This window comes from Falco rusticolus, chromosome 2 (assembly GCF_015220075.1).
Source record: "Falco rusticolus isolate bFalRus1 chromosome 2, bFalRus1.pri, whole genome shotgun sequence".
NCBI lineage: Eukaryota > Metazoa > Chordata > Aves > Falconiformes > Falconidae > Falco > Falco rusticolus.
The window spans coordinates 66,663,690-66,807,868 of NC_051188.1; the positions used below are offsets into that span (position 1 = coordinate 66,663,690).

A 144,179-nucleotide genomic window follows, 5' to 3' on the forward strand; every position below is an offset into this window, starting at 1 on the left:
GCTTTTGGAAAATTGGCCTTTAATTTCCACTGGGGAATTGGCTTTATTTCTTGGGATGCTTCAAAGATACCCTTGGGGTTTACCTTTCTTTTTCATAGCTGCTGCTAGTACTTCTGTTAAGCAAATAAGTAAGTTCCCCTTTTCTGCCCACTTCCCTGGTTTGTACCTTACCTCATGTTTTCCATGGCTTTCATGCAAACAACCAGACTGGATAAGAAAAAAGCCCCTCTCCATATGGCAGTCGGAGCTTAAATCAGTTAATGATTGAAAGAGCCCATCAGAAAGGAGATGTGTAGGAAAATGACATCTTCAGCCTCTGGGTTAAACAGGTTTATTACTTTTGCTGAAGAGGAAGCTGGGCTGCGTTGTCTTGGGTGTTGTCCCCAGGTGCAGACTTACTTCTCGGGTCCTGCTTGGCAGGAGCTTTGACTCCAGTGGTCTCATTCTTTGTAAGTGAAGAGGATTATTACAGCAGGGATGGTGAAGGTGGAGGCAATGAGCAATGTGAATGATAATTTTATAATGTGTGTAGAATTTCTTTAACAGCTTGAAAGCTGTATGATCAGCATAGATGAGAGGGGTGGAGGTTTCTTCCTGAAGCATCCAGTGGACTTCAATAATTACACCTATGAAACTGCCTGCTTTTATTTATTTAGCCAGTGTAATTCATTATGATCATCGTTTCTGGTTTCCTACACAGATGTGTTTCTCCTTGCAATTGAGATGCACTGCCAGCAACACAGGGCATGAGCCGGAGCACATCCCCAGGTGGTACAAGGGGCGGGAGATTCTCCAGTGAGCAGCAGAGGGGTCTTCTGCCAATGGGGAGTGGAGAGGATGCAGAGGGGCTGCCCTCTCCTCCTAGACTTCCCCAAAGCTGAGACTGAGGTGTGAGAAGCCGCAGCAGCTGAGGGGGAGAGGACTGGATGCTTAGTGCAGAGGGAGATAAGATAAACTGATATTTTTCTGGACTTACTACAGCTTTCCATGTGCAGCCTTCAAGATTCTGTGAGGTTGTAGGGGTCCTCTTGCAACTAATACAGTAATGACCTTGAATTCGCTTCCAGCTCAGCTGTACTGCTGGAGGACAAGGCTTTTCTTGTGAGCAAAAAACATTAAAGCAGCACAGAGATTTGCCTGCATAACTCCGGTCTTCAAGAGATTTCAGTATCCTTTCTGAGGCCCCACTTTCAACAAGGGATCGTAGATAAGCTTCTGCAGTAGTTAATGTGTAAAGTTTTCAGATTTATTCTCACTAGTGTCTCTCCTTCTACTTGCGGTGTTGACATATACAGTGCTGTATGCTGATTTTTTGTTTTACACATTGCTGCATGAAGAAGGTAATCATGTGCGTGCATGTATGTGCACACCGATAAAAACGAGTGTGTTTTTATGACCTTGTAAGTCTTAGGGGGGGAAAAATCCATTTGCTTTAATTTAAAAATAATATATAATGCAACTCATTCCCTTTTCGGATTGTAACCTGAATATCAAATTTATGGGTCCAGACTAAATCTTCATGCTATGGCAGTCCGCTGCAACAAGCACATGCACCAGAAACTTTCATAGTCTCACAACTGAATTAAGACTAAACCCTTTCTATTTCTTACCAATTTCCAGTTACAAAGATACAACAAAGCTTAGAAAAAATTTAGAAAAATGTGAAATTTTGTAACGGATTGTCTTTAAATTGTGGTTGGACTTGTTAAGTGACTCAGTGGAAAATACTAGTGACCTCTTCCTTTGTAGCTTCAACTTCCTGCAAGCTTGTTAAAAAGATTCTGCAAGATGCTTCCTTTCTGGATCCTGTAAGAAATGTATATTCAGCAGGAGAAACATCTGACTGAGCAAAGACTAACTTACACAGTGGTTTGGAAGCCACGTGTTGAAAAGTGCTGGGGAAACACAGCAGGGAAAATGATAAAAAGGGATGAAAGCAGTTCAGATGGGCAAAGAATGCTGATTTAAAAATGCAAACCATGTGAACACTGATGAGTGGGCAGGTTGCAATAACTTCAGGGCAGATCTAAGTTGCACAACAGTCATATACTGTAAGTTGACTCCCACAGGACATCCCCTGCAGTGATTTAAAATTGCAAGGGGTTGGGGGGGGGGGGGGGCATCGAGGTGCTGCAGAGAGCAATCTTGTAGCAGTGGAGTGCAAGTAGGAAATGGGTCAGTTGGAGTAATAGTTTTTTTCCATGTGGTTTGTGTGAGCCAAGCCAAATGACTGTGGAGTACAGGGTTATCACACTCATGATTTTTTTTTTTTTTTAGGTGTATTAGCAACTAACGTGTTTGCAATGAAATTTGGTCATCCAAATGTGACATTATGAATCCTCTCTCTGTTTGGACACTGCCTTGAGTCCCAAAGTCAGCTTGCTTTCTTTAATGGTCTATGCTTTGTCTAGATCATTAAAATAGCCTGTGTTTGGAAATGTAATGTTGTGGCCTCACATTCCCAGGAGGTCAGCAGAAATGCTAGCCTGAAGTATCCTTGCTAATACCACCTGCGGTTTGCTCTCTCCTCTGCATTGTGGTAGGAAATCTCCTTGTTTGTGCTGAAACAACTGGATGTGTGACCACACTAAGTGCATAAAGGGGCTGACCCAGTTTAAAAAAACCCAACAAACCAAAACAAAAAACCCTGTAAGATATCTTTCACCACTGTAACCCCTGCTGTATCAAGTTTACTGGTCCAGTTTGTAATATGCCAGCCCCACATGCAGGGTTGTTGGCAGTGGCAGAGGCACAGTGCAGGAATGAGGGACAGGGCAGAGAACTCCTTACTTCGGTGTTATTGCTGATTTCTTTTTGATGTGAAAACACAGCCTTAGTTACAGCTTCAGTCTAAACTTTGCACTCAGCTTTGATGTACTTCAGCAGCTTGCAGAAAGGTAATAGCATATGGTGACTGTGGTTTTGGTCCCTCCTGATGGTCAGGTGTAAGCAGGCAGTGTGTTATCAGATCTGTGTAAGCTGTGTGTACTGTTAGGATGCGATGTGATGAGATGGTGGCTCCTGAGGCATGGGCTGTTAATGAAAGCTAAGCCTGCTCCCACTCCCATTCCCCTTTTCTGATCACAGCTGGCTGGTACAAGTGGCTCTTAAGTCCCACCAGTAAGAGGTCATTGAAATAAATGGGGTTAGAAAGAAAACTCCAGAAGAAGGGGCTTAATTTTAATCCAGATCAGGTAAGTGATCTATCACTAAGTAGTACACTGAGTTGCACTGCAGTGCAGCAACCAAGACTGATGATGACTATAGTGCAGGGAGGCTTATGATGGGGGAGGACCAGACTTTCTTCAGCCAGCTTTGCCATCGATGCCCGTACCACTTGATTAAGCAAGTGAGTTCATGTAATGGCATAGTGTGCATAACGGTCTAGCAAAGTGTTAGTGTATTTTCCTTGGAACACGACCTCCCTCAGTGAGACTTTCTTTCATTTTGGACCATGCATCCCTCCACTGATGCACAAGCTGTCCAAAATCCCCAGGTATTAGTAGAGCACAGATTGCCAAGCCTAGGTCTGACATTCCCTGCCCACCTCCTTTGTGTACATGTCTATGGTTATCCTAAAAGCATATATTTAATTATCTGTGCCATCCATCCCCCTTCTTGGAAAATGCAAACCTCTCACGCCTTGACATGCAGAACACCTTCAAGCCACCTCAGTGTACATGCAGCATCCATAGCAGAGGTACAAAAGTAATTCTTATTTATGTCTGACCCCGGGCAACAAGTGATGTAGCCCACTGACTCTGTGCCCATTCATACCAGCTGAGGAAAAGGTTCCCCTCCGACCCACTGGTGTGATGCTGTCCCCTACTCCCCCATGATGATATCCACAGAGCACCATCCCTTCCGGGCTGTGGATAGAGGGCTGTTCAGCTGAGAGTTTTGTCCTCCCTGCCCAGTCCCTCTGGGGACAGGCTTGCTCACAGTCTCACTGCATAAGGACTTTCAATGGCAAAAGAGAAGACAGCTAATACTGTCCCCACTGTGCGTACAGCCAGACATGTGTTTTGCATTTGCTGTCTTAATGCTATGCTCAGTATAGCAGAAGCAGGCAGGCACATGATCTCCCTGAAGGCAGGATCCAGTGTTACTGTAGAAACTGGCCACCAGCTTCTTTTGTAGCTAGCAGCTGTCATGGTGTGGTTACAGCCAAAGCATGTCACTCCTGCAGTGTCTGCAGGCTCTGGAGTTTGTTTCTGCTTCTGAATCCTCTGTGCTACAGCTTGGAGATTAATTCTGCAGCTTCTATCAAAATGTGTTAAGGTATTTCTGAATTGTATCTAATTTTAGAACCATTCTTGATTAATATTCGATGTTCTTTCCAGGTTTCATTTTCCTTCACCAATACTTCAAGACACAGAAGAGCTGGTAAAGGCATTGCCATGAAACCTAACTTGAAGCAATGGAAACAACTCATGCTGTTTGGGATCTTTGCATGGGGTCTCCTTTTTCTGGTGATATTCATCTATTTTACAGATAGCAACACTGCTGAACCAGTTCCGAGTTCCTTTTCTTACATTGAAACTAAGAGGCTTCTGCCCCTTCAGGGCAAGCAGAGAGTCATCATGGGAGCCATTCATGATCCATCATTCTCTGAAAACATTGATGGGAATGAGGTACTTCTTAATGAAGATCTCTTAGGTCCTTTTAAATCGGGGACTGGAAGTATTAAGAAATGGACCGACTTGGAAGATGCCTTTAGAAATGAAGATGAGTTTTTTCCATCCCAGATAGGAAGAAAATCAAAAAGTGCTTTCTACCAAGTGAATGACAATTATTTATTTGCTGCTGGTCAGCCTCGGTCACACAACCACCTTCAAGAGATAGCAAAATTAATCTCAGCTGATGAGGATAATCCAAAAGTAAATATTTTACAGAACAACTGGAGCCATCAGAGAAGAATGAGGAGAAGGAGCACAAAGCACAGGAGAAGCCAGATGCTTGATGAATCTGATGACTGGGATGGGCTATATTCCACAATGTCAAAATCCTTTCTTTACAAGCTTTGGAAAGGGGATGTCTCTTCCAAGATGCTAAACCCTCGACTGCAGAAAGCAATGAAAGATTATTTGAGCACCAATAAGCATGGGGTGCGGTTCAAGGGGAAACGAAACTCTAAGTTGACAGGAGACCAGCTATTCTGTGAGCTAAAAGAAAGGGTGAATGTGAAAACAATAGATGGCAAGGAGGCTCCCTTCTCCACACTTGGATGGGAAAAGCACGTTCCCCAAATTCCACTGGGCAAATTATATACACATGGCTTTGGGAGCTGTGCCGTAGTTATGTCTGCTGGTGCAATACTGAACTCCTCTCTAGGGGATGAAATAGGTGGGTGAAATGCATCTATTCATGTGCATATGTATGTACATGTGTGTGTGTATGTTTGTCTTTCAAAGGGTTCATTCTTCTCAGGCATAGGTCTGTAAAGTCTGGTTCTTCTCTCTCACCAGCATTATATGAATATGAGCTTGTGGACTTCAGTGAAGCTATTCCCTTTCGTGACAATATAACTGAAAGGAGAATCAGGCCTGAAGTCATAATTTGATTTAAAGGAAACAAGGATGCCAACTTATCATATTACAGTTTGTAGCATAAAGGAAACACTGGTTTCATCAGATCTGCCATATTTGACATTTTGCTGCAGTATGTATTTCTTCAGCAGGTTAAGAGCCATGTTCAGGTTTTATTCTGCAAAGCTGTGTTACACCTGTCTGTGTTTTGTGGTGGCTCCTAGAGAAACTGTTTGTTATATTGCTGTCCCAGAATGAACTTTGTCTCCCTGCCAAGAAGCAGCAGAGCATCCTCTTCACCTCTTGCATGTTTATTGTTCACAGACGTAGAATTCAGACCCTTGAGTAGTTTCATACGCTGATGTCAAGTCCCCTGACCTCTTTTCCAAGAGTGAATTTAAATGATTTCAAGTATCTCTGCCCATTGTTTTTCCATGGCTGCACTGAGTCAGTGAGGTTACAGGTGTGCTTAGATGTCAGTGTCACACAGAATTCCCTACTTCAAGGTGGGATTTTTTTGGTAGCTATTCAGAAAAGGATTGTGGAGCCATAAAACTAATCCAGGTCAGTCTTATTTTCAGTTTTCAAGAACGAGTGCTGCTACTCATGTTAACATCTCAGTAGTTTTTCGTTTTAGTAGTACACGTGCAGTATGCTAAAAGCACTAAAAGAAGGATGAAATGTATGTCTCAGACTTGCTTCTGGAGCAAGAAGAGATATCTCCTTCCGTTCTCTACAAAAACCTTTTGATGTTCACTCATTAATCCTCCTACCTTCCAGGACTTCACATCCCAGTACTTGCTTCATGGCACTGTATCATCTCTTTGACACAGATGGGGTTCCTTTAAATCTCTGGAATGTATTAGAGCTGCTATCATTATCAAACTAATAAGCTTCCAGCAGAGCATGGGTGCCTGGCCAGCCTGCAGCTAAAATCACACCAGGGCAGGCCCCAATTTCACAGGGAGCCTCACCGGTTCAGAAACCTTTGGGGTTAAAAAGCTTAACAGTTCCTTCCTTCTCCAGTGTGTTATCTTGATTGAAACAAAATCTTCTGTCAGTGTTCCCCAGTACACCCGGTTTACACCAGTATGGATTAGTGCTGTACTGGGGAATCCATAGCACATTGTGACATATTTGCATAATTACATGTTACAGCATGTGCCATGGCATATTTGCATATGCGGGTGCAGCCGGGGTGTGGGTGTTGGTGCTTGGCGTGGTACCTGGAGCCTGTGTGCTCCTGTGTATACACAGTTTCTCAGGAGCACTCTGGGCACAGAAAGCTTATGCTGTTCTCTGAGGAAGAGCTTTTGATTTAATTGGGAAATTGTCATCTGATGCTGCCTGAAGGGAAGAGATGGTGTTTAGTAAGGCCTACAAAGAAGTTTCAGGTTTCTTCCTACCTGTTGTACAGGATGGTGCGTGAGGCAGCAGGAGTCACAGGCTGGGCCTGTTTAGCCTGGAGAAGGGAAGACCGAGGGGGGATCTGACCAGTGCGGACAAATACCATAAGGGCGAGTGCCAAGAGGACAGAGCCAGGCTTTTTTCAGTGGCGTACAGTGACAGGACAAGGGGCAACACAAACTGCAACACAGAAAGTTCCACCTGAACGTGAGGAAGAACTCCTTTACCTTGAGGGTGACGGAGCCCTGGGACAGGCTGCCCAGAGGGGCTGTGCAGTCTCTTTCTCTGGGGACATTCAAAACCCGCCTGGACACGACTCTGTGCAACCTGCTGTGGGTGACCCTGCTGTAGCAGGGGCTTGGACTGGGTGATCTGCAGAGATGCCTTCCAACCCTGACCTTCCTGTGATTCTGTCACAGAAGGTTTTTTCTAAGTGTTTTCCAGGACACTGACAGGTACTTGTGACTGAGCAGAGAATTTGGCCCACAACTGGGGGCTAGGAGGGGCGCCATCTGGTTGCTTACAGCCATCCCAGCATGGCCTGGTGCAAACATACGGATCTTAGTGGTCAGTGCGGCTCCTGGGAAGTGCTGATATACTGGAGACGTTGTGCCAGTGTTTCCCCACTTAAAATGGAAAATGGAAGTTCCAGCATCTGTTTGTATTATTATTCTCATGGGGAGGAAGTTACGCTTCCCCTGCAGAGTTCAGACAGTACGTGTTTACAGCTGAGCTCTTGGCTGTGCCTTTCCACTCCTCCCTTCTAGTCCTTGAAAAAGGGAGAAGAGTCTGACCAGGAAAAGAAAGATCAGACTGTACAAAGTGCTCTTTTCCCCCTGTGCATGCACAGCTGTAGAAGAAGACTCTCCTCTCCCCGAGCTGGCACCAGGGCTACCAGCTCTTGGTTGAAAATGCAAGTCAACCTGCCAGTTCGGAGGTAACCACAGGCAGCTGTGGTGTGTCCGCAGAGGCACAGCAAAGTCAGCATCATGAGGCGGTGGGGAAAAAACACCCCATGTGTGAGTTCTGAGTTTTGAGCCATGGGCTGTACAGCCTTGGTTGGTGAAGTTGCTGCAGGCAAAAGGCTTTTAGTATTTATCCTCCCAAAAGAAAAAAACAGGCCTAAGAAGGCAGGAGCAGAGGACCTTTCTCTTCATAGGCCTTTAGCTCCCTCTTCTGTGTTCCTATCAGAAACACAGGCAGAAATATTAATTTTTGTTCTGCCTTTTGCCCTCCCCCCATTGTTCTTGAATTAAATTAGCTATGGAAATACCACATGGGTACAGCAAACACTCCCGTTGTGGTCATACTGTTTAATGGGAGACCCAATTATTTTGGCATCATCAGAAAGTAACAGGGATCTGTGATGAAACCCCAGACTTCTTATGGTTTTAAAGTGGATATCTCCAAATACTTAATAAGATTTAAATTAGTTGACTTAAAACCAGCTATTATCAGTGTTCAGCTGCATCCTGGTCATGTGTTTTATGGTGACAGAGAGGTTTTATATCTTGATATGAAGAACCAGCACGGGTAACGTTGGAAATACAGCACACTGTCTTTCAATTAGGTTGTGAACCATACAGTTCCCATTGCCTGACCCAATTCCCAGTTCTCAGACAACAGATTGACAAAAACTTGTCAAATACAGGTCCAAATTTATGTCCTTAAATTCATAAGCAGGTTTCAAGTATAAAGGACCTTTGTTTTTCTTTTCCTTCTCCAAAAATGTGGAGTACCAGCAGCTTCTATTGACTTCATGTTCTCTAGTTCCTACACAATTAAGAAGCTTATGTTTAGGCAGGTGAAGGCTAGGTGTTGAGGCTAGGGTTGTCCCTGCACAGGGACATAGAAAAAGTCTCCACTTCTTAGCTTCTGAAGAGTTGGGCTTGGTGGAGATATGGCAGAAATCTCTCTTTTCAGACACAGCATGTTCAAGCAAGCAAGTATCGTTGAGGCTGGACCGCTGGCTTTATGTCACACTATGTTTTCTTGTCTGGAGTACAAGAAATGTGGACTAAAGGTACGAAAGGATGGAAAATCCCAGTCTGATAGGAGCAGATCTGAACTCCATTGAAGCATGGTGGTTATCTATGGAAACTTCTGCCTCCTCCATCTTTCAGCTACATACAAACACTTTTGAAGTGATCAGGGAAAACCATCTGTATAAACTACCTATAGGTTAAGGCATTACATGCCTGTTTTGGCCTGAATCATATTCTCTGCTTCCATTGATAGAAGGGATAAAAGTAGACCAGGGCCTATTGACAGGGACAGTGCCTTTTGGGCTTTGAGATCCCCTTAAGAGAAGAACTGAAGGGTGATTATCTTTTATCCAGTGGAGGCTTGCCCATAGTGCCACCCTTGACTCGTACTTGACCTATAGCTGCTTTCTATTCTGCATGACTTGGAGGTCAACAGCTCGGGGGGGAGACTTTGACAGTTCAGCTCTGCTAGATCTTTGCTACCAAGGGAGATCCTCTGGTTTCTGTGTGTGCACAAGTTTGTGGACTGACTTCCCTACAGAGACTCTTTAAGACTTGTACTGACACTGAGAGTAAGTACACTGTATGATTAATAGGTTTAGGGTAGTCTGAGATTTTCAAGTATTATAAAAGCCTGTGAACCACAAGCTTAGAGTTAAGTTGTTATTTGTTCAAATGTGCAATTAGATATCCTTGCAATTAACATGCTTTTTCATGGAGTAATTCTGTGTAGATTTTGCAATACAAATAGCGAGCAATTATGTGTACTAATAACTTTCCCATACTAACTTTATTCAATTAAGAGAAATATTTAAGTATTGCAAGCTAAATTAATGAATGGATGATTCTGAACTTTTTTCCAGTGGATTTTGATAATGTTAATAACGTATGTAAGATGCAAGAGGATTTTTGTTTGCACATAGTAGAACATTTATCATTCTTAGAATATCAAGATTAGGAATGTGTAAGTTTTACATTCGTTTAGATAATTTGTTTTATTTTACTGTTTTATGTTACTAAGAAAAACAAATTACTCCTTCATTTATGCACCTAGATTCTCATGATGCCGTTCTAAGATTTAATTCTGCTCCAACACGTGGCTATGAAAAAGATGTTGGAAATAAAACAACCATGCGGATCATTAACTCTCAGGTAGGATCTTCCTTTTGTGAATTCAAATCAATGTCATTTCTGTACAGTAAATTAATAACTTCTGAGAAAGTGTTGAGTAATCTAGGAAACAGCTAGTGATTTAAGAGTCATGACGTAGAGCAGGTAAAAGCTCTCCCTTACAGGAATGTTCACACTGCTGTCAGTGTGGAGTGATTGCAGCAGTTACTTGATATCCTTGCTTCAGAAGAATTGGTCTGTAAAGTTTCTCCTCTGTCCTACATCGGTAAAGACTCTGCAGGATGCCAGAGCCATCAGTACAGAAAACTTTCACCACACTGACTCAGGGTTCTTCATAAAACCTGAGCTGTGGGGATCCCAAAGCTCTTTTCTCATATTCTCTAGATCCCCAATTATTTCCTCACTGGAAGGCCAAAGAAATGGGAACTAAGTTTTCTTAATACAAAACTCTAGGCAAGTCAATTGTTCTTTAAAAATGTGGAAAGAACTAGTAAAAAACTTTAATGTACACTGGGTATTACACGTAAGATGGGTTTGTTCATCTGAATGGAAATGGAAAATGGGAATTTTTGCATATGGGTGTCAACAAATAATTGTGCATTGAGCTACAGTGACACCTTATGGTTGAGAGTAGTTTTTCAATTTTGAAAAAACTTGCCTGCACTCTGGTCTTGGGCAAACCAAGCTGCTTTCCTCTTTATGAAAGTGCAGCCAAAAACCAACAACAGAATTGCTGTAAAATTTTATGACTGATTGAAATGGTGAGTTTACTTAACACCAGTAGTATGGTTGGCAACGTAGCATGCTCTATACATACTGATTCTGGCTGAATGAGAGCAAAACCTTAATTTACTGTATTTCTTATGAATCAATTTCTTATTCTTTGAGGATGCCCATGCAAATTCCATCCTTGGTGGGTGTGTTCTCTGTGTGTTTAAGTTCATGTTCTTTGCTACCAGAGAGAGGATTGTTCACTGTTATTCCCTTCACACTCATTTTTTAGCTCTTTTGAGGCTGCAAGGACAGACTAGATCTTTGAAGTCATCTGGGTTAAATATGCCCCCTTTCGTTCGCTCAAGGGGAGAGAGCAGAAATACCTTACTCAGGCTTTAGTGCTGAAATTCATGTATCAAAGAACATTGATCTTAATGTCATTTATTTTACTTTTTGGGTTTTGTTGGGTCTTTTTCCTTATATTTGCCTGCTCTCTGTTTTACTGTTAGCCAAACATCCTGGTGCTGACCATGCCTGAACTTCTGTGCCAGGCAGGGAGGAGGGTTTAGAAACTTTTAGTTGACTAGTCTCAGTAGGCTCCCTGTAGGAGAAGAGAGAAATGCCTCTAGGGAGTGTTCTGAGCTTTGTTAGCTCCATAGTGAATTCAGAGGGACTAAACGGCTCAATTAGGCTGCTGTCCTGCTCTCCGCTGCTTGTGGCAAGCTGAGGTCCTCCTGGTTCCCGGAGCTGCTGCAGTACTCTCCCACTGGGGTGGTAACAGAGGGTCCCATGGTATTCTCTGCTGTGCTGTACATTGCTTGCTTTCCACAAGGCCTCTCAAGAAAACACAGGGCATGGCTAAAGTTCAGGGCAGGACAGCTCACACAGCTACCTCACAAATGTTCGTATTCCCACCACCTTTCTGCTCCTTCAAAGAAAGAGGTCAGAAGCCACCCATGATGCTCTGGCCACCTGCTGAGAAACTGGTCCTCCCATCTCCCAGAGTGAAATCTGCACAGGCCACTTAATAAAATTTGCTTTCCCTACCAGTACTGAAGATGGGTTACCCATACATGTTTACTGACTCTCCTTCCCTCCTTGCTGTTGGAAATTCCTGCATTCAGTTGATTAAAAGGCTGCTGTGGCCCTCTTCTTCCCTCATGTTCTCCACTGTGAAAGCCCAAAGGAGGTGAAGGAAACTGGTGCAGCCACAACAGATATTGTTATTCCAGAAGAAACTCATCTCATACATATGAATGCAGATTCACTAAGACTGAAATTTGTGTGGACAACACCTCCAAAGGGCTCTTGCTTACTGAAAGGCAAGTAAGAGCGCCTTTGTGTGATAACTGTGGAATTGAGCTTTTAAAAGCTTGACCTTTTGGTCTGTTTGCTCTATACTCTCAAAAAAGGAGTTTACATTCTCAGCGACAACTGCTCTGAGAAATGGAGTTGGGGATGTTGATGGCAGCACGACTAATTCTGTTCTTGTTGTAGAAGGCTGATGGAAAGTCATTAAGCTCAAAGTTTATGGTAGGAAGAATATTGCCATGGAAACAATATTATTTTTCTGAAGAAAAATACGCATAATCAAATGTGGCTCATTGGATCCTAAAGGGAAATGAAAATTAGTATGAATTTATTTGTCTGGAATGTTGATTAGTTTAACAGCTGGAGCCAGATTCATGCTGTTTCAACCAATGCTGAAATCATTCAGCTCAATCCTTCCTGAGATTGGATACACCAGGGATCAGAGAGATCTGGTTCGGCATGGAGGGTCTGGGAAGGGATGAGCCAGGAGGAATGAAGAGGAAACTTCCAGTGGGGCAGGAGGATCAGGCAGAGTAGCAGAGGTGGGAGGGACTTCTATGAGAGCAGTAGATCAGAGCAACGTGACTTCCAAAATAGCCCTATCATGTGCCTGTTCCTGGAATTGTTTTGCTAGGTATACCAGCTTTTACAGTCATGGTCTGTTTGCCTTTTTGGAGTTACTTAAAAAGAGACTGACTTGCTATTGAAATGAGAAATCAACCGAAGGCTACGGGGGTGGGGGCAGGCAGGGAAAGACGTTATCTTTGGGGGCTGTAGCCCTTCAAAGAAAGCTGCTCTGAGTCTAAAGAGGATCCTGCAGGCTGTCTGAAATACTGTAGCTTTCATTTTGAAGTTCCAGGATACACACTAATGTTGATAAACAGTTATGCAGCATCTCAAGTGGTCCCATCACATCCCTCACAGATGGAGAGTAATTCAGCATACTGCTACTTCAAACTGTCATGAATGTTTATGGCTAAGCTTTTTTTTTTTTTGTATTTTTTTAACAAAACAAGATGCTTAAAATGAACCAGAATTAAAGCAGGACAAACAGCAGCGTGAGGAGGAGTGTTCATTTTAAAGAAGGATGCCATTTGTCTTTATCCCACTTGCTTTTAATGCTGTGCCATTCTTTGCATCTGTGTTTGCAGATTCTCACCAATCCAAACCATCACTTTGTTGACAGCTCCTTGTACAAAGATGTTATCTTAGTAGCCTGGGATCCTGCTCCCTACTCTGCAAATCTGAATGTGGTAAGATGTCTGCTTGGACCTTCCTTCCCAATCACTCTGAAAACACTGAAGAAAATGAATGTATTTTGTACTGCAGTCTCCTGGTTCTCATTGATCACAATGAACCCCAAGTTCTGTCTTTATCTAAGGAGTGGGGAATACTATTTCTGCATGAATTGGTCAAAACTGGTTTATTGGTCCAAAGCTTTTTAGTAGCCAGCACTTGTACTGGAATGAACTGCTCTGAGATGCTAGGGTAAATGGATGATGGTGGGGTTTTTTGATAAAAGACTGCTGTTTTCACTTAACAATGAGTTTTCTGTCTTTCCCAAGGAGGGAATTTGCTAGATTTCAGGAAGTTTTATCAGGAATGGTGAAGAATTGCATCCATTTTTTCCCACCTTACCCTCTGCCTTCCCAGACAAAATAGAACACTTTAATGAAAACCTCTCTTGGCACCTTCCCCATTTCTCAGGCCTCCTCCCCACTATTCTTCCCTTTGTGTCCACTCCCCCACAGCCATCTGTGCCCTGCTGTCTGCCCCCTCACTGAGAGCAGCAGACATCCATCTGGTTGTCACTGGGGGAGTCTCTGCTTTGGCTGGTGCTGCAGCTCCAGTGGACCAGTTGATCTGACGGTTCTTGGCAGGGGGAGCTCGGGTCTGAGCAGGCTGCAAAGTAGAAAGTAAACTTCATCTGCTGAACTCCCTTAGCAACAGATGCCAGAGACTGCGTGCCTCCTACACAGGCTGATGTCAGCCTGTTCACGTGCTGCTGCTGCTTCCATCAGGGAGAGGGACGCTTTCAGAGGAAGGTTCACCCCCATGCCCGGGTCTTGTGTCAGGGCTCTTTGAACCCCTTGTTTAACATGGGCCTGTGAGGAGGAGATGGGGTTGGCTCGTCCTGCAGTGAGTTGCTTGTGGGGAGTCTGTGTATGGAGAAAGGCAACGGAACAGCCCAGAGTGAGGATTGGCTTTCTAGAAGAACCATCCACCAATGCAGGCTGCTTTGCTACCTTTGGTTGTGTTCTGAAGCACCCAAATGAAGCTAGTTCACATTATTGTACAGGTAGTGTTCAAAACACATTTGATACTATAAGATTAAAAGAATTCTTACCTTTTTTTCCTCCCAGTGGTATAAGAAGCCAGACTACAATCTGTTCACTCCGTACGTACAGCATCGCAGGAAGCATCCAAACCAGCCGTTTTACATTCTCCATCCAAAGTTTATATGGCAGCTGTGGGACATCATACAGGAGAACACTAAAGAGAAAATACAACCCAATCCTCCTTCTTCAGGTTTTATTGGTAGGTGTATCAAAGATGGGCTCAGTAGACATGATAGATTAAAATAAAATTTAGAAGTTGTAAATGTGTATATTGCATGAGGATCAAGTCCGTAAACATATACTGTTTGTTCTTGGTGCTCTATACGGAAACAATGGCTAGCTAAAACACACAGTATGAGAGCTAGAAAATAATTGGGTAAATTTAATGTTCTGCTTTCTTGCCCTTTACATCGATTTATAAAACATATGTAGATCTGTGAGAAATTTGTATTATTCCGTGTTAATTTATCTGTTGAGAACCTGCTCAACTCTGAAGTGCTTTGTTGGGATCACAGAGCAGAGATGCATCAGACAAGTGAAAGCATATGACAGATCATAGAGAGAGGATGAAATCACTGGCAGGCCAAGCTGTATTTCCCACACAGATCAAGGAATGGGATTTCCCATGCCAAGTCATGGCTTCCAGTGCTCAATCTGTAAGCACCCAAAGCATCCCTTTTCTTTCTTACACTTGAAGGAGCAGAGTTTCACTGTATTTTTTTGTCCTTCCGTAGTATTTCTTGGGGGATATTTGGCACTGTGCCCACAGTTCATACAGCATAACGACTTATCTGATGTATAGCAGGTCCTGATTGTGAATGTCTGGTGGATGCAAATAATCAAGAGTAGCAAGGCTGAGTCAGGGTCTTCCTTACTCATGCTTCTAAAGGCACAGAGAGCCATAGAACTCCAAATGCTGTCTTCTGTTTGGAAACTCCATCCTTTCCTCTTTGACATGGTAATATTAGTCTATGTATTTGCTGCTGTCAGAAAATGCTTTTTTTTTTATTCTTTCTATCTGAAACTGCAAGCAAAGATACCTGGTATTGCGTCTGACATCGGAAAAATAGTTCTGAGCACTTATCTTGGGCTCTGTGTGCAGTAGTGGCATCCCAGGATATGGTGGAGCCAACCAAAGGCCTTAGGGAGGGTGCTGAAGCTCTCAGAGGGCTGACATGAAGGTGTCTAGGGGATGCTCATCTATGACCTGAGTGGGTTGAACTTACCTGGAGCATGAGTGGAAAGAAGAGGAAGGTTTGTATGTTAGAGGAAGCTGGTTTGACAGTTGTTTAATTCTTGAAGTGAAATTTTTGGAACCTGCTTGTAAAAATTCATAAGGAGAAGACTACTCTTGTGGAATGATCTCACCAGCTGCATTCACATTTTGCAAAAGCATTTCGTGGAGTCTGAAGTTGATAAAAATAGGTTAACAGCTGCTGATAGTAAGAATAGTAAAGAGCATCACTGTGCTGTCAATCTGTACTTCTACCATATGTAAGAAATACTTCTAAAGCTTTCTTTGAAGAAGTGGAGTTAATTTCACTATAAGAATAGAACGGTAATCTTCAACGTCAAATCTAAATGTCCCTGACAAAAAATACCCTTCAAGCAGAGAAAGCTTTGAAAATATCAATCATTAAACAAGCAAAAACATTAACAATAAAAGCTGTACAGATAAATGTACTCTGTGTGTACAAATGCAAATTTGACTCTTTCTCCTCTAATGGGAATTTTATGCTTAGACATTTTGGTAATACTATTATTAGCTTGAAGAAAACCATACAGTAAGACAAGCTTATTGGGAGTCATATCCACCTCATTTGATAACTAGCTGCTGTTCTGAGAGATGCATTTTAAATATTTTATTGGGGAGAGGCTTCCTATTTTGGTAAACTTACGCCTATGCATTACACATGTAATATAAACTGGGAGACAGCACAGAAAAGGCTGGACATAAAGTGCAAGATAAAGTGTAAAAAATATAATGCAGCTTGGCAGAAAACTGAAAAGTCATGTTGGTGTTCCAATCAGGTCTCTCTCAACAACTCAAGCAGCAAATAATCCAGTTGGAACTGAAGCTGGCAGGCACAACCGAGTGCACCTATATGAAAGGCTTATCCTGAATACTGAGCTTCTACCTGATTCTTATAAAATCTATGAAGTTTTTTTCTGTATAATTAATAGAAAGAATGGGTAAGTGATGGCCATCATAAAATATGGGCGTCTTGATTTCAAGAACATATGAGAAGATGGTTTGTTAAATGGCCATGCTGCTCATACCATTGTGCTCAAAACAGCTGTGTGAAGGAAAATAGGCTGTTGTTAAACAGAGGGTCTGAAGTTTCACCGAGGGACTTGTATCCCTGAATCTGAGCTCTTTATAGCATGGACCATAGTGATTCTAATCACTTTATTAGAATAATTTGTTGTTAGTCTGTGTGCATATAGCATGGACCATAGTGGTTCTAATCAGTTCATTAGAGTAACTTATTGCAAGTCTGTGTGCAATGCTGTGCAATTAGAACAAATGCAGGCTCTGTGCAAGGACCTAGTTTGTCCATATTTACACCAGCAGAAGGTCAGGGAGCTCTCTGTGAGCTGCAGCTACTTGTGGAAGAAGAGCAGTAGTTCCTCAAATCATTGTTGCTGCCAGTAGCATGGAAAAGGTAAAAAAAAAAACAATAAAATTTTCTAGATCAAGTGAAGCATTTTGTTTCAAGCTATTTAACTCTCTATAGCCCCAGTTTACAAAATTGGATAAGTGTATAAATTAAAACATGAAAACATCAGACTTGCCTTTCAGGAATGTCAGGAATGTTTTAGGGTAGCGGTAGCCTGTTTCTTCAGTAATTACATTTTTCACCTGACAATTGTATCTATTTCTGCTGCTTAGCAGTATTTATAAGAAACAAGAGTCTTCCAAAAGGGAGGATGCTTCGTGGAACTGCAGCAGTGAGTCAGCATCCTTCAGCAGTGATTGATGTCAGGGAAATCTTTTAACATTGTTATAATAGCTGTATTAAAGTACTTAATTCACAATATTATTAATTTTTTTTCTCTTGCAAAAGGGGCAAGTGGGTCGTTTGTGGGGAAGAGGTAGTCTCACGTGCTGTGACTTCAGGGGAATGAGAGAGTGAGAAGAGGTAGGACCTTTTCCTGGTTGCTCCACCGCGTGGGAGCTAGGGAGGAAAACACTTTCTGCACTTCCTTTGGGGTATGGGATACCCTGTCTTGGCATAACTCTCTCCTGGAGCCCCTGGCTCCCCAAAACCCTGTGTACATTAGCTCTGCACCAGCATGTTGCTGATGAGAGGCAACAGCACTGTGATATCTGATGGCTGGGGTAAGGGAATGTCCCAGCTGTAGAGGAGTGGAGAGGAGAGGATGGGGAGAGAAGTGTGGCACAGAGCAGGATTGCTTATGCTCTACAGGTTGTGTACAAACTGAGGCACAAGTCTTGAACGCTTCAGTAATACCGCATTTTGTGTACATTCACATACAGTTTGAAACATTTTAAACATGTCAGTGCTTCCAGCCACTTCTGAAATGGTTACACACAGCACGCATACACTATGGAGGTCTAAAACCAGGTCAGATGAATACTACCCAACATAGACGAGCTTCCTTTAAGAACAGAGTTTCTCTGTTCTGCTCCATCTGGTTCTAAACTGTAGATGTTGCTGTCTTTGGTTTTCGTTTAAGTAGCATGTCAGCTCACGGCATCCCATCCGTCACTGGTGCCAGGCTGCACCTTAACAACCTACACACACAGACCCACATCTGACCACAGTCTTTTCGGCTAAATTTGTTATCACTTTGACATTGTTTTCTATCCAACCTGTTGATGGGTGTAAATTCAGGACATTGCTGAAAGTAGGCTGAACTCATTGCCTTCCAGGTTGCATCCCGTTTGTTAGGTGTTACTTCTGGAGGTGTAATGTCTAGGAAGGATTAACTTGGTACAGACAAGTGTTACCTCTTCACTTCCTATAATACAGTTTTCACTGTGAAATATGAACGGTCTTCCTCCCCATTTTCTGAACATATGAAAGCTCAGGTTTTAGTTGAGTCTGATAATGAATAAATTGCCTGTCTCTATTTTTACCATTCTGCTATAAGAAAACTGTTTCTATAACTTCCTTGGAAGAATGTGTAAACAATCTAGTTCTGACCTTACATTTTTGTCACCTGAAGACCAAGACGGTAACTGCTTTCTTGAGTTTCTCAAGAGCAGCATTCTGTGTGCATTGGAAGGGATGGTACATTAGCATTAGGAAAGTTTGAAGGCTTGTTAATAATGTCTAGGTTATAGACAAGCTTTTCTATAAAGATTTTGCTTCTGTCTGTTGTTTACTAACTGGATTTTCTATTAATTCCTACTTACTATAGTCCGTCAGTACATTTTGTTAGCTTACCTCTTAAGAGGTGATTTTACTTGAAATCCACATTTATATGCCCCTTATATACTCAGCAGCTTATATCTTTTTAAAAAGCTATATAAAAGCTCTTACTGTCTTTTTATTTTTTTACTCCCAAATCAAAACATGACCTGTGTAGATTTTTACATTTTACGTTGTCTGTGTAGGTGGTAATCTGCCGCGTGTTGTAGCTTTTAAGTGTCACATATGAACCACTAAACGCAAAGTTATAATTAAGCCCAGATTACTTTATTGTTGCTAGAAAGAAAGACTCGTTTGAGGCTTTACAGTTGACATTACAGATTTAAGTTATGCATCGTTAATAGTTGATAACGTTATTTTAATCTTCATTTGCATGCATCGAGACAATAGCACAAGCAAGACTATCATTACACTGCGACATCGTCAGATCATTGTATGACTAAGAACTGAAATTTAAAATGGCTTCAGAGAGCACGTTGAGTAGAAGGATGCAGCTGATCTCCAGCTCTGCTTACAAAAAATACGCTTGGATGAACTGAAAGAAACAATTTGACATACCAAGAGTTGCCTTTATTACTGTTACTTACTCTGCTATTCGCCAGCAGTTGGTAAAGGAACAGAACAGTGCTTACTCTTTCCAGCCCAACTTTGTTCAGGTATTATCACACAAATAAATAATACCTCCAAAGACGTAAGGTTGAAATTCTTCTTGCTCTAATAAAAAGCACTCTAAAATTTAAGCATCTCCAACTTCCTGAAATACAGAGATAAAAGAGCAAACTCTTCTCTTACAGCACCCCAGATCACTCAAAAATCTTTACTATCATAGTGTATCACCCAGATTTGAATAATGCATTTAAAATTATATGATATTACTGGCCAGCATTTTCCAGTCTACGCTCATATTACAGAATATATTATTGGGATTAACATATAGCTTTTTGCGTTCAACATTAAGTGATAAATATGTCATTTTATAGGTCCACTATATAATGTGAGTTCTGTACATCAAAGATGACAAGTATTGCACAATTTATTAAGCTTAGGCACAGGGCCATTTGGTGACAGTTACATTTCTTTATTATCTGGTTTTCTTGTGCTTGGTATTTGTCATAGTTCATGAACTAAACAGGTAAAAGAAAAAATTTTTAGAAATACAGTATTTTAAAAGGCAGAACTACTTTTACTATCTCTTCCAATGAACAACTGAGGCAGATTTGGCCCAGTTTCAAGGGGTGACAGATTTTCTTGTGGGACCTGAAATGCAATCAGGAGAGACTATAGTAGACTGACACATAGAAGACTGTACATTCTAAATGCTTTATGATTATTCATAATGCTTTCAAGTGCACTGATTATCAAACATAAACTTACTAGTGTGTCTGGCTAAATTGTTTTCTGTAACTAAATTTGTGGTGTGTGTGAAATGAGACACATTATGAGTATAATAATCACATTATATGTATTTAAACGTTTTCAGTATCTCTTACATTTTGTTGAAATGAAGCTGAGTTCTTGCTGAATGTTTGAATTACACTTATTATTCTAGATGCTTTCATACAGAATCTGTTGTATTCAGGTATATTAAACTATATTTTATTTACTTGCAAACTAGAGAACATTATTTTTAAATTAGTGTGCTCACCGCAAAGCCTAATTGTACTGTACAAGGGATGCATGCTGGAAATTCAAAACCTCTTGAGTCATTACAATTGCGAAGAACAAGTTGAAAAACATTTTCTCCTTTTGATTAGAATCCAGATTATATGTTCATTTGTATAAATCATCAATGCAAGGAATTTAATTTTAATTTAATTCTGAGTTAAATATTTTCAGAGCAGATTGTAAAAGCTCAGGAGTTTATTTGTGCCAATTGGACTGAGTTTAAGCCATACCCAACATTCCCTGACACCATAGATATCTGCCAAATAAGGGGAAAAAGTAACACATCTTTCTAAGGATTCTGAAATACTAATATTTTGAATATTTATATTCAAATATATATTCACATATATAATAAATATTATAAATAATTTTTAGAGTATTTGAATATAATATTTTTAAATATATAATATTTTATTAGCATCTAATATTCTACTGTTATAACAAACTTGCAGGTTGACTGTTTCTCTAACAGCCACATCATTTCTTTGGGAAAATATTTTTAAAAGAATATTCTATGCTCACAATCCTTTTGGTTTTGGTTGTTTTTTTTTTTGTCCAGTGTGGTATCCAGGAACATTGCCATTCACCTATAAAACATTCATAAAGCACAGATTTGAATGATCTACTATAAAACAACTTTTCTGCACACAGGCAGAATTATTTTCCATTTTTCCATTTTCATAGTTGTAATCCAAATGGGACTTTCAAAAATCCAGCAAGGGTATTAGAATTAGAGTGGCCTATGCAGAAACACCTTCAGCTGTGATTTTGAGTGTATGGTTGCACCAGTCATAGTTGCCAAAGCTAAAATCATGCCAGATATCCTGACTTTTTCATTGCTGTGAAATTTAGATTGGATATTTAAGCTCTAAAAGTTTTAAAGGTTAAACATCAGATCTGGAAGAGACCAAGTCTGATGGTCGTTTTCACATGGGCTTGCTGGTTTCAGAGTCATGCCTACAGTATGAGTTGCGCATGCTTCAGTAAACTTCTGGAAAGATTCAACAGCTCCATTCCCATCCTTGGAGTTATGCAGTACTGGGCTGGACAGGCCCGCAAGCGACCTGGTCTGACTTCAGAGTTGTCCCTGCTCTGAGGGGACTCTGAACTGCCCGTACAATTCCCTCCAGACCCCCTCCACAGATCTCACGGCAATGTCATGACTCAGACAAATGGCAACATTTCTGCTGGTTTGTAGTGGAGTTTAACGGGTTCTTGACCAGATTCCCTAGGCACAGTAATAATACTGCTACTACTAGATTAAACCAATTAATCTAGTTAACCTAGTTTTTACAAGCTTTTTTAGGGCCCACTAATGAAAAGCAGACTTTGTGCTGTGCCCCATGGACTTCTCTCGGCATTCTTTCTAAGGAGTACTTCACCCTTTATTGATGTTTGCATGCTATAGATAGCCTATCGGCTTTCCCTTTCACTTTGTAGTTTTTCCTAAGCTGTGCATGTCCTCTTGCCTTCCCTAAATACTTTGTAATTCACTGCCTTCACTCCTATTCCTGTAACTTAATCCTTATGAGTGTAAAAAACCAACCAAACAACAACCATCTCCTCTCAGCTTAATCATTGCACGTAAAATTTACTTCTCTTTATGGTCCATGGCTAAGTCAGTCGGAGAACAGGACTCATGACATCTAGCTTTAGCTGTCTCCAGTGCAGGTACGTATTTGTGTTAGTCAGCCTCAGACTTAGTAGAGCAAAAAATGGGCACCTCTTAAGACCTGTGTTCCCTTCTACATGTGAAATTTTCGTCCCATACTGGGAGTGCAGGTAGAACTTACGCAGTACAGGTATCGATGCAGCCGCTCAGGCTTTCTCTACAGTCAACAGAAAGAAACAGGAACTTTTGGGGTATGACTTGTATGATCCGGTTTTAAATGTCTACTCTGGGATGAGTAGACATGTACGGCTTCCTAAAGGTGCCCACTTTCTTGTACTGACAGCAAAGGAGCCTGTGATACCTATCTCAGGTGTGGGTAACTGCACCAGTGGGCACATTTGGTCAGGTGAATTACACCTTGTTTTCCTTTCTTCTCACAGTGCTCCTGGAAAAGCCAATTATATTATTTTTTTACAAAGCTCCAAAAGCTTCTGACCTAGGAGAGTGGAGGAGAAGGTGCCTGATAGCAAGAGCCAGACTCGTACTTTCAGTTTCTGCCTAGTCACTAGAGAGGAACACTTACTGGGAACAATTCATCCCATCCTAAAGTAGGCATCTAAAATAAGTCAGATGAATTGTGCCCTAGAAATGCCCATCTCCTGCATTGTCTATAAAGAGTGCTTGAGACCAGCTAGGTCAGAGATGGGCATGAACATCTCAGCAAGATTAATTCTGTCCAGACTATAAAGTGCTGGGACAATGACCATCTCATCATGCTCATTAATGTCTCCTTAGGTCATGTGTAAGCCAATCTGCTGTTTTATAAGTAGTAATTGTGCATTGACTGGAAACTAACTTAAGGACTGTGAGCAAAGACAAATATTGAAGTGTATCATATGGAAATTCTTCACCCTACAGGCTATCAAACAGTGTAGTTTTCATTCATACCGGTGCTGATGATCAAGGAGAAGTGCTGAGATGTGAAACAAATTTGCAGATAATATTGAATTGGGCAGTGATGTGAAAAGTACATGGCCAAAATAAGTAGATAGGCATGTACTCTGCAGGCAATACAGGGAAAGGAACTAAACAAGTGACACTTGGAAACTACAGGTTAATACATGCGGGAGGAAACATGAAGAGATTCAGCCGCAGAAGAGAAACCTGGGAAGCGCTAATACAGAAAGAGCTGTGTAAAGATAACAAAACGGGAAACAATGTAGGACGACTCAGAGTAGACTGGCAAGCAAAACAGGTTAACGGAAGCAAGATCAAGTCAGTAAGCAGTCAGGTGCATACCTTTTTTTATCTTTGAGATTGCATCCAAAGCATGAAGCTTCAATTGTAATGTAACAAATATTCTGGGGATCATGTAAGTGCCAAAAAGCTACTGGTAGTTTCAAAAAAATGTTAAGATCAGTGAAGGTAACTGGAGGAGAGAAGGGAAGATGGAAAAACTGAGTTGTGAGGTAGATGAAAATACGGACAGCTTGGCACACTTATACTTGCTGGATACTGATGTCAGTAACTCACTGCAATGTTAATACCAAGCAAATAGAGAAACTGAGTGAAAGAGTGATGCTATAAAATATGGGCTGGAACATGAGACCCGTAGCCCAGGGAGATCCGTTGGCAGCCCTATTCTAGGGACTTAAGAAAAACAAGCCAGACATGGCATTAGAAAGTAAATAGTATAAAAACTGGATATATCCTAATCCATGGACTGATTTAAATGTCCTCATGGTCTAAACTGTTGCTGTTCTTTTAAAGATGCTCCAAATAATGTTTTTTGTAAACTTACATGGCAGTAATAGCTCTACAACACTAGGGCTGTCCCCTGTGGAGGGGCATTCACATCCTCTAATGCACAAGACAGAAATGAACCCATTTTTTCCCCTGTTTTAGTGAGGACTGTGTTCATACAAAGAAAACAGCTTATTTTCCAAAAAGACTTATCTTTTTTTTCCCCCTCTCCCCTTTTTTTAATAATACTATACTACCTTCTGTTTTTGAATGAAACAGCAGGAGCATATATTTCCAAGGGACAGTCTGGGGGCTGCGGAGGGACCTACCTCCTCATGTTCATGTAGACTGAGTGTGTAATCCTGCATGCCCAGGGATCTCACCCATAGGTGGTTGGGATGGGGGCGATGGTTGTACTGCACTGTTGGTCTCTTTGTCTGTAGTGTTAGGGGTGCTAAAGGACAAAAAGTCTGGCACTGACCATGGGTTTTCCCCAGAGTAGTGTTTGAGCATTTGACACGTGCACTGGGTCTGGAAGTCTCTGGAGCACTCCCTTTTCCACCAGTACAGGTAAGCCTTTAGCCCAAGGACACCTCTGTATGTGGTAATCTCTAGTCATCGTTCAAGCTCATCTTTCAGTTTGTTGACCCTAGACTTCAACACAAAGATGTGCTGTAAATTAGCTGTTACCACTCAGAAACTAGCCTGTTAAGTCACTGTCTTTCCTCCCATGAAACATTATTGCCTAGCATGAGCAAAAGCTTGAGTGGACTATCAAAAAATAAGTTATTTATGAGCAACCTAATATGAAATCACAAGACAATGACTGGATGGACAAGACAGGAAAGGCAAGAAGCTAAACTAGATTGCCCAGCGTGCCTTTTAGATTGATTCTGGAGGACGTTGATCTCCCTAACACTCTACCGCTTCTAAGTGCTCCATTAACTAATTTACAGGAAAATCAATGATAATGCTTAAAATTTTGTCATTATTGAACCATACCTGCAGTGATGTGGCCATCTTTACTGTTATTAAGGAAATTATGAGAGTCCCAATTTTTGTTCTTGACAGTTTTCCTATTCCACAAATGGCAACTCCCTTTGTTAATTTCAAGGTTAGCTGAGTAATATGGCAGTGAAATGAAACACACTCCAGTTAAGGCTTGTACTTTCCATCAGGGCCAGTTTTCCTAAGACATTGGTGCTGCAGCTTTTGAAACTGGCTCCAGGCTTGGTTCGGGGTGCAGGAGAGAAGTCACTTTACTGTCTTTTTCTGGACGTGGTTCATTATTGCACACGTTCCCACCATCCGTCCTCTGATTCAGCTGGATAACGGTTACCTTGGAGTGACAGGTGTGCTCTCCATCAGTGGAGGAGGGACGCTGGCAGTGGAAAAGCTGACGAAAGCATTTGTAAAACTGAAACAACAAACAAACAATTCTAGCCATAGTTGCTAGGCAGGCTGAAGTTTAGAGCATCTCTGTAACAGCTTGGAGGCAGGGAAACATGGTTTATTAAGCTCACACTTTTTGCTCAAATAGGGATTAAGTATTTTTTCACTGTGAATCTGTGTTTCTTGCTGCTTGAGACTAAAGTTCACTTAAATTTGTGGACTTTTCCTTAGAAACTGATATGCTTAGCTTTTCTGAGACCATAGACTGTAGAGTGTAAAGCTGTAGAACAATCTAAAACATTTTCAGAACCTTTCATTTATGCTAAAAGAAGATTTAATCACAGAAGTAATTGGTTTTCAGTTACTTCACACATCAGGCAGGGAAAAATCATTTTGATAATCTAATGATACACAGCAGGGAGAACATAAGGTTCTTTTCATTAGCAAGCCATTGAAATCTCTGTGTTCCCGAACTGCAAACTAAACTTCAGAAAATGGCTTTGCTTAATTAATGAACCAAACTAATTTTTTATGTTAATACATTTCACTTGTGAGAGCTACCCAAAACACCTTTGATGCTTTATGATTCTAAAGCTGTTGTATAGAAAAAAACAATTCCATCAGATCTCATTGGTAAGTGCAAAGTGAGCAGAATTATACAGCTGTCTCCTCTGAGAACTGACAGTCATTTTCAACGGGTAGGGATACCAGCAGCGCAACAAGTACTTCCACACATTTTCTACATATTTTTAAGTGAAACAGAAAAAGGCTCCCGGAAGCTGTGATTGATGTGAAAAGTATTGCAGTTGATTAATATGTGGTATTACTCCCTTTGAAAATGTTGCAGTTGCAACAGCAAGATTTCTCATTTTAAAGCTACAAAGGCCTTCTGTTAGTATGGTTTTACAGTTGTGCTGCAGGAAAACAAAGGTTGCATAAGCCCACCTATCTTCCTCCTGAATCTGTCCTGGTCTTGTTTTGATCTTGAGCATGGGCTAAGGGGATTAACAGCATCTTAAGATCAAAGTGAAACTTTGCCTGGCTTTAAACAGGAAATTAATTTCCACATGGCCTTTTTTAGCCTCTGTTGACATTGCAAATGATAGTCTGCCATTGACATGTGGCAGGAAAAAATGGGTTGCTATTTTGTGGGTTCCTGCTTGCCGAGCAGGAGGTGGTCAGGGGCTTTTCCTCATAACAGCACTGCTCTAGGAAGGAATTCACCTTCCTCAGCCTCTCCTTGTGAAACTCTTCACCAAGCTGTCAGAAGCTGTGGAGTTTTGTGCCACCGCTACATGGCTGATGTTTCTTTATATGCCCTTCTGCATGTATTAGGCTGCCTTCTTGGTGTTGTCTTCCTGGAGAAGCAAGTGGATGGGAAAAGTGGAATTCATTCAATTCCAGACTAAGAAAGACCAACATTGTAATATGGTAGAGATGTTTCAGGGAGTACATTGATGCCCTAACATTGCCAATGATCTGAATGAACCACCCAAAAGTTGTCAAGGGAAGAAACATGGGTGACACTGGCCCATCTCTCTGTTCTTGTTTCCCTTTGCCATGGTGTACAAAAACGTAATGGGAGGTCAATCAGATTCTTCATAGCCTTGAAGATTAGTATGTGTGTAAATATATGCAAGACACAGATATCCAAAAGCATAGAGGAGGACAGAAGGGACATACCTGGATTTTTTTTATATCTCTTGTACATGGCAGATCAGAATTTAGCTGTGGAAGTGGTAGAAGTACCAAGAAGAGCTCCATAGAAAAACAGCTGCACTTGTGTATGTATGTGTTCTGTATTCTGCCAGCAAACGTAAAGACCTGAACTGTCCTGTTAACTAGCTTCAAGAATTGATAATATAAAAGAAAACCAAGAAAAATGATCAGCTGACTCAAAAAAATCAGCATGCAGCTGTATTAGGTCCCTGATTCTTGTGTGGGATGTTCAGTAGACAGGATAGGGTAAATGGGGGGAAGGTGGGAGAGAACAGTTTTCTCACTCGAGGAGGCTGATGGTGCTATGCAAGCCCTGTATAGGCTTTTTATTCTTTCCTTATGATTTTTGTCCTACCCTGTCAGCTCTGCAGGGATTGCAGTCTTTATGTATCAGGTACAAGTGAAAGCTGCTTTAATAAAAGGAACTACTACAACGCTTAATGATTTTACAGGAGTAATGCTTCAGGTGTGCAACAGCAAAGGAAAGCAGGAAAGAAAAACGGACTGGATGACTGCAGGGAAATTTCTGTGAGAAAGCTGAAATTTGGGGTTCACTTTTGTTTTCACTTTCTGTTCCAGGTATCCTCATCATGATGTCCATGTGTAATGAAGTACACGTGTACGAATACATCCCTTCAGTCCGACAGACTGACCTGTGTCACTACCATGAGCTCTACTATGATGCAGCTTGTACCTTAGGGGCCTACCACCCACTGCTCTATGAGAAGCTGTTGGTGCAGAGGATGAACAAAGGTTTGCAGGATGATTTGTATCGGAAGGGGAAAGTCATTTTGCCAGGGTTCAAAGCTGTCAAGTGCCCTGAGCGAAATAATTTCCCACACTTGTAGAAGACAGTCCTTCAGAAACAATGTGCAATAAGGTACTACTGTCGTACTATAAACAAGAGAATACTTGAAAAATGTATTGTAGACCAATCTAGTCTTGAGTCTATAAATTGTAATTAAGTAGCAGACATGAGAAATACTTCTTTTCTGAGCCTGAGTATTTATTACTGCTTTGCAAATAGTTAAAGAAAAAAAAAAAAGGCTTAGCTCATGAAAGGTGCAAAGGACATACTTAGGCAGAAATATAATGTATTGTTGTGGGTGTGACTGTAAGAATTTGTTGATGGTCTCTTATGCCACATATGCTAGACTGTAACTTTTTTTTAATGAACTTAAAATTTAAGTGTCAAACCTGGCATTGTGAAACAGCCTGTATTGTTCATGCAGAGAGCAGCCAGCCGAACAATGCAGCATTTCTCATGGCTCTATGGGATTTTCACTCTTCAAGAATGAAGTAATCACTACTCTGAGCTGTGCTGTCATTGACTAGAGTAGACTTTAATTCCCCTTCATACGCAGGCTCAGTTACAGGCCTCCAACTGTGTAGGGGTCCTTATTGTGGCTACGAAATCAGTGCAGATGGAGACGGCCGTACACACAGCTAAACCAGTTAAACTACTGGATGTACTTTTGATGCCAGACTCCCATGCTTACACTGACTGCACAGGTCAGAGGGAAAAGAGAAATGTCTCATTTCTTTAGAGAGCCACAAATATATTTCTAACGCATTTAGGAAAAATATCTCTCTGGGAAGCCTATCAAAAGGTGTGAAATGGAAATGATGCTTTCCCCTGGTCTGCATTGATAAAGATCCAGAGAAAGCCAAGGGAGTCTGTGCAGCACTCACATCACACTGAAAGCAAGTGTAGAGAGAGCTCACCTTTGTGCAGCAAAGATAGCATTCAGGATTACAGACATAATTTGTTAGGTATTTCACTGGGATCTGAATCAAACTCACTTGTTCACAAGATGTTGCTGTTAAGAAAGTATAGTTTTCTGACAAAAGAAGAGGATATCAGCCTTTTTTATTTAACACTTGCAAGACTATACCCCAGAGAAGCTGTAATGCCTGCAAAAAAACTGACTGTGGATTGCAGATGGAGAATTTGATATTTGCCTTCATAACACACAATGAGAATATTCTCTAAGGCACTTCTAAAAATCCACCTGGTTGCTAATCTAGTTAAAACATTACGTTCCATGGCAAGACTTCAGCTTCAGATTTTCTGAGTAGAAGGAGGTTAATGTTATTTTGTGAGTTTGGGGGTTTTTTTGTAACTGTACTGTTTGGTTTAGGGTAAGTTCAGCAGGAATGTATGTACACAAAAGCACAGCTATAGCCTACTCATGGCCATTCAGTAAAAAGCAGACAGCTCAAAGATGCACTGAAAAGAATAGCTGAGTGGTTGTGGTGGAAAGTACTTTTTGTGTTTTGTCTTAAGTAACAGAAAGGCAAAAGAGTGCAAAAAACATTAATCACTATTTCCTTTTCAATATTAATGTAAGTATAATCAAAAAATCCTTTTTCTTTCACTCTGCTCTTTGCATCTGATTTTACTTCCTCAAAAGTGGAATATATGTATGTGTCTTATATAGGACTTAGCCTTCTTTTTCCATATAGTCTCTTAATTTGAGCTTTATGATCCTCTTAAGATTCCTCTTGTTGACAGAAAATATGTCCAGATGATCTAAAAACTGTACTTCTGTGTTGTGTGAATGGTTATGTCCATAAATCATTTTTGTACATGTCAAGATGAATAGGTTTTACCCATATTAGCCTTAGATTCTGGATATATTATTACATACTAATTTCTTTTTTAACATTATGTATGGCAGCAACTTTTACTCTTGAAGTCAGTAACACTGTTCTTCAATCATGTGGAGAATAGATAACCTACATGGAACTAATCTCTATTTTTCCATATGTTTGGTACCCTGTTTGCAAAACATACTAAGTCTGAACAGTGTGATCAAACATGTCCCTCCTGTATGCTGTGTTAGCTACCACATGTTTGTAAAGGAAGGGAGTTTATTAGCTTTCTAGGACTAGTGAGTATACTACTTTTCCATAAGCAGGAAATCCTCAGTTCTGAAAAGAAAAAAAAGTGATACCACTTTGGTCTGAAGCCACTAACCTTTTACTTTGTTTTCCACAAAGAAGAAAAATACTAACTGCATTATTCAACTACCCACAGCAGGGCTATGTTGTATTATTCCCTCAGTAATTTGTCAGAATAATCAGCATAGCTGTTGTACAGAACAAGGCAAATTATAAAGTTTCATTTAACAAGTGCTCAGCGTACCTACTTAATACATCATTTAAATAACAATGCAGAACCAGGTCTGAGATGTTATAAAATGAACTGTGCATTTTTATTTTACTGGACCGTGTGCATTCAAGCCCTCCCAGCAGAAACTTTTTCATTGCTGTATCCTGATTTATACAGCAATCAGTGCTCCTTCTACAAGTGCAGATGTGGGTGCTGTAGCGCCATCACCTCAGAAGATGCCGCAGAGCTGTGCTGCAAAAGTGTGCTTGCTCACAGAGGAGGAAGACCAATTTGTGATGCCCATCTTTAAAAAATAAGCATCTCTGGCATGTTCTCCCAACACTGGTTTCCACTGTGATGTTTCACTGGTCTGCCTGCTCAAACACCTTCTGGCTGCTTAAACTGATTTTACTCCCCTACCTTGTCTTGGCCTCCCTTGGTTTTTGGCACAAGTGCAAGCGTGCCTGATCTGCTGAGGGGCTCACCTCCACTTGCTGCAAGAGGGGAAGGAGCAGAAATAAATGGGGAATGTAAAGGACCTACAGAGGTGCTCCCCTCGCCACTTGTTTACACTCTGAGACTTTAGCATTGCTGGCTTTTGTAAGAGCCCACCAAGTATTTTTGCATTGATGGGCATTTCCCCATCCCTCGTGAGGGTAGGGAGGTCTTTACAAAGAATCACATTCAGTGAACTTAAAACAGTGAGCGTGTAGTAACACTGGACCGTGTATCTTTTAATAATAATAATAATAATGCATGAGAATGGTAGTTTCAGATACGTATATTAAATACAGACAATGTGAAAGGAAATGCATTTCCCCCCCCAGATTTTGGGGGTTTTTGGGAAAAAGATAACAGGCATGGCTTCATAGCTCTCCCGTGTGGCTGTCACACATGAACAGAATGGAACGGCGCTGTGGACAAGAGAGGTTTGCATAAACCCGGCTCTTGAGGTGCATCATCAGCCAAGCAAATGCCTTTGCTGTTGGACCCCTGAGCTCCCTTTACACTTGTTGCAATAATGCAGGTTTAAAATTTATGGAGTTTTACTGGCAAGTAGGAGTGAGTTGCCTTCAAAAGCTGTTGAGGCTCATTTCTGTGCCCTGTTGCTGTGGACAGCAGTTGACCTTAGCTGAAAGAAACTGGAAACACAGCAGCAGCTTAACGAACATGCTGAGTTTATGCTGAATGTCATTATGCTCTTTTTTTCCACTGTGACTTCTGTAGCTTTTCTGACTTGCGGTGCTTATCATTTTATGCATTCAGCCTTTGGATGGTTAAATTAAGGTATTCTTCTGTTTATTCAAGAAAAAAATATATGAAAGATTTTGCCTCATTTTGAGCCAAAATGGTTTTGCTAGGAAAAAATACTATTTTTTCCATTACTTTATAGTTCTAAAGGTTACCCGAGTGTAAATTCACAGCTCGGTCGGTCATTCCTTGGAATAAACTACTACATCTTCTTTTTTTCACCTTGCTGTGAAGTTTTATGTTGTTAAAACTCTGGTAAAGCCAATGAAATTACCATGGTACAAGAAATACGTACCTTTGGAGAGAGAGAGGGGTGATTTATACAGTCTGATCCACACTCTCTCTGTACAAATTTAGATAAATCATTGCATGTCTTTGGTTAGGACACTCATCTTTGGTAAAAACATGCAAATTCTGAATTTGTTGCTGTAGATCTCTTGCCAAAGTCAGGAAAACTGATACAGTTTTATTCTTAAATGAAGACAAATGTCTACCCTCAGTGGTTGCATAGACTGAACACAGTCATTTTAAAGACAGATTGAATTAAACAGTTCAAAACTCTTGTAGACCAATCCAATCCATAGTGGGGGGGTTATTTTTTTAGTTCCTTTATCTTCAGCAATTTTTAAGGATTATAAATGCCATTTGGACAGTGACACAGACATACCATGAAAAGGAATATTAAATGCATTGACTGCAAAAATAAATGGCTACTATTCTTCCCTTCATGCTCTCTAAAGTTGATGCTTATTGAGTAAATGAAATTGGTTTTTGAAGTAGGTAATTCAGAAGACTGTCATTAGAAAGCATCTGAATGTTTCTCGGGAGTACCCTCTCACACACAAGGAGGATACCTGATTTAACTGTTTGAAATTTAAAGTAGCCCATGCCTGGGCGTACCTGCATCATTGAATGAATTTTGACACTGCAAATTTCTTCTCTTTGGCTTAGTGATCAGGTTCAGAGTGTTGTTCTTGAAATAAAGAGTTGTGTGTAAAAGCCTTACGTTTATTCATATCATCTCATCACTCTTATAATGTGTAGTCATTGAACTATTCAAATATAGACTGTGTACTTTTTTAATAGCTTTGAGAATTATTTTGTATGATGATTTTTTTAAATGAATGTGTACTCTAATAACAAAGCTGAAGATTTTACAGGAGTCACATTTTTAAGCAGTGTTTGTATACATTTTAACACTTTTTATATTTTCTATTATGATTTTGTATATTTTTATGTATGCACAGTGTACAGATTTTTTCCTGTAAATAAAACATTTGTTTTCATTTGTTTAGGAGTGCTGGTCTTTTCATATAGCCTTGAGTGAATGACAATGAACTGCAGGTAGAACAAAACGGGAAGGTGCCCGTCTGTTCTGCCCACAATTGCAATGAAATTTCAAATGGAAACAGACAGACTGACAAGTAGCTTTCACAGTAAACTACAGAAAAGAGGCAAATATTGTAAAGCCAGTTTTACTTCAAAATGAGTATGTCTACCCAAGCAGCTGCTCTAGGATTCCCCTGAGAGAATACACCATACTGCTCTATGTTTGGCAGTAAATTTCTTGGGCTAGTCAAGCCCTCTAAGGAGGTCACGTTCTGATGACTTGATACTGTACTCAAAATTCTGGTAAACTTCAGCTAAATGGCTGTGCCACCCATTCAAGGAATCCAGTGTCATGTTTTAAAGAATAAGAACAGACCTTTTTATCAGTTATTAATTAAAATGAAAAACAACTTCCTAAAGGGAAAACATAACTTGCCATTCAGTTTGTGATGAAATACCATAAAATTTTACCACTACAAGTCTGCTTACATCCATTAAATGTGAGGCATTCTGCTGCTTTTGGTAGTCTGAACTGTGCAGTGGCCGGAGTTGGGCCAGTGGAGGTGATAGTCATTGTTTTCATCCCAGGGAGTCACCGTGAGTCCATGCTGACAATAAAGCTAGTTACACATTAGTGGAACAATGGAAGTTGGACTGCTGTCACATAAACTCCCGGCAGCCAGTAATCATGCAGCTCATCCCATGTATTACACCAGCTCCTGGCAGGCAGTGTTGAGGGGCTAATTACTATATGTCATGATATGCAAGTAACACCTCTCAGAAAATGCAGAACAATGAGCTCCGCTAGGGGATAAACTGAATGCTGGGATGCATGAACGAAGCAACTAATGGATGCTTTTCAAATTGATCAACTTTGCTTTTACTGTATTTTTTTCCCATTTAAAAAACAACAACAAAACACTATCACTATTCCATCTAATAAAGTGCTCAGTCGACTTCATTGTCTACAGTGTGAGAGAGGACATTCTTTTCTTACTGCAAACAAACCAGTATTACAGGAGGAGGTTGAAACCCATGAACTATATTGGATGAGGTACAGAGAACATCTTGCTGTACTCCCTATTCTTTAGCAATTACAGCTGTAGGAGGCGTGACATTACCTTTCTGATCATATCTCTGGGAACCTTGAAGGCAACTCATTTTCAGGTTTATTCCCAAAATTTGACTGCCCTTTTCTGAAAAACATGCCTTTGAAGGAAGTATCTTTTATCTATTTATTCATAGAAGTCATCTGTGTTTCATTTGAGCAGCTGAAGGGCATAGTTCCCTGACAGGTTCAACTTCATACAGGCATTTTGGCCCATTTTATCTGCATTATTAGCTTGCCTATTGTGATCTGGCTGAAAGACGTGTCAGGATGAGTGCTCCAACTTTCTGTCCTGACTGCAGCATGAACCTGTTGAAGTGATTCTCCCCCTCTGCTCTGGTGAGACCCCACCTGCAGTGCTGCATCCAGCTCTGGGGCCCTCAGCACAGGAGAGACATGGACCTGTTGGAGCAGGTCCAGAGGAGGGCCACAAAGATGATCAGAGGGATGGAACACCTCTCCTGTGGAGAGAGCCTGAGAGAGTTAGGGTTGTTCAGGCTGCAGAAGAGATGGCTTCAGGGAGATCTTATTGCAGCCTTTCAGTACTTAAAGGGGGCTTATAAGAAAGATGGGGACAGACTTTTTAATAGACTCTGTTGCAACAGGACAAGGGATAATGGTTTTAAACTAAAAGAGGGTAGATTTAGACCAGATACAAAGAAGATTATTTTTTTTTACAATGAGGGCGGCGAAACACTGGAACAGAGAGGTGGTAGATGCTCCGTCTCTGAAAACGTTCGAGGCCAGGCTGGACCGGGCTCTGAGCAACCTGAGCTAGTTAAAGATGAGCCTGCTGATTGCAGGGGGGTTGGACTAGGTGATCTTTAAAGGTCTCTTCCAACACAAACTATTCTAACTATATAGTAAAAACAGCTAGACAAGCAAGGGAGCCAGTCTTCTGCTATCATCACACCCACCACCTTCTTCTGCAGGAAACTGCACCTGCAGCAGTGTTTTAGTAGTAACTTACTGTGGGACTACTTCATCAGTCAGTATAAAGAGTTCACTAATGCTTGTGGTTTGGTTGGACTTCTGTTCTAGCTCTCCTGGCATCTTGATCTTTCCAGGGTAACAAGTGGATAATTTGATTGTTTCATTAAAATAGCATGAATTTATCTGCTGCACCCCAAAACCTACCGATGTCCACTCCATACATGTATCTTTCCTTATTTTTAATATTCAGATTCTACTTCCTTGTTAAGTTTCTCCAGATAGAGCCCTTCAAATAAATTACTGCACTTTTGTGGAAGTACACCCTGACCCCTTAGCTTCATGCCTCGATACCCAAGGCAAGTTAGAAGTGCATGCCCTCTTACTTCTTTTTCCTAAAAATACGCTAATGTTCAAGTAAAAGCTTATTAAGTTTGATGGAAATGCTAACTGAATATATTAAAATGATAGAGAACTAACCGTAATGCAGTTATATGGTGTGGGTTTTTCACTGGAGGCACAGTAGCCAACAAAAAACCAGCAGTGCAAGCAGGTTGTGACAAATCACAGGAGGAGACTGATGGTGTGATTGCTGGATTCTTCAAAATTACAAAAGTAAGAAATGGGTCCAGGCAAGGAAGGGAGAGAAAGGAATGACAAAACACAGCAAGGAGGGAGAAAGAAACGTCTAGAGAGAGGTACCATACCAGATGGAAAGACAGAACTGCTGCTCTTTCCTAATAGTTGCTTAATTGGTTTTGGCTCTTTGTTTTGTCTTTCTTTCTGCACATTTGGAGAGGAACCCAACTCATCTGTTGGTGCTTATCTTGCTTCTGTCAGGTTTAGTGTGCTGCTGTGTGACCTTAAAATGAAGAAGAACTAAGGTAGAGTTAAGAACAGTAATTGACTTCTGCTGGTGCTCAGCTTCTTTGTAAACTCATGAATCCCACAAATTAGACTGAGGAAAGACTAACAGGGTTACATTGCTACACTGAACAGTGTTCCCCATGTGCTCACAGTCATCTGTATGATAACTGAAATAAGAAAACCCATTTCCTCTGGTGATCTGTTTCTGTGCACAGACAAATACAAATCAAATACCCTCTTGCTTACAGGATGCTGACAGAAAAGGGGTAATTACTGTAGCAACAACTCTTTATATGCTTGTGAGAGGACTCCAGAAACCCTGAGGGATTCAGGAGGACAAGCAACAGCCACCACAGCTGCCTTGATTTTATGGAAGCAGCCAGAGGAGAAAATTGCTACCAGTACTGACTTCAGGCTGCTTCAGCTGCTGTTAATTGCCTTGCTCCCGGACAGTCATCTGACTGCAAGTGACCTCCCTGATTAAAACATCTTGCTGGCCACCTTCTGAACAGTGGGGTTTTTCCACTCTCTGTCCTGGAGTGCTGGTTAATGGTGTACTGGCTTCATCCTGCACTGTTGCTACTACGTGCAACAGGTATGTCTCCTCTGCTGGTGAGGTCTTGGGGCTGGGGTGGGTGGGTAATGGAAGAAGTTTGGGGGTTTCTGGATTGTTTTCTATAAAGCTAGAAAAAAAAATTTTTTTTCTTTTAAGCATAGTTTAGTCATGCTTACAGGAGTTCAGTAAGGTGTAATATGAACATGCCTCAAGAAGCTAGAGTTCATGACTTGTCTCTTTTGTAGACTAAGTGACATTTCTGATCCAAAGTATCTACACCTTGGATTAAAACAGGGACAGCAGGAATAATCATTTGGCAAGTTAAGGCAAGAAACATGAGATGGGTTTCTTGTGCAAGCTAAAAGTGCCTGAAGTCTACCCCTAGGTCCAGCCTTACTGCCCATGAGGCACGTAAGCCAGGAGGCTCTATAAGGTGCTATATCCTGAGGACAGGTGTATGGGCAGATCACCGGGAGGGAAAGGTGGGGAAAGTTCTGCTCTTGACTGGTTTCTGAGCCTGCTTTTTCAGAAAAGAGGACAGGAGGATTTGCTGGAGCTTCCTACTGGACAAAGCATTATTTTCCTTCCCCAGCAGTATTCCTCTCTGGAGGTGTCGAGTTGTTTTTCAGTTACTTTCAGTGCTTGTTTTCTTCTATATAAATTAAATTATAAGCTATCTGATGGAACTAATTTAGATTTTACAAATGCACGGGGCTGAATGTAGCTATCAGGCCATTAGGCATTTTAATGCGCAGCTGGAGCATCCCAAGAATAGTAGAGATGAGAAGAAAAAAAAAATCAATAAGCTGTTACCAAAATAATACTAACGAAGTTGTTCTATGGTAGAAGGGCAGAGAAGGCAGAAACAGAAGAGCATATACCAATGTCAGAAATATTACCTTATTTTCAGGAATGTAGCATAGTATTCAGATAACCCTTGATCGTGTAAAAGTATTCTTTTTAGATAACTCCTTATGAAATATGCTTTTTCACATGAAGTGAACAAAGTGAGAGATCAAAGCTGCAGGGATCATAAGCCGGGGGTAGTTATTTTCTTAAAGGAAACAGAGAGGAACTTTTCTTTACCCATACTTTAATGTAACCAGCATGGCTGCTGAACTTCAAAAGGACTGGTTCTGCACATGAAAGCACAATATTAACAATGCTACTATGTCTTCAATGCACATCACTGTTGCTTTCAATGGGGTTTATCACTGCAGGAAAAAAAGACCAGTTGTCCTGTTTATCTCACACATGCTTTTCCCTGGCCTTAAGCAGAGCTGCTAAAACCCATTCAGTATACAAAAGAAGTAGCGTATGTGAAGTTAATTCCTCCTACCTAAAAGAAACTTAAGAAGAGTTTCCTAAAGCAATGTGAGGAACAAAACCAGGAAAAAACTTCACTGAATAGCAACAAAATGGATCCTGCTTCTATTTCGTATTCCCATTTCATTAAGTCAGAATTGTTTAGGGCTTTGCAGTGTGATTGATGGATTCTAACTGAGGCAGCAGCAAATATACCAGTCCCTACAGTAACATCTTGCTCATGAGGAAAAATGAAGGGTCTATTACTACTGCAATATGGGATGAGTGATTGCAGGTCATTTTGAAATAACTGCCATTTTACTGAAAGCTCAAAGCATAACAATGAGAAGTATTTTGACACTTGAAAATGTGTTTATTCTTGCATTTTCATTTCCCCAGTTTCTTCTTGTATTTTCAGTTCTTCACCTGTGGACTCTGGATAAGCCCACAATTCTGCTATGTCTAAAGTACATTAATATATACTTGTAGAAATGTGATCTTACTGCGTTCTTCTTTTTCTGTGGGTTATGAGCTGCATATTCTTGGCTCTGTGTGTAACGCGTGTTTAGGGAACAGTTCTTCCAGTTGTTCCTTACAGAGTTTCACTTAGGCCGAGACCAAGAACACCACGCAAGGAAATCCAAAGCCTTATTATCATGAGATTATTTTTTGTAGCATGATACTGTTCTCTGTTTTCCCTTGTGAATTACTCAGGATCTTTTTGCTTAAGCGTGGGTCACTGTCTTGCTTTCTGCTAACACTCACACACACAAAAGCCTCAGCAGCTCTTGAGCATTGTTATCTACTGAGTCTTCCCTAGCATTATCTTTCATTCTGCCTCTGGCTACAACAGAGGTTCTTATGAGCTCTCCCTTCCCCCAGATTCCCATACCACCTGCCCCATTGCTACAGCTTCTATTGTCTAATATGACCTTTCCATCAGTTGCTATAATTGACATACTGGAGGTACTCTGATATGGGTATGCTAGAAGAACCTTTTAATTACCAGATATGCATCCTGCTGCTGGATGAGGGCTCTTATTATAGAGCTCACACTGTTTTTCAGGCAATAAGAACTGGAGTGTAGTAAGTGGCTATAAGGGATGGGAACAAGTCTTTCTGTTGTGGTATTTTTTTTTTTAATCTTTATCTTGGTTTGCAGATAATTAGGTATTGATTTTACACAAGACAGAATTAGAAATTACCAAGGAGTCGTTTGAGTTGTGACTGTGTTTTGGTAGCAGTTTGGTTTTATGTGTAAGTAATACAACAACAGAACAAAAAGGGTTGGGGAATCAGAATTTCTGTTGTGACAGAATTTTTAATTCTTCTACAATTTCTTTCTTATCTCAGACAAAATCAAAATAAATTATCAAAAAAAAGCCAGACAAAACCTTAGACTTTCAAAATATCCAATTACAGGTAGATGCCTTCAGGGAATTACGGTTCAGCCTCATTTTGCCTGTTGCCCTATAAGCTAGGTCTCTGGGCTGGGCTACGTTTCACTGCATGTCATCCCCTAAGTGAGCCACCACTGTTCCTGCACTGGTGCATGGGGGATGCAGTCTGGTAAGAGACCTTGATTTGCCTGGGTGAAGGACAGTGTTTTTCATTGAAGACATATTTTACAGCAGTCATTGTGTAGAGGATTAGGCATGGGCATCTGGCCTGAAATGGGACGTTTCATCCTTATTTTTTTCCATGCTTAAAATAAAATTATCAGTTTCTAATTTTACAGAAACCACATTTTGCACTGAGAAAATGCATTAATGGGAAATTGCCCAGCAAATTAAAAACTGCCTGGTTTTTGTTTTATAACTCACACAGAAATTCCTTGATTTTGATGCTGGTCATCACTGAGAGAGAAGACAGTGAAAGTGAAAAGGAAGAAAAGTTATATATGTTTTTGGTTAACCTTTGAATTCTATTTGTAGTGTATTCCTATTGGCCTAAAACCAGCACACACAGAAGTCTAATAAAGCCCTGGATGAGTTGCAAGGTCTTGAGTAAGTATTTCCCCTAAAGGGATAAAATATTACATCTGAAGCAGGGTCATCCATAAAGTGCTCCGTATACAGTAGCTGTACCCTATATAATGCACCCCTGCATATTTCCGTACACCCATTCTGAAAATCTGGTCCTAATTTAGATAAAAGGATTGAAGAAGTCACTGCAGAGCTGATGTTCGTGTTTTCAGTTCAGATTCTGAAGATAATAATAATAAAGAGAGTTAAGCACTGCAAGAAGAAAACAAGGAAACAGGAAATAACTCCTAATGCATTGAAGTGTTGGTCCTCTACTAACATCCAGTGAACTCCTAAAAAGTTGTTTCACAGATGAACTACATGGTGCCAAGCATGATTACCAAAAGGGTTATAAAATTGCAATAATTGGGGTTTTATTTTAATTTTTCATAATTTCAGAAAGCTAAGAGTTATTACAGGGGAAATATAGAAGAGGAAAGCACTATGAAGCCAATGTGTCATTCCCTGGAGTGTTGCTTTTGCCACCACATGCCCATGCCACAAGAGTGATCCATGGCCTACAAAGCAATGGGATACAACTAATGAAAGATAGGACCTTTGCAGTACTGCTTTTGCCGTGACTACACAACAGTGATGGCAACTGGGCATATTCTTGGTCACAGGCGTTTGCCCAGTATCAAGAGCACTGACTACTTTGGAGCATGAGATTATGTGTAGCAAAGAGTAGTACTAAACATTCTTGTAATTGTGTTTAGATTTGACATCAGTAGGATAGGATAGAATTGAATAGTTCCAGTTGGAAGGGACCTACAGTGATCATCTAGTCCAACTGTCTGCTGCTTCAGGGCTGACCAAAAGTTAAAGCATGTTGTCAAGGGTGTTGTCCAAATGCCTCTTAACCACTGACAGGCTTGGGGCATCAACCGCCTCTCTAGGAAGCCTGTTCCAGTGTTTGATCGCTTCTCAGTAAATAAATGAACCCCAGTATCTAGTCTGGTCCTCCCCTCATGCAGCTTTGAACTGTTCCCACATGGCCCGTCACTGAATACTGGGCAGAAGAGATCAGCAAAGATGAATAGCCTAGGTCACTGGGGGAAATGAAAAGAATTAAAACTAGTTCAGCCTAACAATATGGAGACAGAAGGTTAACTGTTTGCGGTGTCCAAGTATGAAGAGAAAACAACTACTAAAGAAGGAGGGCTCTTTGAGTAAATCAGGAATAAAGGTTTACAAACTGGCTACAAATAAATTTAGTTTGAAAGCAGTTACTAAGCTAAACACAGTAACAAAGCTCTGCAACATCTACTTCACAAGACAAGGAACTTCAAATTTGTTTTCATTTGGACACTGTCAAATTTCTGAATTGCATTAAATGATGCAGTTTATAATGAAAAGGGATTTATTCTAATGAATTACAGGCCCAGTATAGTTTTATGTTGTATTTTCCATACCCTGGCAACCATTATTTCCTTGAGTACCACGGCTTTTTTGCCCTGAAGGAAAAAGAACATCATGATTAAATCATAAAGTTCTACAGATTTGAATTAGACTTGCCATGCAAGTTCATGAGGTTTTGAGCAGTAATCTAACCTTTGATCCTCAAATTTCTCCTGCTGTAAAACTAGGATGATGATAATTAACTGCTTTACAAGAATGTTAATTGATTTAATCCACAACAATATTTGTTTAGAGGAGGTTACATAAAGGCCAAAAAATAAGTCCCTGACTAGGAAATCTCATTTTGTTTTTCTCTCCATCCACCTAATCTGAAATGATTGTTTCTTGAATTGTTAGCTGGATACACGACTGCAAAGATATACCTGGTGGACACAGTAAAACTCTGAGAAGTAATGTCAGCTGACACAAAATATACAAAAAACATCTTGCTTTGGATAAAATTTTAGTATTATGCCACTGCCACATCAGTAGAGATTATTCAGTAATTGAACAGGAGAGGAAAATGAGAGATTCTATTACCTCCAGGGTTACACTTAGTTTTTCAAATCTTTCTCATCTGTTGAATTTGATTGTCCTCATAAAGCAACTAAATTCTTTCTTTACATAATCTTTTGCATTGCATTAGAGATTCTTTTTTCCTCAGCTGACCTGTGCCTGCATTCAGCTTTGAAATGCTAAATTGCACCAAATACATAGCTGGAGTCCTACCTGTAAAATGTGCGCATATTATAGGAAAGCAGAAGCATCAGAATTAAAATGGGGAATTTTGAGGCTAAATTAATGCTTGACCTTAGTGAGACCAAGGCATGGGGTAAAATTCAGTCTGATTCCTGACCTGGCATTGCAGCTGAGATCACTGCAACAGAAGATCCCGTAACATCCATTCAGTGTGGCTTGGCAATGCTATTTTGAAGACCAGAGACATCTAATATGGATGTCTCTTCCCACTTCCACAAAGCCCCATGTTTCTCCACTGTTATGAAAAGAGCAATATAGGATGAGACATCAACTTACTAGATGCTGTTTAAAATCATATATAAAGTAAAGAGATATTGCTGCCTGTTACCTTCTGTGTCTTCCAGAAAGGAAAATCTTTTAACTGGATCTCATTTCCATTACTGCATTCCCTAGCCATAAGTTTTAAGTCATTACATAGTCTAAAACACATGAGCTTATCCTGTGTTTGTGTTCATTCATGTGTATTAGTTTCCAACTTCATTTAATATTTTGCTTGCATGAGAGGTGGCCTGGCTGCCTGCTTCCTACTTTTGCCCTGGGTCTAAAGAAGCAAGTCCTAAACCCTTCTGTGATATTGAAGCCAGTTTCATCCCCAGAGAGCATCCACGTGACAGGCAGGACAAAGCTGAGCTCATAGAATCATTTAGGTTGGAAAAGACCGTGTCAACATATTCATACAGGTTGTACCAAGGATGTAGCCTGGGGCAACATGAAGGCTGGCTTGGGATGCTTGGGACCCTAGTTAAATGCCCAGATTATTTACCTGAACTGATCTTTTTGTCATGAGCTTCGAGAGAAATTCCTAAAGTAATTTTGAGCTCACTGTGTGAAATGCAGTTATACCTTATGACAGCAGCAAAGGTGTCCTTGAGACCTTTCTTGTCTTTGCCTCTCAACTTTACAAAGGCATAACAGTTCTACACACGAGGTTCAGGTCTCATTGAGGAACACCCTTTAAGTACATTTTTATTATTCCAAACTCATTGTCCACCAGAAAAAGAAAAAAAGTCTTTGCAGTTGGCTTAGTTTTTCCATTCTTTCTATTTAATTTGTCCCTCACCCAGCCTCCCCCCTACAATACATGATAGATCTAGAAAGATCACAATATTAATTATTTTCAAGTAAGTGCGTATACCCTTTTCAGCATCACTTCCCCAAATCCTTGGGGAAAATGACAGCATCAGCTTTTATTTTTAAAAGTCCAATGATTTTAATACAAGAAGACAGAGAGTAGAAATCAAACTGCTAATCAGGGCCTTTTGCTCACATATAATACATCCCTTCCCTTACAGCAGGGGTCCTCAAACTTTTTAACCAGGGGGCCGGCGCGCGGATGAAGTGGCAGGCAGTCATCTGCGGCTGCTTGGTTCCCTCCCCCCAACCCCCGGCGGGGGGAGGGCAGGGGGTGTCTGTAAATACCGGGGGCCGGATTGAGGACCCTGGGGGGCCGTATCTGGCCCACAGGCATCTCCCTCCTTTTGCTCAGAGGCATTTCTGACACCAGAAATTGCACATTGCTGATTCAGTGTTTGAGTGGACTTTCTTCCCAATTGTAATACGCAAAACAGTGTAAGATGTGCTAGCCTGAGTTTCGGTAGCCCAGGGAGCCTTAGGTGTGCTACCTGAAGTGACTGAAGTGTGGAAGTAGTTAGCCAGAAGCCCTTCACGAGCTGCAGTGGAGCAAGGCTATTTCACATCAAAAAAGGTTGTGACTTAGGTAATCTGATCAGTGGTTGCCAAGCAATTGGTTCTGTAGATCTCTGAGTGATACAGGTGTAACTTGGCTCAAATTTGGCTGTCAGTAGCACTGCAGCAAATTCCTATTTTCTCTGAGTGCTGACTGGAAATTACGTGAAATAGTGAGTGCAGATTCTCTCAATCTCCCTGTTGTCTCATCCATACCCTCTCAAGCACTCATTATTCATATCTTGACTTCTCTGTATCAATAAAAAGTCAACTTCTGATACATACGATAAGTTTAACCTCAAAAGCTGCTACACCATTATGTTATCCAGCTAATGATCCCTGGTAATCAGTGCAGTACGTCCTCACGTAGTTACACTAGGCAGAAAGCTCTTCTATGTCATGGTTCCTGTGGAATCCATGAAAGCAAGATGCCTCCAGTGATCGTCTCCTCAACAGCAAGCCCATGGCTACAAGAAAGCTCTATATCTCTTGGGTGAATGCTTATTACTTGCTTGCATGTGGCACAAAAGCAAGTTTCTGTCAGAACTGACATGGTAAAAGGAAGGTAGTTGAAGCTGTCATTAGAAATTTGTTTGAGGTGGCTACACAGATGGAAGTTTGAAGAGCGACAATGCAAATTTGACAGGGAGCTGTGATAGGAATAAAAGGCACTAAGAGAAGTAAGAGAAGATGAAACAGAAAATCTGCATAACCACATTAACTGTATAAATATAAAGGACTGATGCACTGAAAGCCTAAGCATGCTGACCCTGCCCAGCTTGCTCTGGCAACTGGGGCACAGTGCCAGCCCTGCCCGCATGCTACTTGGGCCTGTGTGCTGCATTTTTGGGGACCCATCCTTTGACAAGGGCTGCCCCAGGCACGTACGGCCCTGTAGCCAAGGGGCAAAAAAGCTATCCATAGCAAGAGAACAGGGAAAATGGAGTCTTCTTCTCTACTGTCTCCTCCAGCTCCCCCCAAACATCACTCGGTCTTGGGCAGTTTAGTGCTTTACAGCTTTGTCAACAAAGCTTAATGTCTGCCTGGCATGATATTAGCAGCCCAGCAACAGTCCAGCTTAAAAAAGTGCATCTCTCTCCTCCTGGAGGACAGCAGAAGAAGGAGAGCGGGGTGTCCCATGCCAACCCACCTAAGGGAGTCCCCAGACCTGGAAAGAAATTCACGGGAAGGTCAGGTTTGGAAGGCACCTCTGCAGATCACCCAGTCCAAGCCCCTGCTACGGCAGGGTCACCCACAGCAGGTTGCACAGAGTCGTGTCCAGGCGGGTTTGAATGTCCCCAGAGAAGGAGACTGCACAGCCCCTCTGGGCAGCCTGTCCCAGGGCTCCGTCACCCTCAAGGTAAAGGAGTTCTTCCTCACGTTCAGGTGGAACTCCCTCTGTTGCAGTTTGTGCCCATTGCCCCTTGTCCTGTCACCGGGCACCACTGAAAAGAGCCTGTCCCCATCCTCTTGACACTCGCCCTTATGATATTTGTCCGCACTGGTCAGATCCCCACTTGGTCTTCTCCACGCTAAGCAGCCCCAGGTCTCTCAGCCTTTTCTCACAAGGGAGATGCTCCATTCCCTCATCACCCCTCCACTGGACCCTCCCCAGTAGTTCCCTGTCCCTCTGGAACTGGGGAGCCCAGCACCGGGCACAGCACTCCAGGTGTCGCCTCACCAGGGCAGAGCAGAGGGGGAGGATCACCTCCCTCGACCTGCTGGCCATGCTGCTCCTCATGCACCCCAGGGTGCCATTTGCCTTGGCCATGGGGACACACTGCTGGCTCGTGGGCAGCTTGGGGTCCACCAGAACTCCCTGGTCCTTGTCTGTAGAGCTGTCTTCCAGCAGGTCAAATTCACCATTTTCCTCAGTATTCTACCACCTCAGGTCAGTGTAAAAGGCAATGGGAGGGACAAAACTTTTTATCTGGGGTTCCTGGACTATGAAAGTGACTCAGGACCTGCTTGAGAGTTAACGTAAGGGTGTGCTCCGCAGGATGAGTTTTAAGGCTGATTCAGAGGCTGGTGGTTCCCCAGTATTCCACATTGATTTATGATAGCTGGAAGCTATCACCACAGCTGCAGTCAACCAATGCCTTTTTGCAATCGTCAGTGCATGTCCCAAAGCAAAAAATTTATCTTACGCTTGGAGAACTAAAAATTAAGCCATATGTTCCCAGTGTATTTATAAGATGCAAGAGTAAATAGCCTACTGGGGTGTCTCACATCTGAACAGAGCGCTGTGAAAAATGCAGCCCACATAATTTCTGTGTTGGGAGGCACCAGCCTACTATGAAATTCTCAGCTAAGCATGACGACCAGAAAAGCTGAGTGTCGGGAAGAAGACAGCTTTTTCTAAGATGTTAAATTTTAAAAAAAGAATGAGAACAACTAGAGAGTAGCTGAGGTGCTGAGAATACCAGTGATGCATCGGATGAGGATGTCATTGTTTTTCCTGTTCTGAAAGGAAGGAGAACAGACGGAGAGATGGTTTCACCCTTTTGAGTGAAGCTCATTCCTCAGTGTCAGGTAAAAGCAATTCTTTTTACTGCTAATACACAGTGGCACAGCCAATGAGAGCTGTAGATTAACGCTAGGCATTAGCTGGTATTTTGGGTTTATTACAGTGAAACATATTTACTCCACATCTGACCGAGCTCCTTTTCAGGAGGGACTTTTGTTTTGATTTCTGCAACAGTAAGCCAGCTAACTATGGAAAAACCCAACCCATACAGTGATTTCCAGCTGACAACTAATGATCCACCATCCAAGACTGATTTGACTTTGCCCCCTTGCATTTTTTTCTTAAATGGTGGCAGCTGTGGAACAGTAGGCAGTGGGAAACAAATGGAACATTCTCAGTGTTCAAAGAGAGAAATTTAATACATCATTCTTGCATGTGACTGGAGACTAAGGACAGACATTTAAGAAACTCTGCCATGGTGCTCCTGAATTGTTGCACAGCCTTTTCAGTTCCTGCCACTAAGAAAACAGGCTGCTTTGCCTCAAGACTGTCCTAACAGGTCTCCCCCTTGCAGACAGATCATTCCACACTGATCCGTCCTTCTAAGAGATGATAAACTGGATCAACAGTAAACCCCATATTGAGAAACAAGCACTCAGAAGTATTTCCTTTGTAGCTGAAAGAGGCAGCTACTGCAAGGAAAGAGTGATTTTAGACAGCGTGCTACATTCCTGTGATGTGCAAGCACCCTGGTTTTATTCTTGCTAATGAACTTTTTCTTAACAAGTGAGCCTTTGCTTATTGTCTCAGCACACCCACAGCAGCATGACTGTCTCGTATGATTTTGATGCTGCAGAAAACACAGTTCTCAATATCTGCAAGGAGCATTTTGAGAATATAAAACCAGCCTTAATTGTGTATTATCTGTGGCTGCACGGTTGTCAGCACAGGTAATTGTGCATGTGACTGTTCTTGAGACATATAAAGACACCCAAGGCTCTGTGCTGAGTTCATGTGTTTTAGGATGCATCTCTTTACCCTGGCATCCATGCTCTTGCTATTTGGGATGTGTTCCATGTGTAGACAATACCAAAATGTCCTTGTGATCCCTGTTATAGCCTGCTCCAGTTGACCACAGCACAGTCAGATGATCTCACGGAAGTCAAGGACCTCAGTCAAAATGCAAGGAGAATAAAGAAGCAAGACAGATGCTGCTGTTGAGAAGTTTCCATATGAAATACAATAAAAGGTAAGAGGACGGAGAAAAAGTTACTGTTTTGCTTCAGCATTAGCACTTTTCAAATGGAGCGCTCTATCTTTTTCAACATCAGCTCAAACTAAACTTTGGAAATGAAGTATTGGTCTTGGGGAAGGCAATAGTACTTTTTCCTTCTAATTTCAGAGAGGTTTCACAGCTTGCCTGAGATCTCTCCATTGAACTCCAGGAGTAGATTCATTCCTTGTTTAAGAACTTTAGGTTACATGAACCAGACCAAGAATGATCTCAGGCTGTGGCAAAATTGGAATGTACTTGGCTGTTAGATTCAGCTTTTCCCTTGTCTCAGCTCCATAGTAATATAATACTGCTGTTGATAAATACTATGGGCAAGCTCCAGCATACACTGAACAAGAAAGGATAAAGGAGGTTTATTTGTTTATAATAGTGTAATGGAGATAATGAAGAAAGGAAATTGAGAACAACCTCTAAAACACAATGTAATAAAAAGATAAGGTGTTCTTACAGAACATGCATATTTTCCAGATTCCTCACTGCAAAACACTTTTAAAACTTCCAGATCTGCCATTATCAAACTTTAGAACTGTCAACACAGAAACATTAGGAAGTTCACTTTCATGTACTGAAAATGCCATTTACAGGAATGAGGGACCTGAACTGGATGTAAGCATTTTCAAAGTGTTAGAATTGGCCTTGGTCCTCATGAGACAAAATTAATTAACTATTTTGGCATATAGGTGAACTGGGAATTTAACAGGAAGGATGTAGAAGTCCACAAGAACTGTAATTGCAATGACCATTTGTTTTCAAGGTGATCTGTCATGCAAATGGTCTCCTCCTTTATATTGTTTTCAAGGTAATGAAATCTCTTCCTCTTCTCATCTCTGTTCCCCTCCCCGACACATACACACAATGTTTTCAGTATTCCTGTAAATAGATGCCTGCCTTTGGCAACTAACTCTGCAGCATACAAATTAACACCCGCTGTGCCCTCACAAGAACACAAGCAATTTCAGTAAGCAAATGTTTATCTGTTATTCCTATCTAGCAATAGATTGTTGATTGCAAACACTTCCACCCCAAGCCTCCAGTAATATCATTTGGACAAGCCTTGAATGTCCTTCCCGTAAAGACACACCTTAGGACTGGTAGTCACAGCGGTCAAGTATGCCGGACAGACCCTGATGAAAACACAAAAATAATAGAAGTCTTACCTGCTTATTCATAAGTATGTAGATAATGGGATTGCAAACAGTGCTGCTTTTTGCCAGGATGGAAGGTATGACGCTTGCAACTGGCGTCACCACACCTGGCTTACCAAATGTTGCAAGTAAAGCTATAACTCCATAGGGAATCCAACACACGAGATAACAGATCACTGTAGTGATCACCATGAACAGTACGTGGAATTCTCTTTTGCGGGCAGCGTTCTTGTGGATTTTTCCAACCTAAGGAAATGTGATAAAAGATAGAATTTAAGAAACTGAGCTGTTGGATTGATTGCTTTATCAGCTATTGGTCTTGGGTCAGCAATGATAATCAACATTGTAGTTCCAGAAGCATAATAAACACAAACCCAAAAGTGAGTGAATGCAGTGGGAAAGCTTCATTGTCCTCATCAGGCACTAGGGGAAGGCCTGCAGGCATCAGGCTGTATGCCAGCATAAACCAGAGCCCCAGTGGAGGCTGGAGGAAAAGCAGAAAGGTGACAAAGTCCTTAATGGCTGGTAGGTCACCTCCGCTTGCTCTTCAGGTATGGCATTTTGTATAATTGTACATTTTCACTCAGGTTATTCTAGTACAGTGGGCTTGCTTGAGATTGAGAAGCATTACAAAGCACAAGTGAACCAACGGAAGCATTTTCTGTTAGGGGTGTGGAAAGAGCAGAGCAAATCTAGGACTGTGCTTAGTACCTGTGTCCTTGGATGTTTACATGGCTTGGCTAGATAAAGCCTCAGCTGGCCTGGTGTAGTGTTGGCAATGGTTGCATTTGGAGCGGGACGCTAGAGAAGCCTTGCAAACAACACTTTATGAAGTTTTAAGTTGTAGGATTCACCCTTTCTACACTATTTCTTCCAGGTATTTTATAATTCTGATAAAAAGACCTCACTCCTGATAATCACCAAAACCAGGATTTTGTGCTCTTTAAAAGTGTGCCTAATACTGACATAGTTCAGCTATTGCCTTGGGGGTTTTGGGGAAATGGAGTAGAACTGGGTAAACAGGAAGCACAGATTTAAATGATCAGTTTCAAAGTGATGGTACAACAGCCCATCCTGCTATCATGAATTTACCAATATTTACAGTCTGTGGACAAACCCAACTCCACTATGGAAGTATTTATAGTCTGTGCTTCAAAATGTATTCACCTTTGACCTGTTCTGGTCTGAAGCATCATGCCCTTTTGGAGTCTAGAGCTCTAAGATGGAGGTCAAATATTAAAATAGCAGCCAATTTTTATTTTTAAACTTTGGTGTGAAAGCATTTTTCTGCAGCTACAGAACACTTTCCCCGTGTGTTTGTACTGCTGAGTGTATTGGTGATGACTGTGGGGAACAAGCTTCATTTCCTACACAGAATGCACATTCAGTGCTATGCACAATCATTTAAAAGCAAGCTTCCCATGCAGTAGTTCTGTGAGATGGCCATTAAGTTTGATCCAAAGCCCATAGAAGTCAGCACAAGCTTGGGTGGGGTACAGATCGGATTTGGGCACTTAGACTGATTTTATAGGGATTATGAAAAAGTTCTTAGGAAACATTCAGAAAGATTAACTCCAGAATAGCAAAGCTGGTCTCTTCTCTCTAAGTATCTTTGCGGCCAGCAAGGATAAGCAGACTCTGCAAGGAGGCTAACTTTGGAGCCACTCTCTCTCCACTGACTAGATGGAGCCCCAGCACACTGGTTTCCCGAGGTTATGGTTAATTCCTCAGGTTCTCCCCAGCATCTGCTTAGCAAACCCACATGTGCCAGCAGGATTTCAGGAAGTATTCAAATATTTAAACTATATTAATTGAGTGTTGTACTCAGTCAAATGTAATTTACATCCACTTCAAGGTCTTTTTGCCTCCTGAATGCGATACTTGAGAGTAAACTGCATCCGAGGAAACTAAGCCCTGTAAAGCTACAAATATAAATGAGCAAAAAGGCAACTCCCTGGAATGCAATCCATCCGAACTTTACCTAAGAAAAAAAAGTATGAAACTAATGGGTTTAAGCTGATGCAGGAGAACACTGATATGTGTAACTGTAAATGAATAGAACACAGTTAAAGGTGGAAGCCACTAATCACCCCAGTCAAATGACATCTCCTGTTGCCTGCAGGACAACTTGCACATGTTACTGCAGTGGAAAATAGAGCTTTACCTGCTTCTTTCTGGTGTGGGTGCTTTTGCATAACATACGTGTTTATGTATTGGACTGTGAGTTAAAAACATATTAGTACCGGTGTAAATACAGTTACTTACATCTGGAAGGGAAAATAAGATGGTGACACTGGGGGTTTTTTTAGTTAATTATGATTCTAGCCTTCTAGATCTACCTGAAGTTCAGTAGAAATGTTCCTGTTGAGAGTAAATAAAACACACATAAACTTAATCTGCCAAAAAATAACAAGTATTCTTCCTGCCTAGTCTCATGATTTTCTGCAAAAAGGCAATTGGAAAATAAAACCCATCCTTTTTGAAAACACTAGGGACTTTTTTTTTTTTTTTTTGGCGAGAACAGAACTTGTTTATCTCATAATTACTTTAGCTTGAAAAAAAGGATTAATAATAGATAATGGTCCAATCCTGTATTGCTTATTTGAACTAAATTTTTCATGACTAATGGGAATTTTCTCTGACTGAAGGATACAGGATACCATGTTAGCTTCAGCTATGTAACATGTTTAATATTAACTAAGGAACGCAAAGCCCCATCTAGCCATGGCACCCACAGCTAAAGATCTTCAATAAAGGCAGAGGCATCAGTCAGCTCTGTCCGTTGGTCCCAATATCTGCCTTGTAAATTTGACTGAGGTTTTGAAACTTATTAGGTGGAGAGAGGTCTCTGACACCGAGTATTTCACATGTCACTTGAGGACAAGTATCATTATTAATGCAATGTGAAATGAACTCAAACTAGACACCAGTATCCACTCTAATTTAAGTTCTGTTTTGTGTGTATTTTTTTCCTCTCATCATCTTCTGATAATTAAAAAGGAGAAAGCTCTGATCACAGCTGTTCCTGAAACAGGACATCCTTAATGTGTCCCCAGTATCTATTAAGGATGACCTTCCGCTGCAGTCTTCTATAATTGAGTTTAAAAACTCATTTGTCATGAGACAAACCTATTGGAAAGCAAACTTAGTTAGCTCTTGTGCTCAGAGTCTTTCACTTCCATGTTTACACCAACACAGCCAGTTGTTTTGATTTTTATATGCCTCATATTATAACTCTATAATATGATTTATTTACAGTCCAGATCCTGGGGACAAGCAAATTAGAACTTTAGGGTTTTTTGAAAGTTGTTGGGTTTGAGGATTTTTTTTTCCCCAGAAGTAATTTCTGTTCCCACTGTTGCAGAAAGGAGATTAAAAGCACAGAATTGCAGTAAGAAATACAAAGGAGCAGAATTGAGGAAAGATCCTAAGTATGTCCTTCCTAAATCCCAGGTGACCTGGAAGTCCCAGCTTTCCAGAGAGGACAAGGACAGTAAAAGTCCAAAGGACAAATGACTTCTAGGCATCTCTTGCAATGAACCCCTAATGTACTTGATGCTTCTCTCTGACTTTATTTGATGTTCAAATTTGCTATAGCTGTTAACTATATTTTATGCTTAAGTAACTAATCTGCTCCCTCTGTGTCAGTAATCTCACTTTTTCTTGGTGTTCTAATCTCAGTAAATTGTAGGACACATGAGGTGCTGGAGCTGTGCTTGCACAATTGAAGGGGTGGGAGAACAGTTGTATTGCCTGATACCTCTGAGCATGCTGCTGGGCTGTTGTGTGACTAGCCTTGTGCCATATCTTGGGGAGTGGCTGAACTGCGTGATCTTGTTTGCTGTGCTCCTTCTGTCTCTCCAAGACACGGCAGCACAAACATGGATGTTTTGATAGTGGTGAAGGCAAGCAGCAGAATCTCAGCGTGGCTGTGGTATCACACTGGTACATTCTGGGATATGTTAACAATGCAAGAAATGCCAGACGATTTCAAGAAGTGTTAGGCTACTCTGTAGGAAGTGCCCCCAGAGTTTTGTTTTTGAAACTACGTACTACATTTATCTACACACTCTTGGTTTCATTGCCTTCACAGCTTTGCTGCCTGCCTTTAAGGTGTTATCTTTAATAATTCTCTGTTTATAGGTGCTGGAAGGCCTCCAGCAAAACATAGTTGATGTAACCTACAGAAAGATTACAGTTTTGCAGGTGAAAAAGCATTATGAAAAACATTAAAATTATGATATTTCTTATTTTAAAACTACTGGACATTTCAATGCAACTGCTACACTGTATTTTCAGCAGTCAAATGGAAGCGCCTCTCAGAAATGCCTAGTGTCTGGACAGCCAGCTGATAGAGAAGCGTCAGATGGTGATGAGAAAAAATAGATTCAAATAATTTTCTAGAATAGCCAAGTTTGTAAATCCAGTCTAAATGTAAACATATAGGATATATACAATATGCATTTAAAACACACAGGAGATCTAAACCACATCTTTAAAATGGCATGAGAAATACTGGCCCATTGGGATCAAAAGGTATTTATTTAGGATGGCTGCAAAATACATGTCTTTGCTGTAAACTCAGCTGTTTTCTCTGGAACTAAGATCACAACCTGCCAAATTTGGTAGTCTAAATGTGGGGAAAGCACTATATTTAAAGAAAATAAGGAAGGGGTGTGTTGTTGAGGTTTCATTCATTAATGAGAAAATTATGCGTCTCCCCTACTTTCATCCTGGAAAGCAGCAGAAGTGTTTTGTTTTTTCAGAACTCAGCTGGAGGCAAGAACAGGCAAGCTTGTCTAATCTCAGGACTCAGTGTAAAACTGGCCCAATTAGCCCTCATCTGGATTGCAGCCAACATGCATCCCATGTGCATATCCAATACTCTTTTTTTCCACTCAATCTGACATGCAAGACACCACTAGCTAGATGACTATGGCAGTGTGCTGAGCAGGGACATTGTATGTGACGGACCATGGAGCATGGGAGAAGGCACAGTGGTATTCAGTAAGGAGGATGGCAGTGGCAGAAGTTTCCTCAAAAAGAACCTGAGTGACATGTTGTTTGGTTGACCTCAAAAGCTGCATCCCCCAATGTAGCAGACACCTCACTTACCAAGTGATGGGCTGCAGTGCTATTTCATGCACTGGAAAAGAAGAAACCGGGGAGCTCTGGGAAGAGCATGGAAAATTTCAACAGCACTGGTCAAAGACTGGCGGGGTCATAAATCAATGAAAATGGGACCTTACAATAGAAAATGAAGGGGGTTAGTAAAGGGATGCAGACAGTTTTTGCTGTAACTGAGAAGCTTGTTAGGTTGGAGGTTCAAGAAAAGGACCCCAGGTATCTGCCAAGCCAGGTACTCTGCCAGGAACCTCAGAGAACAGACTTAGACTGGGAGCAGGCAAACATGTGGGCCTGTCTTCACAAGGACCTGGGGAAAAGCCACAGCCTAGAGCAGGGGTCCTCAAACTTTTTGAACAGGGGGCCGGCGTGCGGATGCAATGGCAGGCAGTCATCTGCGGCTGCTTGGTTTCCTGCCCAACCCCTGGCAGGGGGGGTGTCTGTAAATACCGGGGGCCGGATTGAGGACCCTGGGGGGCTGTATCTGGCCCGCGGGCCATAGTTTGAGGACCCCTGGCCTAGAGGAAACTCACCTTCCCCCTAAAGAGAACGGGTCTGTCATTTCCTTAAAGGGAAAAGAGAATGGGTCTGTCCTTCTCCTTCCAGAAAGCTAAGCCAGCACCTTCCAAACACATGAACGTTGTTGTACAATGGTATGGGAAAGAATATAGCTATGGGCCATATGAAATGACTTTAGGGTAACAGGTTACCCAATTTAGGCATGCAGGGGTTGGTCCAGACCTCACCACTGGCCAAGTCAACCAGTCTAGTCAGCCCCTTACTGGAGGGAGCAGCCAGGTGGCAACAATAGATGAGCCAGCCCACGGGCTTTTGTCAGGCTGAACACTGGAGCTTTCCAGTCCATACAGAAGAGGGCAGCAGCTCCCTGCATCTGGTGAAGCATTTATTGCTTTTAATGTTTTTCTTAGCCACCACATGGCTCCGTATGGGAGAAGAGCCCTGGGCAGTGCCCTGCCCAAGACGACCCCTCCTGTGCTCCAGACCCAAAAGTTTGACCTACTGTAGCTGCTGCTCAGCTCCCTCTGGATTTAGCTAGCCATGAGTTGTGGGACCAAGGGAGTACCGGTGGCACTTCACCAGCTCAGAAGGCACAGGTGTGAGGAAAGACCTGAAGGATACTTGTACACAGCAGCTGTGTTGCTGAATCTTGCAGCAACTGTGAGGCCCACAGTGCCAGAGGCACATTTCCAGGTTACCTCTGTAAGGCATTAACATGTAGAACTGTTACGTTGTACAACTACACCAATGGGCAAGCTGGGTTTTAATATATATATATATATGTAAGGTAAGGGAGTTGGACTAAAGCTAGCTACTAAGAAGGCAAAGCTTCAGTGATGAAGATCTAATCTGATTGTTTTCAGTGAATTCCTGTTTCCTTTTTTTTAGCATTTACCCTAGTCTCTCCTCCTTCCTTAATGTAGCTATGTGCTTTCTCTCATAAGGCATTTGCTTCACATTTTAAGAGCTCCCAGTCATCTTCAGCTGTGAACACCTCAAAAGGTTATAAAGGATATATGGCATCCCATCCATGTAACCACTAGATGGAGAGACTACACAGTGAGAATCCAGCATCCAGAGCCACTTCAAGTAGAGGATGCGCACCACAGCATCTTAAACATCAAGGGGGCTGTTTATGCATTTTGTCAGTCACTTCAGTTTCTCTTTCTCCAGCTATTTATTAAGATGGAAAATAATGCCAATTATTATATTCTGTATCTAAATAGTGGATGCTGTAACCATCCTTTACCTAGCCCACTCTAAACGAGCAATATTGAAACAGGGTGCAAAAGGTTTTTTTAATAATGACTGATGCATTATTCCTGGATCTGTCTTTGTACATTTTACACTCAAATAACCATGTTTTCTTCACTACTTCAGAACTACACAGTAAAGAGAAGGCTATTTATGAGTAGCAGTGTTTGTTGCCAAGGTGTCTGTTGTAAGTGTTTGTTTTGACACGATCAAATATTCAACAGTATTACCAAAATCAGAGACAAACGAAATATTCATAATCACCTGAGGGAAGTCTGCCAATCTTTGAACATTTAGTCTGCTACAGCTTCTTGAAATGAACAGAAAGGAGACAGTCTTTTTAATGCAAAAACTGCAGTAGAGGAAGAAGCTGGGAAAACTTCATTCTTCTTCCTTCATGAACCAGTCAAGTAAGACAGTCTCCTCTGTTACATTTCTAACAAAAGAAAATTTGTTCCTCCATTTATTGGCATGAATAACCCTCTACCAAACCCATGAGTGTCTCAAACTAAGCAGTGACTCAGATGTCAGTTATGATGAGCTTTCTCCTCTCCCATCTCTATGGATTCTGTTCTCAAGCGAAAACAAGGAAAAAAAGCCAAAACCACTCACTCCAAAGCACGAAAAGCTCTGAAAAGCTATTGGAAATGGAAGCTCCAAGTAATCTTCTTTTCAATGTGCGCTACCCCAGAACTATAACTTTATGGATTAATACTAAGATAGATGAAATAATTTGTTTGTTGTTTAAGATATACAACCATGGGAGAAGAGAGCTCACTTGCTTAAAAATAAATGCCTTCTTTATCAGCATTTAGGTGGCTAAGTCCAAAACAAGAGTGAACACTGAAGAGATGTATAGTCTCTGTGGAAACAGGGACTAAGCAGAACCATCTGCTTTGGGTCATCTTAGAATCCAATGGGCCCTCACTCTACAAAACATTTACATTTATAGTTCGCTGACTGTACTGAGATTTAAACATGCACATGAGCACTTTGCTCAGTTGCAGCCACATAATGAGTTAAGAACAGCAAGTACAGAGGGAGGATGCCATAAAATTACACAAGTGGCTTTATAGTTAATTATTTTGATGTCACTATTAAGTTTAGGAATTGAAGTCTATGGGAAGTATATTTTATCAACTGAACTCCGGCTTTATTGGGATTTTTGTTATTGAAATGGGAATAGTCATCTTACTGCCTCAAGGTGAAGTGAAGCTATGTTTTAAATACAAAACTTATGGCTTTGTACACTGCCCTTGAAGCATAACTGCTATTGCTGTTAATATCAGCGGAGTTCTGTTGTGGACCTAAGGAACACTATAATCCTCTTAGTTGCAGGAACTCTTTCACTGCATTAGCTGAAGGGCTTTTAGCAGCAATTTGACTTACACAGTGAACACACTCCCATGCACTAAAGCAGCAGCTCATGGTGTCACTTCCATCATACACAACTCATGTTTTATCCTGACCTTCTTTCCCGTCTGTGGATTTTCTAGCATCAGTGTGCATGAGAAAATTAAAGGTGCATTATGCACAGCTGTCATTCAATCAGCATTAACAATTTGGTTGTAGAAAGAGAAGTACATTAGATACTCATACCTTCCACAAGTGGGGGCTTATCTCTTTTTTCTCTCTAGCTACAGACGGAGTACCCATGCACTCAGCTGCCAGGACACAAGCCAATTCCCATGCAAGAGCTGAGCATGCACTGCACTTGGCCATGAGTAACAAGCCTGGCCTGCCCGAGTCAGCCTGTGCCCTGGGCTCAGCAGTGGACTAACACAGACATGGGAGGTCTGCAGCTGCCTTATATCTCACCAACGTGGGATACAGGCAAAGTGCGCTTCCCCCTGCAGCAGCCAGGACAGACAGACCCAAGCAGCTGCCCCCAGCAGCTGAGGCTGCTGTTTCTGGTATGGCAAGCACAGAGCCAGGAGAAACACTGCCTCCGGCATGCTCTAGGGAGCCTACACCAAGAAAGTGACTCATGCGAAGGAACTGACTCATTGAATGGATACAACAGCGACAAGTATAGCAATCTGGAACTATGCCCAATAAAGAAAAAAAATGCTTCTGAGGTGAAATAGAATCACCATACCACTGAAGAGCCACCAGCCCTGGAAGCTCATTTAAGCAGATACATTGTACGTGATGATATGCATTTCTCAAAAATGTTATTTGTATGTATGTCCTTCAGTAATTGTGGGACTGCACAGAGCTGCTCTCTCTGATATTGGCAGTGACACTTCTATGGCACTTACTGGCTGAAACAAATCAAATGTGTAGAAAATAAGATATGTGGAAAATGGAAACTGAAAGGGCAGTGAAGCGTGTTTGCTATCTGGAAGATACAGTTAGTTGAAAAAAACTGGGGATGTAAGAAGCATCAAATGTTATGTCCAAAGTTACTTAAACTCCAATTAATTTTGTATCAAACAGATGATCAAAAGAAATTGTCTGCTATAAAATATTAAGGTTGTTGGAGTTTCATGTGTGTAACATGACTTACTCTATTTTATGAATTCCCTAGATCATTTGAGAGACTGTAATAGGTAGTAAGTCATTCCCTTGAAGCCATCAGGTCTAATTTTCCCAAACTGATAGCAATCACAAACTGTATTATTTGCTTGTATTTGATTGCTTGTCTGAGTCCAGTTCTAGCAAGCATGTTATAACTAGCCCTGACTCACACCAACCTATCGATGGGCTCAGGAAGATCATGTTGGCCTGAATTCACCTAAAACCAGATTATATCCTATGGATGATAAAGAAACTTTGAAGCTTTAAAGGCAAGATTCACTACTCTGCTTCCAGCATGCGCTACAAAGGGGATGAGTCCTCCTTGATCAAGGAAGATGCCGATTTTGGCCTGACAAACCAAAGCTGTCTCTGGTTCTGGGGGTTGTGAAAGGTGCAATGGACCCTATGTAGGGATTAGCATTAAAAGTTTAGAGCCCTGGAAGAACTGAATGTAGAAGGGCCCTCTCTGATAGCAAATCCAGTTGTTTTTTTCTGGTCCTTTCATTCAAAGTAGCTGAAAGTCAGTCCCAGGTAGTGTTGCAGCTATCTGGATGTAGGTCTATCTGCACCTTTTTCAGGAAAGGGAGTTTTAGTACATATTCTGATGGCCAAAAGCCAGAATCCTTTCTGACCTGGTGCTGAGCATCCAGACTGCAACTGTCAGTCACTTGGCAGCAAGAACTACAAGGCTTGAGCAAATCTGCTCTCCTCCTTTAGACTGCAGAAGAAGCCTAGAAGACTAATTTGCCCTGATCTCCTGGTGGCTCAGGTTATGCAAGCTGAACCTCACCCAGAAAAGAGCAGGAAGGGGACAGAGAGGCAGCTACTCCTCTTGCCATTGCATAGTACCCAGCAAACCTGAGATTTTACACTAGTATAGGTCCAGAAAGTGATAACATCGCCAAAACAAGTATTAAAAAACAGAAAATCATGTGGTTTTCAGGGGGACAGAAGGAAAATTGGAGACTTGGCAAAAGACTGGCACTGGACAGGCTCTGGGGAACTAAGCTTGTTGGTGTCCAAATTTATCTATCCCATGGTTAGAGGATTTTCATGGTAAGACATCAATAAGTGTAGGCTGCTTTTATTGTAACAGTGTGGAGTAGGTATTTTTTAAAAAAGTAGGTTTTTTTACGTGGTTGAATTAAACCATAATTAGGTAATAAAAGGGATGTTTTGTCAGCAAATACAACACAGACTCCTGAAGGAGATTCAGCAGCTGCTGAGCCAAATCAGAATGACCCTGTACCCATGGCACAGAATACTAGGTTTGCCTGTGGGGGTGAAACTGAGGAATACCACCTTGGGGAGAGAAAAGCTGAAGGTCTGAAGGATATCCTCCAATACAAGAATAAAAATGCTGCTAGTTTCGTAAAGATAACATGTAAGAATACTACTATATATGTTGCTGCTTAGCAACACAACTTGCTATTATAAAGGTGGAAGGTGCTGAGATCACTTTCAGAAAATCAAGCCAGTAATTTAGTTTAAGACCCCTCCTTTTGAAAAGCTTGCCAACAAATTATATCTTTAAAAGATTTACTTTTCCAATAACCCACTTCTGGGTTTGGGTGGGTTTGTTTGTTGGTGTTTTTTTTTTGTTGGGTTTTTTTTAATAACTTTTGAAATGGCTATGACTAACCCACAGCCCAGCTGAAGTTAAGGGAATGGAAAAATGAAAACATATTTCTGGTTTTTAAAGCTGACTTCAGTGTGTTTTGCACTGAAGAATTTCTGGTGCAGGAGAAAACATCAGATGTCAATTCCTTCTTGATTTCCCTGTACTTTCTTCCACAGACACGACCATGCAGAGTCTGTATCTGCAAAAAATTGTGAATATGGTTGAACTCTTCAAAAGAGAGGAACTGGCAGGTGTAAAATTTCTTTCCAGGTTTCAAAGTTATTACTTGATGCTAAGCAATAAAATGGTACCATTTACATAGGAAATGGAGTACGCATTGGCCCGCATCTAAAGGAAAAGTGTTTTCAATCAAAGGTGAAAAAAAGTGATGCTTCGAAAGACTGAACACTGATGTAGCTAAAGTAGGAAATAACAGCCTGTGTGTTGTAATTGGCAAGGACAATAAATATAAGAGTCAATGCCAGCCGAGATCGGAAAACTTATTCAGCTGGAACCAGAACACATGAAAACCTTCTCCCCATCCTTCAGGTGTGTTTGCACACACTCCACCTTCTTAATGAAAAAGGCAGTGTATGTATGAATATATATATGCATATATGTAAAAAATGTATACATACCACATACTGTATATGCTTTATATACATATCTATACACTATACATGATACACACACACTGTACATTATATATGTCCGTAATTGTGTGAAAAGTCTTTCACAGGGGTCATCCAAGGTTAGAGGAGAAAGCTGTGATGCAAGTATGACTCACTGCCCCCGTTATCTCTCGGATTAGATTAACAACAACCTTTTCCACACTAATACCAATACCTCCTCTGAATCTGGGGTGTGAATTTTTTTAAAAAAAAGAAGTGTCAGGATGTTTTCCCTAAAACTGGAGCTTGGGTATTCACTTAAATCCATTTTTGCATGCATGTATAAAGCTCTCACTCGCATTTACGCTACTTTTCACCAGGCTAGCACATGTGGGTGAGAACTTGAGCTTTACTTTCCTTTGGATTGGTAGCTGCTCTCCTTGCACTGAAATTAGATGTTAAAATCCCAGGCATCAGTCTTTCAGCACCTAACCACAATTACCCCTTTTCCTAGGAAGAGATCAAGTTTTCCTACGCTTTACTGAGGAATCCCGTCCCATCCTCCTAAAAATTTCTACTGACATATAAGATGAAGCAAGGCACCATTAAGGACATGCAGGTACGCCTTTGATTTGTAGCTATTTATATTTAAATAAGCCTAACATATGTGCTCAGAATCTGCCTGTCAAATTCTGTAGACTCTACACAGAATATAAATCCAAAGTGGTTTCAAAGCTCTTGTCTCATTTGGCATCTCTAAAAATATAGCAATTAAGCTGGAACTGGCCTGAAAGCATTCTCCTCCATGCTCATGACAGACCCTTTCCCTCAAATTATTACACACTTATCGTGGCACAGGTGTACTTGATAAAAAACAAGCCAAACCAAAACAAACCCAACCCTGCAAAGTCTGGAAATCTTCAGTCCCTCTCCTCTCAATAGGAGCCTTGACACCTTTCTGAATTTTAACCTTACTCTACAGTACGTCATCCTTTTTGCAACACAGAATGACAAGTAGGAGGGAGAAATAACATGTAAACTGCTAAGTTAGATGAATTAGATTTAAGCAGTAAGACTGAAGGTCAGGTGTAAATATTTTTTTCCCCTCAGAAGACTGTGTACCCGGGACTGTGTTGTACCTGAAGAAGTTAAGTCTCTCTAGCCCTCACTGATATGCCAGAGAGGGTAAGCAAGAGGAAACTGGCTTAGTGAGTTGTACCCGGCATGGGTGTTTATAAATATTTATGTTAGTTCACAGAAAATGAAGATAAATTCCTTTTCTGTAGCTGGTGTGTTACAGACAGCCCTCTATAAATTATGTATTGTTTCAAGACTTTCAGTTAGGAAAATTATACTTAAAATGTGGTAAAGCATCATATTTGTTTTACATTACTAAAAAGGCAAGGTAAGCAAAACCAAACTGTTAAAAATTTATGAGTTTGATACATTACCCCATAAGGCAGTCTTTGACTGTGCAGCAATCTGTGCTTGTGATTAAACACAAAATAATCCAGGACTAAACAAGACTGAAACCCATACTAAATACTCTGTAATCCTCTCTCCAACCCCCCCTACCCGTTAGACAGGTGAGGAGGGCAGGGTGTCTCCAGAACACAGTCCGCATGCAGATACAAACCAGTCCCACCACCTGCTAGGCACACCTAAGCTGCAAGAAAATGAACAGCATGGTGAGGAGGCTTTTTTTTAGAAGAGAGTTAAGGTTATGCAGTACATTACAAATAGTCCTCTGAATCTGGTCAGTTTGCACAAGCTGATGCTATGTTGGATATATGTATAGGTATGGTAGAATTGCATATATAGAGATGGCCCCAAACCCGTTTATTATTAATAAAGATGGTACAGGTATAACAAAGATGGAAAAATAGTGTTCAGTTCTTGAATTATTACTCATGAAGAGGCTCCTACACAAGTAAAACAAATCTCTTTTATGAAAAAACATTCAGTAAACTAATTGTTCCTGCCTTGTGAGTTCAGAAGCTGTATCTTCAGTGGCTATGTTAAATAAACTGAGTATGAGGTATTTTGGCTGATTTTAAAATCTACCTTGAATAAATATAGTTATTTAACAAAAAAACCCACCACCAAACAAACAAACAAAACAAAAACCTAAACAAAAACCAACAACCAAACAAAAGCACTCAAGCAATTGCTTTTTAAGTTAAAAGTTTAATTTCTGTCCCCACAAAATAAACAGTTAATACTGGAATTGGGATATTAATAATAACAGACCAATATTAGACCAAAGATTTGATGCTACAAGGGGAAGATAGCATAAAAAGCTGTGAGGAACAGATCACAGAGTAAGGAAGGAAAGAATGTTTGAATAGACATGGAGGAAGCAACATCCATTCTCTAGCACATAGTATGTGGCCTCTTCTAGTGATTCCTCCATAGAGGTTTTCCTACTCTGATGCTACAGGCCCCACACTTGTAATGCTGCCCTTCCCAATGGTGTTTGCGCCCTTGCAGGAGAACCATCAGGTCTTCAGTCTTGAAACATCTACTCTGACTATCCCTCTAACACTGCTTTGAGGACCACCTCCATGAAGCAGCATTCTTCTTCACATCAGGGCATCTTTACATCCCAACAAAAAGGGAAGGTAGCGGCCCTCTTAAATCTCTCAGTCTTGAATATACACACATAGCCAGAAACCTTCCCTAAGAGGGAAGAATCCTGTTCACTGTGGGCAGCCAGCCATCACTCTGCATGAAAAAAGACGTAGGAAATTGTGGGTGTGACTTGTCCAAGCTTGCGACACTCATGATCATTAGGCCTTCACAAAGGCAAGCTTCACTATTTGCAGAAACCCATAAACTTCAACAGCTTTTACAGGCTTTTTAAGACATGCTACTCCAAAAAGGGACAAGAAGCCACCAGGAAAACATATGTAAATGATGGGAAGGATTTTGAAGGTGTCAGATACAGCGTAAGGCAGCTGGAGGGCAGCAATATGACATGCAAAGAAGGCGAGCAGAAAAAACAAGTGTCGTAGTGCCAAATACAAAGGAGTCTATCCATGGCCGGTTGACTTGGAGACGTGGCATAGCTCATTTAGATGTTCTTACCACAGGCTTGTGATATACAATACAAGATGGGTAAAAACAGACTATGGGTCCCACAAAATACAGAAAAGATGGGAAGCTGGGTTTTACTATTCCTTGTTAGAATTATGAACAAGACCAACAAAACCAAGATGCTTCATGGTATGGGTCAAAACCTTCTAGTTTTCCAGTTGCTTACAACTTAAAAGGATTGGTTTGCTGACAAACTTGCAGTTTCTACCCCATGTATCCCCTCTGATGGAGTCTGTGGAAGAAATGATGCAAGAAATCTTGTAAGTTATAGATACATATGCCATGTTTTGCTTTGTTTCAGTTTTACACCAAATCATGACTGAAAGTGGAGCCATCTAGATGTCTTTCCTGCAGAGTCAGAAACAAAATAGAGCAAAGGAGTATGAGAAAACATATGTACGTGGGGATGTTTTTTAGTAAAATGTGTCTGAGTTATATTTTTGCCAGTCAATGTGATTTTTTGCCTCTAGATTAAGCCAGATTTTTTCCTTTGTCTATCTTCTAAAGTTGGAAATAATATTTGAAGAAAGAAGGAAATACAGGTTTTCAAATGCAACAGAAACACTGAAAAATGCATCACAAAGTATAATAACTGTGTCATAAAGTATTCTCTAACTGAAAATGAATGCCAAGCATGACAGTCAGCTCTTTCTGCAAAATTTTGGGTTATAGCCGTTATTACATATTCAAAAATCTGACATTCTGAAAGTTTGTTTTACTTTGTCAGATGCACATTAAAATAAATAGCAGCTGGTGAAGGCAAAGGATTGAATTTATCTGCTTTTTCTACCATTTCATTTTCATATTGCCATAAAATACTCTAGTACTCTGAATTTCCTGCTACTTTAATGAGCTTGTTTTACAATTTCGCAAATAAATGTTGGGAATGCCATGATTTTTTTAATGCATTTAAAATCATACAGCCAGAGGGCTGGAAGGATTCTTAGGAGATTCAGCAGTGTCCATCACCCCCCTGTCCACAGTACGCACTAAATGCAGGACAAGTACGCCTCAACCAGCCTGATAGTTGCTGTCTAATAGACATTTCATATCTCTGAACCACCTGCTCCATGATTTAGATACTTACATCCTACAAACCTTTCAGTAGCATGTGATCTAAACCTTCATTTCTAGAAATTGTTTCATTTTTCTTTCCATTAGTGTAAGGGTCCGCAAACACAATTAATCACAACTGCTTTCCTTTAGTAGCCACATTTTTACATTTGAAAACGGTTCACGTCTGTTCTCAATATTTATATATCTTGGTTTAACAAAACCAGCACACAGAAAAGAGCACATCCAAGCTCAAGTGTCCCACCATAAGATCTATTCTGTTTGCAAAGGTATTGTGTTCCCAAACCCACATACCATTTGTGACTCACCATTCCAATTAGATCCTTTAGACTCTAGTGATTCCCAACCTGTGTTTATCCATCCTGTAAGATTTCTGCCATCTAAGCAAAACTGCACTTGCCATCATCAACCGTGATTGTCCACTGACAGCTTTGGACATAGATTCCTACTCCATCGTGCAAACTGGTAATGAAAATGCTGAAAGCACTTGACAGAACTCCATGATATGGCACCTTATAGGGACTCTTTTAAGACAGTATTTCCCTCGTTGCTAAGAGCATGTCATGTATCAAGAACTTGAGTTATATCACAACTACAGTTTGCCCTCTATCCACTAGATCTGTCAAAATGGAAATGAGTACTGTTTATTTTGGCCAACTTTTGATCAACCCATGCTGGCAGTTTTGACACAGAATATTCAACTGCAAACAGTCTGAAGCCTTTGTTAAGAGTTGTGAGAGAAAGAACAAACTTAAAAAAGGAAAACAAACCTCTACCTCCTGTTCAGTATAGCCCAACCATTACTTCATGGGGTATCTATAGAAAAGAGGTAGCTGAAAACGTCTAGGTAATGAATCTTTGGGAAACAAAACTCCTTGGCAGACATTTCTGCAGTAAATGCCCAGACTGCTGGATAGCAAAGATGGTCTTCTCTTATAAATCCTTATTTTCCACAACGGGTAAAATTGCTCTTTCTTCTCGTGAGTGCATATCGTCTCCAACTCTCTTTATAAAAGTGATGTGATCCGTCTAAGCATTAAGAGGTTCTTTGAATACAAGAAAAACAGGAAGTCAGATAGAAAACTGGTGGAATTGTATGACAATCATGGTAAAAAGGATATACTTAGGGCTGAGAAGGCGCTAGGGCAGAAGTCTAATGTATTCCTTGTATCAGTCTTCACTGCCAAAGATCTTGGGCAGATCCTGTGAATTCTTCGTAATAGATATAATAGAGGACCTAGATCAATTTCCAGTAAAAATGCAAGAAGTATTAGACCAAATAAATACGTTAGTGAATGCTGGGAACCAGAGGGGAATGGGTTGCAGAGAGGGGACAGGTTTGTACACACTTCCTAGGTAGCATCTGCCATAGTCACTGTCAGGAGTGGAATACCAAGGTGATGGACCACTGGTTAGGCACTCCTATGTATCAGAGGGATGACCAGGGAATCTGCATACAGAATTCAACATAGAGCACAATGGTCTCATTGTAGACTTTGCCTTGCTATGTTTGTATGAAAAAAAAATAAGCTAGAGATCATGAACAATTCAGCTGTTGTGTCTAAAGTTTTTCTGGATCTTTAAGACGAATCCCCATCCATGATCTACTTGTATTCCAGAATAACAGATGTTATATGTGTCATTTTACGCTGAAGAGGCACTCCTAACTTCATAATTTACTTCACCATCGTTGCTTGTTCTTGCAATAACTCTTTTTTACATGTATGCTATTGACATCAAGGAAATAAATTAATCCTCCTCTGAAGGCAACAGCCACAACTATTTCATCTTGTGGACACACAATGAAGAAGACAGACAAAACCAGAAGATTATTTTTTTCCTCTCAAAGATACTTTTGTGGAAGTAACTTGAACAAGAGGCTAGACAGCTCCTATGCTTATCACTGCCAGGTAATTGTTACAATTGCCCATAGCACAGAGCATTCATTCGAGAAGGGGGTACCTACAGAACATTTGCAACTGACTTTGCAACAGGCTGCTACTGGTCTTCACTGAAACAAAGTTCCCCCAGCTCGCTTTAAGGCAGGTCAGTAATTTCTGTAGAGACACCATCATCACTTAGGGAAGAAGTGGCAGTTTTATAGCACTAATAGCCCAGCTAGAGACCTACTGGCATTTCTAGGAGAGAGCCAAGCATTTGTAAAAGTGATGAGCTGCGTTAACTTTACCATACTTAGATAAAACCTTGCCATTCCTCTGCAGAAAGAGCATGATACAGTTAGGGCTGAAGCACAGTTGTAAAGTATGCTGATACTGAATGATGGTGTTGATAGGGAAAAGAAACATATTACATGTTAAAACTAGAATGTGCAACTTTGCAAAAACTGGTTAGTTGGCAAACTCCATTTCAGTTTTATCTGTGAACTGTAATCATATGTAAAGTAAAACATACAAGATGACTGGCTACTGATAGGCAGACTCACTTCAGACAAAAACAATGAAAAACACCAATAGCCCATCACATTTTATATCTTTGATACTACTCATTCTTTTGAATCTTGACAGATCCAAGTGCTCTGAGCTTGTAAATTAGCATTATTAAGGCAAAACCCCAATTTCAGTAAGAAAAAGACTGAAAGATGATGGGGATGTAAGACAGCTGTTACTGGAACTTTAGTTCTAAATAATACTGGTTTTCCCTCAGATTTGTTTCTAGTTTGTGGAGGGGGATGAGTATGCTGTGCTTCACTATACTGTTGTTACTCTGCTGCTGTACAAAAGGTAGCACTTTTGTAAATGACTTCTGCAGGCAGCATGGATTTGTGGGTTATAAGGGAACAAGAATAACACAGCACTGATGGCAAGTGAAAACAATCAATACAGATTCCAAATTTTGTATCCAAGCAGAAAAATTGCTAGCATACTGTAAAGGTTCATTTAAGCTCTTTGCCACACATCCTCACATACCCTGAGGGGATAAACACAAGAGCGCAGTAGCAGACTTCTATGAATTAAAACTAGATGATGGGTATGCTTTAGCATATTTTAATATTTCTGTGTGGTCGTTAAAGCCTTGTAAGAGTGAAGTGGCAGTTTAGCAGATAACAAACTGGTCTTCTACCAGTGAGACCACTGACTATACCTAAGAAGGTATCAGTTCATACAGCTGCCAGGTTTTGTTCAGGAGCAATGTAAGAGTAATACAGGGGTTAAAGATACAGTGCCATTAGAATGATTCAGTCAGCAAACATGATCAGGTAGTTATACCTTAACATCTGCATTAATTTAGATGAAAAAAATTGTTACCAGCAAGCTTTCTGTTGACTGACACTAACATGAACAGGAAAGAGGAGGGCAAATGATAGGAGAGGATGGAAGAGAAGGGGAAAATAGAGGGGGAGGAGGGGGAAAGGAGGAGAAAAGGGAAAGGAAAAGGGAAGAAAAGGAACAAAGGAAAGGGAAGTGGAAGAAAGGATTTGGTGTGACACAGCTTTTGATCATTTATAGAGGTGTACATGGAAATTCAGAGCTGATGCCATGCTTCTATAACATTATCTATATATGTAGGGAACTCAGTGGGACTGTATAGACATTAGGCTGCTTTCCAGCTTAGATCGTATTATAATCTTGGAGTCTGGGATTTCAGCTTGAAGAAGCTGACTGTCTCTTTCAGAAAAAAAAAAAAATTTTTTTGGTCCTGGTTAGTTATTCTCAGTGATGAAGTGACTGGCCAGCTCAGTGATCAGTTTCTCAACAGCAGTTACGTCTGTTCTTTTCCTCTACAAAGGGCATACTGAAAAAGAAGCAATGTAGCAGTATGACCTGTATCCTTTTTACTTGTTGATTATTTTTTATTTATTAAAAAGGTCTGAAAAATTAATCACAGGTTTTACTTTAAAGATAAAGGAAATGCTGAGCCACATTTCTGCTGTTTTCTTAATCAGTTGCCTAAATTCGTTTTGGAATGAATTTTCTCTGCTGAGATGAAAGGGTCAGTGCATTACATCCTTCACAGACAAATCTTTTCATGTAAATATTTTTATAAATAAGCTTGGTCATAAAGAACCAATTATAAAATAAATAGTAAGTTTGAGTAAATAAATAGTTTTCCATTATATTTAATCTGGAATCACATTGCTGCTTAACAGTGTTGTAATTTTCCAGTTGGCCACAGAAAATGCCAAAACTGAAGGATTTCATACACTACTTGGTATCCAATGCTATGAAACTGAAGTGAGAAAAAAAACATTTTCAAAATAAAGGTTGTTCTTTTTATCAGCTGGTGTGGTTAACCTCTGAAACAGGCTTTCCAGGAAAGCTGTAGAAAATTTTGTGATTTCCTTACATCAAGTATGGATGCACTTCAGGATGATGAATTTGTGCTTTGTCAAACATGTATCAGTTTGAATGTGGAGGAACTCGGAGAAGCATTTTGGCCACAAGTTGGAAGACTAGATAATCTAAGAATCCTTTCTGGAGTTGAATTCTTGTAAACTGTAAATAAGATTCCTAAAATAAACCAAATGTGTGAGCGTGATATGAACAATAAGCAAACAAAACAACAACAAAAACAATGTAGAAAACCCATCTTAAAGAAACAGGACTTTTGGAGCTTCATTTTCCTTTACAGGTTAGTTTTCTGAAACTGAAGGCAATTTAAGTGAAAAGAAGTGATTATGTTTAGAATCACAAATACAGCCAATTATAAACACTAGTTAATTGCTATGATTCAACCTTTTTTTGTGTGTGTTTCCTCTTTATGTGTACAACTGTGTCACAAGCACCAAAATGAAGGACAGGGTCAAAACATGGAACTACTCTGAAATGTAGCACCACAACTGAAAGATGATAATTTTTGAACACTGGTTTCTAAGGATGTTTCTCTCACTTTAATCTCTCCTTTAAAGCTACTTCTGTAGCTCTGATTGCACTTGTTACCCTTTCTTCTGCCTTTTTCGTTTCTTCTATATCCTTCTCAAATAGATGACAAGAATTCTTTGCAATATTCAAGTTTATACAATGATATAACACTGTGGATGTTTCTCTCAATCCCTTTCCTTGTACTTTCTAATCTCTTACTTATTCTTTTGAGTTTCCTTAACAGAAAACTGAATTTTTCCATGAAATTACTCACACTAACTTCACGATCTCTTTGAAGAGTGGTAACAGAGAGCCCTTCATCGTATATGTACGTGTATGTATGATGTATGATATATGCTACAGTTACTTTTCCACAAATAATTGCCCCTCAGGTGCTGTTAGCACCTACTGCCCTTGTAGGCTTTGCCAACTTGGTTCTTCTCCTCCCAGCAGTACCACTGCTGGTGTTGCCCACCCCACCCTTAATCTGTAACACCGTTGCCAAAGCTACTTCCCTTGTTCCCAGGTTTCTTGCTTCAGACAATCGTTGTTGGCCACTGTTCCTTGTTTTCATGATCAACTGCACTCATTTCCCATCTGATGGTCTCCATGGATGTTCGCTAAAATAACTGTTTGTTTTCACATCTGCTAAAGGTGTAACAGAACTACTGGGAATGTCACACTGGGGATGGAGGTTCTGCATCCCTGCACATGGCAACTGGTCAGATCCTTGTTTCACTTTCTCAGTCTGCAAATTGGTACAACTCCCAGTTGCAAAAAATGTCCTTTATCTTCCAAAGAAGAGGTTGGCACTACTGTAACATTCTTCTACAGCTAATTCTGCATTAGATATGTTGGTTTTGATATTTACACCCAGGAGAAGTGACACAGGTATTTTAAATAATTCTCTAGTTTTCCTTCTAATTCCAATTTCAAGGGGCCCAACACATGTCTGGGACAGTTAGTACCAAGATACAAGCTACTCTAGCAATGATTCACTAATTAGCCCAAGCCCCTTCAAGTCAGTCTTTGTTAAATACAGATATTGCAAATTCAGCTCACTTTTGAGCAACACTTTCATTTCTGAGTTTTATGACAGAAGAATCCTTCAGAGTTCAATGAGTAAGTAGGGATGGATATAGTCTAAGTAGGGATGGATATAGTCAGAGCCAGTATAAAGCCGGTTCAGTATGAATTTTATCACTTCAGAGGGAAAAGGATGACGTAGTCTTATAAAATTCCACCATTCTTCTGGAAAGACTGAAACTAATCGAGCAATACCTGCACCTCCCTAAGGAAAGGTCAAACTAAAAAGAATACTGAGTTAACAAGATGATTCAGCAGGCTGGAATTGTATTTCTTTTAACTTGACATTTAGACTGAATTAACAACCTGAACTTACTCAGCAAGCAATGGAGCTCAAAGCAAATCCATTTAGTTTTATATCAAGAAAATCCAAAATGTGCCAGGCTGACATGAGTAACACCTACTAAGCCTTGACCATCCTGGAATGCAGAAGCAGTAGCAGAGTAGAAGAGCTTTTTCACTGCTGAATAGTGAAAGAAAACATGCAGAAAGAAAAGGCTCCCAAGAGTAGTGTGCAATTAATAAAAGGCCAAGGCCAGATTGCTAACCACAGTTACAAATTTTCTTCATAAAGAGCTCAAAGACTGATGCAGAAAGGCCAGGCTGAAACGATGTGAAAGTCAGTTCTTTCAGCTTGACATTTAAACTGAACTGATAAACTGACCTTGCTCAGCAAGCGAGAGAGAAAAGTATCAGGTAAGGCCTTTAAAGGCTTTTAGTGAGCGCTTTCAAGCTATGCCAACAGAGAAACTAGAAAGCAATACCCAGGTGAATTACTAAACTTCCCCAGTGATAAGTGTTTTTAAAGGCTCAGCTCCTACCAAAGGCACGAGAGCAGAGTGCTACTGGTGTTTCACTGACAATAGCTGCTATCAGAAACTAGTGGCAGCGCTCATTCTATTTTCTGTGCAAGCCAATGGCTTGTATGCAGTGTTTTATAGACATAACCAACCTTTAAGCGTTTTCAAAGGGATTACTAATAGGAATAAAAAAATGCATATACTTCAGTGTTTGCTAGGTAGGGAAACCTCCATCACAGAATTGTTTGCCTAATTTTTTTCTTTTTAATTTATGCTCAGAATTTTTATGGATTTATTTTTCTTCTACTTCTCTGCTGAAATATAATTTGGTTTTATATATGCTATAACTTGGTTTTATTCACACTTTGTTTATATCTCATCTTTAATAGGTGATATATAAGATATAAGTGACAAGATCTCAGCTAAATGGAAATTTCTCTTTCCACATGTTTGGGGCAGTTTTAGGCAAAGTGTTACATTACCAGATAAAATGGATGTTATGGCTTTCTCAAACACTGCAATATTGTGCCTCTTCTGCCTCCTATGTGACTAGAAACAAAACAGTCCAGTATTACAGATTCCCTTAGTAAACACCTTATGTGCCTTTTATTAGCTGAGAAGCTTCTTAGCAGAGAGATCTCCCATTTGGATTTAGATTACCACACTTCAATACTTCAGGCCTGGAATAGACCCCAAAGGCAGCCCCAGCACATACTCAGCTGTGATTAAGCTAGCAGTTTAGCAGGTCAGTTGTACTGCTAAAAGTCAAATAATCACCCATTCACTGTAAACTCAGATGACTCTACCTCAAGTCTAGAGACTGTTGTTTTAAGATGCATACAGTGCAGACGTTTTGATGCTTAACAAACAGGAAAATGAAGCCTCAGACCTCTAAATCTTAAAAACTAACAGTGAATGTTCATTCTTTTCAGCTTTATATCTTTAATAACAAGGAAGAATGAATTAAGGCCACAAAGGGGACAGTGGTTCAGTTACAATGAAAACTGTATGAAACAGAGAAGTTAAAGCGTCAACAGATTAGGCACAATTTTCTTAAAAATAACTTGAGAAATAGAGTAATAAACCTTATGCCTATTTCTCTGAAGGAAACCTGGGCTGTTAAAAAGATACAATCACATTTTTTTCTCTCATATCCTCATGTCCAGAGGGATATTGAGTTATGAAGATCTTACGATTAAACAGCTGAAGAGTTCATCTGACAACCACATTACTAGGGAAGAGAAATTCAGATGAAACACATACCTGATAAGAGATGTAAAACTCTGTGTGTGGTGGGATAGACTGGTATTATTTCTCTTGGGAAGGTTCGGACAGATTCTCCTTCAGCAAAGGAGGCTCCCAGTAAAACAAGTATCAGGTGCAAACTGGAAAGTGCCTGAACAGTATTTTTTTTCTTTCAGCAGGACCAAATGTTTTGAAGAGCCATATGTTAGTACCTAATTAAAAAAAAAAAAAAAGCCTCTACTCTAGGTATTTCTGAGGGTGGTTCTCATCCTGCTGGAAGCGGCTCTCTGTCGGGGCACAGTGTGTTCGCCCCAGACCTGCCCAGGTGCAGCTGCCCGACCCGCACAAGCTGCTTGGAGGCTTTGCTGCTGTCAAGGCAGTGGCACCACTCCGTTCCTCCCACTCCACTTCCCACCTTATCCCCTTGCCATATGTGCAAAAAAAAACAAACAAACAAAAAATTTCAGCCAGCTGATTGCCTCAGTGTATAATCCAACTGAGTTACACAAGGTATTGAGTCCTGTAGGATTACATTCTATCAAGGCTAGTAATTAAAGGCACTCAGAGTATTTCCAATTAATTTTCATTGACTCAGAATAACAAAATGCTGCCTGAAATATAAGTCTCTGTCTTTAAAATATTATTGGTGGTATTTCTGCCATCATTTTTCACTTGTCACAGTGGCCCTCACTTTACCATCAGGCCCGCTGAAATAACTAAGAGCCAGATGCATAGTAAGATACTTGTAAATTCAAGTATGACTGCAGTTTTAATCTACTACAGAACACAGAAGCTCATTTCTACTGACTCACCACGAGACAGAGCCAAGTAGTGTGCAAAGCAGTGATGATTTAGTAAAAGGGAAGAATTCCGTAAAATACCCTGGCTGTTTATTTCAATAACAAAGGAAAAAAGTCTAGACCAAAAAAACCCAAAATAAACCACACTGTAACAATACTGATTTGGATTGACTGTATGAACATAACAGAATGCATAATTAGAACATCAAAATTAGTGTGACTTTCCAACACTTTGTCATACTGATCTCAGAAAGCTGAATACCAGTATTTGCACCTCTACCTTTGTTAATCCCCAAGGGCCATGAACTATTACATGAATGTGAGAGCTGCACATTTATTACTGTATCATGTCATGCATACTGAACAAGGTGGTGAAGAAGGAGAAGGTGGAAAAAGGTTTAGGTAGAACCACAGAAACCCTCTTGGCATTTTATAAGCTGGCTGCTCTGCAACAACAGAAGTGTTTCATTTGAAAAGAGCCAAATTACAGATCAGTTAAGGTCAAAATTATTCCTAGTGTGACATTTTTGTGCTGGGAAACTGATTCACAAAAATGAAAACATCCTGTGGGAACACGCAAATTGAGACATTTCTGGTGGTACCCAAGTTTCCCTGGCTTCTCTTGTTCCTTGACAATATGCCTTACAGAGATCTAAAATGCCTGGGCTTTTGGTGCCTAGTTACCTCACAGAGCTATTTTATTCAGGGCAATGTTGACACATTTCTACACAGTCAGGAACCTTCCTTGGCTACCTGCATGCATGCTCCTGCATATGGAGCCCACACAAGTACAAAAAGAAACTTGTTCAGCTTCTAGAGTGTGTATGATCTGAAAGAGCGACCTGCCCACTTCACATAAATGTTAAGTATTGAAGTATAAACTGTGAAGACAACATAACCTCACATCACTACCAAAATTTTGTACTTATTCTCATTTAATCTGTTATATTTCTATTACACCTGGGTTTGCCTCCACTGAAAATAAAGGTAGGTTTCATAGAAGAAGCGTGCACGTACCATTTAAGTTTAAGTCTTAGCAGGGTATAATGTTCACCACAAAAAAACCCGGATGGTAGGTGATAAAAATATAAGAATATGAGTAGTAGTTGAACAAAATAAGTATCTATTACGGACAGGTTAGGCCACCTTAGCTTTAGTCAGGTTAAGCTGAAGCTATAGGATGAGAAAACATTGGAGATGTAAGACAGAGATGAACTGGCCTTTTTCACCTTTTGTTTGTGGATGAAACAGCTTTAGTGCCAAGTAGCCAGGGAATCTAAATTTTACCTTCTTTTAATTGTGGCCGAAAAGAATGATCAATCTCATAACTTTATATAGTTTAATAGATTTTATTATGAAGATTAAAAAAGCCTGACAGTTCAGTTGCATTCCTCCAGCCATAAACCTTGAATCTGTCTTTATGCATAGGTTCCTATGCAGTTGTGAAAGTTATTCGAGTTAGCAAAAAAATCCTACCTAGCTGGTAGTATTAGAAACTAATGAAATAATGGATTAGAATTTTGAAAAAATGTTTGATCAAAACTTTACATATTCACCTTTCTTCTTTTAGGTGCTTTTGCTTTTCATTCTGTAAGTGTATAATCATCATTCACATCCATTTCATATCGCTGTACCATGTCGATTTGTCATGTCAAACTGGCATGCCATTGTTCTTCACTACATGACTAAGTTCTCAGGTAAAATTCTTTCCCTCTGTTACTGCCAACATATACTGCCTCAGGCAATGTATCTTGAGCTCTCAGGATTTTCAGCAGTGGAAGAGGGGTAAAATCAAGGAACCAATGAATGGTAATAGCTACTACAAATGTCTGTGGGCAAACCCTGTAGTTGTAAGTAACACGGGACTAACATGGAGGTGGAATAAGGGTGGGAAAAGTCAGAGCAAACATCCTTGTTAACCTTCTTTGCTCCACCAGGAAAAAGCAGAACTGCATTTTGGATTGTGACTGAAGGCTTCCCTATATACATTATGGTTTACATGCAGTGATAGCCCTCTGCTTTGGCACACACACACACACACACGAGTGCACTGACTGGGGACCGGCATAAGGACTCTCACACATGGCACGGTTAATGTGATACCAAGCGCATGACAGTTGCCAGCGAGGGAAGCTCTTGGGCAGTGCATATTTGTTCTTTCTTCACTGCACAGCAGTGTTCCTTTGCAGGTACACCCTCAGAAGTGTTACTCTGGGGGACAATGCTGCAGTGCTACATGTAGGACAATTTATTTTGCTCCAAGTCTTCTGCCAGGGATTGTGCCTGAGGTCACAAGTTAGTCTCTGAAATGGAGTTAAACTACGGGTGAGTAAGTGTGGCTCAGTTCTCCATGCTGAAATATAAGTACAAAAACCCCCACATTCTTTACCCTGCATTTAACCTTTCCAGTTTTATAACTGGGGAGCAAAACAAAACATCTTATGCTTTTACCTATCAGGAAAAAACTTTACTAAACTACCACCTGAACTGAGACAAAGTGAGTGCTTAGTCCTGCTGTACACCATTTGCTGTAAACCGAAAGAGTTGTGAGGCTGCAGCCTGTTCTTTATGGACATAATGACTCCAGGGATTAACGCATCAGATCTTAAATTTCTATTAGCCTGTTATTAAAGATTGTGACAGGCTTATTTCCTTCCTAGTTTATCTAAAGAATGAAAAATGGCAAACCCAATGAAATCCTATTTTCTGACCAGCCATTAACTTGATTTACAATGAATTTGTACAGTGCCTGATTTATGCCAACATTGTATCACTGTTTCTCTGCAAAATACAAACAATTAGCTAATGATTTATGCTTATGCAAGCACAGGGGAAAGAACATCATAATCTTTGCTCACGCCTGTTCCCCTTCCAGCATGCTCAGACCTCAAGAAATGAAGACTAATCTTGTCACATGTGCTTCAACAGTCAGTTGACACTTTTTAACTAGAAATACAGGGGACGACCCCAAGTGAACATACCTGTTACCCGTGTGTTCAACGTGTCTATGCAAGATCTGACAGCAGCTGAACTCACTAGACACTTTGAAAGGTATTTTACATTGGATTGACTCACCGTACTTTTACTCTCTGAAAAGCTGAGACAGTGAACTTACAAGCCTCACAGTTACACACAAGGAAAAAATGTTAGCTGTCTCCTTTATTTCTCTGGGTTTCACATTTTTCTTCATTGGTACAGAAAACACTGAATTTTATGCCCTTGAGACACACTCTTTCAATAAAAGCTGGTGTTAATGTAGCGAGCAAAACTGAAATCTTTTTACAGTTGAAAGCAGTGAACCCCAAAAGTCAATGTTATATTAATAGTGTCTTCATGATAGCTACATAGCAATCTGTTCACCTGCTGGGCAAGCCCTAAGAGTTATGAAAGAATACAAGAATAAGGTAGGTCTTTAAAAATTAAGCATGCTAGTAAATCTTTCTCTGAGCTAATCAAAGCAACTTTTTATTCCATCAGGCTTTCCATTAAAAAAAAAAAAATTTAAAAAAATCAGCTAACAGGAATATTCAGTGCTTGCTTCATTATAATATACTTGAACAGAAATGTAACAATAGAACTGTCTGAAATGTGAAATGCTAACATCTAAGAATTGTTCTTTATGAAAGTGAAAACCAGTATTCATAAAATCCTCATCCAATGAATGCCAAAATCCAATGTCAAAATGCTATGGATTTTGTTTCAAAAGTTATGTATTGCTTGTATTTTATATTACGACCTGACACAAAGTAACAACAACATAATGGCATAATCACTTAACTACCATACCATTGTTTTGAAAATCACTGAAAACATGTACTATTTTTAAAAAAATAAATGACTAATACACTGTATCCTCTTTTCAAGGTCAAAGAGTCTCCTTGTTTTGTTATTACACAATTTGCTTCTTTTAGTGGGACTCATCTTACATGTCCCTGGCTGATAAAAGTTGCCTGTTTTGAGAGTAACCTCCTTGGATGTGACTTTCTTTCTCTATTGTCTAAAGACGGAATGTAGAAAAAAGAATAAAATTAAGCTAGATAGATGCTAAAAATGCCTTGAATTCTCAGAGTCAAATTTTCAATACCACATGCTTTCCTTCTGTAGAATAGGAATTGTAGGATCAGCTGTATGAAGCACTGGAAGATCTATGTACATTCATAGCATTTTCAAGCCATCAAAGGAAAAATTCTGTGAAAATCTCTCCACTGACAGAAATAAGATCTATGTATGCAAAAAATGGCATCAGGGTAAAAGAGAAAAAGGAAGCAATGGGACTCATGGTCTACAAAAGATGGCAGTGGTTACACAAAGATCAGAAAAAAATTTAAACAGGAAGAGTTGATATGCAAAGATGTTTATATTTATGTAAGATGATTTACAGATAGTGACCTGATTCTAAACAAATTACATAATCAACAGAATTAATTAGCTCCTCAAGAAAAGGCAAGAGCAATGATTTTTTGCCTTTTTTTCTCAAGTATTCTATGACTTTTTTTTAATAATTTTCAAAATAGCTGTCCTAGATATCACCTCACCTACAGGACTCTGAGAAATTTCTTCATGGCAGAAGCCAAGAAGACTTGAGGATAACCAGATCTTCAAAGAACTGATCACTGATACATACTATGTGCAACCTAATGGATTTCAGTGCTTCTCTGCACTCCTCAGCTGCTTTGCCTTCCAACCTGAGAAATTATTTAGAAACTCAGAGAAAAAATACTATTGTATAGGAATGTCAATTGCTCTCATAATTTAAAGCTCATTCTTATACCGAAATCCCAGACCAAACAATAAAAATGCATGTCCTGAGTGTTGGTATAACAGGATGTTCCTGTCATCACAGAATCTAAAAAATGCCCTGTTGCCAGATTTGTTTAGCTGTGCAATAGCTTGTACGTGCAGAATTTTGCAAAGGTCAAACAACTTCCTAGTCAGATGTTGAATATTGATTGCTATGTGCCAGTTGAAGGCTGTACAGAAAATCTGGAAATACTGGTTTTGATGCTTTTGTTGATGAAGCCAGCTATAGGCTATATGATTAAATTATTTTATAAATTTTGATAATCCAGCAGACCCTTTTCTTTACGTTTTGCTAAGTTTTATTCCAATTCTCTCAGCCTAACTTGAGACTTATTTCAATGAAGTTCCAATATCCTCATGACGATATGACATCTATCTATTCATATGCAAATTAAATCTCTTTTTGCTTGTGATTTATATGTAATCATTATATCTTTATGGCAAGGTTGAAAAAGGAAAGGCAAAGTTATTTATCATTCTTCCTCTATACCACCAGAAGCTAGGACAGAAAGTATACATGAAGACCCAAATGCAAGAAATAAAATTTATGAACACAGAGTAAAAAATAATGAGATATGGCTGTCTAATGAGTATAGCTGTCTGACTGAGCATTGATGTAGTTAAGGGTCAAGAATACTTGGAATTAAGTCAAATCCCAAATGTACTTAATCACATTTGAACGGGATGAGCTACAGGAACCAAAGGATCAAGTCTACATCATCTGCACCTGAATTACATTTCACAAGACTTCTTTGTTTCATTAAATAACTGGAAAGATTTTGAGCTTTGCTTCTAAAATAAGGCCTATGACTACAAATCTGTTTTTATTTAGGGCTTTTAGAAGATAAGAGTTAATGGTACATAATTGCTTTATTGGTTTTCTCAACATAAGTCATAACTTCAGTGCTATCAAAAATAAAGTTTCTGAAAATCAAGTTTCTCTATAAATAGACATATGAAGCATATGAAGGGATGATGGAAAAATTATTACTTTTCCATCCTACTCTTTGTATTATGTTAATTTCAGTTTAAATCGCTGAGCATTCTGCCCTAATGTTTTGTCTTCCTACAATCATTTCCAAATGAGCTGGAGAACTGGAAACAGTCACAGAAGCGTTCCTTCTACTTTATAATGCTTTCCTGACTACTTTGATGAACAATGATGCAATAATTGCTTTTACAGATACTTTTAACTGTACAAAATAGTACAGACATAAAAAAGTATTAAGGAATCAGAAGTCATAAAAATCTACTCTTTCCTTTTTCTCTCAGACTTTCTTTGTGGGCACAGGAGATTTTGAAACCACCACTGTTGTTGATATCCAGCGCTTTAAAAAATATACTAGAGTCAAAATCTCACCATGCAGAATTCAAAATTAGTTTCTTCAGGTAATTGAGTCTCAGTTTCACTCTTTGGGGCATTACTTCTTAAATAAGAGACAGAAGCCTTTTACCTCCACTAATTTTGGTACTCTGAGGTCTGGAAGAGAAGTAAGAAAGGACCAGGCAGCTCTAGAGTGCAACCTTTACTGCTTCCATTCCCCTACAAGGTGACAAGACTCAGGAAGGTTAGGGGATGGGATAAAAAAAGGTGATCTGGTTCTCCTGTGACACATGGAAGTCAGAAATCATGTGGCACTTTTCAGAAGAAACAACAAAAGTTGCTCTAAAGGGAAATAGTCAGGTAATTCCATTACCTGAACCCACATTTTGGTTACCAGTTAAACTAGCAGTTTATGAGGTGGACCAAAGGGTGGAGCACAAGGCATACTGGTAAGGCCAACTTCTGCCTCATATGGGCTAGTCTTAGAATCTGCCTTGAACTTTTTTTTTTTTTTTTTTTGTCAAAAAACAAAGTAAAAGTAGAACTGGGGTGATGATGTGAAAGGGTGTAATAAATGTTATTCATCTCTTATTTTTCCTCACTGTGCTCAAGTGAAAAGAAAAAATCCTACAAAGTAGTACTATCAGGTCAGGGGTCACAAGTCCATCTAGTCCATACGAGACAGTGTGACCACTGGCCGGCCCTTTGCCCACTTTTAACACACTATTTGTGGCACTGAGCAAGAATTGCACGGTCAGATGTGTATTACACTACGTGTTTAAGTTGTTGTGCTCTGCTTACAGTCTTTTTTATCGTTTTCCATGTCCTAGCTACATTCCATACATAGTTGCTGAGCTTTGTTCAGGCACAGCTTTTGATGAAAGGAGACTGGCAATGAGCTGAGCCAAGATGAGTGTCTCCACAAAATCAATCTGAAAACTTTTCTTGAAACAACATTCTGGGACCTTTATTGTCCTTGGGGAGGATTTCTGTGTGCAAATGGGAGATGCAGACTGAAGAGATCTCTTTTAAAATTTTTACTAATTTTCATTAGGCTGGTTCATATGAGTTCGCTGGGCCCCTCAGTGGAGGATTTTAATCATATTGTGCCTTCTGCACTACAGTGATCACAATGCTAATCTCTATAATTCCACGTTTGGGAGCTCACTTTTCAAAGTGTAAACAACTGACACTGACTTTATAAGGAACATTTTTCCAGAGGGAATGCAATGATAGAGTCACAGAGAAGCATCATAAGCCAAAAACTAGGAAAAAAACCCCAAAACCTAACTGCACTAGGAGAAATAAACCATTCTCACTTTCTTTCCCTTGTTCTTTAGAATGTGCATCAATGAAATGTATGTGTCTATTTTTTGAGGGAGAAAACTTTGCCCCTGTCTACTTACAAGTATCAGGCACATCACCTCTACAGGAAAACTTAAACAAAAACCTGAATTTCTGCATCTGCAGAAATAGAAGAACAGGTTTCAAACATAGGAAACGAGATCAGCATGAGTGAAAATATGGACTCAGGGGGAAGAAAAGTCTAATAAAATATTTGTGTTTCTCTATGTCTTAAAATCAGATGCACTGTCAAGTTCCCTAACAGCTTCTGAAACCATAGTTGTTTTCTTCAGCTCTCTGTTTTGAGCATTATTTTGCTTAGCATCTCTGAAATGCTCTCACTATCCAGAGTTAGTATTTTCCTCCTCTGAGCGAGGTGCACAAGGATGGCAGCAAAGACTATCTGCAGAACCACACTCAACTCTCCAGATAATAAAGCCATTCTGGAAAAAACCCCATACCTTTAAAGAAAATAACTTGAGCAATTCCTAAGGGCCTTTGAGCTTGATAAATGGCAAGAGCTCTGAGATAATAGTGCAGCCACGTTGTAATACTGTTTAATGGCATTTGCTGTTAACATTATTCATACCAGGATGCTATCGGCCTGTAACTCCTTGAAAAGATTGTCTTTTATAAAACCTGTATTACTGCAATCCTTGCGTCTTTCACTATTACACGGATTGCAGATGATCTCGTAGGATCTACTAATGCCTTGAGTGACAGAATGCTACAGCACCTGAGTAAATTTAGAGTAGAAAAAGAGAGAGGCAGACCTATAATTACTGTCCCTGCAAAGGGAAAATGCAGGCAGTGTGCCAATTCTTGCATTAACTATCTCAGATCTTTTAAGATATTTCTTTCACCTCAATTAATTTACATTGCGCTATTAATAATGGCATAACTCCTGCACTCTTGATCTCAGGTTGCAATACCATTAACGCTACAATGCTCTAACATAAAAACTTCTATATGTCTTGCAAAAATATGAAATGCATATTTTAGAAATGTTACCAAGCAGCTGAAGCTGGGATGATGCACTTACTGTGTTTGCAATGCTCCCACATTTCTTCTAATGCATTACATAGAGGGTCACAGAAGGACTTTAATCTATGAGGCCAGAACATTGCAAGATAATTTTTTGCCCACATGAGAAATTAACAGCATTACAGTGGATGTAGCAACCTCTCTTAACTTTTTTTTTATTACCCTACCTGCTTTTTGTAGTTTTATGTAAGAGCTACTGTATTTTTATTTGTGTATTTCTCATCTCTTCCTTCAGTTTGAAACATTACGTACTTTAGCATTTCATAATTAAACCTGTTTATTGCAGAATAGCTACAGGACCTCAGATCAAAGGGAAAACAGTCTGTGTTTCAGCAACCGTGTCATGATACATTCTTTGGAAATTTATGTATATATGTCACAGGAAATTTATGAAGTGCAAGATTTCAGGATTATAGTACTGGAAACAGTTTCTGATACATCACAGAAAGTTGAGGACTGATGATTTTTCTGATTTCTTTTTGCTGAAATACAACTTATCAAGGAAATATTTAACAAACACCTGGCAAGCATTAGATGTTTTGTGTAAAAAATTAAGGTTTAGCTATTCCAAGACTTCAGAAATGCTCAGGCAGCTGTTGTGACCCTTAGTCATAACAACTTTAGAGAGGAGATATGATTTAATCCTCACTGCAGTTCCTTTGCATTTAACAAGCCTTTGTTTCTTCAGACCTGTCCTCCAACAGGTCATGCAAGGCAAGGTTCAGCTTTTTTTCATTTTGACCGTTTACAAAGTAATTTCCCAGGAACCTCTAACCTCAGCACCCCAGAAGCTTCCTAATCACTCTGGAAGGCATACAGAGGATGGAGGAGAGACAACTGTGGAAAATGCTATTCCTTCTCCCATTTTTTCCTCTGGGCAGTAAATCAAATCAATCAACCTAGTTTTCCCCCTAGTCGACCCAGTCTTTATGTCTAAATACAAAATGGCTATAGATTGCACATATCTTTTCTATAATAATTTGTTCCTTCAGCATATTTGCCACAACTTCTTGAGACCCATCAAGCAGATCAGTGAGATTACTTTTAATCTAACCGAATTAAAAAAAAAAAAGTTGAATAAAAAACCACACCTACATGTAGAACTGGAAGCTAAAAGCACATGCTAAAGAAACTTCAGCCATACAAGTATTTGTGTGTTGTGGGTGATGGCTGTTGTCAGGAAGAGCAGTGAGGGCTGGAGGAAAGAAGAGACAAAAGTTTAAGTTGTTTCTTCTGCATATTATTAGTAGCACATGTTCCAAGATCCTGCTCCTTTCTTCAAGGTGATGGCAAAGAATACTGCTGCCCAGGGACCAGATATGATCTGCAATTTCACTTTAATGGTTTATAATCAAAGGAAATTTTTTTCTGTATTACTACTGCATAGCATTAAGAGGAGTACTAATGTGTGACTCATCAAAGGATTTTACTGACCCACTCAGTACTCAAGCGGGAAAAGATTTCCCACTTGGGCTTCAAATGTTCTGAAAGTTTTGACAAATCATGTGAAACACACAACCTTAATTCTTTATGACTAATCAAAAGTAAACTACGTCCATTTTAATTCTGTATGAAAGTCTCTACTCAGGGATTTACTGCCTTTTTTCCCTTTGTTAATTTAACACCTTTAGTTAATTCATCTGAGTATTTTAGAGAACTGCTTCTTAGAGAACACCTATACACTCATTCCTTTCGCATTATCCATCATTAAACCATTTTGCTACTGTCCTAAGAGTATCCAAACTTCACAATACCACACCCTTGGCAGTGTCTTTTGGAACATTCATTTTGGATGCAGTACCCCTTACCAGTCAGGGGAGCATCATTGTAGCAGCAGCAGTAGTAGTTTTAAATGTGGCCTAGAATTACAAGGAGAAGCTGATCCTTGGGATAACTGCAAATTGCAGTGGAACTGCATTACTGTAGAGTTAGGTCTGCACAGACTGAGAAGCAATATGTCACCATCCAGGAAGAACCAAGAAAAAATGTTTGCACAGATGTCTTATTTATAGACAGGTGTGTGTTGGCTTCATTACAAATGCAACCTTCACCCAGATATGCTGGTTTTCCTAGAACACAGTATTTCCAAACTGCAAAATCAGTATCTACATGGATGTTATCTGGTTGTTCTGACTGGCACTTTCATTCAGGAGAATGAAAAAGATTGGTGAAGTCCTCCTGCCCCTTCCTTGAGGCCTTTTGTGGTCTTTTTAGTTTCATTTTGCTTTGTTGTTTTGCTCTCTATCATCCGTCAGTACTTCCAAATTTGACAGAAGAGAAATACAACATGTGCCTCAGAGCAGTTTGCACTATCAATAGCACGTAGCTGCTTACCTGTTTAACAGCGTACAGGAGGCGGCCGTAGCAGTACATCATGACCATCACAGGGATAACCAAGCAGAATATGAAGAGACAGATGATATAGGATGTGGACTCAGCTGACTCCGAGGACCAACGTACCGAACAGCTTGTGCCCGCACCTTCTACCCCGTAACTGCTCCAGCCGATCAGAGGTGGAACAGTCCAGACCAGGGAATAAATCCACGAACCACCAACTGCCAGCAAAGCCTTGCGGTAGTCAGCGCTGCGCTTGTTGCACAGGGTGAGAGTGCTGTAGCGTTCATAGGACAGGACAGCCAGGGAGATCAGGGACACAATGCCTGCAATGGACCAAGCAATTTAAACGCTTACTTTCATTATTTTGCACGGTATCCATTTGAAACCCCAAGAACCAAGATGCTTTTCTGGTTATTACATATTTGAAGCAACAGTGAAAATTTTCATTATTCTCTACTCTTAAATCCTCACTGGACCTGGATGCTCTCTCTGCCATATCAAATTTTGTTTAACTCATATTTATCTTATATTGGAAGATTTTTATACTTGAGAGATATTCTTCTTCTAGGCAGGTTTTCATATTTAGCTGGTCTTAGTATTACCCAAGGAAAATCTATTTTCTACATGAACTAATAAAATGTTGAAAGGTTTCCTTGCTATGAAGTATTCAATTTTTAACATCTGCGAGCATTTTCAAATATTACATTGACTTTTATACATGTAAAAGGCTTTATATTCAAGTAAGAGCCCCAAAATAAGAGAAGCTTTGTACTTCTGCCCCATCAGCCAGATATATCTTCAGTTCTGACCACTCATATATGGAAACAACAGACAACCCTTGACATGACGTGATATTGCAGGTCATAACTTTATTTACACATACATCATATAATCAAGTTTAAAAATTATTTAGGTTAATATTAGAGATCTAGATGTCAGAGACCAGTTATATCTCCCAGTGGAAGGTTCAAAAATCTGGGTCATAAGACATTTCCACTCTCTTTTTCAAGGTTCAGGGTCCCATCCACCTCTACAAATCCTTATGGATTTGCATGGCAGATTCTTAGTCATGACTCAATGGGGGGTTTTTTTGGCTGTTTCCTATGTTTTTGTTCTCCTTGCAGCTTCCTTACAGTTCTTGGTGATGCAACACTGGATGCCACTGGATATCACTTCCCAGGATTTATGACCAAAGGAACTTGGAAGAATTTAACACCATCTTTTCCCATGGTTTCCAGGCCCCTTCTTTTGGTCCTGTAAGATGAAAAACCTAAATAGACCAATGTCAGTCCACCTCTTTGCAGGATATTTTTTTCCATGATATTTGCCATTAGTAACAGCCAACTATGTAGTAGCATTGAGATCTACACTGCCAGATTCTTTGATTTTGAGTAGTACCTACTTCCAGCAAATCTGTTAGCAGGAAAGATGACCTCCAGAAGAATCCACAGCTGTGATCCATTTTTCCCTATTTAACTGTCAGCTTCTCCTATAGGCCCTTTGCAGGTGTGGAATAAAGGTGAGTCAGAGACTGCCCTGGGGATAGCACTTACCTATCCTGTATCTAGATACTTGTAGAGGAATGCAGGCAGTGGGTTAATTAACATTGACAATATGCAGCTGTGGCCTTGCCCCGAAGGCAGTGGGTTGATTGACATGGATGATGTGCAGCTGTAGCTCCTTCCTGCTAAGTAGTTAAATAGTCCCGAGGCGTGTGGGGGAGGAGCAGTGTGGTCTGACCTCTGGAGGAAGGAGAAACAGCATGGACAGTAGAATCTGGCCAAAGGTAAAGCCTTGTTACAGCCTGATAGCTTGCTTGTGTTGTAGCGCATACCCACACAGGGCACAGTAGGATGTTCTCCCCAGGCACAGCATTTTTCTTCTCTTTCCACTACAAATCAGTGACTCGGTTCCTGTTTAGCTGGATGCAGGTGCAGCTATTCTGGCCATCCTGACAATTTGCTTTGTGTAGGGCTGGGTATCGCAAAGGACCCAGGGGCAAAGCAAGAATTATTTGCTGCAGTAGTATGTCTTATTTCTCAGGGGAAGAGAAGGTGAAAATGTGTGAGGAGAAGGCAACTTCTGATGAAAAAAACATCTTTCTTGTTACAAAAGCCTACTAAATTGTTTTCTGTATATTACTGCAAAGTCAGACCTAAAAAGTAGATATGCTTATGGCTGTAAAATGACACAGCTCCACCAAATTTTACTGGATGATACTGCTTAAGAGTCTAACTTTAAACCTGCTTTAAGGCTACACTATTTTAGTGGCAGTGGAGACTTTCTGATCATCTCCCAGCTAATCTGATTTCTTGCATAACACAGCTCTTGAAAGCCCTTGGCCATAATTCCTGCATTAAATACATATCTCAACATAGAAAAAAAAACCAGCGAGTTCTTCAATTACAGGCTCAAGAGCAAAGAATGTTCTGCTTTCTCCTTGCCTTCAGCCCACACTTACTTATCTTCATTTTCATAGCATTGCCTCTTTCCACGCTTTTATCTGCTTGACTATAGAGCTTCTTGCTATCAAAAACATTTACCTCATATAGGTGTCTAAGGCAAAAATCCAGTTTCTGTATTTGAAACTTAGGCCTCAGTATGGTGATATAGATCCATTTCTGCGTTTTTAGATGAGACCATCATGGACTAACAGAAAACAGGCTTGAGAACAAGAAATCCCTCCCTTCCCAGGTGAGTACCTTGCAGCAAGGCTGTATTATTGTTGCTCTACCTCTGAGGGCACAACATCCCAATTTTGACCAGGTGGTAGGTGAGATGTACTTTTGTTGAGAATATCCTACAGTCCTGGGGGGGGTGGTACCTAGAAAACCCAAATGGGGTGTTCAAACCTTGCCAGCTCAGGGCCTTGCTTCCTGCGTAGCTGCTGTAGCCATCAGGGTCTGTGGTCAAGTCTGGCTGCCAGCTCTGCCTGCTCGTCCCTGTGGCCATACTGCTGCCCAGCAGCTTCTTAGGGTGTGTATTGTCAGGATTTATAGCACTCATGTACACTTCCTCGTATTTTTGCCTGTTGCCTGACAGGAGAAAGATGCTCAGCTTATCTCACACTGTTATTTATGATGGATGGCTTTATGGAGCAGATCTGAAGATAACTGGCCATGAATGCAATATTGCTTGCTTTGAGCTGAAGAAAAGTCTTCTCTTTAACTGGCACAGAATTAATGCTCAGTTATTAAATTAGGACTATGGTGATGTCAGTCAAGAATAAACCAAATATTACCAATCAGACAGAACCACAAAAGTTGCTTTTAAATTATAGCAAATAATTTTTCTTCTCTGTACAGAAGAAAATTGGAGACTCTTAACTACGCATCTTGGCAGGAGCCATTTCATCCTCACTCACCTTTTATTATTGAGTTCCCCTGGCATGACACACAACGTTTTTCTCTGGAGGACAAGAACTGTGATGTATGGAACCCCAGACAACAAAAGTTCAGAAAAAAACCCAGTATTTTTTTGCCACAGTAAGACTTCAAGGTCTGTGCTATACCTGAATCTTTTAATAGCATTGAGATTAACACTACTCTGCATTGATTTCTAATGTTTTCAATACAACAAGGGAAAAAGAGGAAAGCACTGAAGGGGTAGTTCATAGGAGATATTAAAAGAATTCAATGTTCTTCACGTGGCTAAAATTTACTAAGCCAGAATAACTTTTTAGAAAAATTAGAAGTACTTAGAAAGAATGAAACTGATGTTTTGCAAGATACAGAAGGATGAAATTAAGAGCCAAAACTAAAAATAAACAATTTTTTTTTTAAATAAAAGAAAGCTTTTTCCAACAGTGAGATACATTTGATTGAATTATCTGAGAGTAATCAAAACATCTAATACCCAGGTCAGGAAAAACCAGAAGCCACAAAGGCCATGGCAACCCTTTCTGTCTACTTTGTGTGACCTTGCGCAGTATACACAAAGTCACGTGATATGTCCTGACCCTCTAGGACCCAACACTGCAGCTCCATCCAACCTTGCTGATGATGGGCCTTTCACTTTAACACAGAAACAAAGACTGGACAAAACCAAAGCAGGATGCACACCAAGGAATAACCATGCTCTGATATTGCAGTAGATTATCAGCTTCAGTTTCTCTGTTTGCTAAGAATATCCTCAACTTTTTAATTTGAAAAGTGGGGAGGTTTTAATCTCACTCCTTTATCAATTCAATAGCTGAAACTTGGGAAGATAGCACTATCATCTGATCAATTTTACTAGATACACAGAGCTAATTTATTGGACTAAACCCAACATAATTTTATAACAAAGGCAAAAACAGGTTGTGTGTTCAGTATTTAGTTTGTCAGCGGGTGGAAGTGAAAAACAGGGATCAGTGTGTAACAGTGAATGAGCTGCCAGTAAACTGATTATTGCCTTGTCCTCTGCATGCCTTTCAATAACGCCCAGTATGATAGTCTCAATAATTTTTCCAGGTATTGAGGTTAGACTAAGAGGTCTGTTGTTTCCTCAGTCTTTCCTCATGCCCTTCTTGTAATACAGTTTGGATAAAATAGAATAAAGCTTCTCACTTTTCATTGTGCTACCTATTTTTGTTCATCAGAGTTTTCTCAATGTCATATGCATTTAACTGTTGTGGTCTTTGCCAGAAATCCTGCAGTTATCTCATATTCTATTTCACGCCCTATCTATTGCAGTCACAGGAATTAGTGAGAATCTCAGCTATAAAACAAAAAGCAATTAAATACTTTGGAATTATGGCTGAGGAAGAGACTTCAATGTAATCTCCATAGTCTTAATAACCAGAAAACAAGTAAAAAAAATAATGTAAGTTATAAAAAGAAGAAAATAATTATAATTTTAAAGCTAATCACAACACTTAATGCCAACATTTCATTCTTATTTTGCACTAACATTTATGACCGGGTAGACTGCGGATATTAATTTCAGATGAGTCATGTTTTCTAAAATTGCAACAAAATTAAGTTCAGGAATTGCAAATCTAAATAGACTTTGACTGCAACAAATATTTAGGGCCTCAAGCTGGTACATAGGCAAGTAGCTCCATAGGAGTCAATCACAGTGAGAAATATAATTTGTTTCCCCACCATTTCATGCATATACAGGAATAAAGCTGAGGTTCTCACTGAACAGTACTGAAAGATGACATAAAAATCCACAGCGGACTGCATTACAGGAACAAATAATTATTCAAAAATTAACCATGGAAATAAATTACTTTGAGACAAGCTGGGTGTGAGGCACAAACCTTTTCTACACAGCAATTAGTTGCAGTGAGTAGAGTGCAAGAAATTCAATTTCAAGCCATAAACCAAGACAGGCACTCATTTATAAGACTATCATCTGAGACATTATCTATTATTTACTTTTATTTAAAGACCTGTACATTTCTTCCTGGCAGCACAGCACAGAGTATGCTGTGAAGGACACAGCAAATCATTATGCTTTGTTCCTATGAGTCCCAGCTAAGAGCATTACATTTTCATATTAGTTTTTGCTGGTTTATGCTGATCACCGATGTAGTAATTGGAAATGGGATGCTGCTTGCTGATGGTTTGTAGGTTATGAAAAACTGAGAGTCCCAGAGATTCAGCCTACACTGGGTAAACATTGTGACTACTAATTTATGTATATTTGCCCTCTTAAAGCTCCCAAAGGTCATTATCCTACATCACGATTAGAGTCCTGAAGCATCACAGTTGCATGATGTAATGTATATCCTGCACAGTATTCTGCTTAGCAAGGACCAGGGGCAATGAAAAGAAGCCACAGGTAAGCTTAGGCAGATTGAGCTTGGAGAAATGCGATAGCATCATCTTTGACAAGACATTAATAGAACAAAACTAAATCCAAGCGCTCACTAAATCTAAGGCCAAGATGATTTTATCGCACCCAGTCTCCATGCAGGCTGATTTTACCCACTCACAGTCGCTCTCTCACAGCTTTCATTCAGTCACAGACACCCACAAACCCACAAGCACGAGGATCTGTGCTCAAGAGGTCTGTCCAGGATCTCTTGTGCAACAGGGAGAACGAGGGACTCTGGCTATCAGTTTGTCAAACCTCTTGCTTACAGGTACCTCCCTGGCAGCAAAGTGGGTTTTGGATAGAGCTTTTACACATTTTAGGAGTCCACTGTCATTATGAAGCGATCCGTTGCTTACGAATCCTGCCCACGTGAACCTTGGTATGTGCCAGGCAGGGCTGCTGTTCCCTGTTTGCATTTCCTCATTTGGAAGGTACCTCTGCCTAGAACAGCCACCTGCATGAGCATTATCTCTGTCATGGCAAGCTGCCAGGGAAAGAAATGGCAGGTGTGATGTGCTGTACCCTTCATGCCATGCTCCTCTCAGTGAGGCGCAGGGTCTTCCACTGATGAGTTGTTGTGCGCTCTTATCAGCACACAGTCCTTCAGGTTTGCCCGAGTCAACACGCTCAGTTTTACCGCTGGGATCAGCATTCTTCATCACCTCCGCAGGCTGTTCTCACTCTTCTGTGGTTTCTTCAAGCGTTTACACCTCTCTCCCTTCACACAGTGGCTGTATCAATCTCCACGGCAGGTCCCTACACCTCCCCGCATCACTGCAGCCCACGGCCAGCCCAAACCCAGCTGCTGAGACCAAGCCAGGGCAAGACCCAGCTGTGAGGCTGCTCCAAGGCAGGGAACCAGAGTCTGCCTGGCCGCGCTGCTGCCCTAAAGCGTGGCAGAGCCCACTGAACACCCCCGGACATGCATCAGACTCTCTGCCAGCAAGGTGTGAAGTGCAAAGGGGAAATCGGGGGGACGCTGAGTGCTGGGGTTCCCACGCGCCACCTACAGACTCTGTGCTAATCCCAGAGGGACCTGCCAACAGCAAAGGTTAACCAACAGCAACTCCAGCCACCACCGCTTACGTGTTTTGCTGAAGGAAGAGAAAACGGTGTTTCATATATTCACGAGACTCCATACATACACATGCGTGTACATAATACCTATACCCATGAGGCAGCTTTAACATAATGTGCTGGTAAGGACCACATGTACCTGGAAGTGGGAGAGGAGCATGAACTGAGAGCCAGTGGGCTAGGACTCGCCAGAAGTTATCCCTTGCACCTCTCTTTTTCTCTTTTTGAAGCCAGGCTACCATGCAGTGGAGGACAGTGAACTCAGGAACACAGCGAGCAAGAAAGCACAGTGCTGCAAGGACATTTGCAGGGCTAGAAGAAGCATGCCCTGCTCTCCACTCAGAAATGCTGTGTTGGTAAATACCCAACATAAGCAGCAGGTAGGTTTCTCAGAAATGTTATGTGTCTTAACACAGCTACGTTCCCTTCTCTCTAGTCCCTGGGGTTTCAGCTGCTAAATCTGCTGCTCCATTAGCTGGAGAATATGCTAAAATGCTCTGTGGCACTATGAGTCAGAGATGAGATGTAAAAGGAAGAAAAGGTTTTTGTGACTAAATGCACACCAAGTTGGGAATATTGGGGAATTCTTCTACTGTTTCTTCTGGCTGTCATCTTTCATCACACTTGCCCGAGGACTTAGAGGTAAACACAGAACAGCAGTAAGAAACAGCCTTCAAATGAAGGCTCTTACTACCTCAATTGTAAGGTTTCTAGTTTAATTCCAAGTTGTGCTACCAAATGGTATGACATAAATATGTTATTGAGTTATACAAAACTAGCTTGATCAGTGATTCAGTGCTGTTTTCAAGGGAGATAACTTTCCTGGATTTAAATAAGAGAATTTCTATTAGTTCTCTAGAGAAATAAAATACTGCACACATGGAAATGAAACATAAACAATTTAAGCAACTTAAAAGACGTGACCTTTCCAACATATTTGCACTTTCATATCTCCTTAGAAGCTTCTCTGTAAACATACCCTAGTATCATTCCTCAGGGACTGTGAATGAGATACAGTTTGTAGGTCTAGTACTCACATGAGACATTTGGAAGCAGCAAGAGGGAGAAAAGCAACCAGCTCTCTTTCTAATAGTACCTTAATTTTCAGGTGAAACGTTGTCAGGTCTGGGCCAAAGCACCTTACCTAACACCTGCCACGACATCAGAGACTTTATCAGCGTGCACATGGAGCAGGCCATCATACCATCAGCTCTGTTTCTATCTTTTAAGTACTAGTTATTGTAAATACTAATAAATGAAACTACTGGGCTCTGCTTACATTAAAGTCAAAACATTTCTTCCATAAAAATACAATAATTCCCACGACAGCAGGTGCTGTCATCAGATATTTCCTTGCAAGTGAGGAGCTAAAAATACTATAAAGATAAAAGCAGAAACTTTCAAAAGCTGACTCACCAGGCAGAAGCAGAGGAGCATTTCTATGCTTTGTTGACCTGATCCCTGACCTCCTCACAGCATATGCCCTTTTGTAAAAAATCAGGAACTATTGAGGCACAGCATCACGGAGGAAGAAAGAACAAAACTTGTTAATTGTTAAAAAAAACACCCAACCTTAGTCCATTTTGCTTTCTAGCTCCAAGTCTTAAAGCACACACTTCATTCCTACAGTCAAGACAGGGAGAAACCTGTCTCATACACAGTCTCTGGTGAAGTTCTGCAGGGTACATAATCTTCTTGCATGATACTGGAATTGCCACGAGTGGCAATGAGGATGTTGACTGTCCTGCAAAATCTGGGGTAGGCAGCCCCCAATGAAACAAACACAGCTAAACTAATAGAACACAGTTAAGTTAGTTAATGACTTCCACAGCCACTGGTGCTAGCGGAAAGGTCGCATCACATGAGCAAATCTGAGAGAGGAACAAGTGACAGACTGTGAATATGGAATTTCACAAAATCATTTTTATCAAGGGTTTTGGGCATTTTTTGAGCTCAGAAGCAGAAATTAATAGCTAGAGGGGACATAAACAGGTCTGGAGAGTGGTAGACATGCAATTGCTGCTCCTTCCTCGCTAGCCCCCACAATATTACCCATTTTTCCTTTTCCCTCCCAAACAAAAAAAGAGATACATATTTTCTGGGCCAAAATCCAGCTGCCAACAGATGTTGGCAAAAGACCCCAAACATTTCCAGAGTTAAAAAGAAAGCACACTCAACTAAGAAGACTTTCCAGAGTTAAGATTAACAGACTCAAAGTGAGCACTGGCCTTGGTGGACAACCAACCAGTACTAGCCTGACTTTCTTGAACTTCACAGCTCAGTATTTACACTTCAGCACGTTAACAAATCATAATTGTTTTACAATATAGCAAAATCACAATGTGAATATAACAACTCCTGGTAAGTTCAGTGCTAGTATATAAATGATACGAACGCAGAGGAGTGCATGGATGGCTCAATAACTGACAGAAGCAGCTGAGAATGGGACATGCTTCCAAAACACTATTGGCTGTATTTGGATAAGCCTATTAAATATTTATGCAATAAACACACAATCAATTGTTAAAAAAATCTAAATATTCTTGCATTTGGTGACTCATATTCTCCTTGAATGCTCCCATGTATTAGTGATCAGCTCACCATTTCCTTTTGATTTTTAAGGCATTAAAAGAACTTCTACTTATTTAAAATTAAGAAAGTATTTCTCACAATCATTTGTTACACATTAGCAGTTACAACCAGGTTATAAATGCTGGCAGTCTAGGCTTTCAAAATACAGGCTACTTCAAATACCAACAATTCACTCTGAATAGAAATTAATACACCAGTTGCTACTTAGCTAATGCCTGCAATTATTTGTTTTCTTTTGCTTAGATAACTTGTAGTCAGGAGTCCGTTTGAGCAGGCAGTCATTCCTTTCCCAGAAAAATTCTCTTCCTGCTTAATTCTAATGAGAGTCACAGTTTAACTCTGTGCTTGAAAGAAATCACTGTGAAATCACTGTTGGAACTAAGCCTGCTGGGACAAATCTGACAGCAAACATTCCAGGTCCTGTTCAGTAAATCTTCCCTGCTCTTTTCCCAACAGTGATTTCTCTGTTTCCTCCTTCGTATGACATACTCTTCCTTTCGTGTTTGGTGATACCTTCAATACAGACAGTACGTATTACTTTTAATAGTAAGGAACTCTGTTTTTTTCTTTTTTTCCCCCCTTGCTGAATTTTTAAATGTGTATTTGTTGTGCTTTAAGGGTGACCTTATTTCTTAGCTGTATCTTGTGATTTGATGTGCATCACTTAGTAGTAGTACTATGCTTTTCTGCTATGTTATTAATATGACTATCCATCAACCAACTAACAACTACTCCTAGTGGCATAAACATAGCAAAGAATTCCCTTTTGGATCTCAGTGATAACAGCACAGTACAAAAAACAAAACAAAATAAAACAAAAACCAAAAAAAAACCCCAACGAATATTAATTTCAGTCCCACTTTCCATATGTTATGCAGGATCCCTTTGCATTCTGGAAAGCAGGATAGCACTTGCAAATTCAGCCTTCTAAACTGGCTGCTTCCATATCAATGTATTAATCCAGTTGCCTTAGGAAATCAAAATAAGAAATAATGTCAGCACTAGATGGAGCTCCTGTACAGCAACATCTCTGGAGAAATCTGGGGCTTGTGCACATGTGGAAAGTAAGAATGGGTGTACAGGGCTGGCGCAGTAGGAGGATGCTCTCAAGGCAGTCAGGTTCACTGCAGCATCCCTATGTCCATGCCCACACTGTTCTGAAGGACCCCCCATCTCCTGCCAGGACTGCTCCTTTGCTTTCCAAACAGTAGGATCCCAAGGACCTGCCTTCAAATTGAGCATCTGCACAGATGTAACACATAGCATGTAATCTCAGGGGTTTTCTACATATGGGATATAGCACCAAGTAAGCCAAGAGGTGAAATTACAGAGTATTATCATCTACCAGTCAGGGAGCCACGTTTCCACCGGAGCACACCTAGTTAATGTCCTTCCTATGAGCCTCTGCTTTTTCACTGAATGCAACTGCTCATTTTAATAATAACGGTATATTTCTAAAGTTTTGAAAATTATTTTATAATCTGTGTTCTTCAGCAGTTACCATTCCTAGAGAGGGAATACTACAAATAATTACTGTTCTCAGTCAAGTTTCTGTCATAAAATCTAGTGGTCAAATTTGGTTTTTTATAATAACTAGCTATTAACCGGTAAATAACTAGTCATATCTGATAATATAAATGTAGGGTCAAAATACGCTGACCAGCCTTCACACTGCCCTTGGGCCAAGAATTTCTTGTGCAGTTTTACAGCCCAACAACCTGAAGTGCTATGGAGACGGGATGAAAAACTAGAGAAGGCTGCTCCTATCTCCATCCAAGATCACTTTGTTGGCTAAAGGATGTGCAGGGAGGAAAAGCAGTATTGTCCATTCCTTAACCCCTCAGAAGGACCTCAGAAGAGGAGATCTTTTGATACATCCATTAAGAGATGATTTGTAACTGATGCAGACAGAAATCCTTTGCAGTAAATTTCACCCAACTGATGAGTCTAGTCTGCAACCCTGGGTAGATTGGTGGAAATTGCACTAGAGAATATAGCAGCAGATGTATAAGGAGGTATGACATACTGGGACAAGCCAGCGTGGCTTGGAGGGAAGCCATGCCTTACTAATTCATTACAGGTCCTTGGCAGTGCTGTGCAGACAGGGTTGATACATTCAATAAAGCCTACTTGGATTTCCAAACAACTCTGACTAGCCCAAAGGCTGTTGAGGATACTAAGCCACCCTGCAATAACAGAAATCTTCACGTGGATAAATAATTGATCAGAGGCAGGAAATAAAGGAGAAAATAATTAGTTTTCTCAGTGGAAACTCTGGCCAGCAAAGCCCCCTATGGATCTGTGCTAGGCCCTGGGTTATCCATCACATTAATAAATGATCTGGAAAAGATGGTAAAGAGTGAAGTTTGCTGATTATACGGCACTGAATAACTCAAAATCAACAAAAGCTGACTGCGAAGTACTGCAGAACAACCACATGAAACTGAGTCACTGAGCAGACGAAATGCAATACTGATGTAAATTGCCATATGTGGAGGAAAACAGTCCTAGCTTTAAATACACAGTGATTGTTTCTGACTGATTTACTGCTCTGCAAAGAGAGTTTTGATAGATAGCTTTATGCAAACCACTTCACTAAGCAGCAGTGCTCAAAGCAGCATTTAGAAAAGCAAACACCAGGGCTTATTAGAAAAGGAAAACAGAGAAAAGAAGAGAAAATGTGAAAAGGTAGATGGGGGAAGATTATTTAGTGTTTCTCATAATACAAGAATTGGGTGTTCAAACAAGATCATCATGTTGCAGACTCAGAATTAAGGAACAGGAGAAGGTTCTTTTCTTTGCATAGTACATGGTTAGTAAGTGGAATTCTTTGACATATTATATTATGCATACAAAAATTTTGCTGGGTTCTTGAAAGCAAGCGGCCTGGGAGAAAAATGCAGGGAGACCCATCAGACTCAAAAGTACTACTTCAGGGATGAAGTCCCTACACCACAAATCACAGGCTACTGGGACTATATACTGGGAAAATATCATTAGATGCTGAAAGTTATCCTAACTTTAAGTTTAGTGTTCTGGAAGCATAGCTGGGCAGCACATTTTTGAATGGCAAATACTTAGTATGTATATACACAACCCTTTGCAAGGTGCAACTATTATTTAGTTACTGAAATGACAAGAAGAAACAATTACCACACAGTAAGAGGCCATTACCTGCTTGTATCTGCTATTAATATTTCTTTCCCAATGGTCTGAGTGCCCCCAACTCCAAAAAATATATTAACACTTGTAAACTTCCTACTTATTCTCATCCTCAAATTCCTTGTTAAACACCCCTTGATGCACTGACCACAAGAGAAAAGCTGTTACATGGAGCAAACCATAAGGTGGAATGGGTATTGCTGTTCTCACAAAGAATATTAAACTATGGCTTTGTCTTGCTTCATAACCTGCTTTCTACCCATTAGAAAAAGACCATTTAAATCCTGACTGGCATATTTATCTAGCAGCCTTTTATCTTACTCCTCTGATGCAGTCTTTCCCTCTCACAAGGATATTAAATAGGAATACGCTTTCAGTTTTAAGAAGTATATACAGTAGAACAATCCTCAACATCCTCACACCGCCTTTACTGGACCTTGGCCCTTTTTGCTGCCACACACTCTTTCTCTGAAAACTGAGCAGACCAAAACCAGAACAAAATTTGGCCATGTGGATAAATTAGGGCAAACTGCTGGGATTTGTTAAAAGACTGCATGGAGAAGAGCTGCTTTGTGCGTCATAGTCAGCGTATGGAACACCATCATACGCATCCAAATACCATGTAGATACTCCACCCTTTCATTTGATGAATTTGTAACTCCTCATCCCTACGATATTACTTCCTACCCTAGAACTGTTTCTAATTAACTCATGCTGATGGCCATCAGCCTCCCATGTGGCAGAGGGGAAGGCAGTGCTCCCGACCACCCCACGAGATCCCTGCTCTAGGATACTCTGCCTTGTGCTGCCTGCTGCGCCGTGTGCTAACAGCTTGCATAATTTCATTAGGGTGATTAAATGTGTCAGTGTAAAAAGGTCCCCCGGTAACTTTATAAACAGCTTGAATGCGGAACAGAAATTACCCACCAACTGTAAATTTGGCAAAAAATGATGCTTCAGCGTGCATATGCATGTAAGAATTAAGTCTAATGCAGACCCAACTGCATTCAATCATTGTGTGTTCTCATTTTTTTGTAATGAAAAGTTAAAGGGGATTATGTATGATTTTGTAAAATTCGTACCATTTCTTAGCTCAAAGCAAATCTTGCCAGATTAGTGTGCTATTTCAGTACTATCTCAGAGTTCTGTACTACACTCGGGCAACACCTAGATTCAAGCAATAAAATGCCACATTCTGAATTAACTAATGGTCTTGAATCTTAAAAATTTTTAAGGGTCCAAATCTAAGCAAAGTTTTACATTGCTTTTGATTTTTAAAGATGATCCAGCTATTCCTTATGAAACATTTTCACAATCAAGTCTGCTTTTTTCTACCTTTTTTTTTTCTGATGGTTGTTTGGTCCTGAACAAACTTTTATCGTTATAAATCTCTACAAAAATAATTCAGCATAAACCAGTTTCCATCTATTGACTCACTTGAAACCTGTTTACTTTGATCCCTTCTTCCCACAGTTATCTACTATTTTTGCTCTGGATTGCATTATTGAAACCAATAGATACAATAGAACAATGCGGGGAGAAAGAAACAGAATGGAAAATACAACTGAAAAACAGCACTAGAAAATTAGCACGTAGTGAATGTCTGCTTCTAATAAATATATTTATTTATTAGACTGAAAATATTATATATTACACTGAAAAATATATGTAAAGATGTACAGCTTACCCCAGTGACTCACTAGCCTTCTGCATTTTGGCTGCTCTGCTTTCATAAGAAACAGTAGGAGTTTGTTTCTGGCCACAGGATGAGATTGTACTTCCAACATATTGGCATCTGTCTGTGAAACAGGTTTAAGAAACTGCAAACAGGTGAAGTAACACAACTTTACCACAATTTGGAAAGACTTGCTGGCTGAAATTGCCCAGAGCAATTGAGCCTGATGCTGACAGCTGGCATGAGAAACCCTCAGCTGAAGCACGAGAAGTCTGGCACCGTTATAACACAGCAGTTTTAAAGCTGGTGCCCGCATGACCTTGAGGAGAAGCATTGCCACCTGGACCACTGAAGGGTGAGAGGGGAGTTGAGCAGCCCCAGGGAACCCAAGGCTTCATCCTTGCATGGGGTGACCCGTCGTTTATCTGCCTCCCCTGATCCGTGCTGGGCCAGCACAGCATGGGGGGAGAGAGGGGCAACGAGGTCCCAGCCACCTGGGAGTCAAAGTACAAGGCCACATCACAGAACAGTAACGGTGTGATCCCAGGGGGAGAAGTGGCTACCTGAAGTGGGGCTCCCTTCTATTCTCTCTCTGCAGGTATCGAATGTTCCCCCTGCCTCTAACCACTGTGGAAAAACTTACAGCAGCCAGAGGTCATTTTGGCTTAGTATTAAAAAACAAAACAAAGAAACCGCAACAAAACCAAACCCACAAACCTTGCAATAATAGGAGGCATTTGGATTATTTGAGCAGTGAATCGTTAGTTGTGAAATCAACAGAAGCAATGGTCTGCACATCAATAGAGGCTGTAGTTTATTAACTTAATAGACATTTACTGAATTTCTAGTTTCAGAAACAGTTTCTCAGCTAGTGTTGATACCTAGAAAAATATAGATGTAAACAGGATGGCTCCAGCTTTCAAAGAAGCTTACTTTTCCATGTCAGCACACTCTTCTAACAAACGACTGCAAATTATTTTCTCATCTTAATAGACTTTGCTGATCAGAAAAGTGGCAAACACACTAACAGGAAAAAAAACCCACCTCAAACTAAAACCTCCTAGTGATTACTTTAGGAGTGAAGTATTGGCCACAGCTGTGAAAAAGGAAGCAAAATGAAGTTGATCGTTATTACCTGTTATTATGTCATTATCTGGAACTATGCCAATGGTCCTGTATCCCTTTTATCACTGAAAAGCCTGTAAGTATTCATTTGCTTACTAAACTGGAAGATGTAGCGTTCTGCTTAAATGCTTCCTAAAAAGAAATGGACATAGAAAATGAACGTCATCAGTTAAGAGAGAGCCACTAAATATAAAACTTGGATTTAAATAGCCAGAGGTAATATCCTCTCTCTAGTATACTTCTGGGACTACACGAGAAGTTTAAGTGTTTTCAAAAGATTATGAATTCTGTTCAGGTGTGGGAACACGCAGATAATATTAAGAGATACTAGAGACTGTTAAACACGTAGTTAAATAGAAAATAATCTAATAGCCTTTCACAAGCAAAGTCCATCGCTCTTTAATATACTTTCTTTGATTGAACGTTGCTTATTTACTGTGCTCTATTTTATTTAATTTTACCCACCGAGGGACCAGAAACCCAGCTACATTTTAATAACACATTTCTTCAGTGTGTGGCCTGACTACCAGCACAGCTGGTTTCTGCTTTTTCCTAAAGTAATAGAAAACTGACATCAAGCATAGTGTTGCCTGGGATAATATCACGATGCAGGATTAGGGAAAAGGGCCTGCAAATGATTAAACTTAACTCTGACAGAAATGCAGTTCCATCATCTCCAACACAGCTTACAGCCATGACCTTTTAGACTCATCCACCATCAGGAAAATTTTGCAGGAAATCTGATGTGGTCTTTGCCTTAAAGCTCTTATTCCAGGTCTCTATATAAAGTGATGCTATTTGTGTACTTCCTTGCATAAAGTCCTTAGGGCTCTGCAACATGTGGCCATAACGTAAAGGAATGTTCCAAAACCAAAGGTACACAACCAAACAGTGAGCATGGCTGCTCAGTAAGGAAGGGTCCAACACCGGCAGAAATTTGTAGTCACTTGGTCACTTGCACACGCACAGAAACAGACTTTGGGCATGGGCAGAGCATTTTTCTACATGGACAGCTGACAACTATGCACAAAAAGTGGCAAAGAAGTTACTGATTTCCTTGACAAGAACAGCATTCTGTCCTGTTCCTCTTTCCAGGGACACTCTCACAAGTTGCTGTCCACCCTTCGCTGTTGGTACCTCTGCATGCTTTTTGCTCTTTTCTTTTGGTCAGGCATTAGGAAAATAGACTCTGGGTTATCACACAACAAAACACAGCATAACACATTAAGGGTGGCGGCCAAGGGAAAAATGATGACTCAACCTACACATGGCTGCATGGGCAAGCTGAGGGCACCTGGGGGTAAATGACCTGTTCAGAGCACACTCCAGCTCCTGTTTGAGCCACATGCTTGCATTTCAGCTGTGCTGGAAGCTGTGAGGGGCGAGGATGAGGAAAGTGGGTGTTAGGGAGCAGTGCACCCCACAGTCCCACTGCGGTGTGTCATGGAGATGGGGCTCATCTGGGGCTGCCTCGACCAGGGAAGAGAAGTAACCATGCCTGCTAATACAGACAGTGACTGCACACCACAAGGTCCAACCTAATAGTGTTAGCATTGACGCCCATAGCCTGTAATGACTCAAAAACACAGGCAAACAGTGATACCTTAGGTGATGCTCTGTTGTAATGCAGGCAAAACCTTCTGTTACCCTAAACTGGTGTTAAAGCACCTGCCAGAGTGAGGTCTCTCAAAGTACGACATTAGGTCTTCCATTTCCACTGTCTCTATATGGCGTGATTCCCTCTTTGTCAGGTTTTCCAAAACTTTTGCCCATGCTGACTTCCTGCTTCAAGCTCTTGAACACAGAAGCCCAATACTTGTGCTCTACAAGTTATCTGTATGAGGAGCAGACAGCGTTTTCCCTACATGATGAATGTGGGATCCTAAGCTCTGAAAGAGGACTTGGGCACCTCTTCATGGAAACACAAAAGATGTCTTCCATATACTCACTCTTGGACAACTATTCCAAGTGATTTCAACATTGCACAGTGTTTAATGCCTATAGGAACTAGAAATAAACTAAGAAATAAACCAAACACTCCGGAAAAGGACACTGAAGTGGGGAGGGAATTATAAGCAAAAGCAAGAAAATGACAGAAAGACAAAAGAAGCAATAAGCACCCATTTGTGAGGGTCACCTCCTGACTCCAGAGGAACAGAGCAAATATCTACCCCTGAGCCTGGGCTCCTTTCATAGCCGATGGAGATAAACTGGTGCTTGTAGAGCACAGCTCATATCACCCTGAAGAGAACATCTCAAATACGTCAGAAAATTTGCATGCTGGCAGTACAAATTTGTTTTTCTATTGATTATAAAAGAAGCCTGGGGGACTGGAAAAAGTCTGGTTTTAGTCAGATGATTCCCATCTGTCTCTAAGGCGTTCAGCATTTCGTTTTCCCATGTAAATATGGCCCTCAGAAATGTATTTAATAATACACCACTGCCCCACTGATTAATTATTTAAATGAAAAGAACAGCAGGTTAACTGCAGCTTCCCTAGAGAGGGGTTGCCAAAGAGGAATTCAGATTATATATCTCCTGAATAAGTACTTTTGTGTTTCCATTTACTAACCATTCTAACGCATACCAGGTGCTTGATATTAAGGGGGTAAATTAAGGACAAAACATCGGTTATGGCATTGTATTAAAATAAATACAATGCTTTTAAACCCATCCGAAGTCCACTGGAAAAGGAGCTACCCATGTTCAGCGGGCAGGTGAGAAGCTGCTAAGAGTGGTTTTGCAGTGGGAGGTGAGTACTTGCTGTATCAGAGCTCAGAAAACTTCAGGCTTGAGCTTTTGCAGGATCGAGCCAAGGGGGATGATGTCTTTACTCCCAGAAATACAAGTGCCTTCTCACAGAACAGCCATTCATTTCACCTGAGGTCTCAACTGCATCTTCATAAACAGTGTGTTTCCAGTACATTAGAAGTCTGTACTCTAAATTTAGGTACCTTAGTTTAGTGCAGTGAGTCTAAGCCACAGCACATAAAATCGAGGTAAAAGATCAAGAAGAGAATCATTTGTTTAAAGTCACAAGGCAGCTTAAGGTCACAAAATCATGAACAGCTCCATGCCTTATTCAGTGTGTTCTCTGGCAGTTTCCAAGGGAATAAATCAAAAACTGCTTTAATGTGACCAAAAAGATTACCTACCCATATAGTTGCATTCCATGGGGTTTCTAAAAAGATTAGTTTTAAAGTCCTCGTTTAGATAGGACCTTGGTTCATCAACAGACATTAAGACACATATACATGCTTTACTTCAGTTAGAAGAGGTTTCAGATCGTAGCCCTCTCCTGCATCCAGGACAGCCAGGATGCTGTGCAGGAAAGCATGCCTCGAATCGCACAGCTTTCACATGGCATAGAAATCTCTGTGTCCTCCAGAATAGTGATATTCACTTACATAACACTAATCTGATTTAATTTATTTTTACAATGAAATATTGGAATCAACCTCTTGGGCAAACTGCCAGGTAATTTTAACTACTGTGAAGGTTGAGGAACAGAAAACAACTGCAGACATCTGAAAACATGAGCTAAGAATTCAACAATCACAAAAATATCCTTGCTAGTGATGTGCCTTGAAACTTTTCCAGCATTAGAATCTAGTATTGGATTTCCTGAACTAAAGAAAACTTTGTCTTTCCCATATGTATTAATCTATTTAATATTTAATCCTGATGTGGCATAGCATAAAGTAGCAATTCTGAAAATGAACTCCAGAAGTCATCTGAGCCCAAATTCTTCCTGTCCTACATGTCTGGGAAGTCTACATTAGTTCAAGTATCTTGGGAAAAGCTGAAATGTTTCTGAAAGTTTTCATCTCATCAGAGATTTGAAGTATTTAATAAGGCACTGGAGACATTATGTGTGAGATAGCCAAAGCTGCATAACGAACTTCGTCTTAGGATAGCGTATCTCTTTGCGTATATATGATCTCTATGGGAGTGTGTTAGTAAATAATGTATTTTCTCCTAAATTAAAATCTAATGCTTAATCATTTCATGATATATTTATCAGTTTGTGTTTCAGCTTGCTTGCAAAGTTTATTCAGAGTTCAGCAGGGAAAATGTGTCCTGTCCCTGTGTCCCTTTCCATGTTTGCTTAAAAGTATAACCATGAGCCTGTCAAACCATGGCTAAGTAGTGGGTAATGGGAGCAAATTTAGCAAATCCATCCATTCCCCAGCTCAGTGACATGTGCACTTTCCACTGCAGTGACCTACTTGACAGAGCTGCAAACATGCACAAGCATCAGGGTAAAATCATTTACGCTGGGAACAGCCCATGCTGTTCCTCCTCTTAGCTCCATCCCTAATGCCCCCCCAGCTCAAGACCAAACAGCTTTAATGCTTCCATAGCAGGTCTCATGGTATCTAATGTTCTCCTTAAAATCCCTATTACCTGTTTCTTGATCAGCATCTGTACTTCCCATTAGCTTCTGAAACTTGTGCTTTCTGCAAGTGGTTTGAAACCACAAAGCAGACATGTGGAAAGCAGCAAATAAAATGAACACCTATACTTTGCCCATATTTTTTTCCACCCATACATTGTCCATATTTTTTTCCACTGTGCCCATAGCAACCCCCTGGTGCTGGTTATTGGATCATGGTTTTTAAGTGCCTGGGGTAGGCAATGGATTGCCCAGAAAAGAACTTATAGCTCAATTCCACAGAAAGCACCATGAACGTACATTGCCCTGTTGATATTGCTGGGAGGAGAATCAGATCTGCTTTCCAGATCACCTCCCAGGGTAACAGTTATGTGATTTTAAAAAAGGTAAGACACTTTAGATTAAAAAAAAAAAAAAAAAAAAAAAAGTGATGCCTTATCATGCATTTCCATTTGAAACAAATCTCAGCTTCCTACTTTCACTGGCTCAGGTTTCATCCAGGTCACAGACCTGGGGGATAATACCTTCATGCTCAATTTGGTTTTAAACAGGAGGAAAGAGGCTCTCATAGCATCACAAAACAAAGTGGGAGGGGAAAAAATAACTACTAAACCCATGAAGATACAGTGCTTCTCAGAAGCCTTTTAGAAATTACTTGTATTTAAAAATATTTTAACAGTTTACCTGCTGGTAACCAGTTTACATGTTGGTTAAACAGTTGGCCTAGGTGTGTTTTACACATCACCAAATACTCACCAAATTATGAACTTTAGTTGCACACTCACAATTTCTTCATGATTTAGGAAAACACTGCAGTTAAAAAAAAAAGGTACATACTTCCACTTGGTACATGAGAGTGCAGTTCTACTGCAGCCAGTGAACTTACCGTAACATCATCTGAAATCCTGGCCTATACTGATGTTTATCCAAGTAGGATAGGATCTACCCCATGAGAAAAAAAGGAAAAGAATATTGAAATGTTTATTCTTACAAAGCTTGATGTTGAACTTCAGTTCTTCTTAATTACCTTTCCTACTATTAGGACCATCCCTCTTAGCCTTGACGGGCCAAAATCAGACATAAGGCACAAAGGAGGGTAAGCTAATTTTTAGCAAATAGAAAGTATATATATTTGTTTTAAGAACAGCTAAGAAAGTTTAAATAACACAAATAAATGTTCTCCTCCCAGCCTATACAGTTTTGCCATTTTTGTATTCTTACATGCTCCTTTGATACCACAGTCTCATACAGTATTTTGTAGTCTTTGAAGCTTTTGCTCTTATGTTTGTAAAGCTAGTCAGCTGTGCCACTCACAAGGTAGTCACTGTGAACAGGCCAAAGGCTATAACCCAAATTGGACTGCTCAGGTGTCAAACACTCCTCTTGTTGACAAAAAGCTTCCTTATCCTCAGTAAATACACTGCACAGATCAGTGAGGTCTTAAGATACCTGCTTGTGACACAGAATATACTTGATTTTCTGCCTCTTGAGTTTCTGAATCACTTTGATAAGTTCTATACAATTTTTCCAAAGTTCACAGAAAACAAGTAATCCTACAATGAATGAGATGCTATTTGCTTTTTCTTTTAGCAAGAATACCTGCAAGTCTCAAAAAAAAGCTCACAACTCTCTCATGTCACTTTCCAGTCGCCATAAAAAAAAGAATAAACCATTCTACTCAACGGAGCCTTGTTGAGTCTGTGATGTTTACAGCACACGCTAAATGCAAAACCACCAATTTGTATACCTGAGCATTTTGTTTTCAAGTGCTATGAAGACCTGGAGAAGCCATCAACACACTACACACCTACAGTAGCTCTTTTTTAGCACACTTTGGAGTACAAAAATTCAACCTGATTAATAATGGTATTGATCAGCAGATATAATCTGTCCACAGAGACATAGAAATGTTAGGCAACCTGCTACTCTTATTTGCTTTTACTTATGTCATTTTCCACTAAACATTTTTTAATTACAACTGCAAGCAAACTTCTTCAGCATGCCCTTTATACACACTAGTGAAAGAAAAAATGTTCTGAATGTTGCAAGACTTCAAGAAAAAAATTGAGAAATAATTTTTTTAACACTATAATGAGAATTTTCCATGGGCACGGTTCAATAACTACCTGCATTTAGGCTGCCTCAGCTGCCCAGAACACTGCTGACAGCACCACCACCACTCAGAGGAGCTGAGGTCACCTTTGGCTTTCTGGGTTTTGTGGTTTTGTTTGCTTGCTTGTTCCTTAATGATCTAATCAATTTTATGATGATAGCAGAAACTCTCACATGAACACAGGTATCATTATAGCACAGAAATCTGCACTCCCACAATCCATCTAATGTAGACAAAAGATCTGACTTAGGAGAATTATTCCATAAGCAAGTCACCCCAGGAGAAACTTACCTGTTTGCTGGTTTAATTCCAGTTACCAGGGTGGTAACACACATGTATCTGACAGAAGCCAGCGGGCTCAAAGGGCACCTTCAACATACTTTTGTTCTAATCCCTTAAACATATACTTTTTTTTCTCGTCCCTTAAAATGTTATTAGCCCAGCCCAGCCCTAAATAACAAAAAGGAAGCTAAATCAAAGGATGGAGAAAAAGCAGTCTTAACCTGTTTCTCCCTGAGAAGACTAGTTACTGAAGTATTCAAATTCATGAAATTCACAAAAATAGAAATGAACCATGGGAGAAGGCACATCATTGTGCTCTGCACAAACCAAGCCAAAACCAGCCAATATATTGTTGATAATGGGGTCTCTTTTGGGGTGGCCGAAGTGAGTGCTTTCATATTGTAGAACACTGCTAACTCCTGAGAGCTCCCCTGGGGCAAAGCAGCAGTTCCCCGGGGGAAGGTACCAGGCTGCGCTAACTGTCATCAGTGGAGCACACATCTAAGGAAGGGAAGGGTACCAACAGCTACATCACTGCAAACATCAAGAGCTTATAATTCAGGCAGAAAATGTGGATTTGGATCTGCAGCCCGACTCTACACCAAGAGCTGTGGGAGCACTTCTTGGGCCAAAGTGCCTGCACAAGACACACCACAATTCCAGCGTGGGAGAACAGCCAGCGATGCACTCTGTCCTGGCCTGGTGGCCTCGAGGCACCAAAGCAAGGACATACAGCAAGAGGGAGCGAGCCAGGTCCCCCAGTCTGGATGAGATAAGGATCACATCTAGATGTGCACCCACAGGCTGGTTTATGCTTTAGTGGACCTTTATTTGAATGTAGTAATAAGTGCAGAAAGGGTCAGTGCTTGGTAATGTAATTCTTAAAACAATGGGTTACCTTGGAGGGATGAAGGTTGCCCTCTGACTGTGCTTTTTCCTTTATCTTTTTTTTTATAATTAAAATAATTTTCAGTTAAAACACTCAAATCTAGCAGTTCAAAAGCTTGATGCAGGATAAGTTTTGTTTGGACAGAAGAACACTGAACACTTCTTTATCACGGCTTATGCACACTGAATATTTCCAACTAAGTCCTATGACTTAATTCACTATTGAATCTGCAAACATGTAATTTTAGACTAAAGATTTTGCTTGGGGGGAGAACAGAAAGAATCTAATGATGAAAACTGTCATTATTTGGGACACGAGAGAATTCATATTATAGATTGATAGATAATTACAAATGGTAAATGGAGTACATTCAAGAGGCTCTGTTCAAGGCAGAAGCAGCACTACAGGGCCTGTAGCTCAGCGTTGGCACAGATTTTCCTGAAAAAGAGGGCAGTATTATATATGTTCATAACAGGCAAGCTCCTTCCAGTGGCTTGCCTCTTTCTAGATGCCATTTTTAGCTTTTAAAAACAAGCAATTTCAAAAAAATGGGTATGTTAAGAAACACTTATCAGATCTGTGCTACTCTTCCACAAAATTTTCTGTTGAAACATTTTAAACGAGATATTTCACTTGTCTTTGACCGTAACAAGGTAATCAAAGCATCCGTTTGCTATAGAGCAGCAATGAGCTCACTGATCCAAGTTGCTTCACACGCCAGTGTTCAAAAGAGTAAGATAAGAGAATTATCTCTGAACTCTTACCAAAGCAGGAGTTGACAAAGCCATACCACCTACAACCATGCTCCCCTCCGATCCATTTGCCATGGATGTTAGATGCAAAACTGAGGGTAGTGCCTGAGATGCACACTAACATGTCACTGATACTGATGTTCAGGAGGAGCATGTTGACCGGGTTACGGAGAGTTTTAAACTTGCAGAAGAGGATGAGGACAATCAAGTTATTCACGAAACCAAAAAACAAGATAAATCCAAGAAAAACAGCCACTACTGTGTACCCACTTCGTGCGAGTCCAGCCCTTGGCTCAACAGGATCTGTAGGTGCACCAAAGCTCAGGTTGTATGTCCAAGTGCGGTTCATTTTGGACTTTGACATGGATCAGTGAGGGCAGAGACACCAGGTGCCCTGTGCTGATGTTCTCCAGTAGTTTACCAGAGGCGTCCCTCCATCACAGGTCAAATCATCTCAGCAGCCTTGTGATCTTCACTCAGCTGATACCTCTTAGATGGTTATGCAGGTACGAAATACTGTATTGCAGCACAGGAATATTTTCCTGCACTGTGCCTTTCCAATGCTCACTCTGCAGCTAACTCCAAGGCAGCAGAAGCAAGTAAACAATCACCTCAAATTCATCTTTGCAATTTAAACTCAGGATCATATTAGATGATCTTTTTTGAGGCTCAGAATGAAAGGCATCTTAAAAATGTGCTTCAGCATGGTCTCTTCCTTCAGAGCAAATGGGCAGTCCTTTCATCAACGGGCAGCTACTGTTGTTTCCTCTGACAGTGGGTGTCTTTCTGAAAGCACAGAAGAAAACAAATGGTAAAAAACAAAACAACTCCTTCCATACCAAGACCAAAAAGTAGGTACACTATTTACTAACAGTTCTTCCCTTTTCGAACTGTGACAAATATTTCTGTCTTTTCAGTTTTCTCTCTGATTTTCAACAGAAAATTCAGTTTGTTGAATTTCCTTGGCTGTTCTAAAGTTGTTCCCTGGTTCACAGTTTAGCATGGAGAAGGTTATTTGTACCTTCCTAGCAAAGTTCCTCAGGTGAGACAATGCACGGTAAGACATAATTCTTGCAGTAGCTTCCAGAGGAAGAACTCTATCTTCCTCCACATTAAGTCAATCCATACAAAGCAAAAACTTCAGTCTTGGCTAGACCTTAATTAAAATGATGGATATGTTAGAAGGAGAAAGTATTTCTTTACCCACAAAGAATAATTTCAAGTACCGACCCTGAAGCCCTCATGCTTACGAAGGTTGGCAGGGCTGTGATACCAGTTTCACTGCTGCCACATTTACCAGCAGACAGATGTTCCCCTTCATTATTTATAAAGCAGCCAAACACCCAAAGCCTCACATCTCTCACCACAGACATGAATTTGTGTATCTGCACACAGTGAATAGACTCCGTGTATATTTTGTGAAGCAACAGCAGAGTGCTTAATGTGGATGTGTAACCGCTTAGCCAGCTTTCATGGTTGCGGGCAAATTCTGCACAGACATTTCAATAAAAACGGAGATGGATATATATGTGTAGGAATTTCAACTCCTTGGTGCAAAATACATGACACCCATAGTCTGCTGAACTACAAAATATGAAAACTTTTATTTCATGACTCATGCATCCCTAGAATGATTATGCACATTTTAAAATGGAGCATCCTCTGTGTTACTCCTAACCACTTCTTTTTGGAACTTGTAGGAAAAGATGTGTTAACCAACTGGAAAAATGGGAGCTCAGAGTTTACTGAAGACAGAGGTTGTTTGGGTTTTTTTCCTTTATCATATCTTTTTGTCATGGTAAACATTTGTAAGTATTTCTTGTTACTATTTCCTTACTTTCACAAACTCACTGTGCTAAATACATCTCATTAGTGTGGTGATTTTGAGCTCTAATGTATACAGTCTGTCTTTACTTTCTCTTCTGATGAGTAAATTATGTACACTTTGCAGATGTTCAACTGTTTGGTCATTGACAATCTGAAAGGCTGATGCTTACTGTTTTTTTCCCCATTTAGGGGGGAGGTACACGGTAATTTAGATTGGTAAGGGTCTCGGGCAGCATATCTAAGAGAAAGAACATTTGAAATCCTCTTTCTACCATTTTGAAAAAAAATTAACCCCTTTCCAATTCTGGTTGCAGGTTATAGAAGAAAACTAACTAGGAGTAACTGTCAATATATTTTATATTTACTCATAACTGTTTTTAAAGGAACAGAGTTAAAGTTTAGTGGAATAAAACCCAAATAATCTAACAACCGAATAAAAAATATGATGCTGAGCATACCTCAGTCACCAATTGCATGACTGAAAAGGCAAATAGCTGTACCTTATTTTGGTAGGCAAAAAGCATCATGGCATCGTGCTGACGGAAAGCTTCAGAAAGAAGAACTCACAGGAAAACAAGATGTACAGTGAAATAAACTCAATAAGTAATCATTTCTAGATTTTTTTTTAATAAGTCTGCTTACACCTAGCTTCTACCAAACTAATCTTTTTCCACCACTTCAAAGGCAGTTTTGTCTAATCCGTTTACATGTGACTGTTTATTGACGGAATGCAAGTAAGGTAGTCCTATCTGCTCCTCCCTTCTGCAAAGCATATTGCAGAATCTGGCTTCAAAATCTGAAGAGACAGAAGTCTGATATATATGCTGATTAATTTCAGTTACAGATGCTTTTTTTTTTTCCCCAGCTGAACTGGTTACATCTAGATAACCTGTTGCAAAGATTATAGTATGCCATCATAAATGTTTCTACATGGGAATTAACTTTGCCAGAATAATCACAGGCAAAGGGTTTGAATAATATTATCGTTAAAGAATCACAGCCTTGATGTGAAACAAAGCCAAAGGTTATAATCCCCTTAGTAAATATGAATAACTTTACCTATGTATCCCTATTAAGCTCAAAATACAAATAACAAAATGTAGATCTTTTATACACAGTCACATACATCATGCATTCTTAAAGATGTACTAAGAGTTCATATTGACAGTGCTTATAAGATGATGTTTACCCCCTGGATGAGATTCAACTGACTAAAACTGAGCAGTCTGACACCAAGTGTGCAGGCACAGCCCAGGTCACTTCTCCACCAACTGCCACCCAGCCAACTTCAGCAGGACAAGTTCTGCCCTGGTGCGCAGGTGACTGATACCTTCATGCCCAGGCAAGAGGAGCAGTCCCTGGCAATCCAATGTAAGATACACTTTTAAAAGCTTGTAAGCGGACTGCAAAGGTCAAGCCATGCAGCTGCCTGCAATCAAAAGATGACAAAAAGGACGCACAAAGATGTGCTTGAAAAAGTTTGAGGTGAACTGAAGAGACAGGAAAACATCTGAAGATCCAGTCTGTGTGGGAGTAACTTTTATTAGCAGTTCATGTATAAAGTGCTAAGTTTTTTACACCTTTGGATGAAGTACAAGCCATTTTCAGATTTCAATAAAACTTCTAAACTCCCATACAAATCCCTTGAAGAATGTGTCTCATTCTTACCTGATGTTATCATTTAAATGAATAATAAACATTATTGCTGAAAAACAGCCAAAGATGGGCTTGTGTGCTTGAAGGTTCACTTGATTACTTTTTTCCTCCAGACAGCTATCTTGGTTTAATAGAGGTTACTCTGCAACTCTGACAAATCTGTCTTACAGGTGACACTGCACTCTCCAGGTCTCCATGATCTAGCAGGACATCCTGAACCCTCCTAATTTCTAGCAAACTCAGGAGCTTGTGGAACTGAATTCCACCTCATTCTGCCAATTCTTCTTCTCAAAAAATGTTAAAAAAACCCAACCAATAAAACATACAATTGCATTCAAAACAAATCAATGAGCATCCAGTTTGTCTCCTTGAATTTGTTTGAGTTGACATGGAAGGGAAAACGTACCCAAAGTGATACAAAACATATGGCCAGGTGAAACAGGCCAAAAGTTCATTTGACGTCACCAGTTATTAAATGCTTCATCTGTTAACTGGTTCTGACAGTAGTAAGCTAAAGATACAGCAAAACAGACACCCATCACTGCTTGCACTTTTCTCTGAAGCAGTCTGTTGGAAAAATAGATTTCAAAAGATGTTATATCAGCTTCTGGGAACACAGGCATTAATACTGAGAGTGTAAGGCTTCTTTTTGCACTTGCCACCATACATTAGTTTGAGCAGTACCCTGCGCCACTGAAGCTGTTTTTTCTTTCTCACTTTGCCCCCAAATTAGTACTAACTTACTGAACACATTAGCTTTAAGGGTTTCAGATTGTTTTGGTTTTTTTCTTAAATGAACTCATTCATTATTTCTAATTGGCAGATTCTTTACCATCTTCCCTTGCAGAGTTGTGCAACATGCCAAAGATGATGCTTAATTTGCTTTAAATATTTGATAGCTGATGAAATTGCATAAAATAAATAAAACTTCAAAATCATATTGCTATAAAATTTACATTACTCTCTTACATTGTACTTACATTATTCTCTTGTGATATATAGGAGCTATAAAAAACCCCTTATATTTACATATCCACAGAGCCTTAATCAATCTGCTGTTCAGTTCATATTAAAATCAATTTTTAAATAGTGATTAGTCCTTAATTTATGAACTCAGCTTTCTACTGAAAAGTTAAAATTTAAAAAAATTCCTAATATTTCAAAGACAATCCCAGATGAAATTTTATGCAGGAGGAATCAATTTTTTTGGCCTGATGCCAGAATTATAGCAGGAATACTATATTTTTAAATTTTCATACATTAAACCATGTCTTCCAGATGAGAAACTGAATTATTTTTTAACAGGAAGCATCCAAAAACCAGTGGTATTACCTAAAATAATAAATAAATAATAAAATAAAAAAGTAAAACTTGCAGACACAGTTGGTAGGCAGGGGACTGCATGGGGCTTCACAACACTGAAGGCAAATTTCCCATCTGTTCTGGACTATTTTTTCCATGTCCTTAGTCACACTGCAAGATGTCTGGAGACCCAGAGGCAGGTCTGCAGAAGTGAGCTGGAAGACTGAGAGGAGGCTCTATGGTCCAGATGTTTAGGTATCTCCCAGCTCCCCAAAACCTGCTGCCTGCGGGAGAACCTTTTGCATTCAGACCTAAAGCCTTACTTTTCGGGACTCACATCCATGAAAAAGACAGACATGAAAACGAGAATAACAGAAGCGCAGAATGCATGTGAAGTCTGCCACTTTGGAAAGCCGTGCTGTTTATTTCCTCGAGGGCAAACTCTAACGGCGTGGTGAAAGTGCGAGAAAACCCTAAGCCGTCGCTTTTGAAATAAAAGCTGCTTTTATTTAGGATTTTAAAAAGTTGAGGCAACCCCTCCTATGTGCGAGGAGGGATTTTTCGCACCGAGGTGTCTGCGCCCACCGCGGAGCCGGACCCGCTCCTGCGCGGCGCTGCGGGGATGGGAAGCGCCTCTCGGAGTCTCGGCCGGGACGGCTGCAGCAGAGGGAACAAGGAGCATCTGATACCCAGCGCCCCGGGTCTCCCAAGCCCTTAAACATCACACCAAGCAAAACCCTCTGCCGCCCATCTCAGCTGAGGATTTCTCCCTCACAAACTTTTTTTCACACTTATTTGGAGGGAGGGGATGGGGGAAGGGGGAGCTGGCACAGAAAACTGGAAGAAAAACCCACCTACATCTATCATTTAGGGCAACCCAAGGGGGAAAAGCCACCCAAGTCTCCGGAAAAGCCGTCCCGACACACACACACACCGCGGATCCCCCGCGCCCTCCCTCCGCGCCCGCGGGGCCGCGGCTCCCCGGGCTGCCCGCCGGCAGCGCCGCTTACCTTCCGCGGGACGGCGGCGGCGGGCTCGCCCTGCCCGCCCGCTTCCCTCTGCTCCCCTCCCGGCGGGGTGAGAGGACCTCCGATCGGGATGGCACGGGGGGAGAATAAACCGATGTTGGAGATAAATTTAAAATAAATAAAAAAGTAAGAATGCGGAGGCACGGCTCGCACCCTCCCGCCCGCGGGCTCCCCGCGCAGCCCCGGCCGCCGCCGCGCCCCGCCCGCACCGGGGCGGTGCTGCCGCCGGGGCCGCCCCCGCTCGGGACAGCGGGCACCGGGACAGCGGGCGCCGGGACCCTCGGGCTGCCCCCTCCCGCACTCCCCGCGGGGCCTGCATCGCTGGCCGAGGGGCAGTCTGCTCGGTAGGTCTGGGTCGTGCGCTCTTGGCAGGCTTACTGCTATGAAAGACTTTTTTGGTTTTGTTTTTTTGTTTGGTTTTTTTTTGTCAGCAAGCAGGTGTAAATACCTGTTCAGCAGCCGATCAGGAATGCAATTTAAAAATGTGTCAAAAACGTTAACAGACACGTCTTGCATCTAATTTACCAGTTGTCTGCTTTGTCTATATTTTCCACGTGTGTCTTTACACATTAAGCATTTGCAGACTGAACAAGCACTAGTGACTGCATGCTGAAATCTGTGCTTTCAGAGCTATGTGTGTCACCGAAATAGCACACGGCTTGAAAATCGTAATGATATGTCTTTCTGTTACTACTACTCCTTACTACTAGTCCCTTAGACTTCTACTGCTCTGGTCTTTCTACAGGAGAAAAAAAAAAAAAAAAAGAGAGTATGAGGAGTGAATTGCTGGATAAATCCACTAAAGGAAGCACATTCTGGAGCATACCTTGCTTTGTTGAACATCTCTTAGTTCTGGTTCTTGCTGAACTTCTAAAAAGTCTTTTAAATTGGTAGATCACAGTTAAAGCCTACAAAGTGATATTCATAGTCTGATCATTCTACCTCAGCTAGATTTAACCTTCAAACGGATGCACCTATCATTATAGAAAAACAGCCCAGCAACAAAGGTGATGTGGAGTCTCTTCATAAAATCTCTTCCCCACTGGAAGCCTAAAGGCAGACCTCCTAGGTGTTATTTGTTGTATTAACATCAAAATTTTGTTCCGAAATTCAGCTTAAGTAAATCTATTTCATTAAATAAAAGTAAGACTCTTCAAAAGAAATAAATGAGGAATACATCTGATATCATCACTTTCAGAAAATACACAGTATCATAATTTTGCTGGTTAGACCTCCACTGTAAACAAGAACTGCTTCTCCCAGAACACAAAAACAAAACCAAAAATGACGTGCTAATGTCACATTCAGAGAGAGCACAGAAGTGTACTTTAGAGATGCCTAACTAAAAACAAAAATGTAAAGGGTCATTTTTTCAATGTCACTCATGAAATGTGTACCTCTGAAATCCTCCATTGTGGCACTTAGTTACAAAACCAGCCACAGTTACCAAACGCATATCCTTCTACTAATTTTTCGGCAGCATGAAAACGTGCTTCCGTAGATGTTAAACTGTACTTCATTGCCTGGTGCAAAGTCAAATGAAACCACTTACTAAAGATAGCTGGCTTAAAAAATGGCTCGAAGCTCACTTACCTGTTATGAACTTTGAAGCTTTCAAAAGTGGGCTGTCAAAAAACTTGTCAACACAAACAAATCGTCAGGCAGTTTACCTACCTGATTCATTGAAACTCCTTTTGTTTCACCCAGTACAGACTCAGAGCCCTTTGGCAGCATTAGGAACTGCCAGTGCGTGTCAGTGAAGGGCGGGCAGGCTGCCATGCACTGGGGGGTGTCCATTTGGGTTTGCAATTCCGAGGACCTGGTGGAGCTTCAGAAGTTAAACTGGGGCATTTTATTTGAATCCTTTGTTTCGTTTAACAAAAAAATAGAAGTTGCTAGGGAATTCCAGCATCTCCCATGAATTTCCTGCTTACCTCCTGCTTCCAAACAAATTTTGTTTTAGTAAAGTGTCTAATATCGTACAGAAGAAGGGACAGTAAATGAATCGAGTGGGGAGCAATACTGAGAACACCTGCTGTTGTGCTCCCTCAGTGCAGCAGTCAATAGCTGTGCCTGCACTGTCCTTCACAGTGATGCCCAAGAGCTCACCGCCCCAGTTCCCCGGCTGCAGCAGCTGGAGATGCATAGCAAGGTGGAGAACTGGGGGGACACCAACGTGTAAGCCAGGTGGGCAGGCAACGGATAAGGATTCACATGTGAAATTGAGATTGTGTCCATGTGCTAGTAATATCCTACTTTCAGAAACTGCCCTTAAACTAGAAAGAACCCAAGAGATGTTTAAGTTACTTTCTTACGTTCCTATGGGAACTGCTTTTAGTGTCCTCGCATGTTATCTCTCTAACTTTCCCATTACTCTTTGAGAAAGACCCAGTTATTCCAGCTTAGTCTGAGGAGTAACATCCATTATGATGTTCTCAAAAGAAAAAAAAAGAATTTCCTGACTCTTTCCCTGGTTTTATTAAAGACACGTCAAATTTGCATCAGTCATCATAATTCCATTGGCTTAATATATGATGAGCAGCTGCTTAGCTCCGTGACATATTGTGTGTACCCTGAGATACTAGAGTTGTGGCACATTGCATGGTTTTGCCAAGTAGTTGTTTCATTAACACTGCAACGACTTTGTTTTGCATTACAGTGATAAAATAAGGTGGAAACATAAGGGAAAGGGAGGGAAACTCTTCCCTTCTGCCTGTCCACAGCTGCAAACACTTACAATTCTTAAGATCTTTACTGCAATGGTATGTACCAATGAATACTGGAAGCAAACCCAAAGTATCCTCAGATTTATCACAATATCCCATAGCCTATACTTTGAAACCCAACTACTTGATTACTTATAAAAAAATGGCATCAGATAACAAATGCATTGGCCTCAATTCCAGATTTAGATGGTTTGGGTGGCACAGATTTCACAGTTGGTGAGTCTGGAAAGAGAACAGTTGATATGGGTCCAAGACTGAAATTGCTCATGTTCTTATTCTGCACAAAGGTTATGATGACAAGGCCCTGAAAGCAGCTACTAAAATTTAGATACAAAAATTTAGTCATTCCTCTTTTGGAATTAAGAGAGAAGAGTATATTGCATCATAATAAAACCACCATCAGAAGATTTTTAAATGCTTTCTGAACATGGTGGAGGAATATTATTTGTTGTAAACTGAGAGAATTTGTGAGTCAAACTCAATGTTCTTTACTTAGAAACAATCTTTAGGTTCTGTTACTCACACAGAGGTACCTATGTGTTTTGAGACATCCTTGAGAATCCTGTCCAACCCTCTTCTGCTAAACCAGAGGAGTGTGGGTCTCCAGAGATGGTCTAATAAAAGACATTACCTGTACTTGAGACAAGAACATGTGTGTGTAAGGCTTATCTGATTTTCCAAGTGTAATATCTGGCCCAATAAAAGACACTACCTCTTTCTAGAAACCTTGCTTTACCTGGCCTTTGACTATCACAGCAAGAGAAACACAACAGTTCAGTGAGCCAGTTCTTTCAGCTGTGTCTTGTTTCTGGGGGATGATTTTGCTTAGGCTTCTGCAAGGCTCTGAAATGCCTACAAAAACTTTTTTTGTTTTGGACTTCATCTGAAAGTCTAAACCACAACTAGCTGGTGCTTAATTTACCTACAGATGTTGAAGATGCATCTAAGCTGTGAGACAGAGAAGCATTTCCCAGGGTCTGGATCTGTACAGCAGATCCCAGCTGCTCCCTGACTCCATAGTGGGGGAACACCGGTTGTGGTCATGTCCCCTCTTCTTTATCCAGCCACCTCAGTGAGCCCCTCCTTCGGGTGCCTGAGGGATACTCCAGCTTCAGGGGCACCACACAGCATATCTAGGCAGGCAGCAGTATTAGAATTTTTCTCTTTCCAGCAGCGTTCTTTCTGAAGGTTATAGTACATTTAAACCATTTTATTCTGTAGCTTTGCACTTCAATAAATGCTTACTTCAGATTATTTTGAAGTTGCCAAAGATGATCTTTTCTATTTACAACTCAAGCCCAGATTCCCCTGCCATCAGCAGGTAAGGGGAAGGCAACAGGAAAGCTTTCAGAAATCCAGGCACAAAGTTAGAACTGCCCTCAGAAGGCATGAGACTTCAGGTAACACAGACGTCTGCGCCTCACTCCACTGTTGTAGTGGGGGACATATGAGGAGTGCCTTTCTTTGCTGCACTAAAGGGGAAACAAAGGCAGCAGAAGGAACTTTTTGTTCAAAAAGGCAGAGTGGGAACTATGGAGGAAGCTCTTACTTGGGCTTTATCCAACTTCCCTTACTTTTGTGCAATATGGGAGTTAGCTTATATTCTTGTTCCCTCTGACGATCATGTGTTTCTCTGACCTGCTGTCACTCAGAACAGGGCTGACCAAAGCCAAACCAGGGGTGGCAAAGCCACACAGCTGGTCCTGAGTGTATGGCACAACATATACGGCACAAGTTTCAGCCTCCAAACCATTAGTGGCATCTCTCTCCTCCTTGGGTAGCCAAGGGAGAGCACTGCATACATTGCTGACAGTGGTCCAGGGAAGGCAGATGTTCAGTGCAGCTGCTGGTTGAAGATAAAAGACAGCAGAGAAAAAAAGGTCAAAGGACTACAGAATACAGGTCAGGCACTCTGTGTATTTCCATTTGGCTGGCAGAGCCTTTCCCCAACAGAAGTCCCTCGGAGATATTCTTCATCCTGCCTCATTGCCGGGGTGTACCCTTGAAAAACAGATTATAGGCATTTCTCTCTCCATCCACACTCTGTCAGCTCCATCACTCCCAGTGCTTCTGCTGGAAATCAGATGGGCCACAGCCTCACCCAGAGACACCTTCTGTTTCCCTTGTTGCCTGGCCACAATAAAGGTGGCTCAGAGACAAGCAGGATATTGGATTGTATTTTGCAATATGCCAAATAATAAAGGCTCAAAAATCACATCAGACTCCCTCCAACAAAAAGGACTTTTTAAACAAAGGCTTGGTTATTTGAGCCTTCAGCTTGCATTGCCCTTCTGGAGGTAGGCGTGTGCCTGTGTACGTGTGCAAGTGGCAGAGAGAAAGGGGTATTTGCAATGCTCACTGTTACATATTTAGCTGCTGCAAACGTATCTGTTCTGTTCACTGTGTACCCAGGAACTAACGCTATCTCTAAACAGCCTCCCCTACATCTGCTTCTTCAGAGTGATGCTACAGCCCAACAGTTCTCCTCACCAACCACGTCTGCGTCCCAGATTCTTATGTCAGTCCTTCTTGCACCTCAAGGAGTTTTGCATCCACTTTATCAAAGTCCTAGGGGCTGCAGGAGGCGAAGACACAGAACCTTTCACCCTTGCACCATTTTCTGCTCTGATTTTCCTTTGAGGAAAAGTTTTCTCCTGGGAAATAGAAAAATAACAAAACTTCTACGCTTCCTGATTCCTATTCAGAGACCATCTCTTGAGATGAGGATGGGGAAGTGCTAGTGCTATTTTTCTCTCTTTTGCCCTGTCTGGCCACCCTAACCCACACCAGCAGCTGAGACAACCTGGGTAGCAGTCAGAGCTTGTTTGTAATTTGGTAGATGGCTGGGGTAGTTTACTGTCTAACATCATCTCCAGCTCAGCTGAAGTCCAGTATCTCTCTACTTATTAAAAGACCTGGCAGCGCACACGTTAATGGAAAATACTGGGTAATTTGTCAGTCCAAGACAGCAACGCACACAAAGGTCAGATCTGCCACAGGGAGAAGGCAGAGCACTGAGCTGTTTCATATTTCTGAACTTGCCAAAGTTTTCTTAGCAACCACTTAGCAGTTCCTTTGAATGAAAAATGATTTATTTTTTTTTTACAGCAGTTACCTTCCATACTGGATGTGAGGCTGATGCTTCCTTCAACCGATAATCTGTTTTCAGCAGGAGGCAGGCAGCTGTAGAGCTCACCAAGATCAGAATTAGATGTACAGAAGAAGAACGGACTATGAAGAAGAAAAGGATCAGAGGAGGATGAAAACATGTCTTAAAAGATTGACACAAGTCTTAAATTTGTTTTGCAGCATAGAGATTATCTAGTAGCTAGAAGGTTATGTCTACACTACAGTGGGAAATTTAGTTCTACCCTGTGGACACTTGCTTTTGTTCCTGTCATCCTAGCTGTTCTGGGTAACAGCTTTTTGTAAGCGACGCTGACTTGGCCATCAACCATCTGGGCCTGGCTGGTTCTATACAAACCCTGAAATATTTGCTTCCATGGTTTCACTGCTAAAGCTACCCACACTAATGCGCTTACAACCAGGTCCATTACTTCCCAACACTGATCAGGTGCATTTTACAGCAGATGGTTGCCCGCTCCAATTTCTTTAAGTTTTCTCACATATATAGGACTTTTTGGGTTTGTCATAGCTACAGAGACCTTCCATGCTGTGAGATCCAGAACATACCTTGTTCAAGTCCTAGATCCACTCAAGGGTAAGAGTCAGCCCACAGCTCTTTTGACTTCCTGGTTTAAGAGGAGAATTGAGGGTATAAATCAGCTGCTTGTCCCGAGTGACCCCATCCACATCTCTGAGATGGTCAACCAGGAGCTGCAAGGCAAGCAATGATCAGCTGAGACACAGACTGCTGCATGTCAACATCATGACTGAGTAGTACTTGTGTAATACAAATTGTGGGAACAAAGGCACAAGGGGTTTTGTGTAATAGAAATGGTGGGAACAAGGGCACAAGGGGTTTTGGATCTCTCCCTAAGAATCTACCTGCTCCTACTGCTTATGTTCTGGGTGATATAAAGGGTCATCCCCACGAATCAGGACTTAAGCTAGAGTAGAGGTATGTAGAGGAACGAAGCTGGGTTAATTAGCATTGATAATATACAGCTGTGGGCTGGCTTCAGGGGCGGCGGGTTGGCCGATGTAGATAAGGTGCAGCTGTGGCTGGTTCTGTTAAGGGGTTGGGAGCCAGTGAAGGGAGGGCAGCTGGGGCAGAAGCAGAGAGAACGTATACCCTGGATGAGAAGAGACTAGGAGAAGACAGCAGAGGGACTAGTATGAAGAGTATGTTGGTATGTGGTGGTAGAAGACCTTGTTCCAGCTGGCTAGTCTGGAGAGTGCTGTGACAGAGGTACAGCTTTTTTCCTTATGTTCCTGATGATGAGTACTGTATTTTTTGTCATGATTTCCTTGGTGAAAGGAGAGGCTTATTGTTGGGGGTTCCCCCCCCCCTTTTTTTTTCTTTACCTAAATCTCTAGTATCTATATTAATTTAGTTCTGTGAGAATCAAAAATATATCTTATAAAAGCTTTTGCTTATTTAAAGATGTTTCAAACATGACTTCAGTTAAAACTGGCTGATGAAAAGTACAGGAAAAGAACTTCAAAGTTACTGGCTTTATATATATATTTAGTTCTGAAAAGGTAATTTAGAAAATGTCAAACAATGTAAGTAAATCTGGGAAACTCAGAAGTTAAATGAAGCCGAAGCAACTATTGGTTTTAAAATGGAATAATATGCAACAACCCCAACAGTGGATATACTCTTTTGGTTTATACACACATAAAAAAAGACACATTTTGTGTCATTCTCAGGGTTTCATTAATATTCAAAGAATCTGGGTAGGGACTCAAAATTACTAGCTAGTGAATTTTTGTGTCTGCATAAGTCAGGAGTGGAATCTCTATTTCTCAAAGTGCTGTCCCGTTCTTTCCTTTTTCTTAGCAATTGGTCCTGGAGGAGTAGTTTTTCCATCAACATATTCTGTTTTCTGGAGGACAAAAATTATTTCCATCCGTTTCAAAGCAAAGCACAATCTGTCAAAACATAGTAACAAGATTTCCCATAAAACACAAACTGAACTTCTTAAGAGCAGGCATCTCAGCGAATTTAAAAAGAATACTTTCAACTCCAATCCCTGTACTTAGCACTCCAGCCTATCCTTATGGAAAAAGATCATCTTTTTCCCGGGCTCACAGGTCCCTCCAGCAAAATGTTTCTCAGCTAGAGAAATGTTGTATCCTAGTTGGAGGTAGATTCTATTCTTGTCAAAAATATAGGTGGAGAATGGATAATGCATCTCTCATATGTCTTTCTGTTGCTTTAGCTCCACTTTTTTTTTTTTTCCCTAGGACCTCCCCCAAAGTTCCATTTTCTTAGTCTTCCTGTATAACCTTTTGGCAGGTAAAATCTCAAATCTTCTAAGCCTGTCACGATAGAGCGGTACTAAAATATGGCTTTCCATTTTCAGGGTAAGATTTCAATTCAGCTGAATTAAAAACAAATCTTTTGAAGTTTTTTTTCTCCAAAAGTTTAGCTGTTAAAAAATAAAGTTGGTACAAATGGTGCAGGAAGATGGTTTCATTCTCATAATGTTTCTCTCTGAAAAATGTATCAGATGATGTCCCACAAAAAATATCAGCTCCATGGCATTTTTCACCACTTGGGAAAAACAGTGTTTGCCGTACTTCTGGATTACTCATTTGTGAACCTGTAGAAGATGACAGTGCTGAAGCTGGTCTGTGGAGACATGTCCAGCAGTGACACTGATGGCCTCTTTAATTAAATTACAAGTCAATGCTAAGTATGCATTTTGTTCTATGAGAAGCTGAGATAGCTATTGTTCCTTTGATTCCAGAATTAGGAATCTATAACCTCCCACAATTTCATTAATTGCCTACAAAAAACTGACATTGGCTTTCACTAACATTCTTCATGAACAATACATCCATGCATCACATTCATCTTTTGACTTGAATTGCCCATCAACATTTGCCCATACAGTTCACATCTGACACTCAGATGTATCCAAGGCATCATTTGTACTTAAATTATATTTTAAAAAGATTTTGAATTCCCATGTTTCAGGTATTAGAGGGATTTAAGACTGTTACGCTCTGGAAGTGTGTATGCTCAGATGCAAGTTTTAGGCAGGAATCATTTTAGAATATATGTTTTCTATTTCCTATTTTAGATCTAGTTGTAGAACAAGATTTTGCAACGGATGTAATACATGGTGCCAACAAGAGCAGCCATGTTATACAAGAGCAAGGTTCCTTACAAAATTCAGCACTTTTTTTAGCAACATGACAGCTGTTTTTTCTTGGCATTCATGATTACAAATCCCAAAAGAACCCTTTGAAGGCTGTATGACAATCCCGGCCAAAAATGTAATTGAATGAGGAGATCAACATTCACATTCTGCAAAAAACAACTTGCCAAATAGTTGTCATGTTCCATAGTTAGCATTACCTCCTCCTGAAAACAGGAACAGACAACTCAGTCAGATAGTTGCTGGGCATGTAACCAGCAAATCCATAGTAGAACTAGCTGGCTGATAGGAAACCAGCTGGGTGAATACCCGTATGGTAAACATCAGGTGGAGTTCTGTGCCGAACGCAATGATGGAGGTGGACAATACAGCCAGGGCTACTGAGGTGTTCACTTTCATTATGCAGAAGTTTGTTTTACAGGGGTATGTGTGAAAATAGCAAATGCCTGGGTTTTACTTCCTTCTCTCCTCAGTGAATCAGTGGGAGGCTGTGGCATGCTTTCCTTGCACTGGGATCTGCTGGAAGATGTGACAGCAGGATCACTGTGACATTTCAGGATGTGTCCTCAGACACTATTTCCTCTCCTAATCCAGAGTAATGATCCAGATAGCCAGCATTAATGAGTGCTCAGGTACCTGGCCTTGGGACTTGGATGTTTCTGAAGGTCAGATCTGCTGATGCTGCTTTCTTGTGTTCCAGCTGTGGTGGAAATCAATGTGTCTTTAAGTTCTGACCGTCAATGGGCTATAGAGACTGAGAGAAGAGGACTGTGTAAGGAGGAGGTACTACTACAATGCAGACCACTACAGCTTCTGTGACTCATTTCAATGACATGACTCCAGTGCAGCAGAGCATTAAAACGTTGGTGTCTTTGGGCTTTGAGAGTCAAAGAGAAGAGACTTCTTCGGGGTTTAATTTTGAACCATTTTCCCAGAACTGACTTCATCTCCTGTTTGCTGTTACCCTAGAAACTGACCTGTGCTCAGGGATGCAAATGGGATCAGGCTGTGGGCTCAACAAAGAGCTTCTCTCAGCCAGGTTTCTGCCAGCAACCTGGAAGCGCCACAACCTGGAGGTAGCTGTTTCCCCCTGGAACAAGTCTTACCTTGGATGCAGCTGCTCCCATGGGCTAAAAGCAAACATCTGTCTCTGACTTACAGATTCAGTGGTGGGAAAGTTAAGCTTTAGCCCTTATGATTAACATTAGGCTGAGTTCAGTAAAAATGTGGACAAAACAAATATATACCTGTGGAATAATACTTGTGTTAACAATTCATATATTTAATCTGAGTTATATATGTTTGAAATGAGTACTTTTTCTAGGTGAATATTGTTTTGAGTTTGTCTCAGAAAATACCAGTCTGTGTTACAGGATCCCTGAATGCTTGCAGGAGGCCGATCAGTGATCATTTTCCAATGTGTAATGCATGCAACTCAACCACTAGCAAGCTAAATTCTACAAAAGCCTTAAATACAGGTGTATGCATGCATGAGTAGTCCTCAACCTACTAAGCAATGATCCAGGCAAAGCATAGCCATTAATTTTTTCTGACAGAGTGAGTCCCTGGACAGTATTAGAATATAAAAGGAGACTTGGGAAATATTTATGTGCTGGGCAGATGCTAACTGCTGCTGGGTGTACGACTGGCAATTACATTTTAACAAGAGAATAGGCAATTAATATTTTCTATTCATTAGTATGCGGAAGGATAACAAATATTTTAACAGTAGCGCTTAATCATCAGCTGGATTTATGGATTGTTGTGTTTTAAAACCAGATAATTTTGCTGTAGCATGCTGCAGTTGTCTGCAAGTGAGAGGTGTCATCTGTGTACAGTAGGAAAGGGGAAGGGCCTGGGGCTGTAGTCAACATGAAAAACAAAAATGTTGAATTCCAGAATGGAAGGAGAGGAAAAACAGCCTTGCATTTTTGCTTGTATCCTAGGATTTTCTGTCATTAGATGGATTCTCCTGTGAAAAGTAATGTCGTGTCATATAAACTAAAGTAGCAGAAGGTAATTTCCTGAAAGAGGAAAGGTGTTAAACTATAAATGACTGAAATAAGTCATTAGAGCAAGTGCACACGAGTGGCTTCACCTGCAGAAGCGGCCCTGAGCAGAGAGCTGCTTTTAGTGGCTCCAGGGCTCAGTCTTCCTGGTGCCTTCAGGTGGGGAAAAAAAATCTATTTTCAGGGAATTTCCTTTCCAAGGCAAGGCCTGTGTCTGTGCTAGTCTTGCTTTACCACTAAAGCAAAGCCAGGGATAAAAAAGTTTAACCTAACAGTGGTGGTATTTAGAATTTCAAGACATGCTTTCCTCAGAATGATTCCTATCAAAATGAGTTAGGCTTCTCCCACCACTTATTTAATGTAAACCTTTATTTTTTTTAAAGGTCATGAAAAAGCAGGTTCCATGGACCTTGGTTTTAGAGCTGAGAGAATCCATTTAGTGTCTAGAAACCTTTCCTCAGCCCTGCAGGTATACTGAAACCACCGCCTCTTATCCCTACATTTGCTTCACAGTTTTGCTGTGCTTCCACATCGGCCTGTATCTGCCTTTCCTTTGCTTTTTTTTTTTTGGTTTTGGTATTGGGTTTTTTGGTGGGTATTTTCCGTTATTTGGGAACAGGACTGCTCTTTGTTCAGGGGTCGTACAGCACCTATGGAGTTACAGTCCCTGACCAAGGACAAGGATAATGGGATTACAGCTGCTGACAACAGTCTTAGGAGCAACTACTGTGGAGGTAGCAACTGCGGCTTGTCTTTTCCAAGATAAAATCTCGTTGGTCTTTTCTACCCGTTTCTGCCGAGTGCAGCCAAAAGATGGCAGCATTTTACGCGGCATTAGTGTGTGAACCTTGCAACTGCTTACAGGCTGACTGAAAAAATGCAGCTTCTAATGGGGTAGTCAGGATTTTCTCATGATCCCTGCTAAATATAAACCATTCCACAATGCTTTTATACCATAAGAATGGAAAAGTATATTTTCAACAATTTTACTTAAAACTGTTGAACCATTGTTGTGGGAGACTGGGAACACAATGGCGTGGAGGGTTTTTTTAGTGTGGTCAGATTTATTTTCTGCGTACCTTTGTGTTGCTCACCAACTCACAGCTGCAGTCAGACCTAAAATTCAGTTTTGTTAAATTTGGACATGTGAAAGGAGGGACATGGGAAATTTTGACAATTCCATAAGAGCTTTCTCTGCAGTGAAACCTATAAAGACTTTTTGTTTAATATTTATGACTTCTAGCAAACTTTCCATTCATGTGGATGCAGATCAGCATTATTTCAGTCACAGGCATGTGGAAAGCGAGGCAAATAAGGTTATCTGGCTTCTTAACAGGTATCTTCTTGGCACTCTTCTTGGGTATCTGCAGACATTATTACAAATGCCACAAAACACTTCTGCATCTGCAGGTGTGAAACAGGCTTGAAAACTCAGCCTGAGGTGACTCATGATGTTGTACTATGAGTTTATGCACATAATTGCCTTTGCTTCTGGACCACATTATAAAGGGACCTCTCAAAAATACAAGTAGCTTTAAAAAAATAGGTAGCTTAGCTGTCACTATTAAAAACATCAGGTTATTTATATCTTAAGTTTTAAAAAATAATTAACTTTTGGTTTGGTTTTTGGTTTGGTTTTTTTTTAGTTTTTCTCCCACACACTTACGAACGCTAATGGATTTGCTGAAGTGCTTGCAGTTAATACCCAGATGATATTTGCAACCTCACATAGGCAACATAGCTGATCAGCACCTGTAATACATACACTTGATTAAGTTTACCTGGATTTAAGCGTATTGGTGTGCAATAGCAGTAACATTACTGACACTTTGTCTTAAAACCTTTCCCAGTCACTCAGCTAATTCAGATGAAGGAACAGAAAGCATTCTTAAATCTGCTGTCTGTTTGTCTTTATGCTCAAAAAGCCTCCTGGGCACTAGTTGACATTTTGAGGCCTATCAGCCTAATTAGAAGGGCTGAAATTTCAATTTGCAAATGCAGCCTGGGTGATGCATGCTGAATACTCCATCTCTGATGCCTGGAAGATGTCTGCACCTGCTACTGTTGGATCAGCGCACCAGTGCCCTCTCAGCTCGTGTGAGTACGTGTCTGTGCTTGCAGCAGTGGCACTCAGCTGCAAACTGTTCATGGAGCCTGGCAGCAATAGGTTATCCTTCACTATGCCTGGAATCCCCACAGGGACTGTGAGTAAAAGGCTTTCACCAGCACTGTGCAGTCCTTTTGTTTGCTGGTTTTCATCAACTTTTAACACTTTTGTGTAAAGCTGAAAACATTTTTCCCAGCTAATGACAAGCTGTTTTGCAGCACAGGAAAAAAAAAAAAAAACCACAAAAAAACATGCTGTGTGGAAGTTTAAAGATGGTCAGCAAATCCAGCCGGAGGGTGAGAGAGCAGCTGAAGTTGCTGACATGAACTAGCAATGGGTTTCAAGGTTTTCAGGAAATCATTTCACAAGATGTTACAAAGACAGCTCATGCTACCAAAAAGGCTTTTCATACTTTATTTATGGCTGAACTTCATTAACAATTAGTGTTGTGTGTAAAGGACAGTTCAACCCCTGTAAGTTCATGTGATCTTTACATCTTTGCTATAGGGAAACTGAAAAGAGGTATCATTAAGGCAGATGGGACTGAGGGTGTGAGCAACCACTGCCCTGTGGGACAAAAGAAATGAAGGGGAGCTGGAAGTCCTCAATGTTGATCCTGTGACTTAGTTAACATGAGATAAGTCTCCTCTTTGCTCCTTGGAGGCCAAACTGCACACTCACTTGTCTTTGAAGCAATGGGGAATAACATCACTGATGTGCTGAGCTTTGGCCATGTGAGGTTAAATAGTCAAGCTGTGGGCTGCTGAGGAAAATAAACAAGATTACAAGTTTCAAAAGGGTTAATAAATCAGAATCAATACAAGAGTTGTTATGCAGTTTTATAAGCCATCCATTGCTTTTAATTTGAGATTTTTTTTATTGTCAAAGGAAAGTTGAGAGCAGCTGAAATCACAATCTCATGAAATAAGGTCTTGGCACACAGAGTGAGTTAATCCATTTGAAAATAATCCTCAACACAGCAAATATTGTCTAGAGATTAGTTTATGGCCAGTGAGCACATACAGCCTGTCTGTTCTGCCAGCCATAGCTTCCACTGGGAACGGAAAAGAAGCTGTAGGTTACAACTGTTAGATCTCCAATGGCAAACAGCTGGAAAGAAAGCAAAGCTGTGGGTCCACCTCTTTCTGCAAAGCCAGTTTGAAGACATGGTTACTCTTCCTGGAGACTGCAGAGCTGTTCTTCTCCAATGTAGTTTTTCTACTATTTGTAACCTAATTCCACCCTGTTCTGAATATGGACCACACCAGAGCTGATGGAGAACACATACACACTGGATGCAGTTTTCCCCCATGCTTCTACCCCATAGTTATTGGGAACCTTCCCCTAGGAAAGCAGGGGCAGCAATCTGAGAAGGTAAAAATGGAAAATAAAATTATTCTGAAAGATTTTTGTATGCCACAGTTCTGTGTTTGCATATTTCTACTGAGTTGTATCACTTTGATTGGGACCCAAAGTCCTAAAAAGTGTCACTTATAAGAAAAACTTGTATTTTTTATGCAGTTCTGACACCACAGTATCTGGGCAGAAAAATGAACGAACAACCTCCTCCTTCCATAATTTTTGTGTTACTCAGGTGTTGATTTAAGACCCTGATTTTCTTCCATTTGGACAAGCGAATAGGTTGATGTAGTTTTCCTCATTCCCAAAGTTTTAGAGTATGTTCCAATTGGTCATTTTGTCACAGGTGTTTCTTTTATATATACAGTCCCAGAAGTACTGGAGAAAAGTGACTGATAGTTTTGAAAGTTCATGACGTTTAGTAGGTTTAAATTTTTCAATACTTGCCATAGTTTGTTCCTCATTTGTAGCCTATTGCACCTAAAATTTTTCCACCACCAGAACAGAAGGCAAACCATTTTTTATATGTGTGAAAATTAGTGTACTGGGTGTCTTACGCATTACAGAACTTCACTGTTTGCGTTCATTTCTCCATTACTTCACCCCTAATTATATTTGGGCTACCAAAAATGTTAAAATTCCACCTGAAAGTTCTACTGACTTCATTAGCATCCTTGATTATCCATCAAGGATAAGATTTCCATTTATCATAAAGAATAATAGTTGCTTTCCCTTGGTTTTCTCAAGAGGCCTGTCAGAAAGATGTCTGCAATTCTTAATAAAAAGTGAAAGAATACCACTCCAGTTAAGTAGCTGAGAAGTAAAAGCTGGTAAAGATCTACCATAGATCGTTAAATCCCTCTGATTAGCAGATTACATTTTCTTTTGCTGTCTCTCTGCATAAAGCTTTCTTCCCGGTACAGCTAAAATGGGCACTAAACCCAATTATATACTGCAGTCATACATTTCTATTAAGACATTTTCTATAAATTAGTCAGATGTACTCAAGGATTTTGTGTGACTCTAGCTGCTAATTAAAAATTGTGCTGGCCAGCAGGGCAGGGTAGCTCACGTCACCTGTAACAATTGATGTTGTCCTCCTGAAGGACTTTGCTGTGCCAAGTCTCTGTTCGAGTCAGTGCTGCCACTGCCATTGAACTGGATGGGGGAAGTTGACTAAGCTTTAAAAAAAAATAAGTTTCCCATCCAAAGAAAGGTTTGGCAGGACTTGGCTGCAACATCCAAATGCATGAATCTGAGACTTTTGCTCCATATCCACCAAACTCAGAAGATTTCCAAAGAGGATCTTAGAGGTCTGTGTTTGATGTGAAGTTACCAAGCAGTCTGTGGCTGTTTATGCATCCATCCAGAATGGTGCTGGTCAAACAGTAAGTGGCTCACACTGGCTGGTGTCTCAGAAGCTAGCAGTAACTTGAGAGAGTGCAGTGAAGAGCAGGGCAGAGATACCTGAGCTAGTTCTCACACCAGCAGCAGTATTACAGCATATTAGCACCACAGAGTGAGCAAGCCATGTTAACTCCTCACTGCAATGGAGACATTCACGTAGAAGCCAAATCCCATTTGCCTCAGCATGAGATGGTGGTTCCCACCTGAACAAACTCAACTGGAGGAGTCTTCATCCATGCTGGATCCATCCTTGGATTCCTGGATTTATCCTTGATGGCATCTTTGCCTTTGACATTGAATGGAGCGTGGTGTAAAACAAAAGCAGAAACTTCCAACCCTTCCCCCATGAAATGCAAGTCATTCGGGGGTCCTCTCTTCGCACGCCATGATCCTTGTAATCCCTTGGCACAGAGGCAGACCTTCACTGGGAAGGTGAAGGGGCATTGTGTGGCAGTTGTCACTCTCCTTGGTGGTGGAGGGCTTCAAGTTAAGCTGGAGCTTCTTACACCTTCTCTGTGATTCCTTTCTATTAAATAAATAGGTTTTGTTAAATACACACATAAATTGAATGAGGTCATGCCTGAAGCAGGTGATGAAGGGCAAATGGTTCTTTAGTGTGTACCACTACCTTTTGTTGCATGAGCTGTTGCTGTTGCTTCAGGTAGAGGCACTCTGGTCTGCTTTCACATCACCTTCCTCCCTGCTGGCAACATCACCTATTTGGCAGCATGCAGCCACTGTGAAAAAGCAGCTCCTGCTGTACGCCCTCCTATACACCTGATGCTTACTCCAAGGCACAGCAGAGAAACATGTGCTCCTGCTTGCAAACCTCCACACCTCTGGCATAATACAGACCTTCAGAACATGGATAACTTGCAGAATATGGGGCAAAAAGAAATGGGATACCAACACTGTCTCTTTCCTGAATTTGAGAAGAAAGCTTTAGACAGCCCTCAGTTTCTTCAAATGACACTAATAGGTGACAGCAATAGGTGACAGTCTGCAGGAGGTCTGCATTTGTGTTTCATTTCACATCAGGGGTACACTTTTCAAGGAAATCTCAATTGTCACTATTTAACTGCACTTTGGTTTGCATTGCAGAGGGGTCTCTCAAAATGAACTCTTGCAGATGACATGAAGCCAGTAGACACACAGCCAGAGCACACCTAGCATGCCTAGTCCACAGTAGCACACACACACACACACCCCCAAATGCAGATAGTGTGAATATGAGATACTCAGATCCAGCTGTTTCATTCTACAGGACTCTCCTTGTTGTGCCACACAATATCCTTGCTAACACAAAGCCAAATGTGCCTGCTCCCAGCCCTGACCTGGGCACCTGGAGCATGGAGTCCTCATCCTTCCCTGGGCTCAGTCTCCTGCAACCCAGCTCTGCCTCTGAGTGTGCAAAACAAGTACTGGACGGGGACTTCACACCTGGATTCTGCTGGAGCTAGCTCTGCATGAGGATCATCTACAGCCATTAAAAAATACAGTATAAAAGTTACAAACTCTTTAATAAAAAAAAAAATTCCCAAACCAGGAAGGAGCTCTGTATGGATTACAATCTGTGTAGGAACCAGTCATCTGATGCATACTACACTTCAACACCCAACATTTTATCTATCAACTAAGCCTTGGGATTTTCCAGGTTTGTACAGAAGAGGCAAACATCTGTTTAGGAGCCTTGTTTAGTCTTTAAATTTAGAGTTCATTTTAATCTAAATAGCCAATCTCATACTACTTGTTGAAATAAGGTGTGCTAATTTTTTATGGCTTGTTGTTCTAAAACACAGGAAAAAAAAATGCATCTGTGAAAATCTGATAAACTGTAGACATTTTTTCTCTCTCGTCTATGTTGTAGCCAAAAGGTTGGGGGTTTCAACCAGTGCAATACTGCTGTTAATTTCATTTGTCTAAAATAAGCTTCCTTTGATTGAGTCATGATGTTTTCCCACTAAGCCATGGGAACCATTTAGAACACAAGATGACAAATAATGCCAGAGAGAGAGAAAATTAATTACTAGCACAGAACCATCTAAAAGCACAATTCTGGAAGGAACCTATTAGGTTGTTGAATCCATTCCCTGCTTTCCTCTGAAAACCTGTTATTTTGGGTTCTCTCATAATCTGGTATAACTCCACCTTCAAACTGTTTTGCCCCTTTCAAGAGGGCAGAATAGAAACCAACTTCATTACTAGGCAACTGTGCATTTGATCTTATTTCCTCTTTTATATAAATATTTCATCTTCCCATGGTATCTACACCAATGAGGTATTTTAACAGAGCAAGTGTATCCTCCCTCAGCATTTGCTTTGCTAGACTATCTAAACTGTGGATATTTAAAGGATATCTATCCTTTCAGTGGAGCTTATCATGGATGACTTCTAGTACCAATTGCAATAAGTAAATGCACAAACAGTTTAGGACAAAGATTGAACTGCTGGAACCTAAGAGCACTATAGATGCATTCATGGATTGCTCTGCCTGACCCAATATGTCCCTCAGCTGGCATTATTGCCCTTGTTGGATTTCTGCCACGTTCTTTTGACATAACAACTTTCAAAGAGTTTTTAAGCTTTCATCATAAACGATTTGCAGTATTGACATGATAGCTTTGATATCTCACTCCCATCCACCTTCCTGGCACCATCCGGAGGTGGAATATAGCTGTAGATATGGGTGGGAATCAGAATGGGATTTCATGAAAATGATCTCTGAGATGGGATTAGAAGAGCACAAGGAGCTTGTGAAGTTGTGTGAACTCTCAGCTCCCATGGGAAATGTGTGAACACACATATTCTGTTCAAAAAGGCTGAACAGAAGGCTTTTTTATCACTTAGCTCCATCAATATGAACTTAATGCTTCAAACATGCAATAAAGATGTGTCTGCACTGTAAAACACAAAAATTTACCAGGAGCATGTAAATAAGAGCAGTGATAACAGATGCATAAATAAACATGGTATCATGGCATTCAATTTTCATTTGGCAGCTATCTCAAAAGCTGTTCCTATGGGAAAGTTATCACACATAAGAAGTCTTTACTAACCCATATAAATAAATCTGTCTGGTTCCAATTTGCCTTGTTACTGATGTAAGCTGGAAAATTGCCATCTTGGAGAGCAGACCTGGGCTTTAAGCGTTATTACCAAGTTCCCTGCTTTGTGCTGAGATGTGTGGTGTTTAGTGGCTCTTGAGAGGGTAGGGTCTGTCCACGAGCACACCAACAGCAGGGCTTTGATGCTTGAAATTCACAAGTCCCTTTCTGATTGTCAGCTGTTCTCACAAAAGAATCATAACTTTCTGTAACATGTCTCGTCTCTTTCTCTCAGACAAAGACACACACACATGAAATTATGTGTATTTTTTTCAAGTAGCTGTGTGTGTTTAGAGTATTAGGTACCTTCCTTCAAGACAACTTAATTAACATGCAAATGCAACACCAAAATTTGTCATTCCAATAAACATACCAAAGAACAGTTCTTGCGTTGTAGAAAAATGAGAAAAGAACACAGAAAAGCAGTCTTGACTTCTTTGTACTAACATTATTTGTGGTCAGGTTTTGCAGTTTTTGTCTTTTTCAAACAATGAAGCATTGTAGAAGAGGGTGTGTAGATATGACCTTGAATGAGGTGGGGGATTGAAGTATTCAGGTTGCGTCTCCCTGAGGAAGAAGGAAGGAAGGGGAACAGAGAAAACAGTCTTTCCTTAGTAGAAAGGCACATGGGACTCATGAAACTGTACCTTATAGGCTCTAACAGGACCATATACACTTTAGAATATAATAAATGGTAACTGGAGAAGAGGTTGCTTGAAAGTAATTTTTGTAAGAGTTATAAAAGCCTGGAGTCAGGAAAGAGAGAGGAGGTTGTAGTGCACATCTTGTTACCTAACAGCAGTAAGCTGCATATTGATCTGCTTTTGAGCAGTGATAAACAAAGCCATGAACCCAGCTGAGGTAGATTTCAGAGTCTCACACACGCATGCATCAGTCATCATTTGGGATTATATGTTAGCAACACAACCCCAGTTAAGAGGGAGCTGTGTAAGGCTGGAGCTTTAGAGAGCTTTATTATAGAAACAAATTTGGGAAGCTGCTTGGATCTCCATCTCATGAGATTGCTTTCTGCCAAACTTTGGACAAACATACATTAAGCCAAAAAAAACAAACCCTCAAAGTGGCATAGGCAAAGAAAAAAAAAAGACAACATTTTCAGCTAAAAACTATTCAGAATACATTCAGGAAAAAAATCAAAACATTTTACTATTTTTAATCATACCTTCCTTTTCACTCATTTTTTTTTATCCATTTTCTTTCCTCTATAGTCCTCTCTTCAAAGGACAAGCTCATTAGGAAGGTTCATCAGGAAGTCAAAAGCCAGTGGGCATTCAGACCTTGTCAGAGCAAAGTCAGTGTATAAAATCTCATGAAAGGTAAGATCATTCATTGGTGTCACCTGTTGCAAAGAACTTTCTGCAAAGTTTTACCTTCTGGTACTAAATTAAGTGCACAGAAGAGAGAGCAGGATGAAAAATAACTTGTAGAGACAATTCCAGAAATGTAAAATAGAACATAAAAGCCTATAAAGCATTCTTAAATTCAGGCTACTCTTTCTGTCATCAGAAAAGCCATACTCTAATTCATCTGGATACTCATACCCAAAGGGATCTACATGCAGCTGAAATAAAGAAAAACAGATGCTAACTCACATGTAAACAGTAGCATGAAGAACACATCTTCTAAAGGCTATTTGTATCCTTTGCTTCTCCTTCAAGTATGTTTTTCTTGGTTGCTTTATAGCATAGCTGGGACCACACAAAACTCAGATTGACTGTAAGCATATTGGCTATTTATGCTCAGCTTCCCCTGAGACACCTGGCTACCTTTCTTGCAGCACCTGAAAACCATCACTTTAACTAGGAAGTCTAGGGTTATCAACATGATCATCTACACAAGTGTACCCAGAAATGGTGGCACACCTCATCTAAGGAAAACTTTTACAGGGAAGTTTAAAAAAAAGTCTTACAAGTAATCATGCCCAGCTCAGCAAAGCATCTTGAGAAACTCCTATACTCATAAATAGCCTAGTACTCTCTGTAGTGCTTGAAGAAAAAGTATTTTCTATTTCTTCTATAAAGCATCTTTAATATGAATACCCATGGTAGGATGTATCTCGTCCCACTTTAGACATCTACAATAAAAGCAATAGTAGTAGATGTAGTTGTAGGTAATTGCTCATTTCAGACTGAGATGTACCTACAGTGGAAAAATGATGTCCCAGAAAAGCCTTTCTCTCCATTTATCATGGGGAGTATGCCCAGATGAGGTTGTCAACACAGCGAACTCCTGGGACGAAGTAAGGTGAGTCTCATCCCATGTATCTATCAACTCCTCTCCAGACTAGTATTCCCAGTCCTTATCCCTTTTGTCTAGACATCTGATAATTCTTTCTGATTTTCTCCTGGGACTGCCTTGATCTTATTTCAGATCTGATCTCGCATGGCATTTAGTTCAGCCACTAGCCTTACAAAGCTCTTACTAATGGTCTGCACTGGTTTCTATCTGATGGCTTTGAAGGTATTTTTCTCATATCAAGGTAAATGTGAGCCAATTAATTACACCATTTTAAACCAAAAGTCACCCTCCTGGTTTCTGATTTTTTGAAACAGCTGAATAAGCAACCAAGTTTGGCTAATGCATACTTTTTCACTGCAGGCAAGGCTGATAATAAGTAGATTTAATCACTTTTGCTGCATTAAAAATATAATTTGAAACGCAAGATGTACTTTTCAAAGTTACTGTAAGTACAACTCAGTTTTTAAGAAAAGCTTTGAAATCTTTGGCCGGCTCATTTAAATGGCAAGATAATTCTCTGCATCTTGCAGTGTGTGCTGCAGCACCACAGAAGTATCAGAAGCAGTTTAGAAGTGGTAGTATCCATAAAGTCTGCATGTTTAGAACTGATGTGAGAATTGCTTTGTTACTCTGTGAAGTTTTGATAACATTTTGTTCTGTCTAGAGCTTGTGGAAAAATAGAATTTAATCCTATTGAAAATCTACATATTTAAAAAGCATGGTTCAGCCCTGAACTGGAAATTTTGGAGTTTGTGAGCTGTATGGTTGGAAAGATTTTGCTGGGTTTTTTAGAAGATTTTAGCAATAAAATGCAATTTACTGATTTTACTAGTTTTAAGTAAAAAGTGCATGGCCCCTAAGAAGGAGAAGCTTCTTTCTAGTTGGAAAATTATTTTTGTTTCTGTTGTTTTCAAACTGAAAATAGAAAATTCCCCAAGGTAAATTTTACTTTTCTTCCAGAAAATTGTTCTGATGGAAAACTCTTAAGCATCTCTAAATGAAACAATGCACAGCCAACCATCATCTGAGTCAGGAACACTGTCTGACACGGTAGGGACTTCAAAGTGTTGGTGTCTGTTCAATTTTTATATTTGTATTCAGTAGCCATTTATTTAACATGCCAAGGTTTCATTGAGAGTTCTTGTTTTATATTTATTATTCCACTATCAAATACATCCAGAACTGGAAATTCCTCCATGTTACAAGCTTTTGTTCCTCCCCAGCCCTGCTCTGGGATATTCACATCTTTTCGTTCTGAAGAAAAATCAGTTCCAGCTAAGGAAACAACAGGGTTACAGATTCCTATGCTGCAAATCCAGATTTTCATGCTTGATTCTGCTTTTTAGAGGGCTTTGGTTGAAAGAGCCAAATACCAACTTCTTCCACTAGAGCTTTGCATTTCCGAGCAGTTTCACATTGTTCCCTAATCTTAACCCCATGTGAAACAGATAATCTGCAATTAAAAGCCCAGTTCCAAAAATATGCTGGCTACTTCCATTGCACCTGTGCAGCAAGGAGCTTTCTTGTAGGAATACCTTTGAGGTCTTTTTGCGCAAGTATTTAGTCTTGTGATATGATTCACACGTATGTTTAGGTGGTATTTTTAAGCAATAGCTGATTTTCTACTTTCCTGTCAGTGGCACTTATGCAAGCTGTTGGGAACAAGTCTGGGATTTCCTTTTTATTTGTTTGTATCACACCTTAACCCCCATAGCTTTCACCTCAGAAATGCTGTAATCCATCTTGCTTTGTGTGAGCCATTAAGCAAAGCAGGGATGTTGTTCAATAAATGCCTGCAATGAAGATGCAATGGCCCTCAGGGACAGAAATTCTGTTGAATACAGCAATAAATTCTTACTGATGCTGTGGAATACAGGAATTATCATGCTGTTGAATTTGCTATTAGATTTACCTGCAGACTCAATAGGGAAGCCATTTCTCAGAATAAGAACAGATATTAGAACCCCCAAACGGTTGTAGTTTTCAACTTGGAGTAGTAATAAAACATATTCTGTGGTGGATATCACTTTTCTTTTGCTCCTTTTCTTCACACTTTTATGCTTAATTTCCTCAGACCTCGGTCTCAGGCTTCTTGTGATTAAGGTTTTTATACTAAACTTAAGACTGTGCATTCATGCATTGTGTTTAAATAGATTTGGCATCCTCTGCAAACTTGCTGGGTTTGGTCCATTTTTTCCTATTTCACAACTTACTAAATACAATTCTAGCACTTGGCTCTAGGTCAGCATGTGCTCTGCATCTTCAGTCTATGAACAAGCATAATGGTTGAGTTCTGGGCGAGCATCTTTGCCCCCTCCTCCCAAAGTGACAGCTCACCCTGCCTGCCAGCAGCAGCCTCACCAGCTGTACTGGTAAGCTCAGCAGTGCTGTGCTATGAACTGGGGCAGTCCTGCAAGCCCCTGCTCCTGTGGTGCAGACGCTGCCTGGATTTGGCCCAAGCTGGGCAGCTCTCCCCCAGTCCAGTCCTGTCCTTTGCAGGGGCTCGTCCCAGCAAGCAGCCTGCTCTGTGTTAGCGCAGCCCTCCAGGAAAAGAAAGCTCATGTTTGCCACTCCCAGCTGTCAGAAAAGATGAGAGAAAGATGTGGGAGGCACTGAGGAGGATGATCATCCCCCAGGTGTTAAATCATGGGCTGGGCAGGGTGGGACTACAACCCAGAGGCAGCCCCAGGACCAGGGAGCCTCCCCCATGTGCAGCAGAGCCCATGCTCACTCCCAAGGCTGCACCTGGTAGGAGGCAGCTGTGAGTAGGACTGTCTTGGCGTGGCTAAAGATGTTGCTGGATCCCGGTGTCTGTCAAAAACAGAGATGCGAGAGAGCAGGCAGCATGGTCTAACTGCCTCCCCCAGCCCTTTCCCCCCCTGTCCCAGGAGGTCAGAGGGTTTTACCCACCACCCCAATCTTCAGTCACCTGCACAGAATAGCAGAGAAAAACAAGGACATGGCACTGGACGTGTGCTGTAGATGGCTGGTTGTCACAAGGCTGCCTTACTGGCCAGGTCAGGCCAAAATGCCTTGGTTTCAGCTGGGGTGCAACCTCCCCACGTCGAAGTGGCCCCGTGGGCACAAAGGGGAATTGCCCAGCTGGCTGGGGAGAGCTGTACCACAGCAGTGGGTCTGGCTGAAGTTTAGCAGCTGCCTAACTGTGGGTGGTGAGTCCCATAGACAATAGATGCTGCATCCTAAGCTGTGGCAGCTGTTGGAAATGAAGCCTTGGACAAATTTCTCTAGGTCTGTCACCCACGATGATAAATTTAGGCAGCTGAACCTGCACACATTCACTTACAAGTGACAGCTGACATTTCCTAACACTATTACATGGAAAAACTATGCCAGATGGACAGTCTTGTCAGGAGCAGCATTTGCTCATTTTCTTTCCCTGCTACTGTGCTGAAATTCAGGATGACTTGAAAAATAACAACAACAAAAAAAGAGTTGTATTAAAAATGTGCAAGTTGCAAAGCTGCACACTTAAGAAATCTCTAAAGTATCCTTATGGCCCCTTCTACACATAAACCACTATAAATCTTTAATTACATGCTCATATGCTGTTTTTCACTGAACTTTGTCTTGGGCAGTAGCTGGATATTCAGTGTTTCTCTTCGTGTCATTCAGAGGGGACTAGTTTAGCACATTTCACCCAAACTGAACACAAAAGTTTGTACTTGATGAACCTGTGATGTTCCCACCATAGTAACCGAGAGCGTCATAAGCCTTAATCTTGTTTCAATTATATTTTTCCTCATTTAAAATGGAGGAAAGGAGTTACAGGCAGAGAGTGGCCAAAGTTGGCAAGTATCCATGAGCTGCAGGAGCCCAGATTCAGGATGATGTTTTCTCATAATATTTAATTATCAAGAACAACCCACCCTTTCACCCTTCTCTGGTACCAGTGACACTTCAGTTATGCTTTGTGGGACTGGATTAATTCATTAGCCTGTACCAACAAATGTCAATAGCTTGCACCTACACAGTTAGAAGTTGCCACTTCTGTAATTCTTCACTGGCGAGTGTGAAACTTGTGAGTCTTCCTAACGCTACTTTGCACAAAGAGGTCTGCACCACCTCCCTCCTCAGAAGCTGGTGGCTTAATGGCAACTTCTGTGAAGGGCTAAGAAATAAGCTCGGACTGCCTTTCACAGCTGTCACCCTCCAGAATGACCGCAAAGAACAGCAAGCATGGTATGCTTCGTTGCTACTACCCATGCCAGTTATGCTACAGACGCATGTAATCTGAGGCTGTCAGAGTCTTGTTTTGACAGTAAAAGATGTTTTCACAGGGTGCTTTGCCATACATTCATGATTAATCTTGAGTGAAATTTAGAATTTCAATTTTGGAAATTCGGACAATGACAATTAAATACAATCCAAATATCAGCCAACATTTTAAATGGTTAAAAATTTTCTCTTACAGTATGACACTCTCATGAAAGAAAACATAGTGAGTATTGTGAAAGCAAAGCTTCAACATGGAATTCTTCATTTTTACATTCCTACAGAGCATGCTGCCTGAATTACCTATGCTTCCCACCCTGTACTGTCAGAGAGAGAGAAGAGAGTGCGGCATGAAGTCCAGAGCTGAGCCTGCCCAGAAGCCAGCCTTCCAAGCACAATTTCCCGGTGGCACTGTGGCAGCATAACACCATAATGCGGTTTCTGTTCTACTCAGTAAACTCAAATACCTTGAGGTAAAGTTCACTTATTCAAAACAAAACATTATATTTCACCTTTCCTGCTAAAATCCTGAAACATTCCATGTGGAAACCCTAGCCCTACTGTAATCTTTTCAGCTTAGCATTTTCTACCTATTCATTTCAAAGGAAGTAACGACCCCATTACTAATACTTATTTACTTCCATTTGAATGTTTCTGTTCTCTATTTTGCTTCTAAAAAAATCTAGTATGGTATCCTTTTCCAGTCTCCTAAGAAAGCCCAGTACCTTCTGGGTACATCTGTTTCCCATTCTTTTCCTCCCCCTATTTGCATACCAAGGCCTGCAAGCCACAGAATGAGTTAAATGACACATATGAAGGTTTTGCTCTTCCCTTGTAGTTTCTGGTAGAAAGAGTAGTGTATACTTTCAAAGTTCTCATACTCTTTATTTCCAGATAGTCTCGTGGCTATTCCTTTTTACTCGCTCACGACTGGAGGAAGAAGGTCAATTGTTTAATGAAAACCTAAAGCCAGGGGTGACTTAGTGACAGGTGGAAGACTGAGTAACTGCCTGAGCCCTAGTAAGTTATCACTTCAAAAGACACCTCCATTTGGTAACCTGCTGAGTGCCCTGCTACTCCTCCACAAGCAAGTAGAGCAGCACAACGGGAATGGCTCTGTAGACCAAAAGAGCTGAAACAGAGCGCATGGTACATGCTCGGGGGAGTTTACTTTCAACTCATGCTCATCCAAGCTGGGGAGCTGAATGCCCACCTGCAGCTGCAGTTGGTTATGGGCTGTCTGCTGGAGGATGCCTTGTACTTGGCTTGGCTGACAAGGGATCCAGGTTGTACAGGCGGAGGTCAGGCTGCAACGGGAGCCGGGGCACAGCAGGGCGGGCAGTGAGAGGCTTGCTTCAGGAGTGCGCTGCTGATCCAAAGTGAAACATCATTATGGGTGCACCGAAGGCTGGATTCCTGGCACGACAAGGCCTCCAAAAATCAACAGATATTCACGTTATAATGATGCGCCACTTCCAGTGCAAAATATCTAGATTTTTAGTGACTCACATGCAACACACTTGAGATTACAGCCGTAGCAAACAGACCTGGCCATCTCACACTGATATTGCTGATAATAACATATGGAACAAAATAAAAAATCCGCTTGCTTTTGTAATGCTTTCTGCATGTGATAATTAAGTTCATGGCTGATTTGGAAAAAAATGAGAATAGAAAAATCAAGTCAAGTATTATAAATCTTCTTACACATCTTTTATTTTTATCGATAAGCGTGTGGGATAACTATGATTTCTGTGGAGGCACCAAGGAACAACGGCGCCTCTCGGAGGAGAATCTGGATCAGTGCTTCCATTTCAGCTGGGCTGTAACCCAGCTATCTAGAGGTGCTTAGAGGTATTCTAGCAGATTCCTGATCCCCAAGTATTTTTCCCCTAGTGCTATGTAGATTTAACAGCTCAAAAACCTATGGTGTACTAATGTTTAATTGTGAAGGCTGCATTATTCCTGAAATAAAAAAGGAGACCTGAGAGACAGGCTACCTTACAAAAAGCAGCTACATCTCCTGAAGAACCACTGCATTCCTACAAAATTTTTCTAGGACATCTCCTTCACCAAATTTTCCAGATTACTATTTTCTAAATACAAGGTGACATTTTTCCCTCTGGAAATCATTAAACAATTATCTATCAAAGTCATGACGGAATTCAGAATGTCTGAGGGATTTACATTTTCATCCATCCTCGCTCCTTACTTATTAGAAAATTACATATTACCCTCAGGAATAGGACGTGCTTCCCAATCCCCCCTCAGTTTCAACTAAGCTGTAAACATGACATGCTATCTCAATACGCCAGACAAATAAAGTTGTATCACATATTTGTATAATTCTGCTGTACATCACAAGAAGATTTGCTGTCACATTAAATCGCTTTTTGCAGGGTTTAAAGAGATGTTGACCTTCAAGTAAGTCTTTGGACTTATCTTTGGAGTTGTAGAGTATGGCATTTGATCAGCCATTTGTGCTGAGCTCATCTAAAATTCATTCCTGTGTATTTGCAAAACATCGGTAAAAACTTTAATTTGTACTTCCCTTTCATCATCTGCTATCAACACAAATTTAAGAACTCAGGTTGCAAACTTGTGATCTTGCTATGTTTTTTATGGAATCAGTATCTTGAACTATTAAATATATACTGCACACCTCTGTGCCTAATTCAGAGAGAATTTCACAGTACTGAATTTGGCAACTCCTTGGAGATCTAAAACAGTACTCTTAAAACAGGGAGTCCTTGCTAGGAAATAATTGTCAAAACCCCAACCTTTTCATGTCCAGAAGGCAGAACTTTGCAGCCCTCTTTCCTGGTATTCTTACAACTGCTAACAAAGGACTTCATGGATACAATCCCACAGGAATTCCCTAAAACTATGGCCCAGAGTAGGCTGTGTTTAAAATAACTAAGTAGAAGATGGCTTCCATATTTAAAAAGATTAAGGATCCCAGAAGGGTCAGTGGAATCGCAGTGTCCATCCTGCCCTGACTGTGTTCACCAAATGGGACTTCTCTATAACATGTGAACACTGATCACATTCTTTTCTCCTCTGCTGTCTCACCATCATGGAATAGTATTGGCGGATCTGCTTTTTTTTCTGACCAAATTATATATTTCTACCTTTTATATCTGCTGACTTCAATGAATAACTTGAGGCAATAAGAGATACCGGCCTTTCCCTGTCATGGGCAACTTTCACTTTACAATTTTAGTTGGGAAAAAAATGAATGAAACAAGAGCTTCAGATAAATTTCTGAAGTCCGTGGGGCATGGCTTGGACCTAGTTAGCTAAAAGTCCAGCAGTAGCTAGAAAACTGCTATTTTATTTTTCATAGTGTAGTACTTATTGGGGGAGAAGGTATAGGAATTATGACGGAGGGGAAAGGGATAACATTACAGAGAACCTTCTTCAACACAAAAAGAAGAAATAAATGTTACCCATCCATTTGCTATGGAAATTAAGCCTTTATATGAGTTGCCAAGAACTGCAATTTTTCTTACATGGACAGACTATCGAAGTATAAAGGAATGCTGAGGAACTGTTAGTGCATTCCTGTCTTAGAAGCATGACTGATAGCTCTCATGGCTGGTGGGAAGCAAGCGACCAGGGGAAAAGCCGAGAATGGGTCTTCATCAGCTCCTTGCTAGTGCATGGGCAAGGCTGAGAAAGGTGCTGCACTTTTCTCATTGAAGGAGAAGAACACATATCCTGGAGAAGGCAGGATCACTGTCCACAGAGGTAAAAGATGTATCATGTAGTTATGGAATGGAGGTGGAGAAGGGAGATGGACTAGTTGGACAAGGAGGTGAGAACTGCGCGTCATACCAATCCCAGTGAGAGAACTGGGGCTCTGTAGAGGTTAAATGGACAGAGGAAAAAGCTGGGATTGCAAAAGAGGGAGAAGAGGTGAGGAATAATAGTGATGAGGGGCTAAAGAGCCAACAGCAGGAAGAAATGGGACCGACTGAGACGACAATCTAGACAAGGAGAGGAAAGGAAAGAGGGTGTCAGCCTCTGAAGGTGTTGGTGAAAGGAAGAAAAAGTGATATAACAAAATGGGTCTGGGAGAAATAAAGGGAGCAGAAGGAGCCTGAGAAGTGATAGGGCGCCTGGAAGGTAACTGGCTACATGAGGAGACCACAGCTGGGCAGAAAAGAGTAGGGGAGCTAGAGGAGATAAGACTGCAGCTAGATGGATGAGAAGAGCAGTATGGACATCGGAAAAAAGGGGCAAGGAAAAAACCACAGGTTAATAAAAGGAAATACCACATCAGAAAGATAGAAAGGAATGTACGGAAAGGAAAGGAATCAGCAGAGGAATATCTGGACACCAGAGCACCATCAGGCAAAATCTAGAGCTGGGCTGTGACTGGAGCATGTCCTGTCTGGTGAGTTCACGGGTGGGTTCTCTTCACTGGAAGCCAAGATGTGATGGAGCAATCAGGGCAAAGCCATGTCCAACAGGAGGTTACAGCTTAGCTGGGTGAACACCTGGATCCAGGCATTTGGAAGTATTCCCAGATCCACAATTTAAATGCTGCCTCTGTAAGGTCAAATGACCAAAATATGTGTTGTCAGTCTGAAGGCTCAAAACTGTGCTGGTGGCACAAGTGAATAGAAAAACTTAGAAAGAAGTAAAAATCACTGGTTTTTTTCTGAGAACACTATTGTTATGACCAAGTCAAATATCTTTGTGCAATGTTATGACACAATGAGTGTCACTCATGAAAATCCATTTTGAGCCCCTTATATTGTGAAGAAAATGTTAACTGTATCTTTCTACGCTATTTTCATTGGAGAAGCCTTGCCTTATTCAGTGCTCGGGGGACATATCAGGACACCTTATGAAGGAGTTTGGTTTCTGTCAGATCTGTATTTAACTGATTTCAGAATTCAGATTTTACTTCACGTTATTTGTATAGGCATTTGTACACAATGAACAGCCAACAGTCAAAATACAGAGCCTGTAAATGTGCTATGTGCTGAAATTTGTTATGTCAAATGTTCATTTCATAATTATGGAAAGTATATAGAACATTCATAGTGATCAGGTTTCACCCTGCTTAGTTCAACCAGATCCAAGGAAGGGCTGACATGAGTACTACATTTTTGAAGAAACTCAAAGTGAAAAATATACTTTTAATTTAGATTGCTTTTAAACACAGAATTCAGCTACACCTCGGTGCATCAGCTTAAAAGCACAAAGGAGTGTGTTCACAGCATCCAAACTGCATTCTTATGCAGCTGGTCCCTGCTGGTGTTTAGCTACCTCATTTAAACCCAAAAGTAGAACACAGTTTTTAAAGGATCGGTAGATTCAGTGAATGAGTTGAAAGTCGTTGTGATAAGAAGCTCTGAAAGGAACATATTATTCGAGCCACTTGGATCACA

General features: G+C 40.6%; 2 protein-coding genes across 2 annotated transcripts; one reads left to right on the top strand and one right to left on the bottom strand.

The window, feature by feature from the left end:
• Positions 1-4,348: 4,348 nt before the first annotated feature.
• Positions 4,349-28,015, top strand: ST6GAL2 (ST6 beta-galactoside alpha-2,6-sialyltransferase 2). The gene is made up of 5 exons (XM_037377969.1): positions 4,349-5,346; positions 9,975-10,072; positions 13,228-13,329; positions 14,440-14,614; positions 27,526-28,015. Exons 1-5 carry the CDS (start codon positions 4,401-4,403, stop codon positions 27,792-27,794), a joined length of 1,590 nt encoding a protein of 529 aa, XP_037233866.1. The 5' UTR covers positions 4,349-4,400; the 3' UTR covers positions 27,795-28,015.
• Positions 20,916-113,419, bottom strand: LOC119143583 (pinopsin-like). Its single transcript, XM_037377970.1, has 5 exons — positions 113,263-113,419; positions 107,480-108,253; positions 83,597-83,922; positions 48,193-48,426; positions 20,916-25,252 (listed from the first exon to the last, which is right to left on the bottom strand). Exons 2-5 carry the CDS (start codon positions 107,829-107,831, stop codon positions 25,025-25,027), a joined length of 1,140 nt encoding a protein of 379 aa, XP_037233867.1. The 5' UTR covers positions 107,832-108,253; positions 113,263-113,419; the 3' UTR covers positions 20,916-25,024.
• Between the last annotated feature and the right edge of the window lie 30,760 nt (positions 113,420-144,179).

Coding starts and splice junctions, on each gene's coding strand:
- ST6GAL2 (XM_037377969.1), top strand. CDS start 4,401: ATGAAACCTAACTTGAAGCAATGGAAACAACTCATGCTGTTTGGGATC. Junction 5,347..9,974: donor CTCTCTAGGGGATGAAATAG/GTGGGTGAAATG, acceptor TTATGCACCTAG/ATTCTCATGATGCCGTTCTA. Junction 13,330..14,439: donor ACTCTGCAAATCTGAATGTG/GTAAGATGTCTG, acceptor TTTTCCTCCCAG/TGGTATAAGAAGCCAGACTA.
- LOC119143583 (XM_037377970.1), bottom strand. CDS start 107,831: ATGTCAAAGTCCAAAATGAACCGCACTTGGACATACAACCTGAGCTTT. Junction 83,923..107,479: donor CTTTGTCAACTCCTGCTTTG/GTAAGAGTTCAG, acceptor GGTCCATTGCAG/GCATTGTGTCCCTGATCTCC. Junction 48,427..83,596: donor TCCTGTACGCTGTTAAACAG/GTAAGCAGCTAC, acceptor ACATTTCCTTAG/GTTGGAAAAATCCACAAGAA.